Here is a 122110-nt window from a genome sequence, read left to right on the forward strand (position 1 = left end):
TAAGCTTTATTCTTCATTTTTATTATGCCCAAAACTTACGAAAAATACCACATTTATTCAACTATCCTACCGCTCTTATAATATGTAAGTACATATGTAGATTAAGACACCCACTGAATATTAAGGAGGAAATAATTCTATAATTTTAATTTCATTGATCAAACCAAAATCGTATTGAAAATCATGTTTATTAGCAACCCCAATTTCGCATTCAATATACCCACATAATATAATATGTACAGCCAAGCATATACACTTTCAATAAAGACAACAAAACTAATCAAACACATCCTAGAAACATCGAGTTGTTTAATTAGATAATTAAAAATTTTAACATCAGACTCACTTTCGCAAGGTAAATGTTTATTGTTTTAAAATTCACTTTGTGTCCATAATTTATCCCGAGGACCGGCGAATAATTGAAAAGGTTAAACGCTTTAATATTTATTAGATACGATATTGAAATTATACGAAAGCCACGTTACGTGCACACCGAAAACGATCGATACAATCAAACGAATTCACTATAGAATTAAACATACACACACGGCGACAATCCCCATGAATTTTTTACAAGCTTGGAATAGTCCAAACCTCATAGATTTAATTCAATTCCCGAAATCTTAAATATTTTATAACATCCATTTTCCGCTCAGAAAGATACAGGTATACATTGTATCTGCTCGCTTGTATAACCTTCGTTGTCTATCCGCAAGTCGAAACGTTCTAAATTAGAACTGGAGAGCGCAAACTTCGAGATAAATTCGGATTGAATTTCAGTCGAACTTCGTATTACCTCCCCCAAAATGAATATTAGATACAGTGTTGTTTGTATTTTTGAAAACACAACCGTCGTCTAATGATCTGTATAAATTACACAATAAAATCTGTCCCTTTTGACTGAAAATAAATACAGACGGCATCGTTAAACAAGTTTGCTTTCGGCGATCTTTGTTCGCGCTTTTCTCATTCTCTGTATAATAATCATTAATTCCTTTAAAATATAACACATGTATGTATGTACATATGTACATACATACACATACAACTAGTACGACATTGTTTCCGTAAAGGTTCATTTATACGAGTACAGGTCAAACCAAAGGGAACGTAAACAGCGGTAGGAAAAAAATCTTTAGTAGATTCTTTAGTAGGTATGGACACAACAGCAGCATCCGACACGATCTGCATATTATACAGCAGCAAATGTCACCGTAACGTATCAAGCAGAAACAGTTTTTTGGCCACTGGAAAATTCACGCATTACGTAGCGTCATAGTGGCTAATGCACTCGTACTAACGAAAGAGCTGCCATGTGCATATGAATATTTTCTGAAAAATCATATTGTCATAAGTCATAAGTGTCGAAAACAGGCGGTGCTTTATAGTATGAATAGAAGTAGTCTTTTCCGTGCAGTGCTGTGTCGAGGTGCTGACGTGCAGTATTGGATAATATAAATGGATATTAACTCTTAATTTATTTAAATACATTATAAATCTATGTTGTACGTCTCACATTGTAAAATAAACTAATATCATATTCACGATAAGGAATTTTTGTATTCAATTTTGAGATAAAATCCGCTTAACGTTTAAAAATGAATTCCACTGAAGAATTCTCATTTACGTTAGATTGTGTAAAATCAGTGAAACTTGAAATTTAAACGTACGTGTTCCGCAAATAAATCGTAAGCGTACCCAAAAACTTGCCATTAAAATAAATTAAATGTTCACTGATACCCTTAAACTTGATATCACATAACAAAATACGCAAATGTAATTTTTTATACATACATATTATATAATAGTAATTTTACTCGGCTTCGCACGGTATTTGTTATAAAAACCGCTTAAATATGGCCTATCTAATAGTAAACATTCATTCATTTTTTATTAAATTTATTTGAACCGAAAAAAGTAATATTTAACGACAGCCAATCAGAAATGAATTACACATACAGAACGAATGGTTTTTTTTATAAAAGGAACCGGAACTGAAAAAATAATCCTGATCCAGAACTGAAAAAGGAATCCGGGTCCGGAACTGAAAAATAAATTGGGATCCGGGACTAAAACTGAATTCCTGATCCGGAACTAAAACATGAATCTGGATCCTGAACTGAAAAAGGAATGGGGATTAGAAACTGAAACAGGAATCTGGATCCAGAATTTAAAAAGGAATTGGGATCCGGAACTGAAACAGGAATCTGGATCCGGAACTGAAAAAGGAATGGGGATCCAGAATTGAAATAGCTATCCGGAACCGGAACTGGAACTGAAAAAGGAATCCGCGTACGGAACCAATTAAAGAATCCGGAGCAGGAACTGAAAAAGAAATCTAAATCGAAAACGGATTCAAAATCAATATCGACATCGTCATCAGAGAAAATTATATATTTTTTCGATAACGTCGCGGATTCTACTACCAAAACCTTACATTGAATCTTACAAAGTCTCTTTCGAAATTATATATTAGATGTATGTTAATATGTATATATGTAAATATATATATATATATATATATATATATATATATATATATATATATATATATATATATATACATATATATATATATATATATATATATATATATATATATATATATATATATATATATATATATATATATATATATATATATATATATATATACATATATATATATATATATATATATATATATATATATATATATATATAAATATATATATATAAATATATATATATATATATATATATATATATATATATATATGTATAAAAAACTATAACACTGTATATGTACCATTATTTGACTATCTTTCGCCGTCGGCCATTACGACATGACTTTTTTCGACAAAAAATAAAAAAAATTAAAGACCGAAGCATACAAAATATCGTTCACGCAAACGTGTACTTTTTGAAATTACGAAGAAAATTCACTTTTATAAAGTGTCGGTGAAAATGATCACCTTTTTTGATAGCGCGAGCGTTCAAGTGAAAGGACGTCATAAAATATAGGTGAGCGAATAAGTATAAAAGGATAAGACGGGACGAAGCGCGATAAAGACGGATAAAAAGACGACTCGGGGAAAAGCCTTTGTTCGCGATTGAGTGTATAAAGCGCACCGAGATTATGGTGGAAGAAAAATTTTTGATTGCGAAATAAAGGAAGGAAGAAAGAAACAACACCGTCGAAATCGAAAGAACAAATTCTCCCGCTGACGAAACGAGCCGACAGAGACGACAGCGTAATTAACAGATCGGTATACATTTCGATCTATGAAAGAAAATGGGAAATCGGCCAAAGGATAAAGATCGACCATCTGTTGCTTTTTGCTCAGGAAATGAAAAAACGATCTCATCCGAAAGAGAAACAATTAGAAATATATACAAATACACACATACAAAAGTAATTTTGTATGTAGGCAGTGAAATATATGTATACGGCATCGTTTAAATTTCAGTACTGTGTAATAATAACACTCGACGACGCCTTCAGAAGAATCTGATCTCTCAGGGAGCGGTATTTTGCGGTATCTAAGTGGCGTCGTAAATCAAACGAGTGTATCTACCGCTTTCAACGAGTGCTGTTATTCTCGCGAGTTTCCGTTTAAATCAACTAAACCGTAGCCAAACAAAACGTAATGAAAATTTGACAAAATTAAACCGCGTCGCTTTTCCGCGCTGGAACCTTTTAACCTGTCATATTGATTACGCGTTAGTTTCCGCCGAAGAAGAATGACGCGCTAATGCGCCGCGTTTCCGCTAAATGTCATGAAAATATTATAAAAAAATAATACATTCATCCGGTTTTTGTATTATTATGAAAGATAGGGGTGTGAGTTATCTCTATACAAATTTGACTAGGGATTGTCTTTGTTTGAGGGAAAATTACACGAGTGCAGTAGCAGTACTGCATCTGCTATCGATTTCTAAACGGTGTATGGGTGTAGATATAAAATGCATGCGATTGTATGCGAAAACGATACTTTCGACGTTAAATAGGGGCGCTAGACCCTATGATAAAATTTTATGAAATAATATTTAATATCCATAAGATATCTGCAAGCAATCAAACAACCCTTTATAACGATAAACTTTTGTAAATGATTGTACATATGTATATAGCCAATGGCAGATCAAGAAAATGGGGGGCCTCGGGCGCATTTGAAATTTGAGGCCTTCACTTCAGTAAAAAAAAATGCTAAATGAGTTTTTTTTTATGCTTTTCAGTTTATGATTTTTCATTAGGATTTTACAAAACCATATTTTTTTATTTACTATATGCACTTGAAACACTAACAGTGTTTGGAATAAAATAGGTACTATTTTAAAATACTATGTAATATATGTATTAATTTCATTTAATCTTGGCTTACAAACGTACTGTGGACAATGATAATAATTTGTTGTAAATATTGGTAGCAAAGGTCCATTTCGGGGGGCCCAAGATTCGGGGGCCCCAAGCGCGCGCTTATTTTCAATGTATGATAAACCACCATAAAAAGTTTTCTAAAATAATTCCACATTTGGTTTAGTATGTAGTAAGGTGTTCAAAATACAAATATATTCATATTTGAATAAATTTGATATTACATAAATAAAACAATGAAAGAGCGCTTTAATCAATTTAAAAGTTTTAAATACGGAAAGTATGTACATATGTATATATGTATTTAAATACGCATTGATTTTTTTTAATTATAGCATAGTAATATTACAACGATTTAATAGAGCGCTTTTATAAGATTAATGCTTTTTGTATATATGTATGAATATTGTACGTATTTATATGTACAGTGAATTTTCCGGATTATATTGCAGTAACGGTATAGTGTTTTAATCACAGATTTAAAATGAATATAATATGTAATATACATGTACATATATACAAAAGAACGCTTTAATAAACTTTTCAACAAATTGAAAAGTTTTTTTATTTTTTTAAGAATTCAGATGAATAGCAAATTTTCCGAATTAAAATGTAAGAAATCACTTGAAATTTTTCATTAAAATATAAAAAAGCAAATAATATATGTTTTATTTCATATCAAGTACTGATAAATTTAAATCGAAATAATAAAATATACATAAAACAAAATCATTAATTTTCAAACGATATATATATTTTATTTGAATTCTTTTTTTATAATTGAAACATATTTATTTAAGCAATTGTGCTACAAAAATGATGATACATGACGTAACAACGGTCACCTGTCAAAGCTGCTGCCCCCATCGGAAAAATGTTGTCCATGGTCGGAATCGGCATTGCTGTGTGAAAAATTGAAAAATATAAAAATGAATTTCCTACCTCTATCGAGGGGCGAGCGGTGCGGTTAGCGGGAGGGGTGGACCGGTGATGTGCCGGCGGCAGATTTTCTCGCTATATCGAAATGTGTCACGTTGTGCGAGCGGATCGTTGTAGCAGAACGTTCCGCACTCCGGAACAGCGTGCAGTGAGTGATCTCGCAGATACAAAGTCTGCAGTGGTTGGCGAGAGGGGGTGGGAAGGGTGCGCGCGCATTTACCCACTGTCAGGGCTGTCACAATAATCCCGACACGTGATTGGAATTTATAATCAGCAACAGTGTTACTTCCTTCCGAGTTGTGTAATCGATGAAAACAAATGAATATTTTTCGTTGAGCAAAATGAAAAACGTTCAAACGGTGTTCATTTATATGTGGTATGTTACTAAAATAATTCTATCTCCATAATTATTATTATGAACCACACCTCAGGCAAAGAAATGCTATAATAATAGAAGTGGCTTTAGGCGTTATATTTTTGTCAAGTGACGATTGTCCACAGACATTCCTAAATAATTTTATACGCTTGGTGCTTCTTCTTCTTCTTCTTCTTCTTCAAACTTCTCTGTTTGTTTATATTACTCGCAAGATGGGCAAGCATCGTTAAAAATTGCACAATGCATTAAAAAATACACAATAAACATGTAAATTGATCTGATTATTAGACACCGGATAGTCACAGTGCTATCCATTGTTCCATTGTTGTAAATCCTTTGTAAAAATGGTTCGCCAAACCTTTAACAATGCATTTACAACCTTTGAACAATACGCGGCACCTTCTGGGTCCGGTGACTATTGATTATATTCCGTGCGCTGTAGCGTAGTTATGGAGACGTACCATGTAATATTGACACAATCTATTTATTCGTAAGGGCCCTTCTATTATTATAACATTTCTCTGACCTCAGGTGTCAAAGCTCATAGAGGTCACGATCATCAGCATTGACCGACTGGAGAGGAATTATTATGAAGTGATGATATCTTATAATGGCTTGAAGTGTATTTTATAATAAACATACATAACTTTTAATATAAGAAATTTCATCAAATATGAATAAAAATGTTAAGGTCGTCCACCACATAAGTTTTAACATTATAAAATGCCAGCAGTATGGCTCAGTGGTTGCATTTATGTTTAGCACCAAGAGATTATTGGGTTCGATCCCGGAATAATCATTAATATTGCTGGTTTGACTTGGATATTTGTGACTCCAAGTCGATCGTTTCGTATCAGAGTTTGCCAATTTTATCTGATCATTGTTAAAATGGTTCCTCAAAATTGGCAAACAAATCATCCTACCTGCTGTCACAAATTTTCTGTATTTAATGTAAAACAATTTGTAAAAATGTATGTACAAGTCTAAATCCATAGATATCTCAATGGATTTATTAATTAATTGTTAATTTCGTGTTCTTCAGCCTCTCGAAACACTAAGTGAAGTGATAGCAATATATTAATGTTAAGTGATAGCAATATATTAATATAACCTTAATTGGCATTAAACTCCTCTGACCTAGTGCACATTCCAATGTACATTAACTTTATTGCTTTTGTTATTGAAGCTATTTTCAATATATTTTTTCCGGTACCTTTTATTTATTTATTTAATTACGTTATACATATATCATAATGTACAACATATTATTTCGTTGAGTTTTGTCAGTGTTGTCATATAGCGTACGAGAATAATGTTATATGGCAATTCGTGCACGATGTTACTTTGCAATTACCGTTGCTATGAAAAAGTCAGAAACATAACATGCTGTATTTTCCACAACAAAAAATCGGAAAAACACAAAAAAATATTTTTCATGCCTCTTTAATGTATATATGTATGTATATGTACAAACATACATAGGTACTAAATAAAAGAATTTCAGAAAAAAAATCTACAATAAATAAAAATTCAGGAATGAGGAGGTTAATGTCTTATTTAAATCCACGTGGCCAACGATTAACACGTAACCAGCGACTAATATTTTCTATTTCACAATTTCATCACACATAATTGTAACATATAAAGGCAAACGTTGTAAGATTGGCAGAAGTAACAACAAATTTCAACCATTCTTCATTTCGTTTAGATTGGCAATAGAAAGAACGATATGAAATTTCTATTTAAACGATTATTTTTTTATATTTCGCGCAACCGATTGGCGTCGATGAATTCAAATTATTAATTTCATATCGATCGCTTTTAAATTTTAAAATTTGAGCTTGAGATTTTTTTTATATATTATAAAATATTAAATACGCTAATGAATAGTATATTATTATAAAAATTCAGTTTGGATAATGTTAGGTTATTAAATCAAATATAATTTTTTTAAAATACCTTTATTTTAACGATCTTTATAGGCATGTCAAAGCTACATACATATGTACTTATTGTAATATGTATGTAAAGGTTTTAAATTAGAGACTTCAAAATATTTTTTTTGCAATTCTTATATATTTTATAATTAACTAAATTTGATTGAGTAAAATAAATGAGAGTTTTCATATGATTTAAAAAATATCAACATATAATAGAAATGCTATGGACTACATCTATTCACATAAAATAAATAAAGCACTAATAAATAATATGATACTTCCTTTAGCATAATATTTTGACGACCCTAACGTTTAGCCATTTGAGCCTTTAAAGTTCCAACCAATCACAGACCGATTTTGAGGGCTAAGGTAAACTAAACGATTTTATATAAAATGTATCCAATATTCAAAACCGCTTTGGCGAAATTTAAATTTTCTCAACCGTTATTGGATAAATTCATTCACATAGTTTGTATTACTCAACATCCTACATTTTTCGAACGAAAAAAAATCAGTACAAAATACAAAGTTTTACAAATATTTTTATTCTTTTCTTTCTGTGTCTAAATCATCTTGCTTTTGAAATTGTATCAATATTACTAAGTACGTCGTTACTGCTGCCGTTACCTGAAATGTAACAAATTGTATTTAATTTTTTTATGGAAACTTCAAATTGTATTTAATATAATTAAAATAATTACGCTAGCGATAAGAGGACGATCCAAGTTGCAAACTCCTAAAGCGGTAAAATTTGGAGTCCTGTGTAGAAGTTGTCGAGAAAACAATTCTAAACGCCTTAGTATACTGTTGCTAGTTTCCCAATGTCCCAGCATTTCACCCACTATATCTCCAGTCTTTGCCGCCTAAGAAGATTATTTTTATTTACTTCAAAAATATCATTAGTCATAGCAATTGTTAAATAACATACCTCATTTTTCGTCCTGTGACAAGGTTCTACCAAGAGTAGAAGTCGTAAAGCATGCGCAGTACACCATAAAAACTGGAGCACAAGATAATGAGGACGATGTGCCCCACCTAACAAGTTTACAAAACAACTTGAAAACCACATAGATTTATGTCATCGATTCATAAATTCCATATACGTATAATACGAGGGAACATATGATTTGTTTGCACACCTCGGCGTACAGAGATTCTATCGCAGTCACGATTTGTATGGCCGATGAATATCGACGTTGTTGTTTATGTGTAAGTTTTCAAGTCCATTTTTATTTTTAAGCTCAATTTCTGATATACATATGTTTGTATATTACACTAAATATATTTAAATTTAAAAATTCATACCCATCTCTAGTATCAAGAAATACGGTGTGACAATCAAGTGGAGCAAAGTGCTGATTAATATAATGAGAACAGGAAGTCCAAAACTTGCGTCGACTTCGCGAGCTGCTGCACACAATGTGCCATGCAATTCAGAAAGACGTCTTATGCATTCGGCCGGCTCTTGAGATGTTAGTTTGTTCTCATCTGTTAAAAATTACATTGTAACTATTGTGAAGATTTAATATGCTTCTATTGAGTTATCTATATGAGACCTGCGATTAGACCCAAAGAATCAACGAGAGCTCCAAACTTCTTCGGACCACCTATTCCAGATGGTCGAACTTTGATGGTAAAAACTTCTTTCGTTTTCTGCAACCGATCTGTCGGCTCTGAAAAATATTGATATCGTTTATTTATTTAATAATTAAAATACGTATATTCTTCATTTAAACATACCTCTAATGAGTGATAATTTTCTACCAGTTTCAGTCAAAACGTCGTTCAATCTTTTCAGTCGAAGATATATGGAATGTGCCGTGAAAGCAAATTGCACTTCAAGCATAACGACAACATAATACAACAAATAAAATGCCAAATAGTTTTGGAGCAAGAAATCTGAAATTTGAATATTTTCTACTTGAATAAATAACATCATACATGTAAATATGTAAGTCTTGAAGTGAAATTCTCACATTGCATATTCTTCAATTTAGCTTGATTGGCGTACAAACTGAAGTCGTCGATTAGTAAACTCGTCCAGGCTACTAAAATAGCTACAATAACCAAACAAGAGTTCCTCTCTTGAGAGTGTATCACTTTGAAGCCGAGACTGTTGTCGACCTGAAAGTTATACAGTTCAATCAATAGCTTTGAAATGAAATTTTAAAATAATACAGGAGACTTGTAGCTAAAATGAGCATCCATCGATTCAAATTTGGATTATTTTTAAGTATGACGGATAAATTTATATCCGCCTACGAACAAAATTTTTGTAGCTTATATTTTAAGTTGGACTTAAAAGATTTGGTACTTTACAAATTTGAAAGTTGATAAGCCGTTGCTGGAGTCGACTTTTTAAATCACAACTTTCTGTATGAATTTCTTAGTGAAGAAAATTGAAAGTTTATAAAAGAATATATTAGATTTCCCGAAGATAAAAAAGTAATATTAAAAACAAACGCAATATTTAAGCTCATATTAAAAACACATTTAAATTTCTACTAAGATATACATACACAATTCAAACTTTTTCACTACACACCGTTATGTATTATACTAGTGTTGTGCATGGTTATGGCATATTAAGCTATTTTAGCTGTGACGCACATATGTACATATGTATGTCAAATCAAAATGAGCGTTATCTTACACAGACACACACAGAATAACGCTATTATATATATGATAATCAAATTTTTAATATAAGACGAAAAATCATCGAACCTAACCTAATAATATTAAACACATTTGTACATGTATACATATATATTATAGATTCAGATCTTATTTATCCTACTTGATAAAAAAAAACGTGCATTTTAGAATTATAATACTAAAAAATATGGAAATATACATATATGTATGTAGTCAGTATTGGCCGTACGCAATTGAAATTATAACAAATGAATAATTCAAACATTTCAATTGAAGTGAAAAAATGTCATTTGTATTAAATAGGTACATGAAAATGAGGAATCGTATGAAAAAGGGAAAAAAAACCCATAGCCTTTAAAAACCCAACGAATTCTGGTAGATTTCAAGCTCAGATATTGATTTTTTGATGTGTAAATCTAATATAAAATTTTTAAAGAGACTTTGTAAGTATGTAATGTTGGTTGGTAACATCGAAAACAAATCAAAGTTTCTACGACGACGATTCGATATATATTTTTTTTCGATTCAAATAAATTTAATAAAAAAACAAATGCATATTTACTATTAGATTCGCCATTTTTAAGCAGTTTATATTGGGTGACCGTCACCGCACCGAATGTTAAAAAGTCGAAAATGTTCGTTTACCATGCATACGTATGAAAAACGGTTAGTATACATATCAGTGGCGTGCGGTAAAAGTCTCTCTTCCCCCGTCGTACATCCTCACTTAATTTGCGCGAGCAGGATACAACAGAAACAAGAGGAACAGGCTTTTCCTCCCGAATCCTGCGCGCGCACATTTAACAAGGCTGTATGACAAAAAGAGAGATAATTTCACCGCATGCCACTCATTTATATTATATATACATAGTACCGTTTACCATGCACCCGTTTGTTATCTTGTGACTTAGGATCTTTCGATTTTCGATCTTTGCCTTCCTATATTTGCTTTTTCAGGCTTTTCACTTTCGATCCCGTGAGATAGACCCGTAGGTACATACATACATATGTATATACAAATAATAAAGAGATTTCAATAAAAAAAAAACAACTCAAATAAACGGTCTATTAAATTTTACACTACTAAATATCAATGAGAAAAAAATGGTATTCTCTATTACGGTATTTGCCCACATTGTGAAACACACCATTCTACGTAGCGGAAGCGAGTAGTCGACTACGACTACCCGACAAGTACCTATTTAATTGCTAATTCAATACTTGCCGTTGCCAACAATTTGAGCACACGTAGAATCCTACGACCACGTGCTGGAGCCCCATATACACCGACAGCTGATGTTGTGATGACAGCTAGAACATCACAAGAACCGACAACCCTAGCTGTCATACTGCGCATACGCACCGACTCAGTGGGTCCAGTGCGTAACTCGCGTGCTAGCCCTAACAAGCTGAAACAGACTGCAATACAAAACAAAAAAAAATATTTCAAGATATACAATTAAACATTTATTGCATGTGAGTTGCATGAGTATCGATTATATCTACATATATAAAACAACTTCTACATATATTTCTAGCTAAAATTTCACAGCTGATTAATGGGAATTGTGTATTGTTGTTCTCAATGCCAAATTAACTGAAATTAGGAAGAGACTGTTCGTTTTTTCGCTCCATTTCATTCATAAAAGCATACAATCCAATAATTTTCCTTTCAATTGGTCATACTTCTCAGAACAATGTCTTTCAAAGTGTCACTGTAGCCAATTATCTGCTGGGTGAAAACTTCTGTAATGGTAAGAACACACTCTAAAGTGCGGCACGGAACGTGCACGTGAACTCCAGCAGTGAAAGGTGTATCTTTACACCACAGGGATTAATCATACCGAGGTCGCATGCGCATATGCAATTCGTATGATCTTATTATTTCGACAAGTTTTTCCTACATTTCTTCAAATATAAGAATCACCGTTATCGATCACTATAAAGCCAATGTCTATACAATGATAAAATATCACTATTTTATCATTGTATAGACATAGATCATAGCGAGGGATGCGACAGTACAGACTTAGCGTACCAGAATACGTCTAGCGCTTTATTTTACATTTGCAAAACTATGTATTTAAAAAAAACGCGGGTCGTCTGCCTCTTTGTATATCTTCACCATAACATTCATCTACATTTCTAACCCCACTCATTTTTACTAGCCTCCTCTTACTTCATTCTTATTTCGTTCACTTGTCTCACTTATGGTCTTTCTTTCACCCGCTTACACTTGGGTACCACTCAGTGGTGGCTCATCCATATGAGCTGCGGCCTTCAGGCTTTCCAGTAAAGTAAAATTTGATATTTTTAGAAGTTCGTTTTTAGAATTGGCAATGCTTTTTTCAGCGACTGTCAATTTGACAGCTGGTAGCTGATTTGTGCTCAATTTGGTTTGCCATTTTACTATATGTATATTTACGCCAGAACAACGCTTGAAAATTGTGTAAATTTATTTCTAAAATCGCGGTTCAGTTCGCGAAACTTACCTTGCGCTACGTCCATTTTACGGGCTTGAATTGGCCTCCAAGATCGTTTGATTTAACACCTTTGGATTATTTTCTGTGGTGATATATGCAATCGCTAGCCTACGCCAATAAACCAGATACAATGGACGACTTGGAAGCCTTCGCCACGTTATTGCCGATATACGGCTCCAACTGCTTGAAGAAACGGTCGAAAATTTGCCTTCCAGATTGCGCTTTATTTTCCAGTTTGCTCGATATCATATTTAATCACTAATGGCACAAAATTATATTCCAATAAAACTAATACCATGGCCATTACTACGATTTTTATGTATTTTATTTCATTTTAAAGTCCTCTAAAAAAACGCCTTTACATACACATGCTATATTTGTTTGCATTTGGTCACTAGTATGGTCAACGAGCAACCACAACCCAATTCATCTCTGCAGCCCCGCCACTGTGAATTCTCACGAGCCACCCTAGCACTTCTTTCTTCCACCTCTCGTCTATTCTTCTAACTACATACATACATACATGCATATGTGATCTTTTTAATCTCTTCATTCACTCGGGTATGACAGCTACCCTCACCATACTAATAACTCATGTGTTCCGTTTCTGGTATGCCGAACATAAAGCTTTCCATAATTATTTAAGTGCACTGGACTTTAGCCCTTTGAGTGCTGACGTCTTTTATGTTTAAAGCCAGCCACGCTGAAAATTTCGCCAAAATTTCCAACTAAAATTATTTAACAATAGAAAGCAGGTATAAAAATTGTAGCTAATCCAAACAAACCCTAGATAGATAACTTCCGCCGAGGATTTCGAGTTTTGCAAATGTGTGTTTAGACTCTCTAATATACATATCTATGAAACTTGAATTTATCCAAAGACGCTTTCTTCGACTGCTTTATAAGGAGCAATATGGGATTTATCCATATTTATTTCCTTCACAATTCGTCATGGGTATGGTCGGCTACACTTCTCTTGAACACAGGAGGAGTGTTGCCCTCATCAAGTTCTTGTTTTCCATATTTAGAGGCTATATCTCCTGTCCGTCTATCCTGGCTGAGTTGGGCCTTCATGCTCCGGAGAGTGTGATATCGACCCGCCATCGTCCCCTTTTTCACACTCATTTTTTTTATGACATGTTTATTTATTTGTCTTACGTATTTTTAATTGTAAAATTTCATGTACTTTTTTCCTGTTGTCCTTTCTTAATCTTTTTAGCACACTCGTCGCTTTGGAGCAATCTGTTAGACGAGTGTGCTTGATTAATTGATGATGTATAAAAAAATTTTAAAAATAAATAAAATAAAATAAAAATATCTTGCAACAATATAAAACAAACAAAAGAATGTATTTTTCCAAAACTAGTTCCATATTCTTCATTGTTGTTAAAATGTAATGCTCACAATCTAAATGCCAAGCCACAATCTAAAATACTCGGCAGTTAGGGATTTCCATCGAGTAATTTCCATTCTGCTATGGTTATAAATTCAAAAATTCCGTAGTAAACGAGTCTTTATAAACGTTTACAAATAAATGACATGGATTACACGACCCATGTTCAATGCATTTTTTTTCAATGCTACCTGGAAAGGCTTAGCGGTTAGTATTCTTGTTTACTTTTTACATACTCAAAATACAGCGCCTAACGGCGTATTTCAGGTTCATGAACTTGTTGGCAAAACGCCAATCGGCTTTGGTCAGCATTCAAAGGGTTATTTGTGTTTGGTTTTTAAAAAGGTTGAAAAATATTGATATAAATTTTGCTATGTATGATACGATAGTTACCCAAAAATGTAAGGACTAGGCAGCTGATGATGCAATGCAGCCTGGAGATGTTCAATAGCCATCGTGCTGAACGCGCTCTCGTGCTGCCCGCGAGTCGTGCAAATCCCAAAGGTGCGAGACCAGTTGCACGAGAAACCACGAGCACGAACGCGTGCGCGCCTCCAACGACAGCTGCACACGCGCCCGCACTCTCATCCTGTAGTGGACTTATTTTGGTAGGTTTTCTCCTCTTCCTGTTTAGATTTTAACAAAAAAAATACCACTCAGTTCAGTGCTTGGCCTCAATGTGAATAATTTCATTGCAAATCGCATAACTATGACCCAAATTAGCATAATGTTTATTTTACATATGTAGCTACTAGTTTGAATTGAAATTCAACATTCGAGTAAAAATCACATTGTTTCTACAATATGTAAACATTGCTCGAGACTGGAGTTGTTAATGACTATGGATATATGCAGGGCCGTCGAGAGGAATCCCAGGCCCTGGGAAAAATTCTTCCGGGCCCTATGACAAACTGTAAACAATAAATCTTATAGGTATATTTTTAATATGCAAAAAATCTATCAGAACTATTAGAAAAATACCTATGTATATGTTGGTTTTTCTTTTTTAAAATATGATATAGCAGGTACGATTCCACATGGACACAAAGAATACGTGGATCGAAAAATAATAAACATTAAGCATTAAATAAATACATAAATTTTTATGTAGAATAATATAATATAATAAATATCGGTCAGTCGGGCGTCCCGACACGGGGCCCCTCAAGTAGTCCGGGCCCCGGAACATTAACCCAACTCCCCATCCCTGTTGTCGGCCCTGGATATATGTATTTTTATACATATATAGATGCAAGATTATCAGAAGTCACTATGGAGCTTCACTCCAATGATTTATGTTACACTGTTGCAATGATTTATTACACTCCAAGATACAATGCGGATTTGAAAAAAAATTATGCATTATATAAAATGATATATGTATGTAGTGCGCCACTGGTTACACCATTTTATTTGGTATATTTAAATTAAGACTGCATATTATAATATCTACATATTTTTCCTTCATCGGAGCAGGATTTGATTATATTATTTTGATTTTTTATGTATACTAACATTTTCATTATTTTAAATAATCTAAATTAATAAATATCATTAAATTGTAAATAGTGATTAATAAATTGACATGTAACAAATTAGAATAACGTTATTTCATCTCAAATCTATGAATTTGAGTATTTTGTCTATATACTGACATTGTAAATTCTTATATATAAAACAAAGACTGTACGTTGTTTGTGTGTGTTATTCATTTCTGATTAGCTGTAATTAAATTTTGTTTCAAATAAATTTAATAATAAAACAAATGAATGTTTACTATTGGATTAGCCATATTTAAGCGGTTTATATTACAAATACCTAGCGAAGCTGTGTTTAAGCACTAGTTGTTATAAAAAAGTTAGTTTATCAAATACAAATTACATAATATAACAATTATACAAAACTATATGTGTTTACATTTAAAAACAATTCAATGAAAAACTGGTGCTTATCATTATGTAGACTTCACATAAATTGCGTGTGAAAAATTGAAAGTTTCCAACTGTATTTACAATCGCGTGTAAAATCCAAATATATACATATGTACATATTGGCACATTTAAATTAAAATAAAATATAAAAACTTAAACAAAATATATTAATGAGAAAAGTAACCTTAAATTAAAAAGGATGTTGTCGCTAAAGGTTTTGATTCTGTTACTGCAGCTGTTTTTCATAATCCAGCAGCGTCATGATGTTTTCAACTGGTTTGTAGATAATCAGCACTCGAAGTGTATTAAAAGCTATCGTGCACTGAGCATGGTGCTCGAGTCTCGACTACCGCAAAAGCTCAAACGGGAAGTTTGCAGGGGTTGCCAACATCGGTTAGAGAGCTAAACTAAGCTCTCAGGGCATTTTAAAATCAGTATGATTCAAAATTAGAAGTAAATTGTACTGAAAGTTGTAATAAATATGATTAAAATCCCAATTGTAAATACACTTGTTAGTTGAATATAAATTAATTAATATGATAATAGAATTTATGTACAGTATTTAAGATAAATTCATTTAAATTGTTGGATTTCTTACATTATTATAACATTTATTTATAACATGATCAGTGTAATAATAAGTTTTACTGAAAGTAGTTGTGTACTTGATAGAAAATAATGTTTTATATTATATTTACTCAAAAATAAATTTAAATTATATTTCAGAGGCTCCGTTTAATACGCCATAAAAACAAAATATCGATTAATTGGACAAGTTGATAAGTCGGGAGAATTGTGTTGGAAAAAATTTCTAGGATTGGACAATGCATCATCAGTGACACGGAGGTAAACAGTGCAACCACCGGATATTAACGAGGTAATCATCGTTGAGCACGTAAATCGATGACTTAAGTGTTAAGTTTTCAATGTTGAAAAACAAGCCCTGTGTTTGTTATGCTTCTGTGTGATTAATATCTCATGATTGGTGCATTGATATATCCTCTCAATAAAAGTATAGCAATATTATTGTTTTGTATGACGTTATGTACATATGTTAGAAGTATTTTAAGCGTTATTTTAAAGGCAAAATTTATTTTGGGATTTAATACAAATTGAAAAATTAGTCTTCTTCTTATCATTTCAATGTAACGGTGAATTTCTACGGATGAATACAAAGTATCCATTGATCATAATGCTGGATTAAGTTTTTATATTACAATAATATTATAATTATAAAATCTGAAATAAGTCATGTAAAATATAAAATATAATATTACTTCCATGTCTTGTCCATACAAGTATGTAATTATCTAAATTTTTTAATTTCTTTTAGAAATTGCCATGGTAATTGAATTAATTTAAATTATTCGTCACTTTATTCTTGTTAATATATTCAGAAATTCAATCTATCAAAATCTTCAAATTGGAAACATTTATTTATTTCTCCAAATTTATAATATTATATAGCGCCATCTATGATAGGAAAATCATACTACTATGTGTGAAAAATTATATATTTTCTTTTAAGTACTTTTTTCTAGAAATATTGGTATATTTAAAAATAACTAATATTCATCTACGAAATTATTTTAAAATACTCAAAATTCACAGTATACAAATATTTGACGTGTTTTTCAATATTGTTATCAATTAAGTACATTTAAAGTGTGCATATGAAAAGCCGTTGCTTATATTTTATTAATAATATTTTATTTGCATTTTATATCACCACTTTATAAAACAAAACACAGGTGTCTAAATTATGCATTAGAAATCAAAATATTTTCATAAGCATTTTCATAAACTTTGATAATTTTATTTACTTTGCCACTGATATTTTTTTGTCGGACTATTCGGAAGGCAGGTGTATTAATTTTTGACACCTTCAGTTGAGTTGAATTTAAAATAAAGCTTATCTGGTGGAAGACCCTATCGTTATCGTTATCACGGCAGCCAATAAGGAGCCAGCCAATATTGCAAATGCGATAAACGTGTAAAATAACTTCAGTATACTTCAAACTATGAATAAGACGCGAGACGTAACTTTTTACTTCATTTTATTGCGTAAGTCATAAAAAAACAATATGCAAATTGTTCTCACCCAAAGCGCTTCACACCGCTCTCATTTAATCGATAAGAATGAACACCTACTGACACACCGGACCGAATGGAATTGAGGTTATGTGTAAAGTTCATCGAAATATGTTTAAGAGTGAATAGTGTAAATTTGAAATATGTTTCGTAACAGTAAGACAAAAGTGAATTATTCGCAAAGCTTTGATCATAAAAAATCACAAAACATCGCGTCAAGTACAAGCAAACGAATTGATCAACTTCGTACAGAAAAGAACTATGCATCATTTCGCGAACGAAAAAAGTCGTCAGAGCCTACAGAAAAGAATGTTCAGAACCAAGTAGTATGGCGTAATAAATTTTACTCGCCAGAAGAGCGAAGTAGACGAAAATCGATACGAAATAGCAAACTGCAGAATCGTAGCAGTTACTATTCCGAAGAGGAGAATTTTATAAGCCCTCCAGTGTTCGAAAGGAGCAAAACGTTCGTGGGCGAAGAGAGAGATGTAAAAAGCAAGACTTCGACTTTGATGCAAAGAGCTGCAAGCTTTAGAGCAAGCATGTCAAAAATTTTTAGAACTAACAAATCGCCCAATTTTCAACGAAAATTAGAAGATATTGAAACTTTAAACAAGAAATCAAGCGCCGGTGCATCGACCACCAGTAGCTTAGAATACATACCTTCCATGACAGAGGAAAATTTAAAAATCCAACTAACGAAAAGTCCCAAACCTTCCAAACCGCGATCATCAAAAAGAGCGGACGAAAGAAGTGGAAGTTTCGAATTCGTAGCCATGGGTGTGGTCCAATCTAAAGACGATCAGAAACGGCCGAAAGAAGAAGGACGAATCAGTTTTGCCGGCACGTCAGCTTCTTCGCTCTGTGTAGAAAACGAATTATACCAATCGTCGACTCAATCCAGCAAAAGCAGTCTAGTTATTGAATCGCTCAAGTCAAACAACCCATTCGATAACATGTCATACGAAAAGAAAAATCTCGTGTTAACTTTCGATGACGCTTTAGAGGAGTTTAACACGATATCGAAAAAGTTCGCTAACAACAAACACCTGAGCGATGAAAATATCAACCGACTGAAGACGCGTAAAAAAATCAATAATTCTAACCTCATAAGCCCAAATCACCGCTACAGCAAATCTTTAACTCTCTTGCCCCAATCTGGGGTGTATTACGAGGAATCTTTGAAGCCGAGCAATCTGACGCCGGCTTACGTGAACTCATTGTCACGTACTATCACCAATAAGAGCCCCAGAGATCCTAAAATCGAAGAAATGCAGTCGGCAATTCCGGATCAACTAATTTTCCAGGTAAATAAATTGAATTTGCGGTGTGGTTTCATTACAAATAAATTAGATTAAGCGCTATCAAAAGTTGTCTATTTGAATATGGGGGCTAAACGTGATTTTTCAATCGACACTGATAAGTTAAACCAAGAAAAGATACACGTGAAAAAGTGGCTGATAATATTCACTTTATATTCTAGTGCATCGCAATATTGTACTTTATACCGTTAGTGCTGTCAATTTCCAATTATAATCACGTAGTTCCCTATTATTTCATTCGTGTGTGTAATTTGCATTCTATATTGGATTGTGCTCATTTACGATGAAATTATCTACCGATTAAATTACTCGGGCGACGCCAGGTACTCATACCCAACCATTCGAATATTTTATTACGTGTTATTTTAACGAATGTGTAGTATTTTTATACCAAATGTACGAAAATGTGTAGTATAATTATATTTATTTACAAATTTTCAGCAGAATAGACTAGTGTTTAGCATATAATGGCTTGAAGCAAGTGGTCACGTGTTTAAAACCCACTGGTTTTTGCTGGCCAGACCTTGGATTTGTGACTCCAGATCGATCGTTTCCTATTTGAGTTTGCCAATTTAAATTGGCATCACCTTTCCTATCTCTCTTGCAAATCTCAAGCTATTATGTTATATACATATGTACATATTTTTGGTTTTATTTAAATATTATTTTTATCAACCAGCAGCGTGGACTATTGGTCGTTTTCGAACATAGTGGTCACGAGTTTGAGTCTCACTGGTTGCTGCTGTCCAGACCTTGGTTTGTGACTCCAGATCGATCGTTTCCTATCAGAGTTTGCCAATTTATCTGATTTTCACAAACAAATTGGCAACCTTACCCATTTTCTCGCAAATTTAGAGTTTCCAACAATCTTGAATTTCGCTGAATTGTATAAAATGCTGCAAATTTACTAATTTTATATTTACTTTGTATACTTGTATCAAATGTACATTGTTTCTCGCCAGGAAGGCACATTGGGGTTACCTGTTAGGCCTTCCTGGTATAAATTAAAAATGCATAAATATGTATGTATATAGTATATAAATAAGCGCTCACTTCTATGCCGCCAAATTAAACCGGAAATTTTTTAAACAAACAGAATTTGAAGGTAGACAGGTCCTGATTCGATTGTATTCGAATCAGAGGTCTAATTCGCGACGAAATTCTTTGTAACACACTTGAGCGCCCTTATCGAAATGAACTCGCGATAAATGACGATCGTTATCGATTCGCGCGTACTTCGATTGTGACGTTTTTCTAAATTGTAAATTCTTGATATTATTACATTGAGTAATGTGCTTAGAATTGGAATTTTTTCTGTATATAAATATGTCTATCTTGTTTTTATTTTCTACGTACATATGTATGTATGTAGGTATATGCGCGTCAATCGGCATGTGTGTCACGCGCGAGATTCAAACGTACACCGGAAGTAGACGTTGAACCGCGGGCTACCACCGATTATATTAATATGTCCTCATGAGAATTCGCACCTAATTGAGAGGACGTCCGATGTCAGCGAGAGGTCACGTCAGTCTGCGTGTCTCCGAACGATTAGGGCTAAATCCAATTCGGCACAAACCTCGACAAAGTCCCACTATCTAATTTTTACCCGTGGTGACCCATTTTCTCCGTCAGATTAACCGGAAAAACGGTGTTTCAGATATATGCATGTATATATATTGTATATGCAGACGTACCCGTGATCTCGTAACCCAAATATATGTATAGTACTATGTGTGTACTATATGATAAGTATGTTGGAAAAAACTCGTAAAGTTCATGATATGTGAAATTATTCTGTTCGGTTTTGTAATTTATATTGTAAATGAGAGATAACATTTTTTAATCGCGCTTATGAACTACGTTTGCATGTAACAAAAATGACTGGTTCTACATGTATATCTAAAACGTGTGGCATATAAATTTATATTACGAATCCGGCCTATTTTCGAATGAGTCGCTTAGCGAATGACAGCTTGTGTTTATATTTTTATAATATTATAATTTGAATTAAATACTTATCCGACTAATTGTCAATTGACTGATTAAAAAAGTATATACATATGTATCGGTGGCGCGCCTTGACTTTGAAAACAGGGAATTTTGAATTATAATAATCTGTCTTGAAGTGATGAGTATAGTTTTTCATTTTTGCTCTAATAGAAATATTTTAAGTAGCCTACCTTTCTTAATAACATCTTGTTTGTCTTCTAAACCTAATATTCTGAATTCTTTGTCGAAAAATCGATCGAGAATGCAACATTCCAAGGTTTCGTTATTTATTTCTGAGGAAATCGTTTTGCGGACCGAGTCCCTTGCCAAATTAAATGTGTTATTTTAACAACAAAAAAAGTTCAGAATGATGTTTGATACACGCAAATCGGAATATTATTAGTGAAAATTCTATAAATCCTTGAAGAGACGAGTAAATCAAAAATGTTTTGTCTTTGATGGAACGCCTATATATAACAATTCGCCATTATCGCTAAGGGAACAGAATTGAGATGAGATGAGGAGTCCGTGCAAGTGAACTACGCAGCGAACCGTACCATAACAATCAACTACCAATACCGCTACCTCAGTTAGGGCCGATTACAGTTTCTGAACTTCGCTAATCCCAGTAAGCAAAAATCAATATGGACGAAGATTCGAATTTATTGCAATCGAATTGTTGATATTTTTAAATTTAAGGAAAAATATTTTACCCAAAATGTAAAGCTTATTCCCCCTATTCCGATGACGCCACGCTACTGAATTGTGTTTGTATATACACCATATATGTATTTACTCTCATTATAGTAATGATGAAAGTGTGTATGATGATTTTGCTATGTGAAATATAATATGTTGGGTTTTGTCAGTGTTAACTGTATACGGGACGTTTTAAGTTTCAACCTGTCTAAATCCAACGTTTCTTATTTAAACCTCGTATGCACGTGTGTGTAATAATAAAAAATGTGATGATATGTGTGCTTAAGTTTTCTATAGATATGAAATATGCCAAAGCAGAAAGTAAAGTTGTTGAAATAATACGTGTTACATGTTTCATATCTGTGAACAGTTTATTTCATTATTAAAATTTATATCTGTATTTACAGATACGTCTTACGATCCTTCTTATTATTTGTTGCCGGTACGTGTTGTCTTCTTTCAATTTTTGTTCTTATTTATGTATTGAAATACTCGCATATAATACCTGGTTAACACTATACTAGTGAACTCGGGCGAAGTCTTCTAATTTGATACATACATATGTAGATAAATTTATACATACATACATATGTAGATAAATTTTACGTACATACTTGTAATATATGTTAAAAAATAAATTTAAACCAAACTGAATAAAATCTTATCAATTTTTATAACAAACATGAATCAACTTGTTCGTGAGATATGGGTCGATCATAAAGTGAGGTGATAAAATAGTAATAATCCGAAAAAAAGGTAAATGAAAGTTAAAAAAATATAGGACTATTAATTAAAATTGTTTTTTTTATTTGATAAAAGTTTGAAAAACATTCATTTATGTAGATATGTAAATATATTATATTGTATGAAATTCGATAAAAAAATATTTTTAAAACTTAATATACATATATACATATGTATGTATGTACATAATTTTAAAAACATTTATAATACATAATTTATAATTTAATCTGAAATGTTGACAGCCCTATCATCTCCACCTCCCATGTATGGCAAAACTCAAATATGGATTTAATAATATCTGCGGCTATTTTCATACCAGTGATTTCCAGTCTACGCTATTGCGAGGTGTTTTTCGCCAATACGATTATATTTTTTCCACGTGTAAATTCGACCATGGTGACCTTGTGCGATTTCTAAAATACCATAATTAACATTTGGAGCTGCTAAAACATACATACATATAATATATAATATTATATACGTTTTCGGTGTTAATACTGAGGTAGCACGAACGTCACGCGTCGTAAAAACCGCAATACGGACAATAGCCGTATTTGGCGATTTCGCAGACACTTCAGCACACATGCAGAAAGCTTCAGATCCCAGAATGCTATATGAGGTATGAATATTCACCGTGTATATATGTGTGTGTGTGTAACTAACCGGTCACTTGTAAAAACTCGTGCACGTATCTTATTACATGATGGATGTTTTCATTGTATTAAAGCAGTGTTTCCCATTGGCATGTTGGAGCAATCCAGGGAGGCGGTGGAAATATAAAGAAAGAAGATAAAATAGGAAAATTATGAAAAACTGTTCGTTCTTGTTTCATAGTTCTATCTGTTGTATAATTGTATGTATGGCGCTAAATTCATAGTGATTTGATTTTTTTCCCAATAATATCTTGACAGTTGCTACTGATGGTGCTCCTGCCATGATAAGTAATATCTTTCATGGAGTTTCTGGTATATTTAAAATAAAACAAATGTATTAGCTGTACATGTGTACACTTGGTTGCCGAAAATGTAACGTACATACATACATACATATGTATGTAGGTCGTTACATTATATGATTTGAGCAATCAACAAAATCATAATAAATTGAATGAGAGATTATTTGGACAGCTTTGTGTTGAAATTAGTGAAGAATTTGATCGCTTTCTGCTTCATACAGTAGTTCGTTGGCTATCAAAATGTGTCTATTAGGATCGGTTTTATATACTTTTAGATTGGAGTTTTTAAAAAATAAAGATAATGCATTACGAGCTAACTTGGTTGATTCCAAAAATGACATTGCCTATTTGACAGACTTTACATATGAACATATATAACGAATTTAATTGATCGAATCCGAAGCCCCAAGGTGATTAATTTAATTTAATCAAAACAAAAACTGTCATTTTTGTGTTCATGCCACAACTGATTTAGTAAATACGTGTGTATGTAGTATGCACTAAGCTTAGTGTGAGGGAAATTCAGCCAATTTTTCAATTACCTAATTAAAAAACGTGACAAAGACTTACCTATCCATTTGTCAGCACATGGAGACTCTTAATTCTGATTTTAATGAATTGAGTTCTGGACACTTTTTCGAGTACAATAGCAAAAGAATCTCTTACGTAACAAAAATAATTGATAAAATTAACCACAAAAATAGATAATAGTAGTTCATCTCTTTCACCGTATTTAGCGAATCGTGGATTAAGTGTGGTCATAAAAGTGATAGCTACAAAAAATTAACGACTGCAAATTGCTAGGCGCAGCGATATAATGTTTCTGATCAAAGTAAATAGGGCCTAACATTATGTAGTTTTTGCAATTTTTTAACTTCAGTGTGTCATATTTACAACAATGGAGCTCATCTAAGCAAATGCATCAAAATTTTTCAATTACACCAGCTGTACATATTTACATATGTACATACATACATAAGTATATTATTTTAAAATCACATTGTAACCCACAAATTCCAAAAACTGCATCGTCTTCTGAATCGACTTATAATATATATAGAGGCTTATAAATTTTTTATCTAAAAAGGAAGCAGTGGGCTAAATAGGTTTGGAAGTCTCTGTATTAAAGAATATATACTCCTTCGAGGTAAATTTATTTTGTGATTTGCAGACAAACGTTGTTGCCAGAACATTGTAGTAGCGTTTCCTATTGTACGATTCACTCATAATATATTTTGATGTTTTGTTTGAGTTTAAGATTCTAAATTGAGTAGTGGTTGAGTAGTGGAAGTAAATAATGGTGGAAATTCTGACAAATGCTTGAGATTTGCGTTTGTTTACATATTAGTTAAGATTTTTTTTTAAATCCAATTATGTACATAGTTATCATTAGCAGCAACATAACTCAGTGGTAAGCGTAAAATGCTAGCAACTGAGGGGTCACGGGTTAGAGCCCTGGTTCAGCGGTGCTACTGGCCTAGACCTTAAATAGATATTTGTGACAGAGTTCGCCAATTTATTTGATTTCATTATTGAAACGGTTCCTCACCAAATTGACCACCTATTTATCACCTCTATAGTACATATATATGTACAACTATGGTTTTGGTATCGCCTTGGGGAAACCTGTAATGGTAAAATATATAAAAAAAAATAACAATAATATTCAAAAATGAAAAGTTTCAAATGAATTCATATTTGTAATTACACATACGAGCTGTTATATTTGAAAGTAGCACTATCCACTTTTCTTCATTTCGAGAAATATTTCCCAAAACATTAAATATAATGTTATGCGTTTAACAATATTGAAAAATACTGGTGGTCTGTAATATGTTTATTTTGATTTTCCGAGATTCTAGACATTTTGTGAGTAAGCCAAACAGTTTTTGGAAATTGAAACTGAAAATTGAAAATTTAAATGAAAAAACTGAAAAATTGAAAATGGCAAAACTGAAAATTGAACTTCTGCCGCTTTTAAATATAACGGCTAAATATATGCATGTACATATATGTAATTATTTGACTTTAGAATTTGTCAAATTAGCCTTTCATTGCATAATTTTTAAATTAATTACTTCTACAAAGTTCTTTTGATAAGCCTATATTTTTTTAATTATGTCATTTTATACATGTCATTAAAGTCCGAAGTCCGCAAAAGTATGTCTTTTTACTATTATTGGAGTGTAAAATTTAATGAACAATAAAAAATGCGGACGCGCCCATTTATTAATAAAAATGCTTTTTTATATGAAAAATATAGGTATAATGTAATGCATATTAAATTCTAAATAACTTTGTTAATCTGTGTGTGCGTGTGTTTCTGATTTGCTGTTGTTAAATATTAAAAACCAATAGCCGTACCAAAACCGGGTGAAACCACAATTTTAAATCGTTCTTGGTCCTTATTTTTTTTTCTCGCACAGTAAATCAGATTATAGTTCAGTCGAAAATAGTTTTTCATATGCCCTTCACCTGCTCATTTCCTCAATAGTTTCCTCACCAAAATTTTATGTGAAAAATTCACGCGCTGATTGATCGTTCTTCATACAAAAGAATACCTGCGTATTGGTAAGCGATCGGTAATCCAATTGATCGCACGTTTCTAATTGATCTCTATCTCGACTCTCAAGAGTGTGAGTAAGATTTTTAGCAACCTTCACGAGCCGCACAACACAACACCAATACCTACATACATACATATATCTAAAACGGTGGCATTTTAGCAGAATCGCGCTAATTGAACTGGGAAATTTCGTGCAAAACACAGCACTATTGCATGTGACCGACCGACAGTCGGCAATATAATTATTATTACGGGAGGGTAACAACAATCGCAATGGTGCAAGCGATTGGGCAAAAACGTTTCGCGTATGGCAACATTTTTCTTTTCTTTTTTTTATTTTTATTTGTCGATCAATGCGGTTTCACACGCGGTCCGTGGGTTTTCAATGAGCCGATAATGCCGGTGGATCTCCTCCAGTGTATGCAGTCGCAGACGGGTGTAATTTATCGCACTGATTAATATGGGTCTCTGGCTTTTGAAATGTGACGGACAGGTAGGTTGGTCGTTGTGTCTTCTCCCTTAACACCTGTACAAATATAATGTGTACGTGAGCCAGTTGCTCTGCAGCCCAGCACGATGCTGCCATGCGTCGCTACTCGTAGTGCCTCAATTAAAAACTGATTGAGTGAGTTTTTTCGTATTTTTCCTAAATTCATGATCCTTATCAGATCTCCTACGGTAGGTGGTATCGGTCGATTTATAGATTGTTTGATTGATTATACGACTTTTTCACTGTTAATGCTTGTGTTTCTCGATAGGTGTCCAGTATCAGAATGTTACATTCGAATATTTTTAGACAATCAGTGTTATTACAACTTTTATTTCAGTATAAGTTGATCAACACTAAAGATTAAATGTATCGTGACTAAAAGTAATCTGGTAGCTAGAATTCTATAACCAAAAAAGAAATGTCTATTTTATTTATATACTAGTGTTTTTACCTGGTTGCTCGGTATTTGTAATATAAACAGCTTAAACATGGCTTATCTAATAGTAAACATTCATTCGTTTTTTTATTAAATTTATTCGAATCAAAAAAAATAATATAGAAACTTTGATTTGTTTTCAATGCTCCCAACCAAACCTTATATACAAAGTATCTTTCGAAATAATATATTAGAGATTTAGGAATTAAAGGTGTTTAATATTCCTTCATATACAAATGTAGTATTCTTTTTTATTACTTTATCTATGTACGTAGTAACAATAGATGAAGTTTTGTGATCATGCGAAAATTCGAACTCGAGATTTTGACTGATTCGAACTCAGAATCGATTACTGATCACGTTTTCATGATCTAGAAAAAATGTGTATGTGTGTGTCTGTGTGTTTTGGGGATTTTTTGAACACCGTTAGTCCTATCGAACCAAAACTTGGTATCGGGTAACTCGGTCTAAAATTTTTATAGACATGACGAAAATTTTTTTCAAATTTTTAAGTTGATCGGAAATAGTACCTCCCCTTATAGGTATCCTCTTTTTTTTTAAGTTTTTGAATTCAATTATCTCCCAAACCGCTGACTGAATCGGATTAAAATTTTTTTACATATAATAGAAATAATCATACCTTATATTTTTTAAATATTTTTATCTGAACCGGAAGTAGTAGTTTTACTCTAGAGAATTGAGGTTTTTTATGTTTTTCTCAAAAACCATTTGGTTTATTGATCTGAAATTTTATATCTATAAGTTTAAGCATAATAGCAAGTTATGGATAAAATTTTGTAAGAATACCTTAACCGGAAGTGGCAGTTTACTCTTGTGCGATTTATCATCCACTATTTTTTTCGACCCCTTAAACATGTGTGATCTTCACGAAAAAATTCAAGTATAATTTTTGTATTAATGTGATGAAAATAAAAAAAAAATCACTAAATTTAATAAACCGGAAGTGGGATTTTCTCCTCTTAGAAAGGTCAAAAATGTTGTCGCCTGGATCCTGTCCACACCCCTGAACGTATTAAGCTGAAAAATCATATTTGTATTATTTATGTTCTAACTTAGATTTGGTAACGTTTTGGTCAGAATTCGTAAACCGGAAGTAGTATTATTTTGACCTTTTAAATTATTTTTATCCTCTTGATATTTAATGTGTATAATAATTATACTGATTTTAAATAATAAAAAAAATTTGAACAAAATCCGACAACCGGAAGTAGAAATTTTGTCTTGTGCAAGTTTCCATATATTTGCGCTCAATTTGTATCGCTATCATAGTTATTAGTTCAATATTGTTTTGTAACCTTCTTATATTCCTCAAATACATAGATAAAGTCATGGGTTGGTCACACCCGAATTTTTTGTCTTGTGTTTGGCCAAATTTTCCACGTTGTAAAATCTTTGTCGCAAATATTCAATTACATTTTAACCGAATACATCGCAAAAATAATAGAAATGTTAATACATATCTCCGTATAATGCGAATATGTAGTACATGTATGTAATATAAATCGCACGTTCTGCTAAAATGTTTCGAGTAAGTTGAAGGAAACTTTGTAAGCAAACTTTGCGTTTCTGAATGTTTGTTTATAACTTAATTGTATTATTATTCTATCTTTACCCCATAGCAAACATCCGTTTGGATTGTTAATATTTAAATATGAAAACTTAGGTATGCACATATGTATGTATGTAGTATATTGGAAGTTGATCAAACCGTGATATTATATCTGTGTAGATACTTCTTTTACCCTTCCTGGTCACTGTTATTCTTTTTCAATCTGCATAAACTGCACGATGTTGTATAATATTACGTAAAAATGGTTCGACTATTCGGAAAGTCTATTTTGTTATATCAATGCGATCAAAAGAAAACGTTCATTTCACAATTTGTATCACGACATGAAAGTTACTGTATTTGATTTGAAAAATCAAACGTTTCAGATATGTAAATGGCCGAAAATGTTGTTTTAAATTACATATTTGAATATGTATGTATGTACGAGAAGGAGGTGAAAAAAACAGCTATACCTGTTTGTCGAAAACTCTTCTAATTAGTATGAGACTTGCATATGTATGCATTATTTTTTCAATAACGGTATCTTATATATATATATATATATATATATATATATATATATATATATATATATATATATATATATATATATATATATATATATTTATTTTTTTTGCAATTTGTCATATATTTTATTCAAGAGTTTATACTTAATGAATATATACATATCTACATATGACCCGTTACATTTGAAAGTGGCAAAAGTCCAATTTTCAGTTCCAAAAACATTATTTCTGTTTGACTTAATTCACAAATTGTTATTGTTTATTTTAATTAGATATGTCTAGAATCTCTGAAATGCAGAATAAAAGTATTATAGGCCATCAGTATATATTTAATGTTTTGCGAAATATTTATCGAATTTTAGAAAGGAGGACTTTTGCACTTTCAAATATAACGGCTCATATATCTCAAATCATAAAAAAAACCTATACATACATATGTATGGACGATATTTTGTAAAGGAATCTTCGGTTTTGCATGGTACAAGAATATACAAATTCACGAAGATTTCGATTTTCAAAATGTTTTTGCAAAATCATCTCCGTATACATGTGTACATATACTCCGTATTCATATGTATGCACATTTGTATTATATCCTACATTTATTCAAAAAATTGCCCCGTTGAACGTATTCAATTCACAAATTTCCGACGAAAAGATTATTATTTTCTTTAAGTTGAATACGTTGCACACATCGCTTGAAACCAAAGAGAACTAGCAGCGTGGGGATTGACAGACAATATTCATATTGTAATTATATACTCTCGTGTAATGTGATTAGACAATAAATGTGTGGCAACCAGTGTTGCTAGAGCTCCACGCTCGCTACACTCGTCAGTTAACCCTTATCGTTCGCGCGAGACGCACTGGTGACCTTTTAATTGCAAGCGTCACAATCGCGGACTTATTGTGCGCTACGTAGACGTTTAAGTGAAATTTGTGATTATTGTTTTGAATAAGTGTGTAATTTTTTTTCAAATTTCCTCAATAATATTATTTAATTTTTAATTAATGATCTTAAAAGTCTTAAAGAGCTTCGTATGGAGAATATAAATCGTCATAATACTTTCTATTATCTATTATATGTATGTACTTACACAGTTGGTATTCAGCCTTTTTTATTCCAACAAATTTGATCAAATATTTATGCAGCTACTCTACCGTTTGTACTTTTATGAGGTGTGTTTAATTTGAATGCTATCAGTGTGAAATAGTACAAGTTGGAATTTTTTCCATAGTTGCGTTTTTTAAAATGATGATAATGACGTATCATGTTTATTATATGTGTTCACGTTTTGGATTCGCTGTGTAAATATTTTTTTAATAAAAAAATGTTCATTTAAATATACATATGTACGTATGTATGTGCTCGTCGATGAATATTTTGCATAAATAAAAGATAAAGTTATTTGGAATTCCGTGTTGAAATAATCTTTTTTAAATATTCCGATTGTAAATTTTAATTGGGGCACGGGGTTATTGGGTTAGGACACCGTAAAACGTGTCCGTTAACGAATTTGACCCTTGCACAACACAATAGATGTTCTCTGATCGATCTCGCAACCCTTGAAAAGTTCACCGTCTGGTACGTTCATTGAAAATGCGCAATTGCATTTATTTGCATGTAAAATAAAGTAAAAAAAATCAAATGACGCGACTTCGTATTCGATTGACGAGTTTTACTTTTGAAACTGTTCGAAGTGTATTTAGAAAAGTTGTGGAAGAAGGTCACGTCTTTCAGATCCCGGTTCGTATCATTTGCACTCTGAATAACAAGGCACCTGCCTCCTTGTAACCGGAATTTTAAGTGCACGGTCGGTATTTCTGGGTCACCAAGTGACCGGTTCTACTCTTGCAAGGGTCACCGTTCGTGTCCGTTCGTTTAGTATCGCAAATTTTTCAAAATGCATTATTTCCGCATTCGTCGCAATTCGGTGGAGTCAGATTCAAAATATGTATATTAATGTACGTATATGTATATATACATATGCATACATGTTGTGTGTACGGTTATGTGAATATTCGGTTATCGCACGGTACCGAAGGTTGAACGAGTGGTTTACGGAATTACAAGCTGAAACGATGCCTACAATTACACAAATACAGTTGGATATCGGCCGTTTTACAAAAATAGCTTCGTACCGATACCGCAAACATTCCAATTATTGTTGAAAAAAGTCGTAAATATTTTATTGCGATCGTAAAACATGATCGTAGATCGATTTGCAAATATTGCCCGGGTAAAATTTTCATTGAACATACAATATTGTTTGCGTGTATCATACATCGCGTATGATCTATGGAGATTTCTCTATTTATATCGGACTGCCTGACTTGCGTGTGTGCGAGCGGGATACAAGGACATGATACATAGAGGTGTGTATTTGATCTCACGATTTGCGCTGGTAAAATAGTCGCCATCATTATACATACATACACTAGTATTTGCCCATTGATTTCAACTGGTGGTTTGAAAAGGAATTGAAAGACGAATAAAAACAAAGTTATGTGTTATATACATATAAGTATAATGTAAGGTAATTTATAGTATTTATATATTTATTTCGATTAATATTACGCGCACGTAATATTAATCGTAATAAAAAGTGGCACGTTATACACTTAGCAATCCAACCCGTTCAAAATGATGAATGTGTGTGTGTCTCTCTAGAGTGAACCTCTAGAATCCAGAATCGAAATCGAAACGGCTGGTTTCGGATAGAAATTGATGCACAAATTAGAAATCACGAATTACGAAGTGATACGTTTTGTGCATCACCGACGCCACCAGCGCCTCAGACGCCAACCCTTACTTAACCTAACCTATCCTAACCCTTAAATGATACCAAACCTAACAATCTAATCTTAAATGAATAAAACCAACCCCGAAAATGTAACTGGTTATGCTTTCACTGAAACGTCTGTGAAAATATATTTTCACTTGACATATATACAGATATACGGATTTTTTTCTCTGCATGTCTACACTTTACACACAATACCACTCGTAAGTGCCAAAGTAGCAGGTAAACTGAAGCTGGCGACCACGGGACCACGACAGATTGCCGAACTGAATTACGAACTGGTTCTGGTGACCGGGATAACATTTGTTGACTCTTGACGAGTCGTCAACAATATACAAACTTTATTTTCTTTTTTTGGTAAGGGCAAACGTGTGTGGGGCAGTGCCCCGATTGCCCCACATTTCTCAAATATGTATTATACCTATGTATATATGATTTTTACAAATATTAGAATAAGTAAAATTTTGACAGTTACTATATCATCACAAATCTGATCGCTTAACATGTTATTAGGTAGAGGCAATATAATATTGCCTTTTTCTTTCTCGTTTGCTCAATTCTGAGTGTCTTGGTCATTTCTATCATCTGGAATCCGGTGGACTCACCCCAGTAGTTTGTCAAGCTGAAAGCAGCGAATAGTGACGATCACTTCTTTAATTTGGTCTAACCATCTTATGGGAGACCATCCTCTTACTAATCTTCCCTCTAGTATTCCGATGACTACTATCATATTTAGACTGTCTACATTATTCCTGACAATATGGCCAAATTATAAAACGTGCTGTGGAGAGTGTCTCTGAAACTCGCTGCTCTTGCGGTCCATGGAATGGGCAGCATCCGCCTCAAGGAACCCATTTCGAAGGCATCTAACATATCCCTTTCTCTCTTTTTTAACGTCCATGGCTCGACTCTATACATATACATATACATATGTACAATGCAATTGAGATCACCACAGATCGCACCAGACTGATTTTCGCTTTTCTCATTATAGGACGGTTTTACCATATCTTTTTCAGACTAATCATTGCCGTTTCGTCATTCTTATTATTCTGGAGATTTCTGGCTAGCACCCTCCTTCTCTTGAAATCAAAGCACCTAGGAAAATAAAACCATTGACTTCCTCATAGACTTTTTAAACTTTCTATTATATTTTACGAAGTATGTAGTTCAAACTTTTCATCCTCATTGCTGGCCATTAACGTTGTATCGTCTGTGAATCTTATATCACATAGATATCTTTCTGCCGGTACGTGACGATTGGGCGCCCAGGACGATTGGGCGATCAGTGTTACTCGCCACTGCGACAATTGGACGACGAGACTGGCGGACTCTGCGTCAATTGGGCCCTGCGTCAATTGGGCGCCCATCGCACTGGGCGATCATCGACTGGCCGACGGCGACCGGGCGACCAGGGCGCGTGGGCGACCACCGACACGGCCCGCTGGTGAAGTGGTCGCCAAGCTTACGTAAACTCTGCGTTTTGCAAGGAACGACCGCGAACGGAGCGTTATAGGAATTTCCGATGCACTGACAAATATTCTACCTACATACATATGCTTTATACCGCTTTATTTTTCGTTTCAGTTTTACCAATTTTTCGTAACAACACGAATCATACTATTAATTTTTTTCGCTATATTATATTACATTTGCTGGAATTTTATATTAAACGTACTTTTATAAATACATGTGTAGCACCTTTTCACAAAAAATAATTGTAAGATGACAAATCATATGTACCTACATATTCTCCAAAATAATATAAAAGAAAAATGATCGATTGAATCTTTCGCGCAGTGCTTTTAGTTTTTTTTCAAATGGACACACTTTTTTTTCTTTTAAATGTTATATTTCAGTTTTATCAATTGGATAAATTCACACTCTATTCTCAATTTTCTCAACACTGTATTAGTTATACATAATAACAAAATATTTTCTAATAGCGATTCTCAAAGTTTTCAAGATTATATTTTTTTTCAATGATGAAATACGTTTACGAAAAAAAAGCGCATACTTAAATTCGTTCGCGGAGCTCGAATAATTTTTTTCGGCTTTTCCCATAATTAAATTATTACATCGTTTACGATTCGCAGAGGCAATTCTCGAAAAAAATAGCTTTTTAAAGTAATTTTAAACATCTCCCGTTCTATGGTTATTGTTGAAAATTACATTGAGCCACAACAAATCACGTTTTTTAGTTACCAGAGCGGAGACTAACCAATCTTTACTAACTTTGACCCACTGAATTCGAATATGATATTGATTTTTGCTGGTTGGTGATTGTTTACGAGATATGAGCGTTTAAAAAAATGCGCGATTTTTACAGTTTTTTGGCTTTTGCGGTCTTTAACTCAAAACCTAGTATTGCTGTGCTCAAAGTGAGTATTGGAATCAATAGTCAGATGTTTTTCCTATTGATTGTGATATTGCATTGTTTTAAAATACTTATAATTAATTGTCTAGCGAATTTTAAAAGTAAAAAAAATATTTTTTTTACGGATTTTTTCTCCGTGCTATTTTGCATTTATTTGGCAATTTTTTTATTTCACCTCGTTTATAAGAATTGGTTTTCTATTTCAATATTTTTTATTTTTATCTAAACGTACTAACTCGAGCGGTAATTGCAATTTAAATGCTTTCGTTTTTGTTGCTCAGTGTTATTATAGTCACATTAAAATCTATATGATAGTTTATAGTAATTAAGGCTCATTTCGTTTATCAATAATTTAATAAGGTATATTTTTACTAATTAATATCTTTCGCTTTTGTAAATTCGAAACATACATACATATGTATAACGAATTATGTTTACATCTATAACTGTCATCCAGCGCTCATCTGTTCATCTAATGTATAATTTCTTTAATAATATTTTATGCGTATAAAATATTACAAAGACCTTAATAATACCGCGAAGATAAATAATACCGCGTCTCATAGGCTAGGCTAGAGATGCTCTGCAAGTCATTTTGATAAAAGAGTTCTCAAAACGACTTTTGACAACTGTTTCTCGAACTACTTTTTTTCTTGATTGTTTTACATGACATGTTATACATACATATGTAAGGTTTTTCAACGGGTTTTTGCGGTATCATAAATTCATGGCCCTCAAATTTGGTTTAAAATAATGCAATGACGTAAATGATTTTATACCCTTTATCCTTTTATTAAATTCAAATTATTCTGAAATGGTTTTCATCGTTTTTTCAAAACCTCTCCGATAAAATAAACGTTTTTTATTCCAAAAAAAATGGCAAAGTTTCAAAGCGATCCGAAAAGTTTTAGGAGGTTTGTCCAAAACTAAGATAAACCTTGTAATTTTCAAATGTTATAATTAGCATGGAAATAATTTTTTCAATGTATGTATGTGTTGTATGAATGCATGTACATACATACATATGTACATATGTTATTTTGAAAATTTTCAATTTAATATTTATTTTCATTATTCATCAATGAAAAGTAAATCAAAAAACTTTATTAATACTATGATTTGATGAATATACTAAATACTGGCGATTCTAGAATTGATTTAATGTTGAGAGTTACAAATTTTACACGTTTTGGATTTTCGTAAGATTAAAAATAAGCACCAATCACACGGTTGATCCCATATTTTATCGAGATACGAGAATCTCGAATTTTCATAATAAAATATTCTCGAGAAATGAGAATCTCGTAATTTTACAATAAAATATTCTCGAGAAACGAGAATCAAAATTTCTTGAGAAATCTCGAGACAAGATTTCTCGATCAGAACCTCTAGTTCTATGGTTATTGTTGAAAATTATGCTTTTTAAATAATTATTTAATAACGAGTCCATAATGTTATGATGCGTTTAGGTACATATGTATGTATGTACATATATCAAAAACTACGTACATAGATAAAGTAAAAATTAGCCGTAAGAATTAAAAATATAGACATTTTCGTCATATTAAAATTTTATATGATAGTTTATAGTAATTTGTAGTAATTAAGGCTCATTTCGTTTATCAATAATTTAATATATTACTATGTAGGTAAATATCTATTGCTTTTGTAAATTAGAAACATACATACATACATATATATATATATATATATATATATATATATATATATATATATATATATATATATATATTTATATATATATATATATATATATATATATATATATATATATATATATATATATATATATATAATATATATATATATATATATATATATATATATATATATATATATATATATATATATATATATATATATATATATATATATATATATATATATATATATAACGAATTATGTTTACATCTATGTATAACTGTCATCCAGCGCTCATCTGTTCAACTAATATATAATTTCTTTAATAATATTTTTTCAAGCCTATTTCACCCTTTTGCAAATGAAATTCACCCTTTTTGCAAATGAAATTCATCCTTTTGCAAATGAAATTAGTACTTTTGCAAATGAAAATTAATCCTTTTGCAAATGAAATTCGTCCTTTTCAAAAATCGTATTAAAAAATAAAGAAACCGAATTAAACAAAATGTGCTTTTTATGTATTATAGTTTAAACTTATATTTATATTTGTACATACCATAGATATTTATTTAGAAGGTGCAAATACTATTTTTATTTTTTTATTTTCAATTTTTCAATTTTCATTCTGTTAATCTGAATCAATTTTCATTGTGTTAAGTGAATTTCATTAGCAAAAGGGTGAAATAGGCTTGCAAAAACTGTATATAAGTATTTTTATTTTTATTTTTGAACATTAAATTTGTACGAATATCAACACAAATTAAAAATCATGCGGTTCAAAGTCACCATGCACATTTTATTTATATTTACTTTATCTATGTATGTACGTAGTATAGATTAAGTTTTGTATAATTTGTTTTCGCATTCCGTTACGGATCCCTTCGACAAAAAAAAGGGTAGGTACCTGGGTCAGATTCATTCTCGCTCGGTTTTCGGAACAATAGACTGACCATTTAAGACTCGAAATATCTCCTACAATAGAAAGTTATAAAAAACTCCTGAATGCTAGACAATAACACGTTTTGTATATATATCTATATGTAGTATTTTTCTTTGATATTCAATGATGAAATTCAAATAGAAGAAATATCGCATGATTTTTAATTTGTGTCGATATTCGTACAAATTTACGTAAAAAATATTCGTACAAATTAAATGTTCAAAAATAAAAATATAAATACTTATATAATAGCGCGAATTGCATCGGCTTTCGATGATCTTAAAATAATATTTTATTGTAAAATTACGAGATTCTCATTTCTCGAGAATATTTTATTATGAAAATTCGAGATTCTCGTATCTCGATAAAATATGGGATCAACCGTGTGATTGGTGCTTATTTTTAATCTTACGAAAATCAAAAACTTGTAAAATTTGTAACTCTCAACATTAAATCAATTCTAGAATCGCCAGTATTTAGTATATTCATCAAATCATAGTATTAATAAAGTTTTTTGATTTACTTTTCATTGATGAATAATGAAAATAAATATTAAATTGAAAATTTTCAAAATAACATATGTACATATGTATGTATGTACATGCATTCATACAACACATACATACATTGAAAAAATTATTTCCATGCTAATTATAACATTTGAAAATTACAAGGTTTATCTTAGTTTTGGACAAACCTCCTAAAACTTTTCGGATCGCTTTGAAACTTTGCCATTTTTTTTGGAATAAAAAACGTTTATTTTATCGGAGAGGTTTTGAAAAAACGATGAAAACCATTTCAGAATAATTTGAATTTAATAAAAGGATAAAGGGTATAAAATCATTTACGTCATTGCATTATTTTAAACCAAATTTGAGGGCCATGAATTTATGATACCGCAAAAACCCGTTGAAAAACCTTACATATGTATGTATAACATGTCATGTAAAACAATCAAGAAAAAAAGTAGTTCGAGAAACAGTTGTCAAAAGTCGTTTTGAGAACTCTTTTATCAAAACGAACTCATAGTAAAAAATACCGTTTTGAATGAGTTCGTTCATTCGGTCCAAATATTTGAAAATATATAATTTCTTGTAAGGTCTTTGTAATATTTTACACGCATAAATTATTATTAAAGAAATTATACATTAGATGAACAGATGAGCGCTGGATGACAGTTATAGATGTAAACATAATTCGTTATACATACATATGTATGTATGTTTCGAATTTACAAAAGCGAAAGATATTAATTAGTAAAAATATACCTTATTAAATTATTGATAAACGAAATGAGCCTTAATTACTATAAACTATCATATAGATTTTAATGTGACTATAATAACACTGAGCAACAAAAACGAAAGCATTTAAATTGCAATTACCGCTCGAGTTAGTACGTTTAGATAAAAATAAAAAATATTGAAATAGAAAACCAATTCTTATAAACGAGGTGAAATAAAAAAATTGCCAAATAAATGCAAAATAGCACGGAGAAAAAATCCGTAAAAAAAATATTTTTTTTACTTTTAAAATTCGCTAGACAATTAATTATAAGTATTTTAAAGCAATGCAATATCACAATCAATAGGAAAAACATCTGACTATTGATTCCAATACTCACTTTGAGCACAGCAATACTAGGTTTTGAGTTAAAGACCGCAAAAGCCAAAAAACTGTAAAAATCGCGCATTTTTTTAAACGCTCATATCTCGTAAACAATCACCAACCAGCAAAAATCAATATCATATTCGAATTCAGTGGGTCAAAGTTAGTAAAGATTGGTTAGTCTCCGCTCTGGTAACTAAAAAACGTGATTTGTTGTGGCTCAATGTAATTTTCAACAATAACCATAGAACGGGAGATGTTTAAAATTACTTTAAAAAGCTATTTTTTTCGAGAATTGCCTCTGCGAATCGTAAACGATGTAATAATTTAATTATGGGAAAAGCCGAAAAAAATTATTCGAGCTCCGCGAACGAATTTAAGTATGCGCTTTTTTTTCGTAAACGTATTTCATCATTGAAAAAAAATATAATCTTGAAAACTTTGAGAATCGCTATTAGAAAATATTTTGTTATTATGTATAACTAATACAGTGTTGAGAAAATTGAGAATAGAGTGTGAATTTATCCAATTGATAAAACTGAAATATAACATTTAAAAGAAAAAAAAGTGTGTCCATTTGAAAAAAAACTAAAAGCACTGCGCGAAAGATTCAATCGATCATTTTTCTTTTATATTATTTTGGAGAATATGTAGGTACATATGATTTGTCATCTTACAATTATTTTTTGTGAAAAGGTGCTACACATGTATTTATAAAAGTACGTTTAATATAAAATTCCAGCAAATGTAATATAATATAGCGAAAAAAATTAATAGTATGATTCGTGTTGTTACGAAAAATTGGTAAAACTGAAACGAAAAATAAAGCGGTATAAAGCATATGTATGTAGGTAGAATATTTGTCAGTGCATCGGAAATTCCTATAACGCTCCGTTCGCGGTCGTTCCTTGCAAAACGCAGAGTTTACGTAAGCTTGGCGACCACTTCACCAGCGGGCCGTGTCGGTGGTCGCCCACGCGCCCTGGTCGCCCGGTCGCCGTCGGCCAGTCGATGATCGCCCAGTGCGATGGGCGCCCAATTGACGCAGGGCCCAATTGACGCAGAGTCCGCCAGTCTCGTCGTCCAATTGTCGCAGTGGCGAGTAACACTGATCGCCCAATCGTCCTGGGCGCCCAATCGACCGTGTCCCCTTTCTGCCGCCTATTGTTATGCCACCTTTCCATTCGTGGAGTATTCTTCTCATTTAATAATCATAGGCAATATAGGGATTCATACTCTTTCATGATCTTGGGGAATATATATTAATATATTCCCCAAGATCTTGAAAGAATATGAATCCCTGTATTGCCTACGATTATTCAATTTTAAACGTTTATTTTTACATACCTCTTATACAGTTCACCTGGTTTTCGTTTAAGAAGTCATTTTTATTACATTGTTGAAATTTGCGATGGTCAAAGAAAGCGCCATTCGTGTGGGTTAAATTCAAATTCTTGCAAGTTCACAACTAGAAGACTCATTTCCACGAACAATAAGTAGATTTTAATAATAGTACATTGTTAATTGTCATGTGTACTAATAGCTTTGTTAATGCACTTCCTCGTTTATAAACGTACGAAATATGCGTAAACAAAGTGATAATTGAAGTCCAGTTTACATAGTGTACAAAAGGTGTGCAATACATAACATGTCGTCAAGTTTCAGTGGGTATTATAAATAAATTAAAATTGAATTGTTGTTTATATCGTAACATTTCAAATAGTGTGTACATATGTATATTTACTATCAACAATTTTTTATCAAGTTTATTTATTGGAGTCATTATATGTATGTATGTATATGTATGTTGGTGTAGAACGTGCCTAGGCTAGTCATAAAATATTGGAAAAAATTCATCCGCATTTTTTACTAGTCACAATTTTAAATTACCTTCATATAATCTAGTCGTAGAAAACGTTTCTGTTTACTTTTCAGCGTGCACATTTTATTTATAAAATGAGTATCGATCGGAATGCATTCATTTTTTTCTGAAAATTTCGTGGAAATCGCAATTCGTTCAATGAACCTCGGAAAATCAATGCGACGCTTAAATTAAATTGCAAGTAACTTTTGAACATTTCTTATTTTGCGTAGGCGTTTCTCTTATAGTTGAATTTAAAAAAAAAATCAATTTACTTTTGACCGGCGTACGATTCTGTGAAATCAGTATTAAACACATCCGCTATTATAGTTGAATTCAATTGTACAATTTGTACTTAATAGTCAATGTTGGAATCGAGATATATCACAATAGATGCCCCCTGCGACGTAACTGTCCGGTTAAACTCGTATAATACCAGTTATTATTGAAGTAATTTTTTTATAATCGAACACTTGTGTCGGTTCGGTCTCATTATAAAACTCAATTTTGAAACTTTTTGACGTACTTGCCTACTGCCGATGCGATGTGGTGATATTTCGATTGAATTTGCCCACTTTCACTATTAGCCCGAGACGCTTCCGCAAAATGCACTTTTGCAATTCGCATCGCTTAATCAATAAATGGCCTTTCGTGAGTTGATTGTATCAATTGCGTGATCATAATTGGAGAAGATTATTTCCGCTTGTTTTTTCGGCAGGCTCATCTTCCTCGAAGAAATTGTGTTAATTTTGTAATAATTACGACAGCGCGAATGAATGGCGCATTTTACGTTCATTTAATTAGTAATAGTAATATTTCACTAGCTCAAACAGGTATAATATGTACATCAAAACCATGTCAAATACCTGATGTTTTCTAATTTATAATTGCTCTTGAAAATTATCATTCTCTTCGTAATCTAGTTACATTCATCGCTTGAAATATTATATTGTTCCTAATTAAAGTTTGTCGACTTCATATGCTGAAAAAATCACATTTCAATATTCTTTTTATCTTCAATTCTTTATATAAAAAGTATTGCTCATAGTTTATTTTTTCTCTACTGATGATAATACAAATAGAAACATTTATAGGATTTATATTTATCTATAATATATACATAACAGGGAGTTCAAATTTACCAAAATCTCTGGTTATTTTTCCGATCAATTTTTATTTATTTTTATCTGGCCAGCAACCCTGGATCAGGACTCGAACCCATGACCCCTCAGTTGCTAGCATTATACGCTAACCACTAAGATATGTGGCTGGTTATTATTATGAACAAATTCAAATTAGCTGAAATAATACAATCCAAACAAAAGCTGTTTTAAATTTTGACAATTTTCGATGGGAATAAAATACAAAAATTATGTCAAACTCATCAAAAAGATTTTAAAACGTTTACAGGCTTACCGGTAAACCTAACTATGTATTATATGTACTTATACTACTACACCTCTCCAACTCCGATTTCCATTTCAATATCCTAGTATTTATTATATGTACTATCACTTCACATTTCTAACATCGAATAGTGAAGGTTTAACCTCTTAAACTATAACATTTGAGAAAACGATTGAGAAACGCCACAATACGGAATATAATAATGGTTTTGTTGCCTAAATTGACGATAGCAATTTCTCGTTTACCAGTCGCTGCAGCAGCGTCCAATTTTCGAACTATACAAAAATACCTGCGGTTACGTTTTGTTTTTTTTTTACCTATGTATTTCATTTCGTCGCTGTTTATTTTTTTCCTACATCATCCGGTTGATGTTGTGGTACAACACGATCGCTACAAATGTACATTGTAACGATGTATCTATACATATAATACAACAAGTCGAACGATCACCGTAGGTAAGCCGACAAATTGCGGCTGCTGGTACATTCAGTCAACAATCGACCGCAACAGCAGCCGGTCGGTACACACACACACACGATTCTCTCGGACTTGTATCTAACACGGTATATTATAGAAAGTGAAAGAATCGACAACAAATAACAACATCCATAGATGATGCGACGTTATTCCGCATCTTATGTATGCGAGAGATTCGCGTAAAGAGCAGCGTTCGTTTCTCGCCCCAGTATCGGCGAGAGATCGACGGCCTTGTCGAAAGCGGGACTCGACTTCTTTCCGCCTTTCAGTTTAGTGTATCATTTTTTCTTTTTTACTAGGCTTTTTTGTGATAGTGTTTTGTGAATAAACATGAGTGTGTGAGTGCATCATGACGCTGCAGTATCTGGATGAACTTACTTGCGTCCTCGGATCCAGAAGGATCGATTGTAGGCAGAGGACTTCCAGCGTTGACGATCTCATCGATGGATCTTCTTATCATGAGGTACTTACATATGTATGGGCAAATTTGTATGCCTTTAAAGATATAATATATATTTAGAATTACTTCGTAATGATTTTATTATATTATCATATCGATCTTCGGTTACCACGAATCTGAAAAGTGTGCGTATGGTTCAGTGGTGAACTTGCGTGAGCAAAAATACGTAATCATTTCTTGTGATTAATCGTATTGAACTACATATGTATTTGCCCTTGTACTGATTGAATAAGTGTCGTGATAAGAACTGTATATTCAGGTGAGTCTCAAGTAAAGAATCATGTGTTACGTGGCAGTCATTCCTTGGATGAAATTACCAATCAAAATAAATCTGATGCTGTAATAATTTAATTTCAAATGTCAATTGCTTCTTAATGGACCGTCTCATATCGACAAACTTACATTTATTTTGAATATGTATTGTTTTTTTAAAAGAATTCAACTTTTCATTCCGTTTTCCTTTCTTGTTAGGACCTCAATTTATTTTTGCGTCTGGAAAAACTTACCCTGAAATAAGTCTAGAATAACCTCATGAAAACTTTAGATTTTTCTAACTAACTATTTTCTAACTAACTTTCACAAATGCTCACTTCTGGACCCCCCCTGTGTTTTTCTTTTTTGGAATATTTGAGAAAAATATTCAGGATATTATTTCAACCGTAGAGCTTGCTTAGTTTAGTCTGCCTAATTATTCTTCTTCCTATGGCACGTCGGATTCAGACGTTAGCCTCTTCCCAATTTCGGACAATTTCATGGAATTGTTTCCGACTTCTTGCAGCTTGGAATAAGTGTCTTCTCCACAGAGGTCACACTCCTGTCCAGATTTAATGTTCCGCAACCAGGGCAGGCAACCCACTCATCCCTCAATTTTTCGAAACTTTGGGCATCTCAAAAAATGCCCGAAGTACATTGTATGTGAGTTTTCTATATTTTAATTATTTTCAATAAAACTCAATTTTCATAAGACGGTATCGTTTGTCACTCTTCGATAGCACCAAAACTCAAATGCTTCAATTCTTCATATGCATAGCACTTTTAAAGTCCGTGATTTATTTCCGTATAAAATAATCAACCAAACATAAGATTTCAAGAATTTAATATGGATTTTTATGCGAAGGTACCTACTACAAATCACTCTCCAGAACTTCACGAACTGTCCTAGCACTATTGCAATACGGATTTTGACATAATCATCATCAGTCAGATTTGCCGTTCAGCAACCCGCCCAAGTACAAGAACTCCTAGATATGCTCTAACTGCTGGTCTCCAAGACGAAGTTGTGTGTCATATCTCTTAGTTTCATGGGTGACATTCATATACTTCTTTCAGTGGCGTGTTGTGAAAATCTCCCTATTTTTGTCGCACAGCTTTACTTACTTGTGCGTGAGCAGGATACAAGGGGACTTATTGACGTCATATCGATTATATTTCTATCCTGCTCGTGCACACGTAAGTAAGGCTGTGCGACAAAAACAGGGAGATTTTCACGGTACGCCATTGACTTCGTATTTTTTATGTTGATTGTCAACCCCAGTTACTCCACATATCCACTACATCTCGAATCTTCAATTGATTTAACTCAATCGTAACCTCTCAAATTATTAACCATATTCTATTTTTGTATCTACCCATCAACCTTCTGAGATCTGTCATCTCTGGTATTTGTTAGTAATCTGGTAATCTTTCAGTTATCAACTGAAAAAAAAAGATTTTTCAAATGAACTACCATATTGTATATACGTTTCAATAGATTTACAGATGTATGTCCTTACTCGCATATAAAGCTATTTATAGTCACGTTTGTGTAATCATATTTCGAGTAAACAATTTGAAATTACAATATCAGAAGGTCTATCAAAGGTCGTGAATGAATCATATTATCAATATCTAAATGTTTACTTTTCAGCATTAATATGATTTATGAATGAAAACTTATCGTTCATCATTTAGCTAGTTTCATACTTTGTCACTGTACAAGAGATACGACGATACAACGTGACGTCACGAATGCTTGACAATGCTGTTTGTGCTAAAAAATGTTGATTTTGCATACTAAAAACAAACTTGAAAGTACAAAATCAATCATTTTTGTATGCCTCGTCAATCTCACAATCGCATATTCAAAACGTGCCTCGTTCGAGCTACAGCTCAAACGGCCAAGTCAATTAGTGAATGATTGTTTTAAACGCTGATCGAGGGTTGTTCCAATAAATAATCCACTGCAGGAGGAACGAGATGAGAGTTTGCGATCCATTATCGCATGATAGGTCACGGATGTTGTCAATCAAACGGTTTAAACAAACGGATTTGTCGCTTGCGCGTCACATCTATGATCTTTATTATACACACCATTCGCATAGAATTGTGTTTTTATCGTTGTGTGTGTTTTTTTATACATATGTTGTTGTCGAATATGAGTGCATTGGCATTTTGAAAGTAACGACTCATCGGTAGACCACGTCGAAAGCTATTGTTGCCGTTCAATTTCAAAGGCGAGCGAGCGTATCGTTTCAGAGTGTTAAATAAACTGCAAACACGTGACATTCTTGTAATATGCACCATTGACGTGAAAAATTGCAGCAGCTGAATGCACTCACTCGATGCAGACGCTGCATTATGCAGATAAGTGATTCTCTGTGTAACTTTCCCCTTTGGGTACTTGTGCTTGTGAGGTAATGCTTAGGTGATTTGAGAAAGTGAGTTTTAGGGGAGATTTTTGCGATTTTGCATTGTTGAAAATCACTTGAGAATCTGTTTTTCTTTCGAAACGTTGGAAAACTTACAAAGTATCTTCTCGAACGCTGAACGAGCGTTTATGCAAATTTTTCACCGTTAATGTGGAAAAAATTCAAGTGTGTGTATTCTTTTGAAAATATTTAAATTATGTTGTTTTTTTTTGTGACAAATACATACATATGTAGTAAAATTTTAAAACTTTCGGTTTGTGTGTTTTGAATGTTTAATTTGCGACTTTTTTTTGAAAGATTTAGTTGCTGACAGATTTTCTAGAATTTCTAAATTAATTTGTATGAAAATATGAACATATTTATATCGACATTTATTTTGGTAAATACCAAATTTTACAAAATATAAAAAATTAAAGGAATTAAAAAAATCCACTAAAAATTGACATGTATGTATGTCAATTTATAGAATTGTTCGTAATGAAATAGATATAAATAATAAAAAAAATAAGTACATTCATAGTGTACAGCCTTTTCCAAAAGTCTGAAGCCCCCTATTTTTGTTGTTGATATTTTTGAAATAGGACATTTTATAAACGCTTAATCAGGATCAGGTAGCTGTAACACATATTCCGAGAATATGAAACGGTAAAAATCCTTTTTTTTTGTTTATGTAGATGAAAGAGAGCATTTCTGTACTTTGGCTCATACTAGCGAAAGCTGTCGTGGTAGTTTGTCGTGTTGTAACTTTTGACGATTTGTGTTTATTCACCAAATTTTTTTTTAATTATTTCATTTATCATCAAATTTAATTTAAATATCACAAAATCGCGAATTTGAAAAATGGCAACGAGCAAATATTGTGTTATTGAACTCTCAAGGCATGAACCAATTAAAAATTGCCCAGAAAATGAACTGTTCACGTGGAGCAGTTCAAAGCACGCTAAAACGCTTTAGGGAAACTGCATCTAACACATCCAAACCCAGATCGGGACGAAAAAGGACTACAACAGATCAAGAAGATGCTTTGATGTTTTTTGGCCCATAACAGTATTTTCTTCTTATTGGCCTCAGATTGCCAGGATTTTTTTCTAGCTTTGCATCCTTTTAATCCACCTTCATTAAGCCTCCTTCTCACCGTCCTTGCTGAAATTTTGGGTGTATCAACTCCAGCAACTTCAGCAGCCAGCTCTGACGACGTCATTTTCCGTTTTTTTAACGATAGAAATATGTGTTACAGATACATGATTCAGATCCAAGCATTTGTAAAATGGCCTATTTAAAAAATATCAACAAAAAAACGGGGTGCTTCATACTTTTGGCCAAGGCTGTATGTGTATGAATTTCATACACAAATAAATCAATGCGAAAAAAGTATGAGAGTAAAAATCTTAATAAAAAAGGTACGAGTCGGAGGAAACAATCGGTTTTGGCCATAAAACATCAAAATTCAACGATCATATTCGTTATGTAATTTAAAATCATGATTTTCATAAGGAAATTATTAAATTTAAATTTATTAATGGATTTACTTCAATAAAATTGAAGACTCCAGTTGACACATACCGTAATACTATTAATTAAAGAAAATAATAAAAAGGCTCGGAGTCGGTTGATTTTTTACGACTCCGCTTGAAATTCTCCAACTCCACGACTCCGACTCTGACTCCAACTCCGACTCCACAGTCCTGGTTACAATCAACGAGATAACTATAGTTATTAGTGATATGTACTGTCATTGAATTTCATTACAACCGTTTTTACATATTAATTTAAAAAAAAGGTTCAACACGCTGCAAAATTACATCTACTTAATTATTATTTATTAGAAAATAATATTAGATCATTTCAATTTTATTAATTTTGAATTATGGCGTGCTATTCGAAATGTTAGACCAAGCAAAAGGTATTTAAATATTTTACATGCGTTTAAAATCGATTGTACGCTTCATAGATTGTTGACCGTCGTAAACAGAACAGTCAGATGACTGTGACAAATAAATAAATAAATAATAACATACGTATTACAAATACAATAGTTACTCCAAGGGCAAATTCGACATTGCTAACCAGCCAGCTCCATGTCAGTTTCCTTCTGTACTATGTACATACATACATAATGGAAGCTGATACCACAAACCGCAGATAAAGCATCTGGTAGCACACGTGACAATCAGAAATACGCCTAATTATTCGGTTCCCCTGTGAAAATTTAAATAAATGTTTTTAATGATAAATGCATCACGTGGTATGACCATGTCGGCCACCAGCAGATTATACATACAATGTATGTACATATGTAATAAATATATAATATGTACCTAACAGGGCTGGTTAACGTTAAGTCTAATAACGTAACCGCACACGTTTTGCAATAATTTTGATGAACGATAAATCATTTTATTTTACCGATTATGCCATTGTACAGTATAATGTAATCGCACGTCATACTCTATAATTTGTGTGTGGGCTATTATTATTATATTATAAAATAATTTTACGCTCTGATTATTTAGCGCATTCGATAGTGGGGGATAATTTGCGGATTATTCTCAAATTGAAAAATGCAAAAACTGTAAGCGACTCTGGCAAAAAAATAAAACAATGCGATAAAATGCATTCTCATAGGTACGTGTGCGAAAATTTTACAAGGCATTGTCTTTTCACATTGAAGTAGCGCTTCTCAAAATGTCAGTTGAAAATGCTCGCGCTCTAACCGAATGAAGCCGTACAGTTTTGAATTTGATCGCCTTAAAATATTAATGCTTAGACATTTGTAATCCATCTATTATTAGCATTTTTAATGCCAACGGAAGCATATTTCATTATTTTCTTGGGATTATTTACAATCAAGGGTTAAGTTAAACTATTCGGAAAATTAATTATAAAAATTATTTATACCTGGCAAGGCAAAAGATTTATTTTTCAATGTAAAGATAAATTTATATTTAACATGTAACTTTCGGACTTATGTAACTTCAACTTTGTGAAATCCAAATTTGGATTAAAAATGTAAAGAAATAATATCGGAAAACCGTAAAGCGTTTAAAAGATAATAACTATCATTCGAATGAGTTGAAAAACGACAATTTTCTAGAAATAATAACATATAATACAAATATTTTCCAAACTATATTTGATTTAAGGAGAAAACACAGAGATACGCGGCACGTGCTTTTTTGTAGAAGTCAAAATCTGTTCCGTCGCGTCCCTTCGCAAGCCTCACCCCCTGGAGTGTTTTCGTTGATATTTTATCGTTGTACATATAGGTTTGACGCGCCTATACGCGCCTACATGCACTTCAAAAAACGAGATTATACGCGCGTATAAAACGCTAGTCTGAAACCGCCCTAAGGGTTACATTATGATGAAAGAGAGAGATAGCCCCGACCTGCGCTAATGACAAGTTGACGAATCGATTTAAATTTTTTACATCTTTCGACTTTCCATCAAGTCACTTTCCTTGCAGTGACCCAGACCCGTGTGCGCGAGCATAATCCAGGTAGGTGACATCATGCCAAGTCCCCTAAGTAAGGCTATGCTATAAAAACAAAGAGATTTCCATGGCACGCCACTGATATAGACGTAATGAAACATGATTTTTCTTATTAAAAAATTAGTCTAAAAAATCAAAATTATAACTTTATTTAATGTTGAGTAAATTTCATTAAAAAAAACGAGGCTTAATTGTTAAGACGATAACCTTGGATGGTATCACTGGTTCTGAATCACCACAATAGCTATTTAGAGTTCAAAGTTCAAATTAAATAATTTAACCAGATTGTACTTTTATTACCAAAAACATATCGATTTACTTTTTTTTCACGTTCAGATATAATGAATATTTCAATGTTATGTCAGCGTTTTCTTTTACCTATAAATGGTTGAGTTTTATTATAACTACAGTTTTATTGGCTCAGTTACCAAAAATGTTTTGCAAGAACTTGTAATTTTTAGTTTTTAAAAATAATATAAAATAGAATTTACTGTTTGGGAAGCGTCCTTCGGTAGCACAATAGCGCTGGCGCTTCTAGTTATGGACCAGTCGGTGAAAGTGTCGACGCTTTTTGTATATGTGTTTTGTATCTGCGAAACGAAATTAATTATTCATGAGATTCTCCCGGCGAAGAAGAAACCGCAATTATAAAATCTCGAATGTGAGGTAACTTCAAAAACAATATTCTGAACGTAATATCAGCTGTTACGCGCGTCTGCCGCCAGTGGAAAACGCGAATTGTCTCACGAACGTTTCTCGCATTTTGTTTTCAAGATTAATTGCACTTCTTTGACGTCTTCCTTTGTTACCTTCCATTCTTCCGACGCGTGTTTTCAATTGTCAAACCGACCAATGAATTATAGTATTTGACTTCTTCTTTTAATCATATTTGATTTATGTGCGAGCGTGCGATTCCAACGCTACAATGTTATATAGACTTATTTATTTAATCTATGTACCTACATACATATGCATGTACGTGCGTATTTAAATTACGGTTGCACCGTTGCATTTCTCGAGCAAGAGCAACTTTCGTTTTCTTTTCGTCAAGTTTATCGGTCAATTATCGGCGTTTTCTTTAGAAATCTCATCTAACACATGCTTCAATTTCTACAAACCGCACCAATGAATCTCATAAACAGCACTATATGTACATATGTATGTATGTACATAGACTGTATTCGTTTGAGGGGTGGTGGCCTCATGTAGAGGGCTCTATTGGTTGACTTCATTGACCTCTAAAGTGATTTTATGTATATGTATGCATATCTAGTGTATCTACGATATTTATAAAATGACTATATTGAACTTTATGTATTAAATGTAAAATGCCATCGAAACCACAGACTCTGATAAGACAGTAAAGACCTGACCACACTAGTTAGAACAAAAAACACAAAACGACACAAAAAAAATGTATAGAAATGTGTGCGAAAAAAAAGTTGACGGGTGTGGCATGTCCCATCTACCGACATGCATTGGTCTGGTCGCCCTCAACCAAGTCGCTCGCAAGTCACACGGTGCGGCCCGGCCCTAACGCGCTGTGTCGCGCCAGTCGTAGTACGTTCTAACTCATACAATTTCATACAAACTATATTTTCCGCCTAGTGCGGTCAGGCCTTAAGTATACACTATGTATGCACAGTTTTAGTTTAGTTGCAATCCATTCGTGATAGAGTGTTGGACGTGCAAATTTCGTCCATTAGTCGAATCCATAAACGAGGTCGGAAATAGAGCAACATCCACTCTTGGAAACCCGTCAAATGTAATAGTAATCGTCAACAATGCATAGGAAGGAATATCATTTGGTTAGTGATTGATCGTCCTATTTATGTTCATGTTTATTTACTAATCTTATCTATATGTTCTAGTTGGTAAGCCATCTATAGGTACATGTGTAATATTTCCATTTCCAAAAACTTTTACTATAAATTTATTACATCTAGAGAATTATTAAGATCTACATATGTAAATTTATTTCTTTTACAGCTTATTTATCACATCTGCAGATTTATTTATTGCATTAAAATTAAGTACATAGGGTTGCCACCCCTATGGTTTTTACCTGGAGTATTCGGGTTTCAGCTAGTCGTATCTGGGCTACTGGTGTAAGTATTATTTATTCGTGTGTGTAGTAAATCCCTCATAAAATTATAAAAATATATATTAAATTGTATATTAAATATTCACAACTTGTATGCAAAGCGTATATAGAACGAGAGAGGCTTTAAAGAGTAGCGCATATGTATCTCATGTATGAAATGTTTGGCGATATTTCGAGTACACAAATTTGTTACTGAAGCGAAGAAGGTACATACAATACATAAAAAAGTTTTGAAAATAGCCCATTCAAATATTTTTCAGTAATTTATCTTGAGAACGAAAATTTGAAATATCAGGATTTTTAAGATGCAGCAAAATACGTAAATGTAGGATGCCAATAAATTGTATAATGATATCTGTATTCATAAAATATCATTCCTTCCATCAAAATTCCTACACTAAAAAATGCGGCATGGAACGCGCTCGTGGACTCCAAGCTATGATAGACGTATCTTCATGCCAATGCTTATTCGTACACTATTTTTTTCGACCCCAAAAACATGTGTGCTCTTCACGAAAATATTCAAGTATATTTCTTGTATCAATGTGATGAAAATAAAAAAAATCTCTTAATTTGATAAACCGAAAATGGGATATTTTCCTCTTAGAAAAGTCAAAAATGTTGGGTGCCGGGGGGGCCACCGGATTCTGGTTATATATAATTTCGAAAGAGACTTTGTATGTAAGAAACATTGGTTGGGAAACTTCGTAAACAAGTCAAAATTTCTATGACGAGTCGATTTTTTTTTCGGTTCAAATAAATTTACCATTAGATTCGCCATCTTTAAGCTGTTTATATTATAAATACTGAGCGAAGCCGGGTAAAACAACTAGTAATATTAGATGTTGTATTTTCTATTACGGTAAACATTATATAGCATTAGAGCGTTACGCCTGTGTTATGCAATATATTAAACTGTTAAGTAAAACTAATTGCATATGCGCAGGCGCAATATCTGTCGTATGTTAATTACAATATTATTAAATTTTCAAGAATTAGATATATATATATATATATATATATATATATATATATATATATATATATATATATATATAATTCTATCATTTATATTTACGTTATATATTTTTGATACATATCAATCAATCGTCATCTAGGAAAAACCAGAAATGATTATTTTTCTTTACATACATACATATTTACATAATTATTTATTTTATTTATAAAAGCCTTAAACTGATTAAGAATGCAATTCATTCAACCATATAATTTATACTTAAAGCCTACTTTCTATAGATACATATGTCATTTTGCATCCACAAAAATGAATCAATTGAACTAGGAAGATGGCTTCCCTCTAGTATTAACTTAATCAATTCAAATTGTTTTACATCAAAAGGCTAGCAACCCACCCCGTATGTAATACGTAATCATTATATTACCTAAATATTTTATTTATAAATATTATTATTTATATTTTTATTGTGCATTCAAAATATGGTATTTCGCTTTGGTAAATGAAGTCAGTATCTTTGATATGAAAATACACATTTTATTTCCATATATAGGTCCCACATATTTTGCGGTTAGCATTATAATTACGTGGTTTTTTGATTAAAAAATCCAATTCTGACTAAACGATGTATTCATCTAAAATTTTAGCAATGATTTAATTATACATGTGGACATAAACTTTGAAGTGAATACGCAGTTGTTGCACAATACGATAACATAATAATATATTATACATATGTAAAATATACATATATGTATACAACACAAGTATGCACCTATGCATCATTAGAGTCGTTGTGCAACTCTTCCAATTGCATTATCCACAGTATAATAGAATTATTTTCCTACGTTGTAAAGTGGTACCCACCACATTATACAATATGATTTTAGATGACAGTCATAAATGAGGAACACTGGCGCTCTTTGTGCACATGCTAAAGCGATTTGCTCGAACTGGTAGTGTACAGAAATTAACCCGGAAGGAACGATGCATCCCGCTTTGGGGTCAGCGTGTTCCAGCAATAGATTGCTTTATTCGCTTAAATATATTAATTAATTCGTCGCGACATTTAATGTGTAAATTACAATGGTCGTAACTTTCGAATTAAATTTTCTATTTGAAATTTATTTTACGAAAGTGAGAAGTTGTACACTCAGTGTTACACTCCCCCATTTATATCCTAGTGAGGCAATTTAACCTGTCGCGTGCTGTCTCAATTAAGCAATTGACCCGATATTTATCGCTTCTTCATGTTTAAGAGTTTTTTATACATAAGTAACCCCTTCAGTAAAAAAAATATTAATTGAAACCAGGGCTGTGAAGTAGTGGAGTCTGAGCATTTCAAGCGGAGTTGGAGTCATAAAAAACCAACCAACTCAGACTCCTTTTTATTATTTTCTTTAATTAATAGTATTACAGTATGCGTCCACTAATAAATTGATTTTTTTTAATATAAAAATCATGAACCAAATTACATTATAAATAAAATTGTTGAATTGCACATATTTTGACGTATTCTGGCCAAAACTGGTTGTTTATTCCGTCTCATACTTTTTTCTCATTACAAAACTTATTCATTATGTTTTACTTCGTTTTAATCGTTCAGGCAATATTCCTACATTCTTCCGATCGGTTTGAAACTTTGCCATTTAGCGCGTTTGGTCACCGATAGAAATCTAAATCGCTTCCGATAGTTCAATGGTAGAAAATAATCGTAATAGACACGTTTAAGAATGCAAAAATTTTGGAGACTAGCATTTTTTTTACTCATTTTTTTATTAAATTAATTTTTGTTTATGAAATTCATACACATACACTATGAATGGAATTATTTTTTTTATTTATACTTATTTCATTACCAATAATTCAATAAATTGGGTTACATGTAAATTTTTAATGATTTTTTGAATTCCTTTAATTTTTTATATTTTGAAAATCGCTATTATTTTTTTACTAACAATTTTATATGTTGGCAAGAAAAAGCGATCTCACTTAAATCGTTCAAGTTGGGAGTCAGAATTTTGAGTGGGAGTCGAAGTCGAATCATAAAGTAAAGTCGGAGTCAGTAAATTTTGAACCGACTCCACAGCTCCACAGATAGAAACGTCAAAAATAGTGGGTTTAAAAATGTTAATATCATTGGTTTTGTATATTATAAATTTTAGAATCGATTTAATTTGTTTCAATTGTTTTTTTCTTTTAATGAATTATCAATGGCTACCAAGTTTCAAATATAAAATAGTAACATAATTCCAATTAACGACTAAAAATAAAAGTATGAATGGAAGATATATTACATATATATAAATGTTCTCTCAAAAAAGATTTATTATTTGACACAACATGAATCGTTAAGCATTGATAGCGTTGTACAACAGTTGCCATTTTTGAAATTGCATCGTACATCTGTGTCCTTATACGCCCACGAAGGTCGAATTTGTAATTAAGGGGGGGGGGAGTAATTGTTCAGTTAAATATTGACAACACTTTTATGACCCACACGATACTTTGTCCTTTCCCCCCTTTTCGTGTGATGTATTACATTTCAGTATAATTGACGATGTAATTAATCGAACTCAAAACACATTTAATTCACAAAAGCGCACGTCATAAGTTACTATTAATATAGAATATTATCAGTAAATCGACCCATACAATACCCAAAGGACTCGCACATTTAATTTGTGGTAAGTTTTTTTTTCCAACGCTTTAATTTCCGTTTACGTATTACGAGCTTTTATACTTTTTTTACAGTGAATTTTGTTCTTACATTCGAACAGAAGTTGTACACGCGATGTAGCGATTCTATTCGATTTCATCTGTTATATACATACATGTATAATATAATATAACATACCGTTTTCTATTAACTTCCGTTAACGTATTCACTTTTACTGAGAATTTACTTCACATTCGTTTATTAAAAGCGATCTTTCCAACGCTCTCTCGTATTAGAAACAAAGATACCAAAATACTCTTCAATAGGCGCCCAGTCTTTATAGGATTTTAGATGGTGTCGATTTCAAATGTAGTTTGAGTATGCATGGAACTACATATATTCAGATGATTTTTATTTTATCAAATATACCAAGTCGGTTTTAATTAAAACTGTTTTCATTCGATTTAATGAGTGCTAACTGCAGCAGGCAGCTCTACCAGAATTAAGTCGTCTAATCTACACACATGGGCCATTTGGTTTTGTATTGTTAAAATCCACATGCCCCTATGTACTCGTACATGTCTACAAACGTTTCTCATATTAAAATTTATATCGGTACAATATCAGGAAATTCGTTCAGTATTTGCATACATCATTGGGGTGATTCGTTTTTTTATACTTTTCCCATATAAACATTTCACTTTCGTTATGAATAATTATTATATTATCGTTAAATTTAAAATTATTGTTAGCATTTCGACTTTCAAATACAAAAAAAAATGAAACGTAACAAATTTTAATTTTTAGATATACATACATATCTAAAAATGCGGTCTCCCTCACGGAACCGAAAGTAAAACGCCCGAAAACGCAAATATCGGAAGGCAAAGATTGAAAATCGAAAGATCTTAAGTCGAAAGATAAAAAAAAGGGTGCATGGTAAACGGTACTATGTATATATATAATATATATGAGTGGCATGCGGTGAAATTATCTCTCTTTTTGTCATACAGCCTTGTTTAATGTGCGCGCGCAGAATACGGGAGGAAAAGCCTGTTCCTCTTGTTCCTGTTGTATCCTGCTCGCGCAAATTAAGTGAGTATGTACGACGGAGGGAGAGACCCTTTTTTTATCTTTCGACTTAAGATCTTTCGATTTTCGATCTTTGCCTTCCGATATTTGCGTTTTCGGGCGTTTCACTTTCGGTCCCGTGAGGTAGACCCCAAAAAATGCTATTAATAAACATATTTCGCAGTAGATTACACATTTAATTGTAACTATTCACGTGTTTATAAATGTACATATGTACATACGACGTTTACTTATCGCTATCGTCACGTTTTTTAGGTCAACAATGATGAATCACAGTCACAGTAACGGTTAAAACAGATAGGACACAAATTTAGGATACTGAACAGGCTGTCATCATACCCTTGAAATTTTCAATCAATACTTTAACAACCGAATCGAAACATACACCAATTCACATAATAGCATATTTCGATTATGTACACTCATATTATGTATATCATACGGGAATTTATCGATACGACTTTTCTTTGAATATACCCATCCTTTCTATGGTAGCTTGATTCTTAGTAAAGATAGTGACTATTAGTGTGATAAAAACAGTTGTTGATCGGAATTGTACCATGGGAATCGATTGATGTTTTACAAACACTTGAATGATTAATGGGGTGGGTTGGGTTGTGTACGATGTGCATTATGCGAGCTGCGGCAGTCCAGATGGCCACTTTATCTGGACCGTTCTCGAAGACGGACGCCGGACGTATCGAACGCGGTTCTGTCAAACGATTTTTGAATGTTCGCGCGCGTCTCTAACTCGGAACTCTCGCTCTAACGCACGGCATTTGCGATAGCGCCGTCTCGCTTTCACTTGAGTAAATACGTAAATATATTATTTTCGCGGTGTTTACGTGCACAATAAACAAATGTGAACTGTGATGTGTTTTGGTTTTCGCGCGCGCGGCTCTTTTCCGATTGAGCGTGTGTAGTTTGTTGAATTTATTTGTTTGTTTGCGAAAAGGCTTGTGTTTACTCGTGTGTATATGGAGTTTTTTCAATGTATATTTATTTATATTCGTTCACCGTGGATGAATATTCATGATGGTCGTAAAGTCCAGTGGAAATAACAGGCATATATGTATAATAGACTGATCGTTAATTTTATATAACGATATAAAATCTTCGATTTTTTTACAATCGATGTATGTAAATATGTATGGTTTTTGTTGATGAAATTTGTTCATTTTTGTGCTTTGATATCATTTTTTAGACGTTTTAAAAAACTCAATGAACCCTCTCTATGAAACAAGGCCTCATTCAATAAAAGTATCAGAAAATAAATAAATAAAAATTTAAGTTATTGTTTAAATTACTGTTCTTTTCTTAAAATATTGCACTTTCTTACTGAAACGATATAAGGTATTAATTGAGGGTTTGACTGTTTGTGAAATGAAATTCGCATGCATTATAATATATTTTAACACTTTTTATTAACATTAAAATATCATCATCTACAGCCATTCACTATCCACTGCTGGATGAAGGCCTCTCCGACACGCTTTCCACTCGTCTCGGCTTTGCGCAACTCTCATCCATCTCACTCCACACATTTTCATAATTTCCTCTACCCATCTTCCCTGCGGTCTTCCTTTTACCCTTTTGCATTCTCTCGGGTACCATTCTAGCACTTATTTTGTCCACCTTTCGTCCATTCATCTAGCCACGTGGCTCGCTCATTGCCATTTCAATTTCTTCACTCTATCCACTATATCCATTACACTTGTCATACTTCTCACCCACGTATTCCGTTTCCTGTCTTGCATCGTTATGCCAAGCATACAGCATTCCATACTTCTTTGAGTGCATTGGACTTTTTGTAGCATCTTGGCGTTAAATGTCCAAGTTTCACATCTATACGTCATCACTGGCAAAACACATTGATAAAAGATCTTTTTCTTCAGGCAAAATTAAAATATATTTTATAATCTAAATTGTTTAATATTTGCATTTGCATATTTGCTATGTGATGAAAAAAATCATGTACAAATTGACTAATCAGAATCCTACGTCATTTTTAATTGTTCCAAAACCGCACTGCAAGTTTTTCCCCCTTTTCGAACACTTTCTGTTTATATAAACGTTTAAATTGATATCTGTCATCATTCCTCTGTTTAAGTTTTCCAAATAAGGTTCATTAAAGATCGTCGTGGTAGTGTGCATATTTTCACAATCAGTTAGACGTGTTTTGATTTAATAATTTGAATGTTAATAATTTTGGACCAGTCGTATTCCCTCGACCGGAAGGATGTGGGTTAGAAGTCCACGACACGTTTTGTTATTTTTTTTTTCCAAGTGCGAAACATTAATCAAACCGCATACGATAAGTGAATTCTGTATGTTAATGATTTCTGTTGTGTTTGTATAACAAAGACTGAAAATTTCTCAGTCCGTGTAAACTCTCAAACGAAAACGCGTTAGGAATTTGTGAACTACATTCCCGTGATCCTCGAGGATAATCAGATTCTTTCGGGCGACCGCTGTCCTTACAGGAATGTCGACGTATGCGTTAATGGGTTTTAATGGTTGAGTCATCATCAACATAGCGAGAGTGGACGGGCGCATACAATATTCATTTATGAATTCACATCGCGATCACTATATGTATTGTAAGAGGCTTCAATTCCAATTTTGGTTATCACGGGAAGTCTTTATAAACATATACACTGTTCACAGTAAATATACTGTTCACTTTGTTGATAGGGAATTTATCAATAAACAGTTATAAGTAGCCTTGACGAATGTCATCGAAATATTGCAATTCCAACTCGTGTCTACGCCATTCTAAGTATTTAACTGTAAATAGTTATCTTGAATATCGTCGATATGACTAGTAAATAGTGTTCCCTTCGAACACATTGCTGTGACTGTGTCACTTTGGAATTTATGATATTCACTGTCACTATTTTCAAGGGTCAATATCATCGCTTTCGATATCTAACAAAATGCGAAAATTTTCATATATCTGTTTAAGGTCATGGACAGGTCAAAACCCCATCATCTTTAAAATTCAAAACAATGGTCTATTTGTATTATTTAGTTCTTATAATAAACAGTACTTAAAACTGCAACGTATATCTTATATTATCGTACTAATTAATTAGACGTATACATGTAATAATGCGTCACAACTTTTATCTGAATATATGTATGTAGATATGTTCTTAAAAAAAATGCAGTGTATGCAATTTTTTTATTAAAAAAAATATTTTGTAGAGTTGTTGTATTGATAAAAATTGAAAAGTTTCTTTTAAAAATTAGACTCTTTCTTTTTTGAATCTCAATACTGACAAATGTAGTACTATATTTACAAGTAATATTGTCTTATTGTATGACGAGCAATGATGTAAACTATTGATTACTCATTTTTATTTATAATGTTGATTGATACGCTAAAATTATGCTGCGAAAAGTATTTTTCTGAATCATTTTAAAACTTTGCATTCTGCATTTTTTTCTTAGTGTGACGTATTCTGACCCCGACTGGTACCTTTATTAACATATTTGATTAAAATGTAGCTGCAAAAAGTGAACGTTAATACAGGCAATCCCACCGATAAGAGCGCTATCCTCAAATGACTGACCGCAATTGACTTCCTGTTAGCGTGCGCATGCGCCACATGACAAATAGTGACCCCAGAACATATCGCTAGTTGCGATATGATGGCTTCCGGAGTCCAGCGGGATGAAGCCTGGCTGTCGGACGCCTTCAAATCGGCCACACCAGACGTACACTTCTGGCTCGTCAACTTGAGGAACAATTACGAAGATTACGAAGACTGGACAGTACCCAACTCGACCCCCAACTCCACAGACACGCCTGACTTCGACCATTTTGAATTGCACAAGTATTTCCACAACTGTGAAAGTGACAAAAAGGAAGAAAATAACGCATTCGATAATATATTGAAAAGTTTGGGAGACGAAATCTATCAACTGGAATCGTATCAAAAGAGAAACTCATACCAACGCAGGAATACAGTACCTAGTGAAGTTGAACAGACTATAATGCAAATATTTGATAGTTGTATCGAAGAGTGTTGCAAGGATGCATTGATGGAATTGAAAGTCCCTACCATAGAAAAAATTCCCAGCTTTAGCAACATTTCCATTCTGTCGGACGAAGTGTTTTTGAAGTCGGCAGGTTCGAGCAGAAACGGATCTAATTCGAACCTAACCACCCAAGCGAATGAATCTCAAGCGAATTCGTCAAATTGCAACATAAATCACATATTTTACAAGGGCACCGGAGCTCCAGTGCCTCCGAAACGAAAAAATCGCCAGTCGAATCCGAACGAACAGTACGATAACATAGACATAGAAAAGCCCAAGCCTACGTCAAAAATGGAACAGCTTCAATCCAAGTTGGCGGCTGGTAAAAATGATAGAAATAGCACTATCAAGACCGACAGTGACAGTGGGAACAACTCGCCAGCGAGTGACAATTCAGATTATCAGAGTATATGGCATTGCACGTCTGGTTCGCGGAAGCCCACTATCAGGTCTGGGGCTCTAACTTTCAAAGAAAACTACGGTCTGATTAACACGATAAGCTTCGACACGGCTAAAGACATACCCCATTCGTCGTTGGACTTGGGCAAGCAGAGGTTCGTCATTTGCAAGCAGTCGCGCATCGGCAAATCTGATGGCGGGAGTAGTAGTACCACGAGCGTCAACAGCACCAACAGTGAAGGTGCAGCTCTAGTTCCTTTCGGCAAGCATTCGACCGCGACCAAGAGGTACTCCTACGACGGTAGAAAATTCACAGACAGTAAGATGGTACACCTCTCCGAAGTCAAATGCACCTCCGAGTGCGATCTGGCCGACGAGTGCCACCAAGACCTCGCCCACAGGAGACCGCCTCACCCCAAGCCCATGGCTAGGAGAGCACAACGCGAAAACATATACGAAAACGTTCAGTGTTTAAAAAGTGGATACGTGCACAGTGACACAGATCTGAGAAGACCTCTGAGTGACGTCAACCTAAAATCTGACGAAGAATACAACAGTAGCAGCGTGGAGATTGTTAGCGACAGTGACTCCTGGAGGACTCCCGTCGAGCAGAGAAGAACGACCAGCACGTCGACGGACTACGCTTCAGAGAGTCCCATTTACGAGAATTTGGAGGATTTGCGTTTGACGAGGCCCTTGACAAGCGACGTCGTGGCTTGGAAAGCCCTGCTGCTCGATCCGTACTGGAACGAGGATGAAGAAGATGAGGTTTGACTCTTGACCCACCAACGACCATTAAAACATACTAACTATGAATTGTTTTTTAACACAATAACAAAAGAATGTCTATATCTAAACACAATAGTAATGTTTTTATTATATACAAATCAAGATCTTTCATTAATAATAAACCAAATAAAGCATTCAACTGAAACAACAATACATACATAAGTATGGAAAAGGATTCGCTTCCCATCATCGGTCCATTTTTAACGACATTTGTATTCATTCAATTGACGCATTGACTTTCCACTCACTCCAATTTAGGACTGATGGCGTATTACACATCTTATTCCATAGTATGCTAGTAACAAAAATGTATAAGTGCACCACTTATGATTTCAATCATTGAGACTGTAAAGATTTCTCCAAATCGTATCAACAGTCAATCCAAATACCTATGTATAGGTACATACATGAGGTTTTTATCATTTTTAGGTTATTTATTTTGCCCATCAATATAACAGTACAAAAAGGTGTGTGTACTCTAGGTCAGTGATTTCCAAACTTATTGCTACTAGGCCTCCCTTTTAAAAAAATTTAATCTTGGTGCCCATCTCCTTTTTATTTCATAAAATAATAAACACGTTTTTGAATGATATAAATGTATTCATACAAATTTAATTGACAGCAATAAAATTCTTCTTCAGCAAGCGATCTTTGAACATCATTTGCCGAACATTGTTTCAATCATATCAATAGCTGCTGGCAAAACTTTTGATTTACCAACATATTCAAAATACATAATTTCAAAATGCCGTTTTAATTTACTATCTGCAGCCAAAACTTTCATTCAGAGCAAACATATTAGTATTTCCAAACCATCTAAAATATAACTAAAATCCCATTGACAAATAGAATGAATCGTATTTTCTTGTTTTGATATTTCTACTTCCTTATTCCTACTATTTTTATTTGTATTGCCGTTTTATTATCAGTGGATTTTATTTTGTAACCGGCCAAAAATTACATGCGATTCAGGAACAAATTTTATTGTAATGTTTTGAAAGTTTATTTATAAGTAAACTAGTGTTTTTACCCGGCTTCGCTCGATATTTTTGTAATATAAACCGCTTAGACATGGCCAATTTAATAGTATACATTTAATTTAAATTTATTTGAATATTTAGTTGTTCGATGACGTCACGGATTTACATAGTTACACAGTCTCTTTCAAAATTATATATTAGATATTATTTTATTTATTTATATTATGTTGTAAACAAACTTTTCGCGCCTAATTTTGTACTAGCCCCCCCCCCCCCCCCCGTGAGACGCGCCTCCCAGTTTGGAAATCGCTGCTCTAGGTAGATTTGCGATAATATAGACATGTATTCTAGTTTTGCAAGTGAAATGTGTGTCGTTGTATGGCGATGATCCAGAACGTAACCCGCCATGCATATTGGCGTATTACATAACATGTATATTTCTTAATATGTTTTTACTTACCGAAGCATAAATAAAGTCGATAGGGAATTTTTCCTTTAATAACATAAGCATAGTATTTCAATTTCACTTTTTAGTAATAAGGTTAGCGCTATTAAGTCTATTGTATTTAAATCTGTGTGAATCTAGGTAACGACCGGACACTCGCGATTAATATTATTCATAAGTCAGTCAATAAGTAAGTGGAATTTACATTTTTACATAAAAAAAAACATTCAGTATGCGCCCGTTTCTTTTAAATATTCAAATACTAGTGACTTGCAAGAATGTGCCGTCGTAATTTTTCAATCCTTATGTAGATTATAATTAATGTTGTTGCATGTTTGGAAGCGTGAGCGTTTCCGTCGATGATGTGTGCGATAGATAAATCTCGAGACCGGATATCCTAAATTTCGCAACACCTTATTATGGGCGGCAATTTGAAACGTGTCGTAGGTATTACAAGAAGTCGTAAGGTTGACGAAACACTAGTAATTCAGTATTCATGGGCATGTGGAGTGTTGAAAGTTTTAGAGCTTGCGGTCTCCGCTCTCGGTTCGTTTGAAAGAAGCACTTTTAATGAATCGCAATTGTACAAATTCGTAATTGTTGAGCGTCCGAAACAATCAGCATCCATTATTGTTATTCGCGCGCGCGCATACAGAGGCCAGTATTGTTCCAGAGGACGGTCTTAATTAGGAAAACAATTGTTTGATTGAACGAAGGAGGAGCGTCATCGCTTTTCCGCTTTCCCGTAGTGGAAAGGTGATCGTTATGAATGTTTAAAAATATTGTACGTATCTGATTTTGCGTTTTGGGTGAGTTTCGAAAGGCCGAATTTAACGATGCGCGTCGTAAATTCGCGACCGCAGATTGATGTATGGTGCGATAGCACGGCCATCCTGGATCTTATTGTTTTGTGTAATTACTAGAACATAAATCCGTCAAGATAATTTTTCTGTACTAAGTGCGTTCTCGTTAGGTTTTTATTTCAGTTTTAAGTGATCGTATCAAACGTGCCGCATTTGAACTCTGTGTGATGTTGGGTTTATATTATACATAGTTTGAGATTAGGCGGCTTTTAAACGCTCGAATGAACTCGTAGGTATATTTCTGTTGTGAAATTTAATTTAATTTAAATAATATGTATGAAAGTTGTGAACTTTCACTAAATAGAGCACTTGTTGTTTTTGTCAGAATTTCGCCGTGAATTTCTCTACACATTGTGTACAAATAACAACATACGTAATTCGACTCGATCGGAATCGTTTTTCATTTCTAATAAATCGATTTTTATTATTGGCGAATTATAGTGCGGTTGCAAAATTACCCCAATGTCATATATATGTATTGTAGAATGATTTCGAGACCTGGACCAGCGGTATTGCTGGCCAGACCTTGGATATATGTACATATGTATGTAGTATGTGACTCCAGGTCGATCAATTCCTTTGAGAGTTTGCCAATTTATCTATGTATAGGTAATTTCATTGTTGAAACGGTTCTCCATCAAATTGGCCACCTATCCTAAATTTGTCACTATTATTTAAATCTTACATATAAAAACCGGCAAAATAGACTAGTGGTTAGCATATAATGCATTAAGTCAGCGTTTGAGTATCTTTGACTTTTAAGTTTGTATCTTTATTTGGGAACTTCCTATTAGATTCGCTATGTTTAAGTTGTTTATATTACAAATACTGAGCGAAGCCGGGTAAAACAACTAGTAATTAATAAACATTATCTTAATTAGTTATCTTCGACGTCAATATGTACAGTTATAAGTTGATGATCGAAAATCTGGCAATCGATCAGTTCCTCAGATCCGGCATGGATTTTGGAGTGCATTTTTAAATTTACCGCGTTCACGCTTCAATAAATAAATAACTTGAATTTGACACTTGAGAACAGTTCTATAATAATCTTTAATGTTGCAGATAAAATTGAAAGTACATATGATTAGAAAATTAGAATTAGACAAGATAGTAGATAAATATATTAAACTTTGAGCATATTATAATTGTGACTCCGCAAATAACTTTTTTTCCACAAAATTTCTTACCAAAACAGATCTATGTACATATTACGTGTATCCTGTCTTCTCATTCCTTACCATGCAAATACTATATATAATAATTACACTTGCAAAAACAAATTTCATGAAAAACAATCATTTTTATATAGTGGTACAATTTAGCGTTATGTACTACCAAGTGGTACGCGAGCAATAAAAGGTTGGGAAACGCTGCATTAAGTAATGCTTTAAGAAGCATAAGAAATTTGTTAAAATTTGAATCAGGTTCGTGTTAAAAAATAGCAACCGACTTACTTAATAAAGTGTAATTTAAAATAATTAAATGCTAACCTTCGTATCTTTTGCTAGTTGCAAAATCCCTTTTTTATCTCACAGCCTAACTTAGGCTGTGAGATAAAAACAGTATGACGTCACCTAGTCCCCTTATATCCTGCTCGCGCGCACATTAGTAAAAATGTGCGATAAAAACAGAGATATTTCCAGTACTGGTACGTTAGTACATATTGACTGTTTGATCTTAAAAAAAAATCAATTACATCAAACGTATTATACATTTAATGACAAATTCAAATATCGACGTAAAAGTTTTTTTTTAAATTTATTTACATATTTTGAGCTGCATAAAAAATTATGAAAGTGAAAATTTTGTAATTTTTTTGATACTGAACTGTGCAATATGTAAACCTAATGTCGATGTGTAGCTGTTGTTACGCAATTCAAATTTGTTTTTGACAGGAGAATTCACACACATGCCATATCCATATTTTAGACACTCGACAGGTAGATCTCATTGACATTTACAATTCTACCAACAAAAGATATTTCGAGCAGCCATTTTGTATTTAATTTTTTACCCTATTTACATATTTTCAAAGAATATAAACAAACACGAACATGCATATTTGCGTGCAAAAATGAATCGATCGATGCACGATTCATTGACCCTGTCGGACTTTTTTTTGTTTTAAACCATATTTTTCGAATGTAAGTAAACCGACAAAGTATCCGCAGTCTTTGACCGAAATTCTTTAGGGTCCACGTGACTGTGCAAGTACATATACGTACTATACAAACGTCATTCGCTGACAATTAAGTTTCAGTCGCGTTGACCCCGACGGTCACGGATCACCGAGTCAATTCGCCATGCTACTTTATCTCATACGTTGCTACGAACCGAGAACTTGGGTGTCTGGCCGTATCGAAAATTACACAAAATTTTTGATCCAGTGAATGAAGCATATGTTCGCCTTAATTCGATCCAATTAAACGTTCGAGTCTATCAATGAACCATTTTTTGACGAAACGATGCCATGCCGAACGACATGCACTGAATCTATTGTTATTCGAAACATACGCATTTATCCACCATGGCAATATTGTATAGGTAGCACAATACATACATAGTTGTAGTGGATTGTCATAACGGTACTGAGCAATTAATCTGATTTTTATTAAGTAGGTACAGCAAATGTGTGACGTCAATGCTCATTGATTTACATAGTTGAAAGCGATTCATTGCTTTAATTGTTTCGAATCGTTTTATCATGTTCTTATTTTAAAACCCAACCCCGCTCGGCGAATTTTCATAAGACAGAGATGTTCATTCATTATCTGATGGTAAACGGACATTAATTTTATCATCACTCCGACTTTCATTCATACATAATTAAGTTCACTGTTTTCTGACTGTATATATGTTTGCTCCGCATCGGAGTACATATAGTCATAATCAAGATTGTATTATTTATGGTTAATTAATAAATACGTTTCTATTTTTAAAGCACCAGATATTGTAGTTTATCTCAGAAAGGTTAAAAGTAACTCTAAAGGTCACTGTGCTATCGCGTGCGCACACTCTCGATTCGAATGCATATTAATCTGTTGTTTATTTTTATGTGATTTCAGTGGATTACAGATGAACAAGCGTCGGTGTATTCGAAAGATCAAAAACCACCCTACGTAATACCGAGGATTAAACCATTCAAACACAAACCTCCCACATCTAACCATCGCCACAGCAAGGAAGTCCACCATGTCGACGAAGAACCGAAGTCTCCGACGATGCGAGATGTGCGCAGGATGTTCGAAGAGGGTGCTTTCAACAAGGCCAACAGCGAGAGCCCCAAGTTCCCTAGGCTACAACCTAGAATGGGTTAGATCATTTGTTTGTATAAACCACTTAAATTCTAACGTTGTATTTTATATGAATATCATTATACATACAAATGTAGTTCAGTAGTGTGTGAGTTTGTGTTAATTTATCAAGCGGACTGAAATGTCATTTCCGCGAATCTATTTGAGTCACTCATCACATCTGTTAGACATAAAGTTAACATTTCATGTATCTATGAATATACGTATGTACATAAGTACATACATATACCGCACAGTTACTAAATATATACATATATCTATGTTGTGTGCGTATTTCGTTTCCGTTGACCCTTTCGTTGCCTGGTGAAAATTGACAATTGTGTTTAATGAGAAAATTAGAACTATAATTAAAAAATACATCATCATCTACAGCCATTCACCATCCACTACTCGATGAAGACCTCTCCAACAGGTTTCCATTGGCCTCTGTTTTGCGCAACTCTCATCCATCTCACCCCACACATTTTCCTAATTTCGTCTACCCATCTTCCCTGCGGTCTACCTTTTACCCTTTTACCATTCTCTTGGATACCATTCTAGCACTTCTTTTGTCCACCATTCGTCCATTATTTTAGCCACGTGGCTCGCTTATTGCCATTATATTATCAATCTCTTCACTCTTTCCACTTTGTCCACTACACTTGTCATACTTCTCACCCACGTATTCCGTTTCCTGTCTTTCCTCGTTATGCCAAGCATACACCATTACATACTTCTTTGAGTGCATTGGACTTTTTGTAGCATCTTGGCGTTAAATGTCCAAGTTTCACATCCATACGTCATCACTAGCAAAACGCATTGATCGAAGATATTTCTCTTCAGGCAGAGTGGCATTTATGATTTAAAAACAACTAATTAATTCGTCCAAATGCACTCCATCCTAATTTCACACGTCTCTTGATTTATTCTTCTTTACTACCGGACATTTCTATTATTTGATCTAAATATAAATAAATATTTACTACTTCTATTGTATTTACTAAGTATTGAACATTACATAGTTTGATCATATCTACGTTAATTTTTGGTCGTGCTTTTCTACTTTTCCTGTCCAATATATAATAATAAATATTTTTTTTACAATATCCTACTAGTATATTTATCTCACAGTTCGCACTGGCTTTAAAACAGTTGTATTTTTTTCCCCTAAAAGAAATCTCCATCATTGTTCTCAATATACATACATGAATAAATTTTTTACAAGTGATGATACAATTCACTGAGAAACAAAAAATCTCGTTTTTGAATTACCAGAGCAGATCTAATCAATCTTTACTAAATTTGATCCATTGAATATGATAATGGTTTATGTTGGTTTGCTCTCGTTAATGAGATATGAGCGTTTAAAAAAATGCGCATTTTTACAGTTTTTTTGACTTTTGCAGTCATTAACTCGGAATCTAGTACTGCTGTGCTCAATGTGAATATTGGAATCAATAGTCAGATGTTTTTTTTCTATGGATTGTGAATTGTATTGATTATTATCTAGAAAATATATTAGTTTATAAAGATTGATTTTCTATCTCAATATTTTTTATCTAAACGTAATAGTTCGAGCGGTAAATGATTTTATTTATTTAAATCCAAATTTTCAATTCATATTAATAAAATAATTTTCAGAAAAGTTATAGCTTTTAAACTTGTTAATCATTAATTTTTTTCAATTGAATTGAATTAAGAACATCCTGTTCAATGTAAAAAAATTGCATTTCCTAGAACGTATTTATTTTCCTTTACTTTTATACCATTGCTTACTAATCATTACTTTGTGACTGTAAAATCTCATTTACGCATATCCGCTCCAAACGTCAATAAAGAACAAATTATCAAATAACAAAAAAACTTACGCCTATCACACAACAGTTGATTGTTCGCAATGAGTTAAGGAAACTCAATTCAAATACTTTTACATTTATTACGATGATAAAAGAATTTCATTGGACATTTTCGAAGTAAGAAATTAAATTTTGAATTGCTACTACTTTACCGCTAACCCTCCCATTCCATATAACAAAATTAACAACTTTCATACAATTTATGTGAAATGTTATCTTCCTGTGATAATAATTCCATTGAATACATATAAATGAACAACGCGTTAAATGAAACGGTTAGATTTCCGAAAAACTAAAAAGTAATACATCAAATTGTATTATTAATGCGTAAAAGCCAAATTTTATGCGGTTTTATCAACTTCCTGTACCGTCAACATTAGTATAAACACATTGTCATTTTACATGTTCAATTACACTGGTCAACATCGTAAAATGCTCCTGTAATTGTTTACTTTTTTAACATGTTTATTAAAATGTTCAAAGGTGGATCTACCGAGACTCTGGCGGTCAGAATGGCCTATTCACCGCAAGAACCATCTCCCATCGAACTGAGGCAAAATGCAGACTCCGGTTCCAGATACAGTAAAGCCAAATCTTTGGTAACACCGGAAAGAAAGGAACAGATGAACAGAAGTTACACAATAGTGCAAAAACCCTTATTGCCCAAGCTCTATGATCCAAAATCGGTAATATTTTTAAAACATGTTTACTAATACAATACAATTCATTTCCGTTTAAAAAAATATTAAAATTTTCGTTTCAGAGTGTAATGTTGGAACATCTTCTTTATCGAACCAAACTAACCGATAATGGCAAAAAGGTGAAAAAGAACTGGCAATACAATTATGCGGTTTTGACGCAGACAGCGCTCATGTTTTACAAAGATCAAAAAGCTTATCAAAGCGCTGTAAGTTAAAAGTTTTATTTATTCAAAAAGGATTTAGAAATATAATATACTTTGATATAAAATTTAAAGAGGTGACTTTTCCATTGATAAATTATATTTATATGACATTTTATTAGTATTTAAAATTATATTATATTTAATATAAAATATACTTATGTATATATTTAAAAAAAAAACTAATATTTAATTGGTCTGTAAACTTCAGAAATTATCATCAGCTAACATCCAGCCAGATGCATTTGTACTATTGATGGGTGCTTTGGTAGCCGATGGTACTCCTCAGCAAACGAAACGTCGTAATCCTATTGTAATCACGTCAAATAAACAGCAGCACATCCTTCAGCATGATGAACCACTTATAATCAGAGACTGGTTTGACCATATACGAAAAGCCATCAACAAACTGGTTATTATTATCAATTGCACCTAATTGTTACTCCTTCGATTATTTTTAGTCTAATCATAGATCGAAAATCTCAATTTCTTAACTGCAAAGTATTTAAATATTCTACATATATCCAATTATTGTTTTACATACAAATACTCGGTTTTTTTTTTAATATTTTGTCTTCTAAGATTGCATTGATATGTATATATGTATGTATGTTTCAGCCGAGTGACTATGTGTGTCCGGACAACTCTAAAATTGGTATCAATACATTGGGTTCTCCGTCCCCAACCCATAGACGAATTTCTGGTACAAAATCATCATCCAAAGGTCAGTAATGGTTTTTTTTTGCATGAATTTGCTTTTGTGTCAAATAAATGTGCATGTTTTATCATATGGTGTGCAGTTCTCATATTAAAATGTACGTACATAGCTAACATTTGATATACGTATGTACATGTACTGATATTTTGCATGCCAATATTTATTTGAAAACAACAGTTACTTTACTGCCATGTATCATAATAATAATGATGGAGAGCAACATTTAACACGCCATGTGGAAATAATTTAGCACTGCATCTAATAACAAATACATTTGAAGTCTTGTATGCATTTAGCAAATATTTTAATATTCAATAATGCTTCAAGATCTTCTTCATCTAAAGACTTTTGTGCAAGATTGGAGGTTGTTAAAATGTAAACATATAATGATATCGTATTGATAATATACAACTGTGTATTAACGATATGCTGTGTTGATTGATTTCCAAAAATGAATGATTCTTGGCTTTGATACTTAACTAACCTTTCTTAATTTCATTCATTGTTTTCTGATGACCAGTTTTATCTGTATAATCTCATTCAATATATCTAATCGCTTAAACTCAAATTGTCATATACATCCACATATTTAAGAGCTATAAAATTAATTAGAATTTCTTTATTGTTTTGATTTCACGAAAGTTTTATGTATGATCAAATGAATTAGTTTAATTTATTGGAAATTAGATAATCTAAAATAATTGTTTCTTTTTATTTTATGGTTAATAAATTCATTGTGTACTTTAGTTCAAAGCAGGATTTATCCATTCATAGCATTAAACTACATTATCAACTTTGCTTATCAACTTATTGATTGCTGTTATCTGGCAGAAGTTGTTAACGTATATCACAATATTTGGTAAATTTTACATGGTTTTATTTTAATTTTCCTTTAATTTTTGCCAGTCGTTGGTATACTAAATGAATCGATAGCTTCTTAAATTTTAGTTTAAAATAAGAAAGCTGTGGCTTTGCTAAGTATATATTGCATATTCAATTGTGTTCTTATCCACTTATTTAATAGCAATATGTGCGATTGCTGTCAATAAATTATTTTAATCCAAATAGTCAATGACTAGTATTTCTCCCACATATTATATGGAAAATAAAAACTAAATTTGACATTGAAGAGTCTTGTTTTAAAATTAAATTTTAAGTCGCATTTCTAATCGTGATAAAAGGTTAAGCTATCCCTGACAAAAAAAAATTACGTTCGATAAATAATTTTCTCTTTCATTATGTTGTACATTTTGTTAGATAGCACATTTAAAATCAAACGTGTCATCTACTAGGTAGTGACTATTGTAACTTTGTTCTTTAACAAATCATTTTAAAATGTTGAAATGGCTGATATAGACAAAACTTTTGTTGAGCTTTTCGATATGCTCATCAACAGTCGTAAGAAGTATATTATCAATCATGGAGGGGATATTCTTAAATGTATGTATTATTTATATTATTTATTAATACGTAATTCAACAGTAAATTAGATAATAATAATTTGAATACTCACAACAAAAATATTTTAGTACAAATAAAATCTAAAATGCCTGCATATGTATATATGGGTTAGTACGAATAATCCTTTGAATATTTAATTTGTGGAATGAATTTAAAATTTAGCCCAAATTACATACTCAATATTATTTTTTTAAATGCTTAGTAGAGTAAAATTAGTTAAATAAGATAAATATAATAATTATCGTAGTGATTAGAAATGATTGCATTTTGGTTGGGTCGTCATTAATCTTTCATCTAACAATGTGAATAATGGTGATTAACAAAACTTAATATATAATCAATAAAAATAATGAATGTGTGTTGCACGATCTTGTGCTAAAAATTGCATCTATCAATCTTCCTGAATGTTCTAGTCCCCGAAGGGAGTATGGAAGACCTAACTGATATTCCAGAGCATGTTAACGTAAAATCCAAATTGAGGAAGTTCTTTATCAGGAGACCCACCATGGAGTCCCTCATCAAAAACGGAATATACAAAGGTTCGATTTTCTTTACAATCACAATCACATACAGAAAATATAGCACGCAAAATATACACATCATAAACGAACTTTGGATTCACAAATTCATATCAAAAATTATATAATTAAATGCATACATTTTGATTACTTTTTTTAAATTTTACATTAATTCTGTGATGTAATGTGAATCCAAATTATAAACTTTATATTCTTTGGAAGTATCCGTAAATCTGTACATTTATTTTGATTGTGTATATAATTAATTAAAATCTTGTTTGGATAATATCACAAAAAACCTTCCGATCTTGATAATATAATCTTACGATATATGTTTTTGTACTGTTTGACGTATTTCTGCCAACAAATTTATAATATCTTCTCCTTTTTTTTATAAATACGTCAGCAAATTTTATTGTGAATCGATTGCATGACTTAATTAATTTATTTATTTAATATAATTATAATATGCATCTCGCATTTATGTATTATATGATACTATGTACATGTTACAGTCATAAGTGCATTTACCAGTTGTAATATATTTTGACTAGTAAAAATATGTTTCATCTGTCCCACGTAGTTATTTCATATGACACAATGGATTTACAATCTGATTGGGCAGAATTAGTCAATATGTATTCCCGTTTCTTTCATCCACTTTTTGAAATGATTCATAAAACCTAGGCTTTCAATGTGACCTGATTTTGATATATTTTATTCACAGTACGTACTGCTTTTCATGGAAATGTCACTCAACTAGTAATTTGAGTCGGAAAGTCACATTTTTGTTTTGAATACATTTTTAAGATTATCTTAATATAAAACATTTCCATAATTCATAATAGTAAGAAATATTGACGCATTGTTGAATCCTAAAGCATACTGTAAACAAATCAGGACTGTCAAAACTAATATATAATAGTTGGCGAGCACCATTGAAACTGTATTTTCGCCCATGGAGACATATGTATGTCTACTAGTTAATTTGTATTCGAATATAAATTATCTAAAACACCAGATAAAATATATCACAACTGGTAATACACACATATATGTGTACATATGACATTTTATGCTGATTGTTTGCTTTTCTAATAATTTTTGTTATTTTATTATAAACATTTTCAATATGTATAAGTATTATAATATTGTTGTATAGATGAGCCTGTTTTTGGACGTAGCCTCGACCAAGTATGTCCTGACACAAATCCACAAGTGCCTGAATTTGTTACCCATTGTATTAAAGCTATTGAAGCCTCAGAAGAAAACATGAGAGCTGATGGACTGTATCGAGCCAGTGGTAATTTAAGTCAAGTGCAAAAGATCAGATTAGAGGTACCTTTTTTTTCAATATTGTACATGTAGTAGAATATTAATGTATGAATTCAAATTTTTATGATCGTTTTCTGCAGGTGGATCAAAATAATTTATTAGTGCTTGATAAGGATATCGATGTCCATGTTTTAACTGGTGCTTTAAAACTATTCTTCCGTGAACTCAAAGAGCCTTTAATTCCATTTAAATTTTTCCAAAAAACGCTTAACGCCAGTTGTAAGTAATAAAATATAAATGATAAAATAAATATAAAAATCGATTTTTAATCAAATATTTTTTTCCTTTGTAGCAAATCCTGTGGCAGAGTCAAGAACAAAAGAATTTAGAGAAATAGTTCACGGCCTTCCAGAGTGCAATAAACAAACATTGCAATATCTTCTAGAACATTTATTGCGGTACGCATTGATTATAAAAACTAGGCAACAAAAATTGTCGCTATATATTTATCAATACAAAATCATAAATTTATTACTTTTTCAGGGTAACGTATCGAAAAGAACACAACAGAATGCACATATCAAATTTAGCTATAGTATTAGGACCAACATTATTATGGGCACCTTCTGAATCTTCACACAACTTAGCTATCGATTGTCTGCAGCAAAATCAAGTTATAGAAATTTTGCTTTCTGACTTTGATAAAATATTCAAAGAAGAAGGAAAAAGAAAATAAATCAAAACCGTCATTCTCAGATTTTAATTGTGATGTCAGTGAAAAATCGTTACCACCATATATGGTTACCTTGTGTTTTATATCAAAATCTTATCATTAAATGACAAATTGAAACTATGTGCATAGTTCTTGTGTTTAATGTGTATTGGGGATTTTTAAGAAACCTAAAATTGCATACAACTGAATCATCTCACTATTTTTACGCTCATATTATTTTTTAGATATACGTGTGATAATTTTTAGGCTCTCTACATACAAGTTCAATCAAATCAAAAATCTGACATGATATCAATTTTTAATGTAATTAATTTAATCTTGTTTTAATATCAATATCCAAAAACACTATCAAGTTTGTATTTGAAATATATCAGAAAAAGATTATTTTGTAAATTACTATTAACATTTGTATTTTACTATTAAATACATGTTAATGAACAAATTATATTTTAATGAATGTAATCAAAGTTTGGTGAGTACGTATTTAAGATATAAAAATTCAATATATGAAAAAAATGTTTGCATAAATAGTTGTAAAAAGTAGCATATTTTCAGAAAAAATAAATCAAATCATTTACATTATCTATCTAATTCATCAAACACGCAATACTGTAAAGTTAATTTCCATTATTTGCGTTATGTATCTGTAAGTATATGTATATATGTATTGAAAGATATCTATATTTAAAATTATATGTACGTATGTATATGAAATAGTCAATTTTATGACTAACTTTAAAGTAAATTAGCTATCGCGTAAAAAGCACTTGTTCGTTAAGTCAAGAAATCAAAAGCCTTAAATTGTGATACTGTTATTATTATTATTGTTTTATTAGTATGATATAAAATTTTAATGTAAAAAGTATGAGCATTGAAATCATCAATTTGTAATTCACTTTCATGTTTGTAAGTTATAATTCTATTTTAAAGTCACATTCTCGAAAAGCTTACCAAAGAAAACAAATTGGACCAAAGTAAAAATTAAAGACTGTGAAATTAATATGATTGATGTTGAAAACATATTCAAAAATAAAAATATTTCTTATGATTATGTATGCTAAAATTTATTTCTATGCCCTAACAGAAACAGTATTTTATATGTCTATCTAATGAGTATTTATTTATCATAATATTATTAATTCAGAGTTCATCCTGAACAATTTGATACTACAAAAAATATGCTTCTCAAATACATGTATATATGTATGTGTACAGTTAAATGAATCTTACGCATGACATGTATGTATGCATATATGTATGTGTGCACATGTATGTAAATAAAATAAAATCTTCATAAATGAGATTGTCATACACTTTATTATAAAATAAAGAACTTCATGTTCTGGTGAGGCAAATTTTTATATAATAAAAAAAACTTTTAATGATGGAATATTATATTTTCTATAAGATATATATTTTGTTACAAAAATTACATATAATTGTGGAGACCTGAAAATAAATAGATTTTCTATTCCGCAAACAAAATAAAATACACAACTAACGAATATTAAAATCTTACAAGTCATGCGAAAATAAAATGTCATGAAAATATGAAACATTTAGATTAAATAACAATTATAAAACATAATATAAAAATATTACAAAATTCATATATCTTTACAAAATAGGAGAATAATGTTCATAGTAATTGTTTCATAAAAATAGAAAATATATCTTATACAAGTAGCGTTGTTCACACTTTACATAGTCTAGGAAATAGTACACTTGAAATATTAATGTTTTTTCCAAAACAAAGTTAATACAATAATTTTCTCCTTTAATAATTTAATAGTTTAATAGAAATCAGAAAATCGATATCGAAGAAAAAAATTCATCAATTTAAAATAGATTAACAGATATGTATAATATTTTATAATACATAATATTTATGCTCAAACTGGAATGACAACATGTTTTGCTCATTCGTACTTAAATACACACATAATATTGATCCCATGTGAATACAAGTTAAATTGCCAATTGACTGATTTTTGATCACTAATAAAACTTTGGCGAGTAGATCACATGACCAAATAGTTTAATTTTAAAAAGGAAAATTTTTCATGGCCAAATTGTTTCTATTTTTTTTTAACTAAATAATATCACGAACTTACATACTATTCATAGTAAAATGATAGAATATTTAAATTTAGGACGTTTAATTTTTTCAGTTAAGGCATCTGAATGATAGTTCATCAATACTAGTACACATAAAACTAATTAACTTCATACAAATCAATGCTGTTGAATTATACACAAATAAACCATAAATCTGAGTTAAAAACAATTTAAAATTGCATTCTTCATTAACTCAATAATTTGAAAAATAGTTGTGCAATATAAGAATTACATATATTTTATTGATTCGTGCATATACCATATACATATTTGTTAATACTGAAACGAAAGAAAGTCTAACGTAAAAAAATATTATGTGTCTAAACAAATATATTATATATAAACATATAAAAATTATCTAATACAATAATTTCATCATAGAAGCGTGGACGTTACGGCTTTCAATCCATGTACCAAGACAGTTGGCGGCAAATCTTCTGTGAATCCTTTCAATACATTCATATATTGCACTCTTTCGGGGCATTCTTCGGACAACTTTCTCTCATACTCTTGCAAATCGGGAAGACCGTCTGGATTTAAACGTATATTTTCGCAGCCAAAATTACTCTGCAACGACTCTGGATTAGCGTAATTATCAACAGGCTCTGGTGGTAGTGGAAGATACATAAATATAACAGCAGTGCTCTCCGACGAATTCGAAGATATCATTTGATTGACTCTGAATAGGATACAAAAAAAAATCAATATTCACATTCTGTCACCATAAAACAACATCAAAATTTTGGTTATAATGAAAGTGATCAGTAACAAATGTGTTTCTTAGCTAGAAATAAGTATCTTATTCACATTTGAAGCCATAACACCTTCATAAACACCAGTTCAAACAATAACGTAAATACCCTTTAACATAAACTTCAGGTAGATTATATCTAAACCCATTTTGGGAAGATCCATTAGACTCATCGACATTTTCTCTAGACCATCTCAAGCGTTCTACAGATTCCCATTCCTCAATCTAAACAATAAATGGCAATATTGTTACAAAAAATACACAACATTTATATGTAAAAAATAATAAATAAAAAATACTTTATGAATAGATGCTTGTATTCGCAATAGTTTCAAAAGTTCGGTTAATCTCAAATGTGCCGGCCTGGCACTACTGGCAAGTCGTGCAACGGCAGCTTCCGTTTCAGTCTCACTTGGACTTCTTTCTCCAATATCTACTTCGCTTACGTTATTTGCGCGATTACCTATACCATATCAGAATTTAAGATATATTAATAATATAAAAATAATAAAAACATGCAAATAATATGTGGGGTGCTTTGCCTTGGTTAAGATTGAAACTCGTGGATCTCTGTGTCGGTGGTTCAGCATCAGTGTCGGTAAGCATAATGCGTAGTCTAAGTTTCTTCCAACTGGATTGAGTGCCAAGTATGCATGCTAGTTGCAATGTAAACAAAGCCGCTACAGAAAATAAGTCTCCACTTGAAGGCCACATTAAATCAGAAAGCCATATGTCAATATATTTCAAATCTCGGCTTCTGTGTATTAAAATAGTAATTCATCATCAAAGTAAAACCAAAAAAATATATGTATACATACATAATTAATAATAAATTACCTTTCAACATGACTCATATCAAGATTTTGGAAATGTCTGCAAATACACAGATTTTTATCCATAGCCAAAAGATCAGCCATTAAAGCGACATATTCACTCGGTCCAGCCATCGCTCTATCTGGTTCTGGAAAAGCTGATTCAAGAGCCGTACTGAAATATGGCGAATCCAATCTAAAAAAAATGTTGTTTTTTTTAATATGTGTCACATTACATACATAAAGCTCATACAATAGTGAAATCCATTAAATACTTTGAGAAGAAATTTTGTTGAGGTGTACTATCATAAAACCCTAGCATTACGGTATTTGGCTTCATAGCACCAAGTCCACTGATTTGAGAAAGATGTCTAGCTCCATCACGCACACTTCCAGATAAACAAAGCTCCACAAAGGCTTTAATCTACAAGAAAATACTACATTTGAATATATGTACATTGAAAATACATAATCAAAAATAAGATTTCCACCTTTAAATGATCAATAAATTGCAACCATGGAGCATGAGCGTGCAATAGCGGATCCGGACTGGATGGAGCACGACGAGCACGACGAACATGTCCCAAAACAAGCAATCCTCCCTTCTTCAAATGATTCGCAAAGCATGCTAGTGGTGGTGCACTTCGAGATTCTCCGACCAAAAGCAACATTTGAGGCCTCCAGTATTTCACATGATCCTTACGAACGTCCAACAGCAATAAATATTTGCGCACTTGATGAAATATCAATGCTTGCGATATGGAACCCCATGGTTGTGCTGCGGCAGCCGGCGATACTAAATGAAGTGCAATAACAAGACAGAGACACAAAATCAACGATAGACCAGCGAGTGCCGACGCTGCCACAAACATCATAGCCAGTGCACCGAACAATCCAAGTAAAGCAGTATGCCAAGAAAACGCATTGAAAGTAGGTCTGAAATAAACAACTCCAATATAAGTTACATATTATTCAACACTAAGACTTCATGTGAGGATTAATATACAACATAAGAACAGCAATTTACCTAAAATTGGGAGCTCCAGCTAATTCTAAAGCGAGACAAGCAAGATTGACAGCGAGATAACTTAACAAAAACAGTGCACAGTTAGCACGGGCAATCGCAGTTAAAGAGCCAGCTAACAGAGCAGTTTGAGCGCTCAGCCAAGCAATAAATACACAAGCAGCAGTTCCATTGCACCATTTTAACCACGATCCTATAATGAAAATTTTTCTTCAGACTAATACTTAGTAACAAAAGTATTTACATTAAAATATAAGGCAAAAAATATACCAAACAAATTATCTTTAACCAGAGCATTCAACACTCTTGATGCACCAATCATATTAGACAACCCAGCTGAAAATGTGGCCGTAATAACACCTATAAATAAATACAAAAAATGTATGTAAACACATAATTTATCATATAAGATATCAAAACTATGAATTGCATACCAATCGCAACAAGCACAGGAGCAACATTTATAGGCAACATATAAATGTAATTGTTTTGTAGCAAAAATCGTGAACATGTTGCAGCGGTGAAGAATGTGAGTGCCAAATATGTCAATCCCGTAAAGACTAGCGCGGCAATTGTACCTCTAGGTATGCTACGACTTGGATTTTTCAATTCGCCTAGAATTCATTTTAATATGTACATATGTGTATGAATGTTTTATGGCAATTTTCTTTAAAATTTAAAATTACCACTCATATTAGCTCCAGCCATGACGCCAGTAACTCCGGAGAAAAGAATTCCAAAAACTGTCGCAAAATCTACAGTTGCACCATCGGCACTATAATCTTGTCCGTATTGGGGATATAAATTATCCATGAAAGTTTCATAAGAAATGCCTGTATAGTTAGCGAGAACAGACGCATTCACCAGGGTGTTAGAATGAGGAATTGGAACCTGCAATTTGATAACAAACAAAATGAATGCATTCAAAGAACAATTTATCAAGTAAAATAAACAAAATGTTCATCGAATTGTCTGAGAATTACTTCAGTGTATACAAATAAAGTTTGGAACTGTCCTTTTAAAATGTATAAAACAGATTTTTTGTTTATAAAACAGTAATTTTTCCACACTTATACAACATCGGGGAAACCTGATGAACATTAAATTAAGATTTTTCCAACCTCTTTTGCTCCAGGAATTAAGAAACTTATCAAAACCATTGCTAAAACGACAGTAACAACGTTCCATATTGTGAAACTAGCCCGTGCAAAATATTTTGCACCAGCTAAACTTATCATCAAAGCAGATGCTGCTAATAATGAACCATATAAAGTTTTCCACCAACGACCACCAGGCAACGTCCAAGAGTCATTGTTAACCAAAAACCCTAAAAAATATAAATTCAATCAATAAAATAACAATTTTATACCCGTCATATGGCAATAAAAATGTATAACTTTATATATTAATTATAAATATAATACATGCAATAAAAATATACATATATGTATGTATGTATATTATACACAACCTGAGGGACCAAAATTATCCATGAGACCTTCTGTGCACGCTGAGAAGCACAGAGCACTCGACACTATATTTGCAAAAAAAAACAACGTTCCTATTGCACCGCCGAATTCTGGACCTAAAGATCGGCTGATCATAACTGGCGAGGTGCTTAAGGAGAATATATGTACATAACGGCGAACACAATTATGATATAATGTTATTTAAACATTTAAAAGGATACAATAAACACCGCCTCCTTCTACGGCCCCATTTGTGGAAATCGCACACACAGAACATACGGTAAATATCAGTATTATATATGATATAGCAAATTGCAGCAATGTCATTAAGAGTCCTGCGTTCCCAATTATAAATCCCATTCTGATAAATACTAGTGCGCTAAACATGGAAAGAACGACTGGACAAAATACACCGGCAAACGTTCCAACTTTATGTTGCACTTCATCATCTTCATAACGAATATCGCCAAATTCGACATAACCTAAAACAAAATATTCATGTTAAATTATATAAATGAGTTTATGACGGTTACTATATAAGTTAATTGAAATGTTATTTATGTTAAAAATTAATACAAGAGTCATCATAAACGACAAGCAAATCATTGTTGAGCTGTTAATTTTAATTTCATTGTCTTTCGCATTTGCACATTGGGGCAGATCACAGTAGTCGGTTTGATCTATCAATAGTTATTTAAAAATTAAAATTAAATTTATATACTATACTATAAGCAATTTGAAAATACAAGCTAAAATAAAATACAACATTTTAAATGAATTAATAAATCAATACTAAATTTTACCAACTGAATTCGAATATGATAATGATTTTTGTTCTTTCACTCTCGTTTATGAGATATGACCGTTTAAAAAAATGCGCAATTTTTACAATATTTTCAGCTTTTGTGGTATTTGACTCAAAATCTAATATTGCTGGGCTTAGTATTGAAATCAATAGTTAGATTTTTTTCTATTGATTGTTATTTTTATTGCTTTAAAATACTTGTAATTAATTATCTACAGAATTTTAAGTCTAAAATACATACGTATGTATATATTTTTTCTTTATTTTTCGAGCTATTATGCATTTATATGGGTAGTTTTTTTTTTTATTTCACCACGTTTATAAGTAGAGATCAGCTAAACATGAGTTCAGATACACGTTCTAGTGTCAATTTCTTAGGAAGGACATGTTTTTACAAACTTTTTTTGCCCTCTTCCTTTGAATACTGGTGGTTTTTCTAAGAAAATTTGACCATTTCTACCAAACTGCACCCATCTGTATCTGATCTCTATTTATCTAAACGTACTAAATCGAGCGGTAAGTGGTTTTAAATTGAGAACATCTCATAACGCAATTTTTATTTATTACAAGCTTTTTTTTTATTGAAACAACAAAAATAGTTAGTTATATTGGTAATTTTATTATTTTAATATGAATTATATATAGTGACATTTGACTAAATAAAATATTGAAATAGAACACAAGGTGTTATAAAACTCTAAAGAAAATGTTTAATAACATGTACACACCGAATCTTTGAAATAAAATCAAATTTATAAATTACACAAAGTTCAATGTGATAAACTCGCATTGAAACAATGAACAAAAGTAAACAACATAGCAAAATAGGTCAACTTGCATTTATCAATTTTATAGCATGCCAACGATACACAAAATATAAAAACAAAATATAATATGTGCGAATAGAAATTTAATCAAGTGTAGATCGTGCAAACAATTTTAATTCAAACTCACCGCTGTGTAATGTTGGAGAAAATACACAGTTATCAGGCAATTCGAAAATCACATTGACATTTTCAACTACAGATTGAAGACAACGTGATATACATAATAAAGAATATAATAATTCGTTGAAATTAATTTCAATGGATCCTTAGTTCGTACATACCTCCATCTGGATCCCGCTCAACTGAAGCATTCCTTCGGCAATTAAATTTTGAACAAAATCTCTTAAATAAATTTGGCTGGCTGATATATTCTGTACTATTAATACTGGGTGAAGTAAGTGGATCTAGGCCCGACATTTTTAATTTGTAGTCTTTGAATTAAATTGCAGAAGAACTTCAAAACATCATATTCCTCTATAATTAAGAGAAAAATTTGAATAAATATAATGAATCACATAAATTCACATTTGATTAAAATTCAGTATTAATATTATGACCTAAGCTGGGTTAAGCATATATGCAACAAATTAAATTAGATAAGATATTGACCAATGTTTTTACGCCCACTGAAAATTCAATATACATGTCATCACCTATTATATTATGTTTCCAAAATAACATACGACTTCTATTATTCGGCTTAGTTATTCTGACTAGTAGGAATCATGTATTTTGAGGTATACGTATGTTACAGGTTCATAACAAGAATTTTCAAAAAGAATCGAGATTTAAAATCTACCTACTGCAAAGATTACTGAAATAAAATATATAAATATTACAGATGAAAACGTTATGAAACAATAAAACTAACTAAACTATTAGAAAGTGAATTTTCATTTCTCTGGGTATATGTATTTAAAAAAATATGAACACACGGGAATAAAAGTTTAAAGAAACATATGCTCAAGTGTGAGGGGTAAACGACTATGAAAATAATGTATTCGAATAACTTACAGTCTGATTATGTAGTTTGACACTATGGTATTCAATATAACACTGCAATAAGGAAGTAAATGAAACGGGGCGTGACTAAATGTAAACGGAAGTTGGTCAGTTTTGATACTGACTTATCAGAGTTCCGAGCAAAAACATAAAAAAATTAACAAAAAGAAAAAAATATTCTTTCGCTATGATAAAAACGAATAAAACAAACCACAAAAGCGAGCAACATTCACCACAAAGCTAAATAATGTTATGACAGCTAATCCTAGTTGTGACTAATATGGCCTTAAATATGTTTAATACGTCCATACACCAGCAATAATAATATACGGGTCTACCTCACGGGCCCAAATGTGAAACGCCCGAAAACACAAATATCGGAGGGCAAAGATCTTAAGTCGAAAGATTAAAAAAAGGGTGAATGGTAAACGGTACATACTCACTTAATTTGCGCGAGCAGGATACAACAGGAACAGGCTTTTCCTCCCGTATTCTGCGCGGTAATTGGACTATTCGTCACATTGGCGTGGTCACAAAGACAATTTTTGCCATGAAAATCGCGAATACACAATATTTGGCACTCTAGTTCTCGTTACTATGATAGTTATCGTTAGTATGATGGACTTTTCGGCTGCCAGATGTTCCGTTATAGAGATTTTAGTGACTTTGTGACGAGTAATTTGTGACCAGTAATCACCGAACCATTCTGAGCGCGCACATTAAACAAGGCTGTATGACAAAAAGAGAGATAATTTCACCGCATGCCACTCATATATATTATATGTATATACTACATAGTACCGTTTACCATGCACCCTTTTTTTTGATCTTTCGACTTAAGATCTTTCGATTTTCGATCTTTGCCTCCCGATATTTGCGTTTTCGGGCGTTTCACATTCGGGCCCGTGAGGGAGACCGATAATATACATAAGTCTTTTATTTTACTTATAAGTATTTTAGATTCGGTGATTACATCCCAAATGTGAATCGCTACCAGGATAATCGCCGCTACGAAAGTCGCTCGCACGAAAATTCGTCGCACAGAAAATGATTTTTTTTTACGAGATTTGAGCAGTTTTGACGTAATTTGGGGGGGGTTTGCTACAAATGATTACAAACCACCCGGCTACATGCTCATTTCGATTGAATTTCAGCATGTACGAAAGAGAAGATATTCATGGGGTTGCGCAGATGACATTTCGATGTACATTGTTGATTGGCAATTCTTAAAATTGAGTTGGATCTTTTTGGCATGTTCAAAATGGCAAAAGCCGAGACAAAAGTATGAAATGAGCATGCACCCGCTTGGTTTGCAATCGTTTGTAGCGCAGGGAATTTTTGGGATGTAAACCGTTTACCGTATTTTAGTCTATTTTTGTCAGTGTTAGAATATGGAAGGTCCGTATTTATATTAAACGGCCAGTATCCATCATTCGGTATACAAGTGGTCAGTGTAAATAATAAAAGGTAGTATTTATATTAAATAGTCAGCATTTAAACATAATTGGTCAGTATTTAAGTTAAATGGTAAGTTTCATTTTGACGAATGGCCAGTATTACTTTTTGGTTGTTATCAACACAAGGTTGGTACGATCTTAATAGTCCCATTGATATTGATATTTTTTCTGGCGAATTTTTGTTTAATTATAATAAAAAAGGGAATGCGCCTTCACCCAATGAATAAAATTTGCCGAGTACAAATATTTGAGTTTAGAAAGTAGAGTTTTAAATTTTAAAGCGCTTTTGGCTCATTGAATCCCCTAAAACCGACACTTACATATCAGGTATTACAAAATTTAAAAAATAAAAAGAGTAAGCTTAAGGCTGTGATACGCCATTATAATAATTGAAAGTCGAGTTATTATTAATAATAGGCTTTATAAAATATAAAGATTTAAAAAAAATCATCAATGCTAACTACCGCTACTGTCCTTACTTTTACTAACAGTATTTGATTTATCTTTTAATAATATATATTTTTTTACATTTTATATTATATTAGTATATGTATGTACATTATTTATCATCGAATTACAAATTCAAAGAATATTGCGGTAATTATGATAATATTAAATAAACGACATCTGTCGAAGATATTGCTAAGCAATATGTATTGAATCGGTAAATCTGATATTTACTTTACGATACACGTGAAATTATGCTATTATGTACATTCGTTCAATATGCAAACATGTTACAATTTTTATTAATTAAATTTTGCGTATGTACCCGCTATCTAAGAGTATGTTGTTTATAAGTATATTGATAACGATAACTGCGCAAAATATATTTGGAAAAATATCAACATTTTCGTATAAATTAAATAGTGGATCATTATAATGATAAAATAAGTATAAAATTCGCGACAAAAGCATTCAATGCACAAACAGGTGAATACCGAAGGTTAGGGTGTGGGACACGTGTTTCACCCTAGTTTACAGGTCATAAATTCACTGGAATAGCTGAAGTGAATTACCCTGCATCGTATTACAAAAGCTTTTTCTTTTACAAAAAAACAGAAATTGATCGATCAACTTGTAATAACAACGCTTTTCTCAGTACTGTCACTGATTAAAACGCTTTGTTTATATGTATACATATGTACACGAATATTTTTTCATGATACAAATAAACGAACATCTTTATCTGTGAACAGAAAACGCTTAAAAATGGGTTTATTTTTATTATAATCGGTCGAAAAAGTTATCTCAATGTTATGTTAAAAATTAGAAAAAAATAGTAATAGACGAAGTGTTATTCAAGCTCGTCATTATTATTAAATTAACGTTCACGAGTACATATACCAATAGGTACTCTACATTCATAAAATGACATAAAATTGTGTGTTAGCAAAAGTAAGTCGTTAATATTATATGCACATACCTACATACCTATGTACATATATATTTAATATATGTAAAAGACTCAATAGCATTTGTAACTACATATGTATGTACATTCATACAATAAACGGTGAATACCATTGTACATAATATATTAGATTTAGTTTCTACATGAACATCCTTCAAGTTTAATTCGTTATTCAATGGCGTTGTTAATAAAACTGTGATAATTTCCGCGTGTAGTAACATTTAATTTAAAATTTCAGCTATCAAATAGGAGTCAAATGTCATCGAACGCTATTGTCATCGTGAAATGGCCCCATCAATTAATTATTACTATTATTTTGTTCAGTGTTGATATTGCGAAGAATGCGCGAAAATTGATTCAATGTCCAAATACATATTTTACTATATTGCCACTGATTGGTCGATCGATTACAATTCGCCCTCGTTCTAAAAATCTTAGCAGCTGAAAAGTTTTAAACGCTTACAATAAACAATCCATTGTCCTTATTTACAATCACTTGAACCGGGACGATATGGTTTACATACATATGTACATATGTACTTCGGTCTTTTGATAACTTTTTTTCTCAAAACACTTAATTTGCATATATCCGCATTCAATTCATTGAACTGCCAACTAAATATTCTACATATTCTACATAAATAAATAAACAAAGTGAAAATGGCCATGGCATATTTTCATCAGTTCTTTGGACTGATTAGAAATTAGTTTCTTTATGAACGTGGACGTGTTCTGAAATATGCTTAATATAATACAATAATTTTCAAAAAATTTGTAGTATATAATCAAAAAATTGTTTTATTTTATACGTGGTTACTCAAACACGTGCTACAATTATCATACACATATCAATTAATCTATTACAGCTTTTAAATATTTCGAATATGCCTATAAATAGGTACACAAGTTTTGACATGTTTGTATAAACACAGAGAGATTATCTTCATTCAAGCCTTACATGCTATTTTTTATATATTTGTATAAAATATTAATCGAAGAATTGCGCAAACAAACGATTTTCAAGTACTTATGTAATATGAAACTCCGCATCAGTTATTGTAGGTTTTGAAGAAAATTTGCAAAAATGACATACTTTCCAATTATTAAAATTAAAATATATAGTCTGATTTTTTTGGTACAAAATGTCGGATAAGTATTCGTCACATCCTTCGTTTAAAATTAGGGTAGAAAATAAATTGATTACACAGAGCAACAAAAAAATCACATTTTTTCTCGTTTATGAGATATGAGTCTTTAAAAAAAAACGCAATTTTTAGTATTTCTGTGCCAAAAGTGAGTATTGGAATCAATATTCAGGTATTTTTTCTATTAATTGTGATTTTTTATTGCTTTTAAATATGCATAACTAATTATCTAGTGAATTTTAAAAGTTCTTTAAAATTATCTAGATAATTGTTCACTGTTCACTATTTTTTTAATCTTAATATTTTTAACAACTTAAGAGGGCTGGACACCAGCGCCTTGTCCATACAAACGTATTACACTTCTCCCTTCCTCAATTATAGCATCTATCGTTTTATTTTTTTGATTAGTTATTTTTTATAGGAGCTAGGAGCCGCCAAACATCTAAAAGATCGCCTCTTTTTTACACTCACGAAAAGAGTCCATCGTGCTTATTTAACGGTCGATTTAAAAAAAAATACGCACATAGTTGCACAGAAAATATCTTTCTCATACCGATGATGATTTTTTTTTTTAAATTGGTCCAGTTTTGGAGGAGAAAATAGGAGAATACGAAACCTCGATTTTGTCGATTTAAAATACGTATTATCTGATCGAAGCGAAACTGTCGCATTCACTCAATATATATATTGATATATATTGTCGCATTCGCTCAATATCTGTATGTATATATCGAAGAAAGAAACGGCAACAAAATTAAGGTTTCGGCTGTACAGCCCTCTTAAGTGCCATCATCAAAAAATGGGCCATCAACGCAAAGTGAACATTCTTCCATAATCGCATGGTAATAAATAGTCCGTAATCTATTTTGATTTTGATTCCAACCTTTATTTGTTATTCATACGACATTTGATAATATTTGTATCAACGTTTGCGAATTTCGATTAAGTATAGTATGTTTATTTTTATCTTATTTTTCGTCCCCTGTTTACTGACGATAGATGTGCTATTTTTGTAGTCAAATCCAATGCGTATACCGTTTTAATATGTATGCATATGCTTGTATGTATGTACATATGTAGTAGTATGCGGATAGCAGAATGCATAATTTTCCACACGCTTACAATCGCGCTCGCAAGTATTCGGAAAATGTATGACAGTGGATGTGCGGCTGGTTGGTAATGGGTCCCCCACCAAGAGAGCGCCGCGCCCCCGGCGGGCCCCCTACTATATTAGCGGGACTTGGCTTCGCCCCCCGACCAGACGCCACTCGTCTCCGACACCTGAAGCCCGCGGCCGCGCCTCCGCCCCCACCCTATCAACTGCACATCGATTCGCTCCTGATATCGAGGGACACGGTGCGGCCAGCAAACATAAAATTTGCCACCATTTTGATTCACATACATACAAGTACGCAAAACAAAACAACAATATCGCCGACCATGAGTGCACGCCCTTTTTCATAGACCTACGATTTGAATTGGGAATACTTTACATTTTACTAACCTCTTCTTATTATCAATAAATTCACTGTTATCAATAAATCAATAAATAAACATTACAACGAATTAGTGTAATAATTTATGTATGATATATAATAACTATTCAAAAGTTTTATAACGACCTATTTAATTTTCACAGTTTTTTTTATGTAAATTCATTTTATTTTTAAAAATATAAACATACAATGTTTATATTTTAATACACTGCAAAAGAATGATTATTTAAATTTAAACTACTTTTCAAACATTCGAAAATTCACAATCTTTATTAGAAAGCCGGTTTCATTTCAACATTTCAAAGTTGTGTTCTCTAGAATGATTTCTCAATCTATCATAATTATTTGACCCATAAAATATCTCATATGTACATACAATTTAAGATATTCTCTTTAACTTCATTAAAATTACTATTGTATTGTGTCTGTAAAGGTCTGTTCATACCTATCCAGCACGACCCGTATCCTGCAGGTGTCCTGCAAGTGCGGATAGTACTCTTTGGTACATTATATGGACGTATTCATACTTCATTCGCGCATGCGCATTTACGCATTCTTGCGCGTCCATATAGAATGCACTAAAGAATACTGTCCGTACTTGCAGGATACTTGCAGGATTCGGGTCGTGCTGGATAGATATGAACAGACCTTAAAAAGTTTGAATGCCACCATAATAATAATAATTTAAAAAACTCATGTCATGTCAAATAATGTATCATAAATTAATAGATTGCTTTTTCAATTGACAGATATTACTTGCTGACCTTCGGCCGTATCGCCAAAAAACATCAAGACATAAAAAGAACAGAAATAACATTTAAAAATGTTTGCTGCAAAACCAGTAGTACCAGATCCGGTGAGTACAATTTTGAATCAGTCTATCATAAATTCGAACTAATGAACCAAGCAAAATTTATCACTGATAAGTACACATGATCATTATGTAGAACCTACGTTTATTGGTTTTTAATATGACGTAGAAAATGTAGGCGTGCAATTAAAATATGTACATCGCTCATATTTCTTGACACTTGTTTACTGTAATTAGTACATATGCATACATATGTACGTCTTTAGGTTGCAATTGTGGCGTCATTGAATACACTGAGGGTTAATTAGAGATCACAATATTTTATGGTAATTTATCATCTTTAATTAACTGCTTTTCATACGAAATCACAGATGTAAATACGCAGTACCTAATACTTTATAGAAAATTGTAATGACAGTTAAAGACTCGGTCCACCAACCTGTTCTATGTAAGCCGCGCAAATTTAATATGTGCAAACGTTTTTATTAAAGTTATGTAAGCGTTGTTCAAACTTATTGATATTCAAGATTAAATAATAATGAACTCTGCTTAGCACAATGCTATTTGCATAGCTGCGACAAGTAGGTGTATTTTATTTTACATTTCCAAAATGAATTCAGCCATGTTTGTATTTTTTATTGTACCTGAAATAATTTCGATTTATAAAATTTGGTTAGTGAAAATTAAATATAGGTGTTACAAAGATAAATATTATTTTACAAGCTTGTAGTTAGCGTTTAACCTGGTCAATAAAACTTGACGAAGTAAACTTGAAATATTTGTATGAAATTAGTTATTGAAATAATTTTTGGATCTATTGGATCTATTAGTTTTGCATTTACTTTTAATTTACCTAGAACTTCATTTGGCCATTTATAGTAAATAGTGTACTTCATTTAATATACTATTGAGATACAAATGATTACCGTAGCTATTGGTGTGGTAGTTTTAATTTCACATATAATAAAATAAGCATGTCAAAAATACCGGTCTCCCTCACGGAACCGAAAGTGAAACGCCCGAAAACGCAAATATCGGAAGGCAAAGATCGAAAATCGAAAGATCTTAAGTCGAAAGATCAAAAAAAAATGGTGCATGATAAACGGTACATACTCACTTAATTTGCGCGAGCAGGATACAACAGGAACAAGAGGAGCATGCTTTTCCTCCCGTATTCTGCGCGCGCACATTAATACGGGAGGAAAAGCCTGTTCCTCTTGTTCCTGTTGTATCCTGCTCGCGCAAATTAAGTGAGTATGTACGACGGGGGGAGAGACCCTTATTTTATCTTTCGACTTAAGATCTTTCGATTTTCGATCTTTGCCTTCCGATATTTGCGTTTTCGGGCGTTTCACTTTCGGTCCCGTGAGGTAGATCCCAAAATACACACTATACCATTTAAATTCAAATAATTTAATCAAACCTAGAGAAATGCGTGTGACGTTTACTTTAAATAACTTATGTTTTTCTGAAACGTACCTTTCGTAAATTAAATTCAGTATAATGAAAATTTCTTGATTACAAATACATATATCTCACAACAGTCCTAGGTGGCACTAATGATAGTCTAATAATTATTGTGATAACATCTTTAGTAACAATTAACATAACAATTTTATATGTAAACACTACGCACACATTGACCATTAATAAATTCCGTTTCTTTTGGCAAGTATTCAAAATTCGTGATACCTAAAGGGCACCCTTGAATACGGTTTCCGCTGTTTAATTGTGAAACTTTTCTTATTTGTTAACGAGTGGACTATCTTTCGGTTGCAGTTCTCGATTCAGAGTACTGTTTATGGGTATTAGAACTGTTTTTTGACCTTGAATGAGGTTGCTTAGCAAAATAATACGCTTATCTTGCAGCAAACTGTGCAGTTGTGACGTGCATTTAATAATTCCGTCACGAAGGCTCGTCTCTCGTATGGCCAGTCACATGTTTCAAATTTCCCGCCAACTCTACACAAATTATTGCCTGGCAATGCAGCAAAACTTATGTTTATGCGATAAAATTTTCTGCACACTATCAAAAAACTCTACTCACTAAGAGGCTCGATGGAATTTAAGTACAATACACAACCACCCATCAAAATCTATGTTGATTTATCGCCAATTGGCTAAGTATTTTTAAAGTTCAAACAGTTGACGACTTAATTTTTTCTCCTAAATAGGAATTTATTATGCATTGTATCAAGTATAAACAAACCTGACATTTAAGTTAAATCAATTTGGTGATATTTTCCACTAAATTTCTTATCCATTGTAGACAAAATCGAGATATAACTAGTTCAGTTGAATTGTATTTTCTCATCTTTGAGTGGTAGCAAACGACCCCGTCAGAGAATGAAGCATTGTCTGGAGGATCAATTTCCCAATTATAAAAGCCATTAGCGATCACGTGTATGTACACAATGACAGGATGAACGCAACACTTCAGCATCAATGAAGATATATTAATATAGCTAGTATTCTGGCATTGAGTTTGTCCAACCTGTTGCCCTCCTTAATGGATGCAAAATGTCCCATTAAGGAGTATATTTTTCTACTACTACATAAGTAATTACAACAATTAATACAGTTGTGTCGCTTTCGAGTTATTCGATACAAAATACTGGTATTTCCAGATTGGTTGGCTATGTATATATTTGGATACGACAGTGTTGAAATACCGTTTTTTTGTGGTCTAATCTGTGTTTCTCATATATTGTAAACATATGTAGATTTCGGCTTTACTAGCGATGGTGGTTTTTATTTATCAATTTTTATTTGAAGAAGTATTGTGCTAACGTTTAAATTTGGCTCAACTTTCACTCTCGTTAGCCAGATATTAGATTTGAACTGGAGCCAGTATCGTGCGGCGCCTGCTAGCACATTGAAATTATTTTTATTTTTAAAGTGTGTTCCCTAGAATTTAAAATATTTTAACATAGTAGCACTATTGTTTATTTTAATCAATATACATATATACATACATACGTATGTGCACACATCTATGCAAATGGAATTTGCGTTATTGCATTCCACTCTGAGTTGGATTAAACCAACGAGAATTTTCTTTGATTTTATTATATTTAATCGTCTTTCATTCAGTGCCGGCCTTACATCCGATGGCGCCCTCGGGCATTTTTTTCTAAACACCCTTAGAAAGAATTTTCGCCTTTGGCGCTCTAATTTAAAATTTTGAATGGCTTTTGGCGCTCTAATTTTAAATTTTAAAGCGCCTTTGGCGTATCGTTCGGCGCCCTAACTTATTTGAGCCCGACCCAGCCCCCCCCCCTAAAACCGGCACTGCTTTCATTCCATACCAGTGGCGTAACTACCGCGCCCGCAGACCCCGCAATGCGGGGGGGCGCCGAGGCTTGGGGGGCGCCGTAAAGCGGCGTGCCTTTTTTGCAGATTTTTTAATTTGTTCTGTAATTTCTTTGCAATAATTTTTTTAAAAGCCTCTGTTATTTTTTAACCTATTTGCATCTCGTTTTATTGTATTTACATATAGCTGAAATTCTCTCTTATTCGTGTATATATTTTTGTTAAAACAATAAAATAAAATTATATGAGGCGTAAAAACGTAAAAATTTATAAATTTATAAATTTTTAGCTGTAAAATAATTTGTATCTAGAAATAATTTTAAAAAGTAAAATAAATGATGAATAATCAAAAGAAAAGTGACTAAAAAAGAAAATGGAAAGTTTCGAATTTATTCTCCTACTCGTGCATCTTGAAAAATTCTTCGGTTTCTCAACTTTGTTTCAAAGTTCCTTCAATCAAAAAACGCTGATGATATCAGTGCTCAGTCTATGATTAGAAATGCATATTGCGAGATCAGTAATTTTAGAAATAAAATTGAAGTATTCGTAACAATTTCAACAATATTAGGGTTGAAGCCAAAATTGAATCTAAAAGCATTTCGATGAACTTAGTCATGATATACGATTCCAGGATCCATTAAAAGAAATTTTGAACAATTTTTAATGCGGCACTAAACGTAACCTAAGTGCACGTTATTTAAACATTGTTTCAAAGTTCGCTTTCCTGCAAAACAATTATCAGATAACGATTTATATATATGTACATGATATACGTATATACGTATGTACATATGTATATCATGAAGCTATGTCTCTAGCCAACTAATATGTCAATGATTTTGACAAATCATTGCCTGATCAGATACTTGATTTCCGTTCGTGCTTCAAAGAAAATAAACCTTGTAAAAATAAAGAAGATCAACGTGTTCATAATATGGCAAAGCTCTTCATTTGTAATTTTTATAATTTAAATTCGTCATTTAAATCATCTTGTTCCTCACGCTTCCGGTAACTGTAGCCACTACGGAGCGCTCGTTCACAAGATGAAACTTATTAAAAATTACTTAAGGTCAACTATGTCACAACATCGTCTTAAAGTATTAGCAATGATTAGTATTAAATTTTAACAAAATAGTCGTGTTTGCCAATGAGTCCAGAAAAAGTTTTTCTACGTAAAAGAGGTGTGAATTAGTAATTTGGACAGTTATTTTGCTGTAAGGAAATAATATGAATATATGGGGGGGGGGGGCGCCTTAAAATATTTTGCGGGGGGGCGCCTGGAATTCACGCTACGCCACTGTTCCATACGCAACCTCCCCTGTTATGTTCCACAATTTGGTTAGTGCAGCATCCTCGTTGGCTCTGTTAGAATGCTTTACCCATCAATTCACTATATGAGCTATTATATTTTAATGTGGCACAAGTCCACTTTTCTTCATTTCGAGAAATATTTCACAAAACATTGTATGTAATGTTTTGCATTTAACAATATTTTAAAATACCTGTGGCCTTTAATACCTTTATACTGCTTTTCCGAGATTTTGAATATTTATCGAATTAAAAGAAGAGATAAAAATTTGTGAAAAGTCAAACAGAAACAGTGCTTTTTTTTTTTAATTGAAATTTGGCTTTCAAATATAACGGCTCATACATATGTCAATGTCCCAGTTCACTATGTAATTAAAAAAAAAGTCGTGATTCTACATATGTATGGATTTGCAATTGTAAATATGGGAAAAAATGTGGTTCAATTTAACAAACTCTTTCATGGTCATTTTTTTCATATGTGGTTATTAAGTTTGGGAGCCTTTGATTTTGGCGACGCTTCAATCCACTTGTCGTTTTCCTCGGCTGGAGCCAAAAGTAAACTTTTTCATCTGCGTCATCAGACACACCCACATTCCCTCATACATACATATGTATGTGTATCCCACATTTTCCCACAAAACATTTTTTTTTAAATACTTTTTATTGTTACTAAATTATGTATGTTCACAATACATCTTATATCTATTTTAATAGCTACTGAACTACTGATCATTTTCTATTTTACAATTTTAATTTTAATTTGTTAGTAATCATAGTATTATATTAATCTAATGTTAATGTACAGCATAATAGGAAAAACAGCTCAAAAACCTATTTTCAATTCTTGTAAATGCTCATAATACATCTAATACAAAATATTAATTAAAGACTCTCTAAAGTCGATGATCTAGATCAGATTGTGTTTAGGTAACTTACAAAACATTTAAACTTGAAATTCAAAGCTAAAATGGTTCGATTTTTCCCATGTAATCTTATCAAACTTCTAACGTGTCGTAACATGCGATACACTCGTATTTGTGTATATATATTGTAAACGCACTATTATGGCATCGAATGATAATGTAATAGTTAATTGAACGATGTAATCAAACGTATAAATCTACAGACAAAATAATCAATTCTGCCAGCTCGAAAGCGCGCTAAAATTGATAGCGAAATATCCTATTGGGCTTCTTTAATAAATAGAATAAGAGAGCCAATTCCCCTTCTTGGGCTTCTATCTATGTATACATAAATGTGTAATTATTTTCATTTTGCTATAGTCAAAAATAGGCGAATTTTCTTTGACGTCTATGACGCCAAAATACTCACTATTAATCAACCTAATGCGATTTAAAAATCACGAGACCGGCAAAACATTTTTTCTGGTTCAGTAATGTTTGCCAATTCTTTCAACGAAAATAAATAGTTTGTGCGTAGAAAGAAAAGCAAAAAATATCAAATTGTGTGATCAGTTCAATAACTGAAACTTTTTATGACAATATATTTGAACTATTCAATTTATGATATTTAAATACATACATATACAATGTAATTATAATATATGTGCATATACTTAATTTTATATTGTATTATCTTATTCATTTATTAATTATTGCATAATAATATCTAAATATCCTCGTTTTAATGAGTTCCGATCATTATTGTTTTGAAACTGAATATTCCATATTATCATTTATCTTTATATTAGGATTTAGGGAAGCTAAACCATATAAATAGTGTGTTTACTGTATGACACAATTAACAAAAAAATTTTACCTCTGATTGTTAATTTTCAAATATAATTTTTTTTTTCAGATGACAATGCTGAACGATTCCAGGGAGAAATTAATAGAAACTCAAGTTATAGCTCCTTCTTTAATTCTTAAAAACAGCGAAAAAGCAATACAGGTATATTTCATTTTATTAATATATAATATAAGGATATAGATATGTTATATTTATGTATGTAAAGTACCTATGTACACGTACATACAGATGTACGTATGTAATGATGTTGATATGATGTTTTTTATTGTTAAAAAAATCTATATTGCACTACAAGTTGTCAACTTTGATTCGATATTGGTTTGATAAGGATATGAGGATTTAATGTTGCGTATTGATAATTAGCCAATTATGTATATGACCTAGTAAAAGTTTACGAACTATGTAACATTATGTACGCTCTCTGCTTCTTATAAACATTATTTTAGAAAATCTAAATACATTATGTTATTAATTTTAAATCTATATTCAATTTTTGCGTATGTATTTTAAATGTGCCAATTATTATATTTTCATTAAATATAAATAAAATAACAACTAATGATTTAAAACTATCCATCTTATATACTACTTAACGTCAACCATTTCGTATGTACATACATATGTATGTATGTATGTACACTTAATGTGTTTCTAATATCTAGTTTTATAATACATATATGAACATATGTATGTAGGGGTATCGCCTGTCGCATTTTTATCTTATCACAGGTCACGCAATGTGAAAAAGGTGAAAAAAAATGAATAAATTATAATTAATACTATCACTTTTATAATATTAATAGCCTCCTTAAATCAAGTTTTAATGTAAATATTTAAAATTAACGCGTGATCGTAACGTGTAGCACATACTTATTATATATGTACATATAATATATGTATGTACATATGTAAATGTAATGTATGAAATTATTACACCACTAGTTTCTGGATGGTTTTTTTGTTATATATCTACTAATCCCCATTTACTATTAAAGGTGATTATTTATTTTGATAATTTCATTATCATTCCACACAAGAAATAGCATTAATTTTATTATTACAAGTTGACGATTTTGATATTTAATATTTTATCATAAAATTTTATATGAGTTAGAAAGTATGTTTATATGTACATTCATATATGAATATATGTACATATCGATGGCTTGGTGCACAGATACTGTATGTCAATTTTTAAATTTATATCGAATTTTAAGTTTTTAGATCCTGGAATAATTCAGATTTCTCCTTTCAAGGTAATTTATGTGTTACATTAATTACCTTGAAAGGAAAAACCTGAAATATTCCAGCATCTCCAAATTTAAAATTCGATATGAATTAAAAAATGGACATACAATATCTGTAAGCCAAGCCATCGTTATGTACACACACACACACACATACACATTATACATACAAGTGTCTAATCTTTACATTTTAAGCTTTTTATTAGTTTTATCAAATTTATAAGAAATGTTAAATTTAGTACCACTCATGCGTTCAGCATATATGTATTGATAATAAAAACACTATCACACAATTTCTGAACACGTGCTAGTTAATCTATTGTCAAATGTAAAGGGTTATCATTAACATTTGTTGTAAATGTTTTTTTTTTAATATATATGTACATATAATGAGATATTTTTTTACAATTAATTTGTCATTATGGACACATCTAAAATTAAATGATATATAAATTTGAATATAAATTTCAGTTACACAGTTAACACAGTTTCGACATTCAATTAATCAAAATATAGTTTGCACTGAACTAATCTTTATCATACATTTCAACCTGTTTGTATAAACACAATGCAATGTGAATAATAAACTCGTACGCTTTGCAGTAGGTCACTGAAACTACATATAAATCGATTGTATTGTAGATTATATTTTATTTATTGATACAATTTGAAATGTATGACGTTTCCACGATAGTAAATTAAATGTCAAAGACATAAACGTTTCAATTATGGTACCACGATCCAATAATTGTCCGTGGCATATGTAATTTAGCAATTGTCTCACTACTCCATATCGAGATTGGAAAGATTGAACTCGTTTAAAAAAATGTAACAAATATTAGATACAATTATTAACTGGATTACATATATATTATATCTAAAATTTTAGATTGAAGAAGCTTTATTTGGACTTCGACTAACAGCAGCAACTATGAGGCGTGTTCAAAAAGTATTTCTGGATGAAATGAACAGAGGACTTGCACAAAAACCCTCTTCACTTCAAATGGAAAATACTTATTTACCAGAACTACCAGATGGCACAGGTATTATAAAATTCGATTTTTTTTTTAATTATTGAAAATACAAATAAACTGCTAATTTTAATTTGATATTTTTTTGCTGTCTAGAATTTGGAAAATATTTAGCATTAGACCTTGGAGGTACAAATTTTCGTCTCCTGTTATTGGAACTAAGCGAAGGTGATATCGTCAAAGAATCAGTCAAACACTATCATATCAGGTATATATGAACTCCATTAAATATTAATAGCTTCTTTGGAATATTCCATATTGTATGTATATGCTAATTTTACATACATACATAAATAGAAATTTCATACACGAAAAATAAATATCATGGGGTCAACACTCACATTGATACAGTATTCATACACAATAGTTGATAAAGCTGATTAATATGTTCTAGAATAATAAATACCATTAAAAATAAAGGGGTCATGTAATTTCAAATTTTATCTTTCAAGTGTATATGAACATTATCCAGTTCAAACAGGATATAGAAAAAATTGATAAAGTCAACTACAGATTACTTTTTTTGTATTAATTAAAATTTTTAATTCCTTCTATGTTTTTTTAGTGATGAACAGCGAATTGGTTGCGGAGTAGAACTTTTTGATTATCTAGCAGAGTGTGTAGGAGACTTTGTTCGTATGCATGGCTTAGAAGAAGAACTTTTACCAATGGGTAACTAAAATCACTTGATGTCACCAATATACCAATTTCACATTATTATAAGGGTTTTATTTGTATTTAGGTTTTACATTCTCTTTCCCATTGGCACAACATTCAATTAACTCTGGAAGTCTCATCACCTGGACCAAATCTTTCAAATGCAGTGGTGTAGAGCGTCATAAGGATATTGTTCAAATGTTAACGGATTCATTGGAAAAGTGTGGTAAGCAAAACTTTAAGTATATATGTACATACTGTGTAATTGTATGTATGTACATATATACATTTTTTTTATTTAACCATATATTATATTTATTACACAGGTATGCAAAATGTCAGTGTTGTCGCTCTCCTGAATGATACTACAGGTACTTTGGTTACTGGGGCTCGTCAAGATCATCGCACTGGGGTAATATTTACTGATAATAAATTGAAACATAAAAAAGTCGCATTTATGAATGTGAATACTAACAATTTCATACACTTTTAAGATTGCAATGATCCTTGGTACTGGAAGTAATGCTTGTTACTTGGAAAGAGCTGATCGTGTACACTGTTGGGAAGGAGGTCAGTCTGCAGCTAGTCTTTCCACTGATCACGTCGTAATTGATATGGAATGGGGAGCATTTGGAGATAATGGAACTCTAGATTTCATTAAAACACCTTTTGATCAACATGTTGACAATCTATCCCTCATAACGTCCAGTTTCACGTACGTTGCCTTACATGTATACACATAATAGTGCTTTTTTCTGACACAACGCACCGTTAAGGTGGTCCGGCATCTATTTTTTGGCAGTTTCTTCAATGTTTCAATAGTAATTTTTTAAATTATGTTCGCACATATTAAACATAATTTCTTTGAGACTTTCCGACCCTTCAAAATACGTTGATATGTGGTTAGAGGACAATATTTGGTCATAGAAAAGTACTAAGACCAAAGAAAGGAGTCAAAATGATTTAAATTAAGATTTGAATAACTTTTTTATTAATAAAATATTTGAAAAGTCATGAAACCTTTTTTTTTAGAAAAATAGCACTGCATGTGTAAATACATATTTTTGAAAAATTTTATTTTAATTGTAATATATAATTATAACGATATTTAATTAATATAATTTCAGATTTGAAAAATATATTAGTGGAAAATATCTCGGTGAAGTAGCACGATGTGTTATTGAAGACGTTATACGTATTGGTTTACTTTTTTCTCCAGATCGAGCTGGTTCTCTTATGAAACCAGCAACATTTAATACTGCCTTCGTTAGTGAAATTGAACTGTAAGTATTTCTAAAATATATTCTTTTTTCACGCTATTTTATATAACGATTTACAAATATTGACAATACATATGTATATATTTATTATATCTATTTGTAGGGATAATATTGAAGGTGTTGATTGGCGTACGGAAGCATTGCTAACTAGATTAGGAGTAATCGATGCTACATCTGACGAAGTTCAAGTTATAAAACATATTTGTGCCTTAGTTTCGTACAGGGCAGCAGCACTTCTTTCATCGTGTTAGTATTGTGTTAATTTAAAACAATATCTTATGTATAGATTTGAGTTTTTAAATTTTTTCATTTAAAACAATACTCCATAGGTTTGGCTACTCTTCTTGAACACATGTGCCTAGATCATGTAACTGTTGCCGTTGACGGCTCCGTTTATAAACACCATCCCAGAATGCGTCACTTGCTATCCAACTTTACATCATTATTGGCTCCTAATCATCAGGTATTTTCTACACTGAATTTTGTTTTATTTGCTTTATTGAATTAATTTTTAATATTTCACTTTCACTAATATTACATTTCAGTTCACATTGTTGTTATCTGAAGATGGCAGTGGAAAAGGCGCTGGACTAACAGCTGCTGTTGCAAAGAGACTTGGATACCGAAGATGAGTTTTAAGATTTTGACTTTACACTTTTGAAAAATAATGATATTATCGAAATTATGACAATAATGATAAGAAATAATATCTTTAATAACAATATCGATATTCGGTGGGTGTCCGTATGGTCGTAATGAGCTGTGATTACATGATTTTTATTCAAATGAAATTTAATTTTTAGATACAGTTAAATTCATATTAATTGTAAGAATCATATGGAATATACATATTCATTTTTACGATTTTTATTCAATATAAGAAATTTGTGAAAACGATTGTACTGTGTCTAACATCAAATTTCAGTGATTAAAAGTAAGTGAAAAAATGAGATTCTGTTTGTACAAAATATGTATAATCATAATATAACAAATTAAGACTGCTATTTTATATTTGTTATTGTTACACATAAGATTCACTGATTTATATACATATATCCAAGTTTGTACAAATTTGTTTGAGTTTGAAAGTATGATGAATGCTTGTATTTCAACTATTTTTTTTAGTATAAAATCAACAATTCATCAATATGTCTTCCTTGATTTTTATTGTGTGTACTCCAAGAGTGCAATTATTATTTTATTATTAAAAAAAATTAAGAAATTAATGTAAATAAGGATTTTATTTTATAAGGGATGTGTTATATTATATTTACAAACATGTGTAAATATTTGATATATCTCATTAATCATCTCAAATATGTTTGTATTACGAAAATGTAATCAATAAAGGCATTTAGATTTATATAGAAGATATTTGTTTTTGTTAATTGTATACGACATATTTATAGTTGTATAGTCTTAAAAAAAACATAGATAAAATAAAAATATATCAATGTTTAATATTATATTTTGGCTTTATTTTTATATTGCGTTTAATATATTTTTTAAATAAAAATCTATAAAATAAAAAATATTTTTTTATTTACCTGTGGTTAGTGAATTTTCATAGTTATAATACATATACATATGTATGTACATATGTACATGTCAAACAATACATAAATATTTTAATTTAAATATAAGTTATGTATTTTGTTTTGAATCATAGTTATATTTTAATAAAAATAAGTACAAATGAATTATTTTAAAAATTTTCTCCAAAGTATTCTTCACATAAATATACATACATATCTATTACATATAAAATATTGAAATAAATAAACTAAACTCAATTTATTATCTACATATAGCTCACTTATAATTAATAGTAATAGTCGAATCATTATCATATTTGACAAAAATGGCCACACACAATTGGACTACACATACATATATGTACATATGTATGTATGTATAATATAAATATTTTTTACAATAAATATAAAATCTGCACATCACACAATTTAGAGAGTATTTCATTTAATCTATACAATAATATAATGACAAATGTTGTTTATTTATGCATAATACTGATAAAAATTTTGATGCTTCTTGTGAATTAAAACTTCTTAAATAAAAGTAAAATGATCATCTCTAATAACAATATATGTATCAACTAAAAAAATAAATAATAGTATTTTTCAACTTATAAAATATTATTCCTACATAATAATGTACATCATATGAATGAAAATAAAACTAAATAATAATTAAAGTTGTCAACCTTCAAATAATATGTACAATTTATATAAGTAAAATTAAGAAATATCGATTATTATTTAAAAGATATTCGAGGGACAATCTATAATATACCAGAAAGACTAATTTGTCGAAATCTGTTATAATACCAGATATTCTCATCAAGCCGACAATCCTAAGTACAAAGTCCATATTGTTATGCTATCGTTAGAAAGTTCTTCAGCCTATAATTTACATAAAAAAATGAGAATCAATCAAGGCAGTAAATTTTAATAACATATATGTATGTACATACAAACATATGTATGAAAAAATTAACCATCAAAAAGTTCACTGATAAAAATAATTAAAGAATTCAACATCTTAAAAGCAATTTTCTTTAATCGATTATAACGAAATAGATTATGTCACATACAACCACAAGATTCCACAATCATATTTGGCAGAGTTTTTTGTGTGACCGTGTTATTCGAATCCATATAGAACAATTGCAGTGATGAGAATGTGGTTGGTGTGCAACATGGTTTTAATTCAAGTCTGCGGGGATGATTACTGTGAAAAAGTTTCTGAAACAAATCAATCATCACAGTCAAACATCAACAAATTCGTAGATTATGTGTTTCAATTATAAACTAATTATAATTTACTTTAATGACAGATTGGTGGTGAGATGCAGTCAATGTTACCGCAGCCACCGAGCTGCAAGAACCTCGACAGAAATGTGCATGATAACCACGAGGTTGTAAAATCCAATCATCCCATCCTAGTTCAGAAAAAGATACATATAATCTTTCACGGCAGCATTCTGATGTTCCGGTTGCACATTCCAAATGACGAATGCGACGTTTCTGAAATCATGAAATCACCATTTGAAATATTATATCATATAAATTGTGAAATTATTTTGCAGTTAAAGTGATATTTTAAATTGATTAAAAATAATCGAAATTTGAAATATAGTAATAAGCATTAATAGTATCAATAAACAAATATATTTTTTGAATATTATGATACTAATATAATCATAATACAGTATTATTTACCTTTGCATTATACTTTGTGTTGATAACTAAGAAAGGGCGGTTATTGTACTGTAAACTTAAGGGTGCCTCTGAAGCTGCAGCTCCACACGATGGACAACTGACTTCCAATGAAGCTATACTTATTTCTAGCCATGATGGTGCTGCCCATCCCACATCAATTTTTATCCATCCCTCTACAAATTAAATTATTGATTATTAACTATAATTTTAATACAATTTTGAACTCATAAAATATGAAATAAAATTCATACCGGTAAGATCAGTCTCGTGAATGGCGACAGGTCGTTTGTGATACTGATGATTAATATCCCATGGAACTGCTTCCGACACTACTAAAGTTTGATTGTGACTATCTTGTGGATCTTCTTCCTGTAATTAAATAAAAATGTTTCTTTATAAAATAAGATACATTTTTTTTAGATGTACTTGCTTGATGAAACATTTACATCTTTTGGTATTTTAATAAATAAAGTATTGTGGTAAAAGTAGAAATGTAAAAGAAACGTGAACATTTTAAGTATTTAATGAAGGGCATTCCAATATCGTTTAAAATTTTACCTTATAAATCCATAATTCAGCTGAATTAACATCTTGAGGTTGCAGATCAACTGGCATACTGAAAGTGAAGCATGCAGCTGGATGGTGACTTTCAGAATTTCCACAATGTCCAAGATCGGCCACTATATTTTTAATGTAAAGATTGAACACATTAGAACTAATTACTGTTTTTATTTGATTACATATTTTCCTCATTTTCTATAAAAAAAAATATATGATAGAAATGAGCAAAAAAATGTTTGATTTATTTTCATGCTAAAGGTTATCTCTCCAATAAGAAAATGTCACAAGATTTTCAAGTCATATTGTAAGGTCCGGTTAACAATACATACATATATCAAATAAATATGTTTTATATGGGTATATGAAATAAAATAAATATTTATAATAGTTCATATAAATATATTTCAATTTTAAAATTTTATCATTATACAATCTATTGAAATTTTGCTGTACATAATAGATAAAAGTTCTCCTAAAAATAAAGGAAAACTGGACTTTTTATCAATTTACTGATATCTCTTCAAACAATGAAATTTAATTCTAATATGTGTGACCCATTATTTTTCGCCTTATTCAATTGATAACAAAATATACTGTAATTTTCAATAGAAAATTGATACTGAGATGACTAATTACGTATAATATTATTTAATAAAATATTTTTTATAATTTCGCATTTAAAAGCAATAATTAACGAGACGCTCTAGAAAAGATGACCCTAGACTATGAACTTTCTTTATCTAAGATTACACTATCACAACATATTATATACTCTTTGCACAGAATTAATTATCTAAGGTAAAATTGACCTAGAAAATAAGTTAAATATTTTATCAAAACTATGCAAATTAACTCACCATCATCCGGAAAGATGATCTTCTGCTCAGTCTTCGCATAAAACTCATCGGCATGTTCGTCGGCATGTTGGTGGGCAAAGTGGTGTGGCAGCATCATGGCACCTTCGCGCACGGGAAGCGGGAGTGTCCCACGTGGTGCACCCACCTGTGGTCGCTCACGCATCCTCAACTTGCTTAGGATCTGGTTCTGCACATGCTGCACTCTCAGATCGCGTACCCGACCTTCACTCACTTCGGTTTCAGATGAACCCTTCTCGCCGGCCTCATTCTCACCGAGTAGTATCCTCTCCGAGTTCTTAAAGAAGTTACTCCAAGCCTCAACAAAATTCTTGTCAGCGCACCAGCACGTGCCACCCATCACACTCAACATCCACAGCCACAGAATCAAACGCATCTCTATGAATATATCTGAAAAGATAATAAAAATCAAATCAATCCACTGAAATAAATAATGATACATATTTTTTTTTTCAATTTGTATATCAAATAATATATTAACAAGGGTTAACATGAAAATAAATAGTTTCAATTATCAATACAACACCTACATACATATGTGTGTAGTATACCTATTGGAAAATTTAGGTATTGTGCATATAAACATATTTACATGAAGCATATGTACATAAAACTGTAATAGATATTTTTAATTGTAGTACCATAATTAATTTTAAGTTTCTTTCTAAATACCAAAAATAATAAAAAAATAATTGTTAAAAAATTAAACTTACAATTAAATAGTGTTTACCTACACTTGTATTTGAAAGTGTTTATTTTCGCAGTGTTGAACTTTCGCGGTAGGATTATTAATTAAATCGATGCTCGTTATATTTTGTGCGCTCTATTACTAATTTCAATTTGATTTGTCAATAAAAACAGATGAGCGTACAGTGTATGGAGTTCTGTCAATTTATCACTTTTATGTGGGGCTAACGTTCCATAGTCCACTGATTCGTTCCGGTTAATAATTCTGATTATAGATGTCATTGTTATTATTAAATTTAAATATTTATACACATTCACGATTCTATCAAATCGTATACTTATAAAAAAAAACGTGAATGAGATAAAGTTTCTTTAATTGAAATTGATTGAAATATGTAGTGTGCTAAATAAATTTGTCAATTAAACTTTGATTGATTTATTTAATATTTAATTTTAAACTTGAATACGAAGCTAAAAAACTCAAATTGGAAATTTATCAAAAACGGTGTAAACAACATATGCATTTGTAAGTAAATCTTCTTAAAAACAGATACAAACAGCATTACAACGCATATGTATGACATTGAAAACGAAAAAGTTTCTAAAGATTAATAACTTGTGAAGATGTGAAGAAATCTGGAATTGCAGTAGGAATGGAATTTTTTATTTATGCGTTCTATATTATTAACATATACACGATTGAAAGGATTTCAAACAGTACTTGCAAATCCAGGTGACTTCTCACAAATGAATTGAAAAGCAAGGCGCAATTGTGTAATTTAAAGGGCTTGGATAGTCTAAAAAGGAAACCCAAAATCCTATATGCCTTGCTTATTATAATATAATGATTACATTTTTGCATAAACAATACCCAAGCTTTGTTATGTTCTTTAATAAATAATTGACACTGAAATTTTGATATTAAAATAAAAGTGTTATTAAAAATCACAATTAAAAAATCATACACTTTTGAAAGTGTTGATTCATCGTTAAAAGATTATTGGAGTTTGCATCTGCCAAGATAAAAAAAAAACTTGATCTGATTTGATATTATTTTGAGAACATTTATAATAAATGTGAACTTTGTCCATTAATTATTTTATCTCATTATTTTGATTGATACGTGGAATCTCCTATAGCCAGACTTCATTGAATAAATTAAATAAGAAAAACTAGTTTAAACGTCGTTTATACATACATATTTCGTTTTATACGTGCATTTTCAATTCCGTATTCCTGTTTTTAGGATATTGTTGAAGAGCACTATAAAAATTATTTTAAAAGCAACGTGAACGTTTTTACATGACTATTGAAGGCACTATAACTAAACACATGACTGTTAAGCTCAGTGACAAGTTCACACAGTGACATGTGAACTTATAGACCACTGAACACAACCCGCAAAAAGTTTGAAATACAGTATGTATGTGATACAAATGTAATACTAATGCGTTCAGTTGTCTAGTCACCTAAATACAGTATATATTTTAAATTATTTTATTACATACATAATGTGTTTCCTTGTTTATATGTATGTAATAGTAACCAATGTTATGCTTTAAATAATATTATATGTGATGAAAAAAATCTGACGTAATCTTATTTACAATTTCGTCAACTTTCATCAAACACAGTGATAATGACGATGGTTCATATTATAAAGTCATGGTCATAATTTATATATTACGAAGAAATTATAAAATGTGGTTAAATATTATTATAAACGATAAAAAATACTATCATGCGTAGATTTAAACTTTACTCGTTCATTTATTCATTTATTTATTTATATTTAGGATTTACTCGTTCATTTATTTATTTATACATTAAAAAAATCAGACCATTGTGGCATTAAAGATAGTCCTAACGTGCCATTTTAATTGATCAAAATAAAGTTTTCCTCTTAAATTCCCCCAATTAAAACTATCTAAATTAAAGGGTTCAGAATTAATTCATTAATTAAGTGTTTTAATATATCATAAAAGTAAATTTAATCTTACCTGTTTACTGTAGACACTATTCGATATCCCACAAGCTTAATATGGACGTCTCACTTATTTTAAATGCGCACTTAATTATTGAATATTAAGTAGATCAATTTTTAATTACTTTATATTTAATATACAGAATAAATAGTATGTATTATTAAAATGTGACAATTTAAATAACAATCACGTTATGCTATATTTTTTACTTCGTATTCTTTTAGTTCTTCTGAATCCGTTTCCTCGGAAACCGAATGTTCCATCTTTCACCATTCAAAATTATTATATTCGCCTGTGTTTTGTTTTTCGCTATAATAATAAAACTTATATTCTCCAGAGAGATTTATGTTTTGCTTGGAAAACGCCCATATTTTATCGACTTATTTTAAAAGATAGTCTCACTAGAAAGGTGAACTGTCACGAGAGCAATGTTCGAGAGTATAGCAGCCACTGGGAATGAATCCCGATACGCACTCTCTCATATGTGCTCACGTTTTTCTTTAAATATTTAAAGGACGGCTGAATATCTCATCGACTGCCATTGATACTTATAGCAGGGTACGCGTGCTTCAAATAATTAAGTCATTGTATCAAAAAATATTATATACGATACTACATATGTACATAAGTTTTAATTTTTATATACATATAATTACATATTAAAAAAAAATTACTTTAAATTTTGTACACAATTATGAATTTATCTATTTAATTATGTCCTAACTGTATTCAATGACACTTACCAATTTAACTTTCAGTTCAACTGTACATTCAACACTAATAGACTTCGAATTTTGATAATCAAAACTTCTATTATGCCAAGTCAGGTGCTGATATTTTCAATTTTTGCAGCAAAGTTACGAAACTATTATAATTCGCAATTATAGTTTAAAGTACAAACTTTCAATTATACTGAGCAACAAAAAATCATGTTGAGTTACCAGAACGAAAGTCTTTCTTACGCAAAAACCACTCAAGTTAGTACGTTTAGATAAAAAAAAATACTTAGATAGAAAACCAATCCCTATAAAAGCGGTGAAATAAAAAAAGTGGGCAAATAAACCTCAAAATAGCATGGAGAAAAAATCCGTAAAAAAAAATATATTTTTGACTTTTAAACTTCGCTAGACAATTAATTATAAGTTTTTTAAAACAATAAAAAATCACAATCAATAGAAAAAGCATCTGACTATTGATTCCAATACTCACTTTGAGCACAACAATGCTATATTTTGAGTTAAAGACCGCAAAAGCCAAAAAACTGTAAAAATCGCGCATTTTTTTAAACACTCATATCTCGTAAACAATCACCAACCAACAAAAACCATTATCATATTCGAATTCATTGGATCAAATTTAGTAAAGATTGATTAGTCTCCGCTCTGCTAATTTTTTTTGTTGCTCAGTGTTTTTAACATACAAATAAATTAATAATGTGGTCTTCACTGTTCCGAAGAAATTTAATTTACTTATTTATCAATCAGGCTCACCGTTATTGTTTATTTTAAGCGTGTTTCTTAAACATAAAAAATAAAATATATATTTTGCTTTTTTTTAATGGTTATTTTGTTAAAATTATGTCATTTTTTTTTGGAGATAACAAAAATATTGAGACTTTCGATATAATTTCTTATACCTAAAAATAGGATTGGACCATAAACCTTTCACCAATAGACATGTTATTATTGTAAAACCAAAATAATAATATAAAATTCCACCATTTAAACATGTATCTTACAAATGTACATGTACATTGTGTTCCAAAATGCAAAAACACTCAATGTATTATTTTCAATGATAACAAAACTCTATGATTCTGCGCTTCAATGTTTTTTTAAATAAGAAAAGGTTGAGAATCAGTATTGACGAATTTGAACTTACAACTGTGATGACATTTCGCGAACGATTGTAGCCATTGAGTTCCTTCACATCCGCCAATTTCGAAATTACTCAGAATCGTTATCACCGTTAAAGCGGTACGTTTGAAAAACTAATGACTACTAAAGGTCAAATTGAAAAATTTTCATGAAAAATGCGTGATCAAAACTGTTAAATTTATTCCAAACATATACATATGTATGTATGTATATATATAATATAATATTAATCGCATAGGCTACAGCTATGTGCATACCAGGTGGTAGCATGTAATTAATCTAACATGCATATGGATATATAGAGATCATATAATGCAATATTTTTAGGTGGTTGCAAATAATCATTTAAAAAATATGGCGTATTGAAATTTAATTGGATTGAAGTTTTATATTATGTCTTTTCAAATATTCTGGTTTTAACTGCTTTTTTGGACGACTCTTTCAATTTTAATTATGGTTGTCGATTCCTGTGGCCAATATGAAGCATGTGTTGAGCAGGCGAGTAGCACGTGCTGATCAAAGTCCTGTTTGAGTTAAGAGCATCACGTCCACCAGTCCAGCATCACGTGAAAGGATTATTAGCTTTCACCTGCTCTATAAAAAGCTTTTTTTTCAGCTCATCCCCTGAAATAATCTTTATTCAATCAAACCAATGTCAACATCTGTTGATCTTATTTCTCAGTTAAATTTTCATTTAAATACAAAAATTTACTTTCGATGTGAACAAAACTTCAAACGCAAGAATGCAATTTGTCAACGTTGTTTACTTGTACCACTTAGTGGACAGGTCCAGAGTTCGGGTATTTTCAATTCGTGGGGTCTGCATTTGTACAATTGCCTCGAATGTTACATCATTTCGATGATCCAATCAATATGGGCAAGGTCGAGCTATCTCGAAGTTGTTAATTAAGCAATATTTTGGAAGATAATTGGTTCAATTATTTCTGATCAAAGTTCATCATAGTACAACTACGTCATGCAGGTTCTTATACAAAATGTTCCTGTCCGTGTAAAACGCAAGAAAGTCTTCGGTCTGATCGCCATTTTGGTGCACCTGATTCTTTTCTTCTTCTATTCGGTCTCCCGCTTCAATCATTTCAATGGACCGTTTCGGTAAAACCAGTTGTAACTGATTTCAATTACCGCATTGTTCAGATAAGCGAAAACAGGGTCATGCATTTGTGACTAGACAAATTTATAGGACAAAGTGTAGCGAGCATAAGTAATTGTATCTAGTTCAAACGGGGTATCTCAAAAGCACCGGAAGGGCAACGTTTGTTTTGAACGTCGTATGTCCAACCCAGACGTACAAAATACCTAGGTACAAGAATTGAACAACATGTATTGTTCATAACAAGAGATTAGACTCGACAGGTGTGTCCATTACTTGCTTTACAATTTTACATATTTGATATAAACATAATTTTAAGTCCTGACGTCGTATTACATGAGCTAATAACCTAAAAGATTCAAGACTCACGTCAAAGCTTTGTAAGGACTTCTAACGATAAGAAAAATAAAATAAAAAAATTATTTTTCTTATCGTTAAATTGTTTTGAAAAATAAGATTTGGCCACCTCAATCACCCGATCTAAATCCGTTAGTTTTTGTGGGACCAGTTGAACAGAAAAATCCTGATACATCGATCAAAACCAATAAATGAATATTGAAATCATCTAAAATAATTCTAGAAGTCCATACATACCATCAAAATGTAAAATTTTATTAATAGAATGCCAAAATTATATACAACAGTCATTTCAAGTGAAGGTGATATTTTTCGATGAAAGTTTCGTTTGATGTTTTTGCTATTTTGCTTTTTTGTTTCAAGTAGTTTTTAAAATCTGTTAATTTTAATTTTAATAGATATATAATTTCTCAATAAAACTGCTTTTATTTTTTTTAAATTGACGTAAAATTGTATAAGTTATGCTCAAAAAACATGTTGGTCTTAAACATATGGACGGTAGTGTGCATACATATATATATTTTTAAATAAAAGTTAAATACATATTACCTGTTTACAATTTCAATATGTGAATTATGTTCCATAAAAAACGACAATTCATGATTTTGAACAGTCAGATTTTCATTTTCAACCATCCCTAGTTCGTACTTCTTATGCATACGCAGTAATTTAATCAAGAGCGATTATTATAAAACTGTATAAAATGAAGTTTTAATACAATCAAATCGAATATACGTGATTTGCACTGTGCACTTTTTGAATATTTGAACAATACCAAAAACTATCCCAAATATATATATTTACAAAGAGTTTATCTAACAAATTATACAATCAATCGTGGGAACTAACTCTTTAGGCATAATAGACTATTCTGAACTAATATATATACAAATAAATCCGTTGTATTGAATTCAATTATGATTAATCAATTATTGACAGTAATGAGTTGTTGTTGAAACATTAAATGTTAATGACATTGAACTATCTAATCGAAGCCTCGCAAGAAAACTATGTACATACATATTTATATTTTAGCAAATGCCAATACTATTTGCGTCTTTCTTACCTACAAATATTCAAGATGCATTGTACTTTGAACGACAGATGTAATTAACGGCCGACACACTTATTACGAAGAGTGTAACGACACACTGATTGTCGAACAATTTATCCTGTTAATAATAAAAAAAAAATATGCATCCAAATATCGGTCTTAACAAAAAATTTCTGGATTACAAGACCCATGTTCAATGCATTTTTTTTCAATGCTACCTGGAAAGGCTTAGCGGGTAGTATTCTTGTTTACTTTGTACATGCTCATAATACAACGCCTATCGGCGTTTTCCAGGCCCATGGACTTGTTGGCAAAACGCCGATCGGCGTTGATGAGCATTTAAAGAGCTAATCGCAATATCCAATGATTTCCATCGATGAATAGAAAACAACATGTAAGTATATATGTACATATAATATATACATATATGTATGTACATGAAATCTTCGACATACATATTTCATATACGAATTTTCTCAATATAATTCGGCATAGAAAAACAAACATCCAAAGCTTAATATATATTATATGTATATAGTAGATTTATTATTCGTTTAAATGAGGCAATTGTTACACGTTCACATAGCTTTTACAATATTATTCACGGCAATATACATTTTGATTGTCTTATTTTCCTTTTGGTTTGATCATCTTCATAGCTGGCGGTGGCAGTTTGGCAAACCCAGCGTTGTCAAACACGGGCAAAAGATCTCGAACCCTTGCCGAAATCGACCCACCAGTCACTCTGAAAAATATATATCAACATTAAAATAAACACGTCTGTCAAATTTAGTCTAATATTAAATATTTATCCCGCTGACCTGCTCGGTTTCACAAGTTTTGCAGCTTGCGGCGACATGGCCAATTCCGTCGGGAAGAATGTTGCTCCGTAGAAGTCCAATCCGTTCTGCAATAGAATGTTACACTCTTCGATGGATGCCAAGGTCACCCTGACTACCATCGTCGGCGCTCCTGAAGCCTGACCAGATCCGTCACCTTCTGTAAGGCTCGTGCGCCTCTGAGTCTTTTCGCCTGGAGTAGTTTTAGCACTAGCAGCATTGGCTGAAACATCGTCGAATATATTAAATAAAACTAGCATGCAAACACACCTACATATTTCATAAATTTTCCAAGTAGCAATTCGCAATTAGCAATCCAATAAATTTAAAGAATTGTAAATAAGTTTTTGAGATTTTTTCCTATTATGCTGTACTCCAAGGGTTCCCGACCGGTCCATCGCAAAGCAACATTAGGTAGATAACAATAACGATTGTGAAGTTTGAAAATGATAATTATTTCAATATTTTAAAATAAAACAAGCAATAATTCATTTCATTTCATGTAAAGCGTTTGGAGAAGAAAATTTAAGAGAAAAGATAATAATGCGATCTTCAAAAAAAGTAATGGCTTTTAAAAGAAAAAATATTGGATCAATTTAACAAGAGGTTTGCTGACTTTAATGAGCTTCATAAAGTTTGCAGTTCTATAAAATATGAATTAAAATAATTTTCAAAGTCTAGCAAAAACCATTGCAATAATGTTTCCAATGGATGTGAGAAATTTAATATTACAGTTGATTGGATCGCAAAATGGCGTTACGTTAGCACAATTTGATGGAATTTATTGAATCCAGAAATATTCTCACATTAAAAAAGGACGTTTATGACATTTTGTAAAAAGAATTACGAAAATTAAAAAAATATTTTGACATTTTGCGTTTTAAAGTGAATATTTTTAACTTTTAAGAACTAAAAGCCGCACTAAAAATTCTAAAATTCTTATAACAAGTCGATCGCCATGAAAATTTAGATGAAAATAGCTTCCAACCACTATAATTAAAATAAGATAATACTAACAAACAAAAAAAATGTAAAATAGAACTATTATAATAGACCTAAGATGTATTATGAACATAATTTATAAACAATAAAAACCATTACAAATTCAAAATCAAAACCAATAAATAAAAAAAATTTCATACTAAACTCAATTTTAAATGACTATAATTATAATTATAAAATAATCCTTACTCGATTTTTTATATATGCAACTGTTTTAATGTGACACAACTTTAGAAAAGTTTCATAAGTTGCTTCTTCCCGTTTGAAGAAATTTTCTTTTCTTTTAGAAAAGTTACAAATGAAAAAAAACTCATACACAGTTTCACTGTGTTTTTTATACGAAAAAGAAGTGGAAGAAGGGAAAGACCAATAATATGGTTAACAATGTTTAGTACGGTCAATTTTATGTAAAACCGTCAATCACATTAGAAGAAATTGAAGATTCTAAAACTATCAAAACAATCAAATAAATTTTTCGTATTCTATCGATAGTTGAACTTTTACGATAAATCAAACCTGCGAAACAAAACAATTGACATATTTCGAAATGAACTGAAATAATTGAAACATTTCAAAATAAGTCGGTGTTTGATTATATTATAAAGTTGAATACTTGTATTAGGAATGGGGCTAGACGTGGAGAGCTGCAAACGCACTACTTCAACAATCGAAGAAAACTTATACAAAGAGTGACGGATGTCATCTTCGGGAAGATCATCGGGGATGTCGTAGACGTAAATAGTGAAGGTCTTCTGTGGCCTACATGGAATTATAACCTAAAATATAATAATTTAAAATAAAGTATTTCTCCGTAATCTTAGATATTATACAAAACTGTTATATGATCATTTATTTGATGATGATTATTTACCTTCCTGTAGAATCTAGAGTTGGTAACCTTGTGGAAACCTTTTTTGAAAACGCTCTGATAATCGTCGAAGTCGGAAAATTTGAATAATATTCCAGTAGCTGTCTTCGTCAAGGAGAAGCATCCTTTGAAATTCATCTTCTCACAGATGGTAGAAGCTTTCTCCATGGAAAGGTCGTGAGATGGAGTCAGCAAGAAGGCACCTTTAGTCAGAAAGTGCTCCGAGTCTGAAATTTCAGATTCAGAATCGCTCTTGACCAGAGTGTGTATCTGCTCCTTCCAAGAATACGCATCATTGGCCTGAAACAGGATTTTTCAAGTTTTTAATTCTCGACAGACATCAATGGGGAGTCTATGTGAATGAACCGATCGGACCGCGTGAAGTTCAATGGGTTTTCGGAACGAGACGGTCTGGGACAATTAGAGCCGATCCTTCAGTAGCACACCCACTCGCCATTGTTTAGAGCCAAGCCCACGTGTATGTGTGCCGTTTGTCCGCAATTATTGAGAGCTTTTCTTAACACATTGATTAGATCCAACCGAATCGATCCAATCGACACACTCACGTCCCGAAAACAAAGCAATCGAAATCGACGCAATTCGCGTGGGTTAGCTAATCGAAATCAACGTAGATTCAAAGAGGTAACTGTAATCCTAAATTGCAGCAATAAACAATTGTTGCGTTAGAGCTTTTCTTTCGATCGAATCGGTTTTCCTTATAAGCCCTTGACCTGCATTTAAGCCGTATATATGTACGAACATAATATGTTATATGTATTTATATATACTATATATACATATATGTATGTATGTATATGTATATGTATCTACTAGTAATTTGAAAGCTTTTGTAAATTAAACCTAATAAATGTAAATAAAATAACATTTTCTATATATAATATAAATGTACATTTAAATAAACTTTCGTAACACCGATTCGAAAAGATAGAAACTGAAATTTTAGCATTTATCGTAGTAGATTAAGAGGGCTGGACACCAGTGCCTTGTCCATACAAACGTATTAGACTTCTCCCTTCCTCAATTATGGCACTAGAAAAATTATTTTTTAATATCCTATGGATATCCACCATTGGGTTGCATCTATTGCTTTATTTTTTTGATTAGTTTTTTTTATATGAGCTAGGAGCCGCCAAACATCAATAAAATCGCCTCTTTTTTACACCCACGAAAAGAGTCCAGCGTGCTTATTTAACGGTCGATTTTTAAAAAAATACGCGCATAGTTGCACAGAAAATATTTTTCTCATACAGATGATGAATTTTTTTTAAAAATTGGTCCAGTTGCGGAGGAGAAAATAGGAGAATACGAAACCTCGATTTTGTCAATTTAAAATACTTTTTATCTGGTCGAAGCGCAACTGTCGCATTGACTCAATATGTATATATATTGATATATATTGTCACATTCACTCAATATATACATTCACTCAATATATATATCTAAGAAAGGAATGGCAACAAAATTAAGGTTTCGGGTGTACAGCCCTCTTAATGTAATATTATAAATATTTACTCTTAATAAAATATTTCTAAAAAAATGAAAAATAAAATGCTTCCTTATATTTTTAACTGAAACTTTGTGAAGCATTTACCATAAAGAGCCCCAAATTAAATAATAATGAATAAAAATAATAGTCAAGTATATACCCACATACATATTTTGTAAAACTTTTTTATGAAAAAGCACAGTAAAAAAGATTTAATTCAAATTTAAAAATCAAAAGATAATTAATAACGTCAAACCTTAAAAGAGAGTATAGAATAATGTGTGATATTACAGGAAAACTTAAATTTATAGGTTTTTTTTATTTTATCAAGGGTAGAAAAATAATAATAGTTAAAAATCTATTTTTGCCCCCTAGAGCAATATTCAATATTCAAAAATATTAGTTTAATAATAACATATGTCTATTATCTATTATCAAACATTAAATTTACAAAAAAAAATCATTATAAAAATACTATATTAATGTTTTACGTTAAAATTAAAACAATAGCAATTTGATACTACTGTATCGATGGTAGAAACCTGATGTTTGGCGCTATCAGCGGAAGCCCTCGGTCCACTTCCGGTGCGCCCTCTCGCACTTCCGGCAGAATCTTCCCTAGTGGTCATGTTTCTCAAAGACGCAGGCAAATTTTCAGCTTCAACGTCGGAGCCAGCCACCTCCACGTAGGACATCCTCTGCCAGAACTGGTTTGAGGGGGGCACTTGCCCAAACCTTTATACTACACCCGCCCTCCTTCGATCACCTCCTGTATATGGTGTCCATTTGACATGAATTCTCGGCACTCATTCTTAAAATCAAAAGACAAATGTGTTCTAAAATATTTAATAGAGTTTTTAATACAAATAATATTGTTTAAAAACATCACATAAGAGTGTCAAGGCATAAATAATTGTACCAATGTATGTATGTGTACAAATATTTTACCTGTGAACAGTCCCATTTTACAAAAACTGGACACCCTACAATACATTACATATTTGGTAAATGCTTTATGACCCACAGCAAGTATTATCCAATCAGCAAGTGTGCCGACCCAACATAATAGTTGCAATAATAATTAAACTTATTTTTCTAATTGGAACTATTTTAAGCATTGCTTCAATTTATTGCCAATTTCAAGATCATATAAATTAAACAATAGACTAGTTGTCTCTAATTTATAATTATTGTTTGCTATAAAGTTTCTATACATATGTAACTACATATGTGTATAAACATTTTAAAATATTAGGTAACTGTGTGATGTCACTAAAATGAATTATTGGAATACCGAATTAATTATGTAAATTATATGAGTTTATCGGTCACAGTTCGATGATTCAGATTGCCGTTTATGACCTATAATTATTCAAATTTAAGTCCAATAGTTTCAATTTTCTGTCATACCTGTAAAAAATCCTACAAATCTTAAATCAAACACGCAATATTTTATTGTAATATATGTATAGCAGTATGAGTTTAATGTAATACATATTTTATATGTAGTAAAACTTTTATGGATTACATTAATAAACGTTTATTTACAAAATATATAAAATAATATCATTTGGGGATGAAAATTACATTAGCGTCTGTCAGCTATTTTGATAGGCCTATTTCATATAAATAATATGATTTAAATTACAGATAAATAGGTTTTTGAGCTATTTTTCCTATTATGCTGTAGATTAACATTAGAATAATATAATACTATGATTACTAACAAAATTAAATTAAATTGTAAAATAGAAAATGATCAGTAGATAAGTAGCTATTAAAATATGTAGATATAAGATGTATTGTGAACATAATTTCGTAATAATAAAAAGCATTTAAAATCAAATTACAGATAAAAATGTATAAAGATATTACCTTCATATTTTATTAAAATAAATTATAAAATAACTAAAAATCCAAAGCATTTTCTTGTATAACGCCTACATATCATAAATACGATCAATGAAATAATCACAAAAAACGTATATTAAATTATACAAATACAGCATAACTGCAAAATAAATTGATACCGGAAATAATTACAACGATCGTATTCATTTCAAACTTGAATAAAAAATTTTTTTTTCGTACTATTGTATCCTCCCACGAACGAATTATCCAATTTGAATGATTTCTTTCCATATTTTTAGTATCGATTGGTCGATAGACGCACCCGTCCAATTTAGACATCGATAATCGTCTAAAATGGTTGGCAATAAACTACCGCTTAATTGACTATAAATTATAAAAAAATAGAGATTTTAGTCAATATTATCTGATACGATATACAAAATGTATTAGTTAGAAAAATGCTAAATTATGCTAGAAAAATTGTGTACTCAATGACTCTAAAATAAATTGTCTTCTATATAACGTGAAAAGTATAGCTTAGCAAGTAACGAGCTACCAGAGCAGGGCATCGCTGGAGACATCTTTAGGAGCATTTGTATAAATGTCACAATGGCGACCGCAAATCAAATGGCCATACTTTGGCGACAATGTTTCCGGCCACCTTTCATACTTCATTGATCGGGTCACGCCAGTTGAGCAGCATCCCGTATCTTCAAGTATCACTTAATGCCATGTCAACTTATTGATTTGATTACGGACCGTGGGAATTGTCCCTGAAAATGCAAAGAATACCGTCCACGAAAGCGCTTGACGCCATTTTGAATTTTCAGTAAAATTGTTATGACCAGTATAACTTTGTTAAAAATTTAAAATTCCTGAAATCAGTTTTTGAATAATGATTTGCTCACTGAAGACTTTTGAGAAAATATAAATGCGAGCTAAAAGGTAACTTGTTTTTGGATCTAAACAGATCTGGTTCATGAATATTTAAATTTTCATGTATTACACAAGAAAAAAATTGTGCTATAGTAATTTCTATACAGCCCTAATTACTATATATATATGATACATTTATTATAAATTGAATCTGGTGAAAACTCCATTGAAAATAATCCATAAAAAATTGGGTTACCAAGATATTTAGATATATACATATATAGTATATGTATATGTATGCATTTTAAAAATATAAATTTTTATCTAAATTCATGTAATTGCGATCAGTTATTATGAAATTATAAATTTATGCTATAATAATTTACTAATAATAGATGAATAACATAGCATTAGCTGCACGAATACAAAAATGATTTTTATAATTTGGTAATATGTATTAGATTTTTTTATTGAAAATAAATTTAAATAGAGCAGAAATTTTATTAATATTCATGTAAAATGTATCTACATATATTAAATATGTTTTTAATACCAAAATTTGATTAGATCTACCATCAACATCTTATAAGTAGACTCCGGACCCAAAGCGCGCCGTTTATTGTTCAATTGTTGTAAATGCTTTGTTAAAGGTTCGCTGAACCTTTTTTTTGCACTCTAGCTTTGTAAATAGAGCCAAACCGTCTCGATTCCTGGAAAAAGCACGCTCTCTATCCATAGTCTATTTACATATAAGCATCAAAAGAATCATTTTTAAGAACTGGCGCTACCTTCATATTTTATTAATCCTAAAATTAATTTTCTGCTTAAAGATCTGTCAAAATACTGAAAGTACTGACAATCCATTTTTTGAAATACTGTATGGCTAGAAGATCTCAATCAAGACTATCCTTCTGTAAAAGATCATGACCATTACACAAATTGCTATTTCGTTTATCTCATGTAATATATTTTATGACAAATCAACCATCATTTCTTTGTATTAAATTGTAAAATGAATTCATTATTTTAATATTTGTTGTGCCAGCAGGTCCGACTAGAAGGGTGGGGGGGGGGAACTGGGATAAAGTTCCAGGACCCGGACTACTCAAGGGGCCCTCATATCGGGACATCTGACTGACCGATATTGATTTTATATTATTCTACATAAAAATACATGTTTATTTAATGCTAAATATTTATTATATATCAACCCACGTATTATTTGTTTCCATGTGAAATTGTACCTGTTATATCATACTTTCTTAATTCAATTATTTTAAAAATTAAGAACCAATATACGTATATATACAATTATTTTTCTAATAGTTCTGGTAGATTTTTCGCATATAACAAATCTTTTTTTTAGTTTGCCATAGGGCCCAGAATTAAATTTTCCGAGGGCCGGAGATTCCTCTCGACGGCCCTATGTACCAGTAATAAGAAAATTTTATGCATATATGTATGTACATAGTACTTAAAAATAAAAATGCTACTCGCAGTAAATTGTAACACATGCTTAAAAATTCATCAATACCACTGTGAACAATAATAATAATTCTTCTCAGAATATTGTATTATGCACCTTTGACCTACTGAGATATGTACATATGAAGGTATGCAACATTTAGTTGCTTCGTCATGGTCATGTTCGTTTCCCATCAGAATGGCGCCCATTTCAATTATATGCCCACACTAGTGCTACAAATTGACAAATAAGATGTAATTAAACGGTCGATCAGTGGTTCGGTCAATTACAGCAATAATTTAATCTGTCTAATGTGACAACATGATGGTCCTTCGATATGCATTGTGTGAATGTTCTCGTAGATAAAATATTACGCATGGAAGTTCATTCGCTTCGAATACATATTGACAACACAACTGTCACCTTAGTTACCTTATTGATAATCAATTCTCATAACTTACCATAGCATTGTATTCAGAATGGACTTTGAAATCGCACAACTCGTTCTAACGTTCCAGCGAACATATTATGCAAATTGACGTAATTGAAACATTAACACGCACATATGTATGAATTTTAATCGAAACTAATTGCATCAACTATGAAATTGCCCCAATCTAATAAAGTCAACGATCAATAGTGCAATTCAATAAAATTAAATTAAAAACGATTCAGCGTTTCGTTTTATTAAGAGAGCTTCAATTAATATGTGCGTAAATTTCCTTTTATAATCTCCGACGGGAGCAAAATTTGGGCAATCTCTTTACAGTTGAATGAATCCTACTTAGGAAGCTGTTGGCCGCATCAGCTATCGGGACCAGGAAACTGTCAATGCGACAAGGTTAATGTATATCGAACTATAAAAATTACCAAAGCGTAAAATTGTCATCCGTTCGAAATTACATTCCATAACAGCACATCCAAAGGTGGTTTGATTTTTCTCAATCGCCTATCGAGATTTATCAATGAAACAAACGGTTTCACTTTACAACATATTTTATTTAAAATAAATCACATAGTTCACTTACTTTACGAACCACGTGCGCGGGTCAGTCAAACAGTAAACTTAAAAGTAAAACACTTTTGTTACAAGTAGATAGTTACATTAAGAAAAAAACATTTATCCGACATCTCAGTACTATTGAACAATGCGTCTTAGTCATATATTTTTACAGAGTGAATTATGATTACACATTGATTTACCGATACCACTTTTTTTCAGCCAAATATAACATAGAAATTTTAGTGAAAGATCAACTTTCATAATAAGCCTAAAAAAAAAATTGCAATGAGGGAAAAAAATCAATGAACCACTCGAAAAATGATCTATATACGGTAAATCAAATTAATTATAAAAGAACACATAGAATCAATCCAATTCATACAATTTCACAGATAATATAAGGCGAAATATTAACATAAAATATATCTAAACTAAAATCTTCATTTTATACAGACATCTTTACTACTTCTTAAGTATGTATGTATGTATATTTAGACGATACAAAAAGCTAAAACTTATAATTTATCCCACCATACTCTATTGGTAATAAAATTTCATTTTCAGTAAGAATTCGATTTCTTCTTCTAGATTATTACATGGAAAAGGGACACTATTAATATTTAAATCTTACAATTAAAAAAAAAGACGAAGATATACATATCTGGCATCATGTTTCCAAAAAAAATACTTAACTCCTAGAATCAAAAATGCATAAATAATCATAACAATAATATATTTATATTAAATGGCATCTACTTACAGTTTACAAAATTCAAAATATCCAAATGCACTCAAAACCCCTCTTATACACGCCATGCACAAATAAAATAAAAACTCTTCTTTATAATTAAAAATACAAA

At 31.6% G+C, this 122110-nt stretch overlaps 6 protein-coding genes across 11 annotated transcripts; 2 read left to right on the plus strand and 4 right to left on the minus strand.

The window, feature by feature from the left end:
• Positions 1-7623: 7623 nt before the first annotated feature.
• Gr43a (Gustatory receptor 43a) lies at positions 7624-16540 on the minus strand. The gene is made up of 10 exons (XM_077433882.1): positions 16262-16540; positions 14540-14772; positions 11496-11689; positions 9589-9736; positions 9353-9511; positions 9169-9285; positions 8918-9100; positions 8541-8647; positions 8314-8475; positions 7624-8239 (listed from the first exon to the last, which is right to left on the minus strand). Exons 1-10 carry the CDS (start codon positions 16321-16323, stop codon positions 8156-8158), a joined length of 1449 nt encoding a protein of 482 aa, XP_077290008.1. The 5' UTR covers positions 16324-16540; the 3' UTR covers positions 7624-8155.
• Positions 16541-18077: 1537 nt separating this feature from the next.
• Positions 18078-75742, plus strand: LOC143913861 (uncharacterized). Of its 4 annotated transcripts, none has more exons than XM_077433885.1 (11): positions 18084-19475; positions 66665-66911; positions 69232-69434; positions 69512-69655; positions 69861-70061; positions 70268-70373; positions 72242-72367; positions 73509-73684; positions 73762-73900; positions 73974-74079; positions 74165-75742. In XM_077433885.1, exons 1-11 carry the CDS (start codon positions 18312-18314, stop codon positions 74355-74357), a joined length of 2805 nt encoding a protein of 934 aa, XP_077290011.1. In that variant the 5' UTR covers positions 18084-18311; the 3' UTR covers positions 74358-75742. The 4 variants fall into 4 exon arrangements, with proteins under 4 accessions (XP_077290012.1, XP_077290011.1, XP_077290009.1 ...); XM_077433883.1 differs by lacking the exon at positions 18084-19475 and adding an exon at positions 56742-61287; XM_077433886.1 differs by lacking the exon at positions 72242-72367 and having other exon boundaries at positions 18078-19475; positions 74165-75407.
• LOC143913862 (solute carrier family 12 member 9) lies at positions 75735-83439 on the minus strand. Of its 2 annotated transcripts, none has more exons than XM_077433888.1 (16): positions 83374-83439; positions 82442-82634; positions 80750-81010; positions 80531-80665; positions 80181-80386; positions 79746-79950; positions 79494-79673; positions 79330-79419; positions 79063-79252; positions 78527-78971; positions 78311-78459; positions 78061-78231; positions 77766-77980; positions 77523-77686; positions 77333-77448; positions 75735-77151 (listed from the first exon to the last, which is right to left on the minus strand). In XM_077433888.1, exons 2-16 carry the CDS (start codon positions 82575-82577, stop codon positions 76848-76850), a joined length of 2967 nt encoding a protein of 988 aa, XP_077290014.1. In that variant the 5' UTR covers positions 82578-82634; positions 83374-83439; the 3' UTR covers positions 75735-76847. The 2 variants fall into 2 exon arrangements, with proteins under 2 accessions (XP_077290014.1, XP_077290013.1); XM_077433887.1 differs by having other exon boundaries at positions 83175-83404.
• Positions 83440-88327: 4888 nt separating this feature from the next.
• On the plus strand, positions 88328-101611 carry LOC143913426 (hexokinase type 2-like). Its single transcript, XM_077433195.1, has 13 exons — positions 88328-88586; positions 89424-89530; positions 95924-96016; positions 98012-98165; positions 98250-98361; positions 98719-98825; positions 98896-99036; positions 99137-99222; positions 99305-99525; positions 99938-100093; positions 100194-100336; positions 100420-100553; positions 100636-101611. Exons 2-13 carry the CDS (start codon positions 89498-89500, stop codon positions 100720-100722), a joined length of 1467 nt encoding a protein of 488 aa, XP_077289321.1. The 5' UTR covers positions 88328-88586; positions 89424-89497; the 3' UTR covers positions 100723-101611.
• A 929-nt stretch (positions 101612-102540) lies between these two features.
• On the minus strand, positions 102541-107916 carry LOC143913259 (inhibin beta C chain-like). Of its 2 annotated transcripts, none has more exons than XM_077432940.1 (7): positions 107456-107916; positions 104751-105158; positions 103891-104012; positions 103584-103701; positions 103333-103505; positions 102937-103137; positions 102541-102855 (listed from the first exon to the last, which is right to left on the minus strand). In XM_077432940.1, exons 2-7 carry the CDS (start codon positions 105142-105144, stop codon positions 102697-102699), a joined length of 1167 nt encoding a protein of 388 aa, XP_077289066.1. In that variant the 5' UTR covers positions 105145-105158; positions 107456-107916; the 3' UTR covers positions 102541-102696. The 2 variants fall into 2 exon arrangements, with proteins under 2 accessions (XP_077289066.1, XP_077289065.1); XM_077432939.1 differs by lacking the exon at positions 107456-107916 and adding an exon at positions 106964-106992.
• A 4430-nt stretch (positions 107917-112346) lies between these two features.
• On the minus strand, positions 112347-116763 carry LOC143913432 (uncharacterized). Its single transcript, XM_077433204.1, has 5 exons — positions 116598-116763; positions 114552-114848; positions 114294-114456; positions 112661-112901; positions 112347-112584 (listed from the first exon to the last, which is right to left on the minus strand). Exons 1-5 carry the CDS (start codon positions 116748-116750, stop codon positions 112467-112469), a joined length of 972 nt encoding a protein of 323 aa, XP_077289330.1. The 5' UTR covers positions 116751-116763; the 3' UTR covers positions 112347-112466.
• Positions 116764-122110: the final 5347 nt, after the last annotated feature.

The sequence above is a fragment of the Arctopsyche grandis genome, chromosome 6, assembly GCF_051622035.1.
Source record: "Arctopsyche grandis isolate Sample6627 chromosome 6, ASM5162203v2, whole genome shotgun sequence".
Classification (NCBI taxonomy): domain Eukaryota; kingdom Metazoa; phylum Arthropoda; class Insecta; order Trichoptera; family Hydropsychidae; genus Arctopsyche; species Arctopsyche grandis.

Excerpts from the sequence above, each read along its gene's own strand:
- LOC143913426 (XM_077433195.1), top strand. The coding sequence starts at position 89,498 with ATGTTTGCTGCAAAACCAGTAGTACCAGATCCG. Across the intron at positions 96,017-98,011 it reads ACAGCGAAAAAGCAATACAG|ATTGAAGAAGCTTTATTTGG; the intron begins GTATATTTCATT and ends CTAAAATTTTAG. Across the intron at positions 98,166-98,249 it reads AGAACTACCAGATGGCACAG|AATTTGGAAAATATTTAGCA; the intron begins GTATTATAAAAT and ends TTTGCTGTCTAG.
- LOC143913432 (XM_077433204.1), bottom strand. The coding sequence starts at position 116,750 with ATGTCCTACGTGGAGGTGGCTGGCTCCGACGTTGAAGCTGAAAATTTG. Across the intron at positions 114,457-114,551 it reads ACTCTAGATTCTACAGGAAG|GTTATAATTCCATGTAGGCC; the intron begins GTAAATAATCAT and ends ATTATATTTTAG. Across the intron at positions 112,902-114,293 it reads TAGCCCCATTCCTAATACAA|CCAATGCTGCTAGTGCTAAA; the intron begins GTATTCAACTTT and ends ACGATGTTTCAG.
- LOC143913259 (XM_077432940.1), bottom strand. The coding sequence starts at position 105,144 with ATGCGTTTGATTCTGTGGCTGTGGATGTTGAGTGTGATGGGTGGCACG. Across the intron at positions 103,702-103,890 it reads CTGAATTATGGATTTATAAG|GAAGAAGATCCACAAGATAG; the intron begins GTAAAATTTTAA and ends ATTTAATTACAG. Across the intron at positions 103,138-103,332 it reads ACACAAAGTATAATGCAAAG|AAACGTCGCATTCGTCATTT; the intron begins GTAAATAATACT and ends TCATGATTTCAG.
- LOC143913861 (XM_077433883.1), top strand. The coding sequence starts at position 59,728 with ATGATGGCTTCCGGAGTCCAGCGGGATGAAGCCTGGCTGTCGGACGCC. Across the intron at positions 73,901-73,973 it reads AAAAACGCTTAACGCCAGTT|CAAATCCTGTGGCAGAGTCA; the intron begins GTAAGTAATAAA and ends TTTCCTTTGTAG. Across the intron at positions 74,080-74,164 it reads CTTCTAGAACATTTATTGCG|GGTAACGTATCGAAAAGAAC; the intron begins GTACGCATTGAT and ends TTACTTTTTCAG.
- Gr43a (XM_077433882.1), bottom strand. The coding sequence starts at position 16,323 with ATGAAAAACAGCTGCAGTAACAGAATCAAAACCTTTAGCGACAACATC. Across the intron at positions 9,737-11,495 it reads TGCTCAAATTGTTGGCAACG|GTCGACAACAGTCTCGGCTT; the intron begins GCAAGTATTGAA and ends TATAACTTTCAG. Across the intron at positions 9,512-9,588 it reads TAAATTGAAGAATATGCAAT|ATTTCTTGCTCCAAAACTAT; the intron begins GTGAGAATTTCA and ends TTCAAATTTCAG.
- LOC143913862 (XM_077433888.1), bottom strand. The coding sequence starts at position 82,577 with ATGTCGGGCCTAGATCCACTTACTTCACCCAGTATTAATAGTACAGAA. Across the intron at positions 79,420-79,493 it reads TCCTGTGCTTGTTGCGATTG|GTGTTATTACGGCCACATTT; the intron begins GTATGCAATTCA and ends ATTTATTTATAG. Across the intron at positions 77,981-78,060 it reads GATATGAGTCATGTTGAAAG|AAGCCGAGATTTGAAATATA; the intron begins GTAATTTATTAT and ends TTTAATACACAG.